Raw genomic sequence first — 144,179 nt, 5'->3', positions numbered from 1 at the left:
ACATCTTTCTTTCTATGAACAAACATAACCACTTAGTGCTACAACGTCAAGCAAAAAGTACATGAAATAACTCAAGCATTTCCTTCACTGACAATAGCTGAGATTCCTGCTTGAGTACTTTACATAGAAGGATGTGTCCTCTGTGTCCCCTACACCACCTCCCCCTTGCCCCCCCCCCCCCCCCCCCGCCCCCCGCCTCCCCAAAGGAGTAATCAGGTACTTCAAAATCCATGCAAATCAGCAGTAGCAAGACAGCTGGCAAACAGCAAATTGTTGGAGTTTCCTTGCATGAGGCAACCTAAATCTACTTAGTTTGCAGAGCTGAGCAGTAGATAGTCCTCTAATGTCTTCAGTTCATCCTCAAAGCACAAACAAGATTTCAGCTGATTTGTAAACATGAATGCAGAAGACCCAGCTGTGGGAGGAAATGACTAATAAGGAATGCATGACAACTTGACTTACTGTTGACTTCTCAAGTGACCAGTTCAAATAGCCAGAGGATGTGTTAACTAAACCAACAACCAGATTTCAGTGGGTGGAGGTTATGACAACATTTGTCTTTCCAATCCCATGCCTGCTGACACAGACACAGGGCAGATTTCTGCTGTTTCTGAAGACTCTCTGACACATGGAGCAGCTTCGAAGTTTGCATAGTTCATTTCATTTTTGGTTTGTAAGAAGATACAGAGTAAGAGCAAGGGAGAGAAAGTGACCTAAACAAGTAAATAGTGAATAGTTCTAAAACCATGCTGGTTTTACCTATTTCATTTTGTGTTAGAATAAGTTTTGCAGTTTGGCACTCACCTAGCATGTTAGAAAGATAAGGCTTTATTTGTACTAAGTCATTAAGTCAAGATATTCCAGACAAGTTGATGCAAAACATCAAAACGGAAGTATTATGATCCTCCTTTGAGCTTTCCAACAAGACCAGCTCTTTCTTATTGAAGTACTGTAAAGGGACCTAATTTGTAGGCCCAGAGAGGATTCTGGCTCTAAGAGACTTGTGCTGTTCTCTAACAAGATTATGCTGGTTATAGATTTATTTTTTTACAGCAAGAGACACAGGAATCACTTTAGAGGCTCCTACTTTAGTCACTTCTCTCTTGTTTTAGAAGACTAATAAAACAAAAAAAGGCCTGTCATCATGACATGTCAGTGTGCTACTGATACATAGCCACTGTTTCAGCCCCTTGCAAAGAAATGACCTTTGCACCCTTTCACTGTAAAGGCAAACAAGGTACTTAGCCCTCAGTTTTGTGATGTCAGAATATTTCATGTGAATGAATTGTATCCTCAGAAAACTTTCATGAAATTTGGAGGTATTGCTTCATATTTTTTGTGAAAATGCAGACAGAGTGTTGTGGGATAATTGCTTTTGGCTATGTAGAAAGTCGAAATTAGAAACTGTGTTCAAGTCACCCAAGTGCCAGAATGCAAGGGAATCATCCTTCCTATTGTGTTATTCTTTGTCAGTTTTGTCATTTACATACATTATGCGCAGATTGTATGTGATCATGAAATTAAGGACAAGTGCTTTTAAATTCCTTCTGAAACATGTTAATTTCTTTCTGTCTTCAATCACGAAACTTTGAAACCTAGAATTTCCCCTTTAAAATTATAAGGAATTTGCTTTTAGCTAGGACATAGATCTCCATTTTCCTGCTTATTCTGGTTATATCTTTTCCTTTAAAAAAAGCATTTGGAATACAGAACATTTATATGGATGCCTGGAATTCTAGCAGGTCCCTGACTCTGATGATTCATTTCAATATGGCACCTTGAGCTGTGTTAACAAGAGTTCGGGTCACTTCAGAGAAGCAAAAATACAGCTGCTATTCCACTTGGATTTCTGTTTCATCACCCCAAACAAAATTCATGCAGCAATCAGATACAGACACTCAAAATTGTAATTCTGCCTCACCAAAATATATGATTGTCTTGAAAATCATAAAATGTAATAAAATGCTTTCTGGGATTATATGTCTTCTGCTGCTTGAGGCTTTTGACTTTAGGTGTTTACAAATTTTCTGTGAAGGTACAAATGTGAAAATAAACCTGAATCTTAAAGAAAAATCAAGGTTTTCACCTATTCATTTTACTCCCCTACCTGGCTCCATGCCTGAGGAAGTGACAGCTAATACTGCAAAACCAACAATAAACTTGTGAATTGAACATAATCTGACAATTTCATAGTAAAAGCTTAATTTTTATTGCAACTTTGAAGCTGTATTTGCAATGTAAATAAAAACTACACAGAACAGGTAGTGATGATCAAACCCTTGTTTGTTCTTTATTCCATAGTTATAATAATATGGACTAAAAAGTTCCAGTGAATTTAATGCCAAGGTATTGGTACTTTTAAACATGAATATTATCTTAGTGTTTTCCAGCACAAATCAACACAGCAGCATTTGCTGTTTCTGTTATCTATGGATGAAAGTTACAGGTTTTTCTTTTGGTAGTTTTCATATAAACATACACATTGCTCATAAAATTTGGATGTCTTTTCCCTAAAAACTGTTTGTGTATCAGAGCTGCCCTGTCTGCAAAGTTCATTGCTGTTAGTTGGTTGATGAGTTAATGACAGTCCATATTTTTTAGAAATCTAGAATGTGTACACTTAAATTTAATCCCTCCCTTTTTAATGCTTTTTCTCTTTAGTGTCATATCTTGCTTTTGAACTAAAGTAGATGGACAAACCCTGGAAATGTGTTCAACAATTATTTCTTTTTGCTACCTCATTGTGTAGTTTAAAATTAACATTTTTTAAAAGCTTTTACATATAAAGTTATGTGTGTTTCTCTTGTTACATGCCCAGCAGTGGATACCCAGGCTGGAGTGTTTTTAACTGTCTCAGCAAAATGGACCTTTCCATACAAACTTGAATATAGCACAGTTTCCTTCACAAAATGTCAAAAATTGACACAGTTATAGTTCATAATCAGTTGAGTGGTTTTCTGCTATTGGAAGTTCAGGTAATGGATGTATACCTGATCTGTTCTGGAGCAGTCCAAAGGGAATCAGCTTCATCTTCCACTGTCTTTACGCACAGCCACAGGGAGAAAATTGTAAGTAGTACTCCAAGGTGGCTATTAATTGCCTCACTTCCGAAGGGGAAAAAGACAAAGGCTTGGGCATGTCCCATAAATTGTCACTGTCACCCTTCCTTTCATCTTTTCTTTCTGTTATGTTGGCTTTTCTTAAGTGGATTAATACTGGTTCCTACTTGGGCCTCACAGGAAAACTCCCTTTTCAACTTCCCAGCTAAGTAAGAAAACTATCAGTCAATAGAGAGAACACAGGAAAGAAGTAATTAAAGCTAGAATGTGACATCTTACATAAGTTACATGAGGCATGAATCTCTTAGACAGTATAAGGAGAGGTTTGCAAACAGAGCAAAGCATCTAACTATAGGACTCTGCTATATTTATTAAGAATCCACATGGTTTTATTAATGACTGCAATTGTGCTTAGGAGAATAGAAATGGCTTTAATTGAGGGAATATAACACTGAGATAAAACAGGCTCTTTTGCATATACAGTGCCTTTTACAAGTATTTAGAGTAGACTTTGACCAGTGTAAATCAGTGAAATTCTGACTTAGAGATATGCTGATTTATCCTAGTTGAGGACTATGGTCGTTAAAATATAAATCCCATAATTTTTTTCTGAACCGTTACATTTTTAGTGTCTAATAAGTGAGCTACAAGTGGCATATCAATGGCTTTTGAGACGGATGTGTACGTTATATAACAGAGAGACATCACATATATACATATATGTACATACTCTCTGAGAGTAAGTTGTTACAAGCATGATTATAGCACTGGGCTGGGTGTGAGTCAGGACATCACAGAGTATTGGCCACACTTATGACAGAATGACACCAAATCTAGAATACTGCAGGTAGTTATTGCAGGACTCTCTTGACAGAGAACAAAAGCACTATGTTCACGTGCATTACATCTTACCTGTTATGAAGTGTATTTACTTCTGTGAATCTCATGTTAGAATACGTAGAGGGATGTATTTAGTGTTAAAAGCACCTGGGATACCATAGTGATTAACAGAGAATTAATACCTAAAATAACAAAAGGGCTTGTGCGTTCTGAAATCTTTGTGTCTTCTGATTTAAGTTAGAACCAAACTGGAAAATATTAAAATCAGATGTGCTAATAGATCACAAGAAAAGAAGTTATTTTTGTCTGTCTGTCCAGAATCAAAGACATGCAAAACCTTTGGAGAATGCCTGTCTTCATGTGATTTTTAGAATGAGACCTAAGAAGGAAATGAATTTTAGAAATATACAACAATAAAAAACAGATTATCAAGCCTGTCATCCAAGCCTCTTAAGGTTTGAAAAAGTTCATATTTTAGGTGGCAGTTTGGATTTACTGCTGCTTTATCTGATCTGAGTTGCTCTTTCCAGAGGATTGACTGCATCTTTATATATATATATATATTTATACTTTTTTTGTTTCTGTAATATTTTGCAGAACTATGCAACAAGAATTGGAAAAGACAAAGTTTTTAGATGTGTAAACAGGGAAAAAAAATACCCTCTGTTTGGTTTTTTGGATGGAAGTCCAAAGTCACATATCATCCATAGCAATGACTTTGTATACTTTTCTTTCTATTTTATCTCTGCTGTCTATTTTTCATATTTGATGACTTCTGCTTTAGTTTGCCTTATGGTTATCAAATAAAGGTGAACAGTCATCATCAATTCGTATCTAATCCTGATGGAGTGCATATGCCCAACTTTACACATAAGATATGAGAAAGTCTGTAAAAGTCAGTAAGTATTTTCTAATTGTGGAATCAGGCATAGTAAAAAATGACTGTAGAATTGATCTGGTTTTGGCAGAGGTATGGAGAAAAGGTGGAGTTCAAAGGACATTCGACCCTTCTGGATTTCCAAAGCCAGCTGCTGTACACGGCAAGTTAAACATATCTCTATTTTTCAGTAGCAGAACTTCCTTTGCTTCATAAACAGTTGAAAAAAAATGTTTTTTAAGAGAAAAAAAAAGGTATTTTCTTCTCAGATGATGAGTACAACAATAAGTGCTGTAATTCTTGAGCTTGATATATTAAGTTCTTTCAAATATATTTTTTCCAGTCACTGGTGAACTTAGACTATTTTGCAGACTGGCATGACAGCCAAATGTCTGTGATGCCACTTTATGATTGCCAGGTCATGATATCTCTCCCCTCCATCCTCTGTCATTTAGTGGAATGTTTTCAGGCACTAAGACTGTTCCCAACCAGTATGATGTGTCCCCTGTCTATACTAGCAAACTGTCTTAACTCTAAAAACAGGAAGGTGATGTGCAACATACCTTTGGGGAGTGGTCTGTGTGCTTCTCTAGATGTCAGATTATGTTTGCCTGGGCTAGTGTAGTTGATGACCTGTAAAAGCTCCAGGATGAAGATCCTGATTGTCATATTATAAGAAATTCCTTTGTGCCAGTTCTCTTTTGTGCAGGTAATGTATCCATAATAGACCAAAACTGTGGTGTGATCTAAAAACCATCACAAAACTCACTGGCTTCTAATTTAAATACAAGACATCTTTCTTTGACCTTGGCTGTTATGGCAGTGATCAAGATGTATATGCATGTGCAAAATAGGATAACTCACAAATAATTCCAAACCCAAACAGTCCACTGTGTCTGCAGGTCAGCTAGGAGAAGACAGGAGAACAGACCTGAGACCATCAATCATATTTTTTAATGCGTGGCTAAAAGATGCTCACATACAGCACTGATAGGTTTGAGTAGACCATCTTCTGGTGTTTATCAGGTGTATTATACCTTAGGTTATGCTTGTTTTCTACTTGTGAGATATGCAGTGTAGGTTTTCAGCAACAATTATTACTTTAAGACCATGGCAGTAAGACAGCTCATTTAAAATTGAATGATTTGCTTCAGGAATATTGTGTATTATCATACTAGCACAAGCAGTCTTGAATCATAATTTATGACATATTTTGGAACTTGTGTAGTTCTGCACTGTGACTCTGAAATCACACTTTTTCTTTTTATAAAACTCCAAACAGTATGAAGCAGATGGCTCATGCACAGTCTTACATCGGTCTCTGTAGCTTCAGCTTCTTGATCACATGCCAAAATAAAAAAAAGTTTTCCAAATCAACCTGCAAAGTGATTACAGTTGTATGGATCCACTGTTCAACATACAAAGCTTTGGCAAATGAAAGGAAGAGCTACACTTATATTGTTTGTGTCTTAGAGCAGTTGAAATGGTAAGCACTGGAAACTTAGGCACTTTAGAAAGTGTATAATAAACTTATTGCTAAAAATATGGAAGGGATTTTAGTTAAAATAAAAAGAATTCTGGGCTTATAAGGTGTGAGGGACATCCCAGGAATAGCAACAGCAGACACTTACTCCTAGTTCTTCTACCTGTTTATTTTCCATTTGAATTTTCTTTGCTCTGTGTCTTTTTATAGTTGTTTTCTTGTTCTGCCTTTTTTCTGTGAGTAATTTTTAATTCACTTTTATAGCAGGATTGTCTCCCTCTCCCATTGTCCTAGAAAGAAAACAAACATGATAACCACAATATTTGAGTGGGTTCACAATTAAATAGAGTCCTTACATCCTTTTGCAAAAAACAGAGTACTGGACTTGCTGATCTTGGTTACGCTGTCTGTAACATCAAGACTTGATGGTGAGTACTGGACTCTGACTGTCTGCAGACACAATAATGGTTACCAACTTAATTTGTTTGCATCTTAACCTTTTCCATTCTCATCCAGGCTCCATTATTTTGGCATTTAAATCTCCCACAAGTTCTTTTTTTCCCATTCTCAGTCTGTGTTTTTCTCCTTCTACAGTGGGAGGTAGGATGTAGAGTAATAGAAGTACTTAATAAGAGATTAAAGCTAATGGTGTTTTCTGTGCAAGAAAAAGACACATGGAAATAATGGGCTCATCCTTTCATACATTATTAAGCTAGTAGTTTCTTATCAGCTAAAACCTTAAATATTGTGTGTTGTATCTTAGGAAACTGAAATTAATTTCTTGCTTTAATATTAAATTTCTGTGCAAGTAGAAGACCCATTAAAGACACTTCATGATGTGTAGCTTTTAATTTAGCCAAACCTGAGTGATTAAATTATTGCACATGGTGTAAGACCAGCAGTGAGTCATCTAGCAATTTAACTTAGGCAAAAATCTGCCTCGTCATTCCAAGATTCCAAGAACTTTGCTTCAACAGTTTCAGTCTCGGGTAGACATTTTGCAGACCATCTGCTGTGTAGTTTTGGTGGACGTGCATTATACCATTCTGAAAGGTTTTTTTTCTTGCAATTTAGTATATAACCTCTTCCCCCCCTCTAGTTATATTTGCAGTAAAGGAAATAATTATTATCAATATGGGATTTTAATCAGATTGTTTTCAGGGACCTGTATGGAGTGTCTGTTGTACTCTAGCTGGAAAGTATAAGTTTGTACAATATGTTATTTTACTGTTTAACAATGATACAGGCAATTGAATTTGCAAAAGCAATTTTAAGAGACAAGGGAAAAGATCAAGATGGAAATAAGTAATAGATTTTAATGTAATGGGTTATAGTCCATATCTATATACATTCTGTTAAACATGTTTTCACAGTCTCCTGTATTTTGAAAAATAAAGTTGTACTGATTTTATACTTTTATTCAAAAGAATATGCTTCAGTTTTTAATTATCCTGTATAGAGTACCTTGGGAGTGTTGTAAATTTCCATAGGACTCCGTGGAAGTTGTGTTAAGAACCAGAGAGCTCAGTATGAAATGGAATTCTATTTAACATCATTCAGTTGGTTCTGTGGTATGGTGGGTTAGCATTAGGTAATGGATCAAATTATTTCTGCTCACGCAAGCCTGAGAATACACCATAAGAAAAGACTGAGTAGCTGTGATTAGATTTACCTAGAAGAGAAGGCAGAAATACATGATTATGTTCTTTAAAAATGTGAAAGGTTATTAAAAGTAAGGAAATAAACTCTGTTCTTAAGCTGATATATTTGTGCATATCAGGATGGGAAATTTAAGGTGAACAGGAAAAATAAATCCTGCAGTTTCTAAAATTAGCTAAATCCTAAAGCAGATTTTTTTTTGAATAATTCTGGGCTCTCCATTACTGAATGCTTTAAAAATAAGGTCCAAAGGACATCATTCAGGAATGATAAAGGGAAGAACTGATTCTGATTTAGGCAGGGACATAGACTAGATGTCCCCAACAGAGTTTTTGGACTGTACCTGTAGGTTTCTACAAGGGTGACAATTTTGCCTTAAGGTGTGTATCTCAAATTATAAATACTATATGTAAATACATTTGCATGTACAGATATGAACACTGTTCATGCCTTTCCATTCTCTGAATATTTTTTTTCTTGAAGCGACTCAGTTTCGGGAAATAAATTCGGATGTTCTGTGGTGTATGTGAAAAACTGATTTTGGGTTGCATTGCTTTTTGCTTGAGCAGTGTTCACAGAATGATGTCTGCCTTTTAGTATTTAGCCATTTTTTTAAGACAACAAGCAGATTTTTTAGTTCTAATAGATCAGAATAAAATGGAAGTATGATAGTGCTTTGTTTAAAATATTAAATAAAGAGCTATTAATTCTACAAGTAAGAGCCTTTTCTATTCCTATACTTCTTTGCTTATATTTTCAGACAACTTTAAATAATTTCTTTACAAATTTAATGTTGCACTGCTTGTTTAATGCACAAAAATCAACTACGTTGTGTGCATTTCTTTTTCCATTCTTGTGTGGACTGGCCAAATCCTGCAGAAGTGTGAATCATCCAATATACACTGAACTGAGTGGTACACTTTTTAGTTTTTATGGACTCAGGAATGGACATAAATATATGGATTCCAATCTCCTTTCATCTGTGTTTCTTGTGGGTCAGCTGTCACTTCTACACGGAGGTGTTATGAAGACCATACTCAGGTAAGTAGAAGGAAAAAGGATATTCCATTTTTAAAGCAAAGAATAGCCTGTTTATGAGTTGTCTTTTGGTGCATGCATTAGTGGTAAACAATAGCTATGATCTGGCATAGTCTTGATCCACAACAGTTCAGCAATGTTCTCGTCAACTGATAATACTGCAGCTTCACCGCAGTGAGGTATTTGGCTCACCTGGCTGTGAGGTATTTGCATCTGACAGCATAGCTTCTGCTTTGCAAGCAACTCCATAAGGCAAAGTGGGTGAGGAAGTAAGAAGTCCTAATTTAATTTGGATGCAGTAGGGACTAAAAGTAAAATCAAAAGGGAGGAAATGGTGGTCTTTGCATGCAAGTAAAAAAAGTTGAAAAATAAGAATAAGAGTTGGATGTAATTAAATTGCCTGAAATAAAGTGGCAGTAAGGGAGAAGAAGGATAAGTATAGAAGTGAGAAATACATACAGAGATATTTTATAGGGATGATTATTATCAATCAGTACTGCTTGATTTCTGACAGAAAGAGAACCTTTAAATAAGAATGGCTTAAATCAGTGAAAAAAAATTGGAAAGGATAAGAAAAGAAGAAAAATATGAAGACAAACAAAAAAATTGAATGTTCCATTCTGAAAGCCCTGAAGAAAACTGCCTTAAAACATCACAGGAGTATAAAAGAAAATTGCCCCAAAATCAAAGACTCTTTTCCATTCAGATCACAGGAGTTCCATATGCTAATTCATTTGCCCTTTTGCACACTCAAACAAACTGAAGCTCTAGATGTGGATGCAACAATGCAAAGAATACAACAGCTTTAAAACCTGAGTTATTTCCCACTCAGTAATAAGACATTTGATATGTTTCAGGGAATTATAATGTGGTTGTAAAAATGTTTTCCCAGTCTGACACTTAGGTATTCAGTCCAGCAGCACATTTGTTTTCATAATATTTGAGAAACCCGTTTGGTTCTTTTTCAAATTACAGTAGTGCAAATGAAAAAACACAAATAAAACTGAAACAAAAAGAAGGAAGTTACTGCTTTCAGATGTTCTTCCACACTTCTCTAACTCAAACAGTGCATTGTTGTTTGAAATGTAATTTTGCAAGCCCTCCCAATCTACCCTGTAGTCATTGCGAACTGGTACTTTTGGCTACTCAGGAAATAAACATTTTAAAATAACTAAATGCATCATTTTGGAAAAACTGTTCCTGCACATGTTTAGACACAACACACTCAACCAAAAATGCCAGACAGTTTTAAAACTGGAACATGTGGAAGCTGCACTGAGACATATAATAATAAACCACAACAAGGGTGCACATTAGCAGATTGCTGGTATAATTCTTGGATGTGATGTGAGTCTGGAGACCAAAGACTGAGAGATTTCAATATCTTCAGAAATGGGTTAACAGCACACTGCTGTACATCTTGACATGGTTAATTGGTCTTAAAACCAACTTGCTGCTAACGTATTTCATTGACCTCTTTAGTGCTTCATATACTGTATCTTTTCATTATGAACAATAAAGACCAGTAGAAGAATAAGAGAAAAAATAGCTGTGATTTTCAATATATTCTCTCATTTTTAAGTTTTTCTTCTCAGCCTTCTTGGTTTATTCCATTTCTTTTTGATGAATTCTTTTTGCCCCATGAAGCTGGCCTGTTCTCTCAGTAGTAATTTAGGATTCAACAGCTATTATCAAAAAAAATCAACAACTAATATGGAGTATTGAAGAGATCTGCTTCAGCTTTTGCTTGTGTAAATTTAACTGTCTATTAATGCTCACTCTTATTATGGGCTCAATGTTATATTTCAGTGTAATTTCCACAAGAGAGAGATTTAAAACTGCCTTACACTTAAGGCTCTGAAAACGCTTCAGGTAGATTTAACTTGCTGAAAATGTGCAGTCTATTCAAATGCTGTGTGCCTCTTCATGGGCAGAACAGAACTCCTCTTGGCTCTCCAGTTCTTCAGACTGTATGTGAGAAGCAGTAGGAGCAAGATTTTATTTTTCAGAATATATATATGCTTAGAATTGACTTTAACAGGTGCATCCAAAGTGTAGACTTATCAGAGGTATTTTGTAATCTCCCTTAATCATTCTGTTTATGCTCTGTTAAAGAACTGTAAATTTTGTGAAGTTGTGTATATTTCTGCAAAATGCTTCACACAAAAAATGGAGAGTGGTGAAATTATGCATCACTTGATTTTAATGGTTTTTTTGTTAATGGCTATAGAAGTGACCTGTGTCCAAAGAATGCCCATCAATATATGTGGAAGTACACATTCCATTTTGTCGGAAGACTAAGGGTGAGATTTTTCTCACCTATTCTCTTAGTCTGAGTGACTCTGATGGTCAATGGGAGGAGGCTGTCACCTCTGGAGAGAGACTCACTCATACCATCCTAAAATGTAACTTTGTACACTGAATAAAGAGGGGTTCCAGTTGTCATTTAGATGGCTAAAGATAAATCAGATAAACCTATATCTATAAACATATTTATATCATCTAAACTGGCAAGTTTAAAAAAGTACTTCAGGGAAAAGTTTCCTATCTAACACAATTTTTATTTAATTAAAATGTAGGAAACCCAAAGATATCATCTTTGAAAATGAAGTGGAAACTGCAAATGTATCTGTTTAATGAGATAGAAACACGTTAAAGGATCAAAATAAAGTTTAACTACTTACATCTTTGCGGTTTGACAGACTGTCCACTGTAATTAAAGTAAGATAAAACCACAGCATTCCAATATTATTCCTACAAAGGAGGACACCATTCTTCCAGATGCTGTAAGCAAATGCTAGACTGGCTAATATCAGTTTATATGGTAAGGATCAATATTTGCATCCTGTTTTTCCAGTAGTGTGAAATTACATTAACCGGTTATATTGCAATGGTTCTCCTAAATGGCTGAAGAAAAGTATGTCTGTGTTCTCAAATTGTAACTCATTTTTAGCAGAGTATAAACAAAATAAAGAATCCATTTTAATGTGCCATAATCTACTAAACTAATACCTGGAAAACAAGGATTCACCTTTTTTTTTTTTTTTTTTCCTTTTAATATGAAGGAGAATGAGAATGTAAGATGGTGAGTTTTCCTTGAGCCATATACTTCTGTTAGTGCAGGTACATACCAGGAGGTTCCTAGCAGGCTGATATAGGGCAGTACTACTTTATTTTCCTCTGAGTTTTTAGTGCAAGTTTGTCTCAAAGAACTTTCCATTACTTTTTTTTTGGATGAAGAATCTAAATCTTTTAAAAGTTGTTTGGTTTATGTAACCTTAAATCTATGCTGTCTTTATTTTCTCTGAATTGCATTTTGACCTTTGAAAGCACCGTCTAGTGTGCAAAGACGACAGCCGTTTTTCTTTGAGTGAGTCTAGAAGACAAAACACATACCAGTTTCTCACAGGGTGATGTCTTTTTTGTTAAGCTCATTTTGCAGCTTTCATTGTGCAGGAGAGCTTAACACAGATGCAGATTCTGCCTTGGAGTTAACCCAGACACAGTGATCCTGAGCAGGTATAAATCACCATAGATGCCACTAAAGCGAGTGGAACAGTATCTCATGTCAGAGAAGGGTCTGGTCAAAGGTTTCTCTGTTATTTCTTTTAGAACTGAAACCAAATGTAAATTTACTAAAAAACATCCAAACACAAAACAAATCCCAACACTTTTTATTCTGCTAGTCAAGATGGATTCAGCAGTAGGCGTAACAGAAGTGTAGACCTATGAACATGGCCTTGTGTCATGCACACTGCACATCTCCAGATGGCAGGAGAAGATGTGCTTCTGTATTGCCAACAGCAGTTTGGGGCTATGTGCAGTCCTGGCAGTAATAAGAAAATTAAAAAGAGAATGGCAGGAATGGAAGTTTTTGCAATGAGACAAATGTCAGTACTTTTAAATCAAGCTGGCGGAATTAAATGTTGTCAATAAAGTCAAAATAAGAGGCTGGTAAGAAAAAAGTTGGCCTCTTCCTCCACGTGAGACTGAAAAGTTAACAGTACTGAGTCTAATAATAACTCCATAACACAGTTCTCCCAGAGTAGCAACAAAAATAGTTGTTTATTAAATGCAGTGGTTGAGCTGTAACGTTGTCTGTAGCACCCAGTGAAAGTAAAGGCACTGTTAAGATACATTCATACTATTGAAAGTATAGCATTATCAAGTTTTGTGGAATCCATGTGGGATTATCATATTACAGATTTACTTTTCTAGTACAATTCAATCGTAAAACTAAGAAAATTGTCACCCTACAGTCTACAAAAAAGTAAGTAAATTCCTCTAGGTGATTTTTTTAGGTGGCAAACATTTTTAATCAGTGAGAATAAGGTATTTTACAGCTATTTGTTTTTACCATTTTCACCTCTAGCTGAAGATTTCTGATCAAGTATTTTCCAGAGCTTCCTTTAGTATCTCCAGGGACCTTTGAATCAGACCCTGAACGAGTGTTTTTCAGACAGTGAGTGAGTACACTGTACACTGTCATGCTACAGTGTAGGTAGTAGTTAAAATTTTTAGAAGGTGTTTACTGTCCCAAATATTTTTCTTTATGTTCATATATAAAATTATTCTTGCACAAGCTACTAAAGCAGCAGATTACTGTCAGCTGGTAAGTTTTTGCTCTCATCGCATTAAGCTAGCTTCATTTCATGTTAGAACATTTTATCAGGATGTGAAATAAATGGGGCATGATTTCTGCATGCAAATTTGGTCAATATTAGCTAGGTGGAGATAAATCATTGGAATCTGAGTGCATTGCTAAGTTGAAAATAGGAAAGTTTGACCATCAGATCATTTGGTCATTTCTTTTTCTGAACAACTTTCAGCCCAGCATTTCCAGCAGTTCTATGTTAGGATATTGTCTCAATGGGCCAGAAACTTAAATGTCCTACTGTTGGTTTCTCTGTACCCTGCTTTCATTTTACAGGGTTCTTTCCATTATTGATCCCATTTCCAGATATAAGTATTGTGCAGTAGAGCAGAAAATACCTATGGTGTTTGAAACTTACAGATCAAGAATTAGGAATTAGATCTGTCTGGGGTTATTTCTCAGAGGTCTCAAATGAAACCACTTTCAACAAAATTATTAGCTGGAAATTATTTAAAAGTAAACAAAGAATGCAAACAAGAAAGAATAATTGTATTAGGAAAATTAGAATATCTTGAAATTACATTCTAATATGCAAAGCCTGTACCTCTGAAAAGTTGTTCCTGAAAGTAAATACAGTAAATAAGTGCCTTGTGCCTTTGTGTTTTTTGTGATACGTTGTAAGAATCCAGGGGTACCATAATTAAGTGCCACTTGCCAATATTTTCCAGCACTGTGTAAAGTTAACTGCACATATAAAACATATTGTGTCCTGCTGCTGACTTTTTATTGTCCTATGTCTGTATTAAATGCTGGACTGGTATGCTTAAGGATATAATTTTGTGCAGGAAACCACAATAAGGTCTGGGAATAATTGCAACACAAAAATCAAGATTAAAAGATAGAATCTTGCAAAAGTAATTTGACATTTTTGTCAAAAGTTTTTCTCTAAATACAATAATTCTAATGATCAGTTCATGTGTAAAGATAAATGTTAGCAAGAGTAACTGACATTTAATGTTGCCACACACCAGAACAGTTATATAAGGCTTGATAAAGCCATGATATTACCTTGTCATCTCATTCAACACTCAGCTTGAAAACAATTTTGTTATAATATTTTATAATCCTTCTAGCCACGAACAGTTTGGATTTAAAGAGTATGTGTTAGATGTGGAGTTTGGCTCAGTCTTCCACTGATGTTGGTAAAGCTGTTCTTGAGGACAATTGCCAGCCCTGGAGATCTATATAAGACATTGCTGAATATAGTCTGCCTTTCATTACAGTTAGTTCCAATGGAGATTTTCTTTCTGATGTATGAAGTTAGAAGAAAAAAATTGTTTTATTCAGGTGGCTTTCTCTTTGTTTTATTTCCTTGATACAAAGTGGAAGGTTACCTTATCCTCCCTGACCCTTGTCATTTTGCACAAAAATCCCTTTGAAATATTTTTCTTTTCTTCGAGAGGGAGAATTGATTTATGGTTCCAGTGTTTCACAGAGAATTCAAACCAAGTCCACGGCAACAGAACAAGCAACACTGTAATCCATACAGCATGTGCCATCTGTAGAGGATGTAATTGCAATAGTGTTATAACCTCTTCTCTGTGGGCCAAACATGTGGAACACTCTCTAGACGTTATGTTCGGCTGAAAACGTTTAATGTCGTGGTATTTTGAATTGGGACGAACATCCAGTAACAATGTACTGTTTCTAAGCATTGAACAACTGTATCAAACACAGCATTTGAAGAAGGGCTTGTAAAACACAAGAGCTTATAAACCTCATACAGACCTCCTTGGGGTCAGAATGGAGGACCTGAATTTTAGAGCTTTGGTATGAGATTCATGAATTATGCTTTAACTGTGTTTAGTTATGCTAATCTCATCTTGATCTGAGGACGTAATTCATACCAGTGGGTACAGCTGGACCAAAAAAATTAAAAATGAGCAGTTACTTTCTTTCTATAGTGGGCAAAGAGCTGAAAATGTCCATTAGTGCTTTTTGCTATTAAAATGCATTACTTAATGCATAAACTTAAGTCATAATTTTTAATAACACCTTAATTGCTATTTGTTGTCACAGAAGCTCCTGTCAAGATTATGGACATTTTGTGGAAAGAAGTGGCACATAATAAAAACAGTAGTTTTCCTGAAGAGATTAAAGTCTTAAGGCAGTTTGGTCTGCTTTTAGTCTTATGAGTTAGTATCTAGTCCAAGCTGGATACCTAGGCTTTTTTTGTAGCTAACAGGGAGACAGCTGACTTCTCAGGACACACGTTTCAGGATGAGAGAATTTTTGCACAGCTTAGTGCTAACCTGTATAGAGTTTATTCTTGGGAGCCCTGAAAACATCCCTGCCACTCATGATTCTGCCTGTGGCAGGAGGAAAAGGCTGCAATATAGGAAGAACAAGTTCAAAGGAAAGACTTAAACTTCTTAGACGGGGCTGTGCCCAAGTGTGCAGTTTCAAGAGAAATCTTCACAATTCAGCATTTGATGCTATAAGAAATATCTTTTTTTTTAAAATTTTTTTTGATGTGCAGGAAAATAAAACAGAACAGACCTGAACATAGTTTTTCTACTTGTTTGGCAGATGATCGAGCCTGTAGTTTAGTCTAAGTAGTAAGTTAATCACCAAATGGGCCATAGGTGGGTCAAGGGCATTGTAGAATTTTTATACTAGCCAGGGGCAGCTAACTACTATGAAGCACCAGAAGCAAAAATTTACAACTAGTTGTTACTCTTTTAATATAACTAGTTAAATTAAAAGTATTTAGTTATTTCCTTACTACTTCCAACTGTGATGTGATGAACATAGAGAAGGGGTTTGTCCCACAAGTGTGGACAAATCCCTGAAAAGGTCATGCCTACCAAAGCTCAGAAAACATTTTTCTGAGGGATAGATAAGAAAAACAACTCTGTCAGTCCCTGTGTTGTGGAAGACTGCAGCCATATTTTTTTTTTGATTTGGTTTTGTTGATGTAAGATCAGTTGCCCAAATCCTCAGCTCCCACCAGGATGTCACACAGAAGAAAAATATTCTTAAGAGGGAGCTTGAAACTGAGATGGTGGGTCACAATGAGAGTTACAACATATACAGTGTAAGGTATCTTGACCAAAAAGAGAGTAACTGCCTAAGGCATTTAAGCAGCAACCAAATGATGGTTGTCACATTACAGATTTTGATGCAGGCACCTGTCACGTGCCACAGATGTACTTTTGAACCTTTATTTTAGGCATTTTTATTTCTATCTGGCTTTGCGTGGCTTGTCAATGTCATATATAGCCACTCTGGTAGCTGAGATTTGAGGTCAGAATTCCAGTCCAGTGCCTTACCCACAAGATTATCTTTATGCTTAGACACTAGAGACATCTTTTGAGAAGTTTGGTCTGTGGTTCAGATTGCAAACAGATTTCCTGTCTTCTACAGTAAACATTTCAAAGAGGGATAGCTTTTGGTTTGAGGTGACATGAGGATCTAGCACTCAACAGTTGCCCTTCAAAAGTGGAGCGTAATGCTGTAATAATACATTTAATATGGGTCTTCTCCTGTTCTCCCCAGCTTAGGCTGGAAAGAGAATTTCATTCTGTCAAAGCCAAATAAAATATAAGTTTTATATTTAATCTGCCTTCCTTATTTGAGGTTCCTTAACACTTCAGTGCTCATAGGACTCTAAGAACATGCTGAAAACCAGTTGAAAAACATGCTTGTCTGAGGCCCTAAATTCACCATTAAATAATTGCAAAACTAACTAGTCATTTTTCAGTTAAAGACACACATTTAAATTGTATCAGGGCACCAGCCTTGGCATCTTAGTTTCAACATCAAATAGGTTTCAGTAAGGCACTGTTTATATTCAGCAACCTGCTCTTAGCATGCACCATAATATCAAAGCCTCTGTAGATGTCTAGTCTCAAAGATAAGTTAATCTTCATACTGCTCTTTTATCACCCAAACACAGTCTGATGTGTTTTAAAGATCTGTCTCACTTCCAATCCCTCCTGACCCTGTATATCATGAGTATTTTAACCTTTTATTTTTCTGGAACAGTGGCATAAAAAACATCCCAGACTGTGTGTAGGGGAAATGTTAGCAGATATATTTACAATGTTTTCTAAAACATGTCTTGCAAAATTGGAGTCTGCCTTCTATAAATTTTACAAAAGTTAAAGAGCTTGCAGTTGATGACTTGGTGCTTTTATCCATTATCTGAATCTCCCAAGTATCTTTTGAGAATAAAAAAGAATATTCTATCACTAAACAACAGAAAATGAAGAAAAAAAATTGTCAGAAATAATATTTCTTTTGTTTGTTTCCATGAATAATGTGAACGGATAATGATGCTCAGACTCTGTGTATGGTGGAGTGACACTTCAGGGTCTGAATTTAAAGAAAAGAAACCCAAGTAATACATGACTTTACCTACTAACTACATAGTGACCCATCCTGGAGAATGGGTAAGCAATGAAGTTTCTTGGTATTTGACCTTGCAAGTAGAGTTCAAAACCTGAATGAATGGTATGAGTTGTCTAAAAATTAAGTGGAAGAATTTGGGGTGTACTGGGATTCTTGAAGTCCTGCATATCAGTATGGTGGATCCCAAACTGACTCAAGGAAGAGTCGTCCTAGATCCCTTGGTCTCCTGGCCATACAGACATCTCCTCTGCTTTCAATGTGTGTGAGTGTAGGGTTCATAGTATAGAACCAGTCCCTTAAAGATAATGTGTTTGGCTCAAGGCTTTATATCTCAAAAGTCATTTACTTTGCATCTACTTTTTCATTTAAAACACACCTAGAGAAGAAAATAACCCCACCAGTCACTTTTTGCATAATAATCTGAAGGCATTTACCATCCTTTGTTTCCTGAGAAAGTGATATAACCATCAGTTTAGAAGGTGTGCAGGATGTGGCCATTTTCCTACTTCTCACCATGAGGACTGTTACTATAGAGACAAGGGACCAGATTAGTGTGGCTAGAGAGGAAGAGAGGGAGGGGAAACGTGTATCCATTTCAAGGATGAGGATGTATTCAGGAACAGAAAGAGTCCTAGGTTCTGCTCCTTGGTTCCAGGACATTCTTCACAATAAAAAGCAGCTTGATGTAGTCACAGTAGTCACTATAAATTGGCTCCAGTTGCACATATCATCACAAGGAGAGTGACAGAATGAAATTCAAACTTCTTGCCAAACTTCAAATCGCTTCTTCAAAGCATAGTGATGCTAGAGTTGCTCAGAGTAAGCTGCTGTAATGTCTTTTGAAGACAGGATGTTTTTAATGAAGAATGTTGTTTGAACAATGTTCTTTTTCACTTCTGACATTTGGCTTCTTATTTACTAAGTCTAATGAAAGGTAATTTGCATTTTGATTTAAAAAAATTAGCAGAAAAAGATGTTTTCAAACAAAACTTTTGGGTGGTATGTAATGATGAAAACTCTGTATTTGCATTCTCTGTTGAGCTCAAGATAAATGTGACATTAATTTTCTATAAAAAGTTTCCAGAATCATAGAACAATTTAGGTTGGAAAAGAACTTTAAGATTATTGAGTCCAACCATAAATGTAACACTCCCAAGTCCACCACTAGACTATATCCCTAAGTGCCCTATCTACACATCTTTTAAATATCTCCAGGGATGGTGAATCAACCACTTCCTTGGGCAGCCTGTTCCAATGCTTGACAACATTTTCAGTAAAGAAATTTTCCTAATATCCAACCTAAACTTCCCCTGGTGCAACTTGAGGCCATTTCCTCTTGTCCCATCGCTTGTTACTTGGGAGAAGAGACTGACACCCATCTCCATTACAACCTCCTTTCAGGTAGTTGTAGATTGTTATATGGTCTCCCCTCAGCCTCCTTTTCTGCAGGCTAAATAACCCCAGTTCCCTCAGCCACTTCTCATAAGGCTTGTCCTTTAGATTCTTCACCAGCTTTGCTGCTCTTTGGATGCAGTCCAGCACCTCAACGTCTTTCTTGTACTGAGGGACACAAAACCTAACACAGTATTCGACATGCAGCCTCACCAGTGCTGAGTACAAGGGGATGATCACTTCTCTAGTGCTACTGGCCACACTATTTCTGCTATAAGCCAGGGTGCTGTTGACCTTGGCCACCTGTGCACACTGCCAGCTGATATTCAGCCAGATGTCGACCAATAACCCCCAGGCCCTTTTCCACCAGGAACCTTTCCAGCGACTCTTCCCCAAGCCTGTAGCACTGCATGGGGTTGTTGTGACCCAAATGCAGGACCCAACACTGAGCCTTGTTGAATCTCATGCAGTTGGCTTTGGCTCATTGATCCAGCCTATCCAGATGCCTCTGTGGAGCCTTCCTACCCTCAAGCAGATCAACATTCCCACCCAACTTGGTGTCATCTGCAAACTTACCAAGGGTGCACTTGATCCCCTCATCTAGATCATTGATAAAGGTATTAAACAGAACTGGCCTCAATACTGAGCCCTGGGAACACCACCTGTGACTGGTTACCAACTGCATTTAACTCCATGGGCCCAGCCACCCAGGCAGTTTTTTATCCAGACAAAACACACCTGTCCAAGCTGCGAGCAGCCAGTTTCTTCATGGTGTCAAAGGCTTTACTAAAGTCTAGGTAAACAAATTCCACAGTCTTTCCCTCATCCACTGAGTGGGTCATCTTGTCATAGAAAGAAATGAGGTTAGTCAAGCAGAACCTGCCTTTCATAAACCTATGCTGACTGGGCCTGATCATCTGGTTTTCCTGTACATGACGTGTGAAAGGAGAACCATGCAAGGGAAATTTGATACAACTATACTGGGAAGTAGGACTAGTAGCTACAACAAAAGTACAGTAAGAGTGGAGAAGAACAACATGGATACTGTAAAGGGAAATCTGTGCCTTTATGAAAAACCTATGGATAATGTGATTTAATTGATTCACAGTATCTGTGTTGTATGATGTACGTGTGTTTCCAAAAAGAACGTCTGACCATGTACAATTATTTCTTTGCTCTTGTGTTATTTTATTTCATCTTGAAATTTCTGTTTCTTTCATGAGATCAGTATGGAATTATTGCTGGAGTTTTGAGTCCTGTAATTTGTGTTTTCTTATTAAACATAAGAATAATCATGGGCAAGCTCACGAGCTGTATAGGGTACATTTCATGGATGTACAACATCCTGATCACTCCTGTCCTAAGGCAGAGAAGCAGAAACCTAAGAGGCTTTCTAGTGCTGACCTCAATTAATTAGCTGCTCATAACCATGACAGATGTTCCTGTTTTTTCTGTATTATATAATATTGGTGGTAATGTTCAGAAAATGGGCTGTTGCAACAGACAGGATAACTACTTATTTCCAGATATTTAGAACGTGATATCTGGGATGTGTAGGATTGTTTTAGATTATTACAGATGCAGTTAGCTGTCTGTTAGACAGTCAGGCTTGGTGAGTGTTAAAGTAAATGTTATACATGTTACATCTTAGAGTAAAGTAACTAAACTGAACACGTTCTTATATGAGTTTTATATGAAAACCCAGCCAATTTAGCTTGATTCTTACTTTCTGGATCTCAAGCAGCAAACCTGTTAACTAAATTGTTAGAGCAGGAGTAGACAGGAGGTAGATTGGAGTCTGTGGGGAGTAAGATTGGAGGGCAGAGAGGGGAGATTCTTAGTTTAAATGAATTTTGGCTCTGGATGGGATTTAGCAGAGTCTGGTTAATATTTGTCTGCACCGGTTGGATGATTTCCATGCAGTCCTCTGTTCCATGATCAAGCAAGCTAGGGACATATGGTCTCTGTGAAACTAACATAAAGTGAGGCCACAGATGGTTGAAAACCATCTTACATATTGTTCATTGACTACATGGACAGGAAATTGGCAAGGACTGGCTTGGCAAATGCAGGAAACAAGTTGGGGACACAGATGCAAGCGAATGTTCATTTATAAAAGAGGCGAATGTCATTAGAGAAAGTTATTAAAAACATGTCTCTCGTTAGATTTAGGATGTGTTTATTTCATGCTAACAGGTATTGCTGAGCACTTTTTGGGGAGGGGACACTTTTCTGGAAGACATGGAAATTGGAGATAACTTGTCAGAAATAATACAGATGATAAGCAGTTTAGAAAACATGACCTCCAAAAGAAGTGTGAAAGAATTTCATTTGTTTAGTCTGGAAAAGAGAAGAATGAAGAAGGGATACGATAACAGGCTTCAAATGCACAAAAGGTTATTGTAAAGAAGATGGTGATCAAGTGTCTTCATCCCTGCAAAAGATAGAACATGAATTAGTTAGATTATTTGTAACAAGGACAATTTATCTTAGATATTAAGAAAAACTTTCATACCAAAAGGCCAGTTCAACACCCAAGCAGGCTACCTGAAGAATCAGAACTTCCATAAATAGATATGTTGAAACTGTTGGATGAACTTCTGTCAGGGATGGTCTAGGTAATGGATTACACCTTAAACAAAAGGTCTGGAATAGAAAAATTATCCATTTTATATCTCCAGCTCACCGATAAAAGTAATAAGTACTAGGCAAATAGAAAATTAACTGTAAATTTTCAGAGAGATTCAGTAATTCATTGTTTGGTTGTTTTACTGGATAAACTTCCAAATTTCATGTGTGACATTATTAATGATTCATAAGCAACAAAACCAGCATAGATTATCTTATTTGTTATGTTCTACAACAAGCCATTGTCTTAATGGTTAGATGAATAATTTTCAGCCCATTTGCAGATTCAATGGAAATGGAGATGTGAACTCAGCAAATTAGGTATATTGATGATAGGTTTGTTTTTCATAAACCTTTGGATTCTTTGGGAACTATCTGCACGGAGTACATTCAAAATGATTAAATTAAATCAAATCAGATTCCTTATACATAGCATACAAAATTTTAATTATCATCAGAAAGGCATGTGGGATAGCTCAGGGTTATATACGCCAGCTAGCACTATATAATTCCTGGTACACGGTTTGTGAACCAGAGAATGAAAGCATAGTAATAGCTAGTAGGCCAAAGGAAATTTGGACCTTATGAAGTAAATTAGATTTTCGTTAATACAATAACAAGTTTGATAGATAGAAGTATCTGTGTAGATATACTACATTTTGTAAATTTTCTATTTAGCATCATATCATATTGCAGTTACAAATGTCAACTTTATGAAATAGCAGTAAAACATATGTTAAATGATATACCAATTGGCAAAAAGTAGCAATCAGTCAGAGAAAAACAGAAGAATAGAGGGTTTAGACAGGAGTTCCACAAGTGTGCATATGAGGCCTGATGTTATTCAGGATTTTAACCAATGACCTGGACATAAACATAAACTTCTTACATACCTGTACTAAAATCTAAGTTAATAGAAAAGCATTCCATGGCAAAAGGTGAACTAGTCTCATCCTGAGACTTGTAAGTAGAGGTGATAAAACTAGAAAGTTTTGGTTTGCTTCTGCGTGGTAGGATACTATAGACACTATAGATGCTGACACACAAAAACCAGTCAAACATTATCAGAAGTGGAGCAGCAATGTGCCTTATGCTGACCAACTGAAAGAATTCTGTCCAGAAATATTGGGAGTGATTTGATTCTAGTCCTTCACAGAGAGTAAAACACTGGCTATCACTGCCTTTTAGCTCCAGTGGAAAAAGGTAGAATTGAAACTAAGACTCGCATTAAAGCCAGACAAACCCAAACTTTAAATAAAGTATGTAACTGGGACAAAATTGGGCTCTCTCTCTCTTCAGATACTCCTGTCAAGATTCTTATTTTCAAAAGAATACGCTTTAGTCAAACGCAAATTAGACTGTACTCAGTTGCACACTGTACTCAGTTGCACACTGATTGAGCTAACTGTAGCTAAGATAGAGAAATTTATGAATATGAAGTGATATTCTCTTCTGACTTGATGCTTTTTTTGGTACATGAGAGAAAGATGACAAAGACAATTGTCTTGTTTGCAAGAGCAATTACCGAAAAATGATATGTGTATAAAACTGTTGGTCAAATAGTTACTTATGAACAAAGGCACAACAGTCATGGGAGTATGGAAGCAGTGGTTCATTAAACAGTGCAGTGAATGATTAGATCATTTCTTGTACTGTTGGAATTCTCTTGGTCACTGCTGACAGATAATTGCACCAAATGATGTCCACCAGCCCACTGTGCAGCTCCCTGCATTTTCTGCTTCAGTCTTTTTCCTCTTGTGTTTTGACTTTAATTTTTTTCTGGTCTTTTCTCTCCTCTTGCTTATACTGGTCTTTGTAAGAAGCAATCTTTAGAGCAGAGTGGAGTCCTTACCTGAACATGTCATATAAAATACTGACTACATCAGCTTTATTTGTCCTTTTTCCACCATGTAAACTATTTCCATTCTTGTTTTACATTGCCGTTCTTCCAAAGAGTGAAGTCTGTGGCAACTGAGAACAGCTGCCAAACTGTTCTTCTTCTGAACTTCTTCCTTAATGGATTTTCTAAAGCATGTTCAGTGATAGAGATCTGGTTTACCATGCATGCTAAACTGCCGCAATGTTCCTTGTAGTAGTGCATGGGTTGGTACGGGCTTCATAACACTTGCCTGGGTAAACACAGACTGTTGCACAGTCCCACAGTCAATGCTGTGAGTCCATACAGTACCAGCTATATGCCTTTGCAGGGAAGAATAAGAGCAAGAGTGTGTCTTATTCAGGTCTACCTAGGTGGCAAGAAATTTGTTGTGGATTTCATGCTCAATGAAAGAAGACAGGAAACAGCACAAGACTTCTACGTATTGCAATAGTATTGCCAGCTGTCCTCTGTTTAATTAGGGTCATCCTTGTTTACATGGTGCTTGCTTTAAATGTGATCTGGCTGAAGTTAAGATAATTCTCCACATTCACATAAAACACAATAATGTTACCAGTAAAATGTTTACAACACAGACAATCTGAAAGGGACTGAAATAAAATAAAATCACATTTAATTTAATAATTAGAACCAAATAGCAACTTGCTTCTAGGACTGGATTTGAAGAAAATTCTAACATCATCCTAAGGCTCAGGAACTGCCCAAAACTTAAATGGAACCTTTTCTGTGAGGTTTTGCAAAGCAAATGTAACTAATTCTTCCCAATGCTCTTTATCTCCACTGTTGTGTTTCCTGGTCTAGCCAGGATTCTTCCCCTACTTTTGTGATGATGCCTGGTCCTTGCCCAGCAGTTTCTTACAGTGATCCCCTGTGCATAAAACTCTATTTATCACCTTGCTGCACTTAGGGCATACCTTTTAAGTAAAGATTGAGGCTCTAATTTTGCTCTACAGTGCTGATACGATCCTTTTTATTCTCAGGTAATATAGCTGTGAGCTAATCATTTGTTTAAAGAAGAAGTAACTAGAGGTAAAACATTTTCAACAGAAGTTTCATGTGTGGCTTTAGATCTATCCACTCTCTCTTCCTGCTGGTCTTGGTCAACACAGGTGATCCTGCCACTGCTGAACAACACTGAGCATTTATGTTGGTCATTACAGTGCATTGGCAAGGTTCATGTTGTGCTCCTCTGAAATACATGTAGTATTTTCTTCCAAAGCACAACTGTATTTGCATGATTACTATGTTTTTCTCAGTCACTTTGTTTCCTAAAATAATGAAGTCCTGTTTAGAGACTATACTTCAAACAGGTAAATACCAATTTACTTCTAATTCCTTCCTGAACCTATTAAGTGAGAAAGATGTTCTTTGTTCTGAGAAGACCATCATGATCACATACTTTAGGGATTATGTCCGATTGCTGTTTGGTTTGGATGCCAGTCCTGAGTCTCCTCATTACAAGTATTAAGGACACAGCTGCTAAAATCATTCTTCTATAAGGGCTTGACACCCTTTCATTGTCTTTCTCTCTCTGACCACACTTAAAAAAGAGTGCTCCATTCAGACTTTCCATGATGTGTCTTAGACAGGTTACTAGTCTCATGATACTAGCTGTGATTGTTGCCTCTGCCTTCGGTATGTCTGCAGGGGTTTTGTTCATGTTCCTTCTTTTATACTGAGGAAAAATAAATCCTCTAAATAAAAATCCATATAGTTTTTACTTTATTTTTCTCATAAATCACTCTTTGAATTCCACTCTTCAGTAAGGACAATAACCCCATCCTCCCTGATACAGATTAGAGGTATGTGTACTGATACTTTAATGATAACACTCTATTTATTGTTGGCCGTCATGTTTCATCATATCAGACAAGAGAGTTCCAATCATACTGGAGCAGTAATGTTTCCTCTCTTACCTTTTATTGTTTGTCACTTAAAACAATGGAGTTTTGATGAGAGAAGTAGCTGTGGCTAACAATTGTACTTTTGCTATGAATAGTAAACTGATAGCAGCTAAATATACAGAGAAATTAGAACATCTGCCTTGGTGACTTTGAGGTACAAGGCTTTGTCATATGGATTTGTAAAAGCTGTGAACTTTAGAGATGGGCATTATCTTTAAAGGATGCTGATTAAGCTAACTTTCTACCTAAGTTATAGAAGCAACTGTAGGGGATAACACTGGTGCTCCTATGGAGTGAAAAAAATCAAACCATAATGAATTTGTCAGGAAACTATCAGTGGCATAAGTCTGTGTGCATGTGTGTGGTATTTATGACTACTGGGTATAAATATTGTTACACTGTTATATACATTAACATAGAATTAATTTAAGAAAAGGGAGTTTAGGATGTGTAGCATACTATATATTTTATGATAGATCCATATCTTGTTGGTGCTACAATTAACTAGAAGAGTAATTTTACTCTCTTCTTCCTGTATTTTAGTTATGTTGAGTTCTTGCCATGCTTGCAGAATCTAAGCAGTAACAGAATAGTCATGAACATTGTATTCTTTCCCGCTTCTCTAGAACAGTCCTTCTTTTCAGGGCTTATATAAAATGGCGATACAGTGTGAGAAGAAGAAAATGTGAGTTGCTGAGCTTTCTTCAGTATAAATAGATGAAGTATAATATAATGTAGGGTCAGTCTGTCATTTGATCAACTACCACACTTTAAAAATTAACAAAAGAACATAAACATAGAACAAGTACTGCAAATTATCAGATCATCAGATCAAAAACTTGCATTAAACAGAACAAATTGATTTACTGATTAATTTATAATGCTCTTAGTGATAGCTGAAATAAGTAAAGGTTCTTGGACAGTATCTATAAATCAACCAACACTAGGACACATCACATTTTGAGGAAGAGTAGGTTTATTCACTGCAGCATTATTCTTTCAAGAATCACTGAAAAATATAGCAATTATCTATGAAAATTATCTGTTGCTTTTTGTGCAAGTTGCTAAATGTCAAAAAGAGCTGGATACCGACCTTTGCATATTGTAACTGACCAGGTCAGTCTTGTTTCCTGCAATAAGTGTACAATGGAAGCTTGAGTCAGACCCAGATTGCATCTCTCTGTATTGCAGAGAAAAGGGACCAAATACCATCTTGCTGACATTTCCTGGAAGAGTTTATGCTCTGCTGAAAAAGCTTACACTTGGGCTGCTTTTAGTCACTCTGATTTCTTTTAGTTAGATTTTAGCTACTTATGTTTCTTTGCTGTTCAGCACTGCAACACACTTGGGTAAGGTAATCGGGGTGGGGGAAGGGGAGGAACTGCATGGTTCTGGGTAATTTTTTATAGGACCTCTACATGTTACTGGCTTGAGTTTGAGCCTGTTGGTAATAATTAAAAGTTATGACTGCAGCTGACTGCCTAGTGTTTTATATAGCTTCAGCTGATGATTGATAGAATAACGTAAAATATTGCTATAAGGGACCTTGGAAGAGAGCTAGTCCATCCTCCTGTCTGTGGCAGAATCCACAAAGTAAACCATTCCTGATAGCTCTTACATGCTTAAAACTCAGAAGGTAAGTTGCACAAATATCCCAATCAATTTACTTCAGAGCTCTTAGTGTTCAGCAGATTTTTCCAAGTATTTAAACTTGAATTTACCTTACTTCAGTTTGATAATTTTGTTCTTAAACTATTTGTGGTGAAAATAGGGATATTTTATTTATCAACATAACAGAATAGCCCAACTGGACATGTATTAAGAACCAACACAACCAGTTTTGACTGGTCTCAAGATATTTGAAGAACTAGTCTAATCTAATGGCTCTGGAAATAAAACAGTTTCCTCAGTAGTAACAGTTCTACCTCAAAGTCAGATGAGGCTAGACGTAGGGGACAATATGGAAATGTTGTCATATGATGGTCACAAGTATTGCAGCTTTTGAGAAGAGCTCAGTCTCTAGGATTATCAATACAGGATTATTCTGCAGAATTTGTTACTAGATACCTCTTTCACTGCAGTTTGACTTTGTAATATAATATAAATATTTTGGGCAGAAATGTTTAAGTATTTCTTATGTAGTGTCATAGTATCTTGATCTTCTTGGACACAGATATCACATGTAGAGTAGAAGATAAGGGTCTGGCTTTCTGGGATATGTTGTATGTACCGTGTCTATGTTTCACAAATGACTTAGGTGCATGTGGTCAGTCTGAGTGGACCTGGGCATGCCCAGCTACTGCAATACTGCTTATGTGTTAATCTGCATAAGAGCAGCGGCTAGGTCAGTATTTTTTGGAAGTTTAGAAGCTAAAATGGAGTTACTGACATGCCAAATAAAGTATGAGAACAACTGTAGTGTGCCAGACTAAAAACTATCCTCTAAAATGTTGTGCCTCCAACAGTGAGCATAAAAGTGTGGCAAGAGGGATAAGCGGAAGAATGGAGCAATTTTCTCTTAAGTACACTTCCAAAGTCCAGCACCAAGAATCTCAAGTACTTCCTGGGCCAAAACCTGGTGTCTTGTCTTAATAGTCCTCAGTGGACAAGCTGAGACATCTGTCCAAAGATCACTGAAGTCCTTTACGGCAAAATAAATGACAAGTTTGAGGAAAATGCAATATATGTTTCACCCCAAGCAGAACACCAGTCACACAAGTGCTGAGGACTAGTCTGCTCTTCCATCCAGTCCTGTGTGTCACAGGCAGTTTTCAACAATGATTGTGCTTGTAAGATGCCACCTGTCAGTTTTCATTTGATTTTTTTCACAAGTGAATTTTCAACCTTAGTACTTAGTATACATAGGGCATGGTGTTAGAAACCTCATGCTGTGTGGCATTTATGTGCAATGAAGAAAAACTGTATTTGGTCAGGACTCAGACAAGAATTCCAGGGAAAATGTTACAAGAATGAAAGGGAAAAAACGCGATTGTCTCAGGTGACTTAAACTTGGTCATTGTCACTTTCTGACTGTGAATAGAATTTGCTTCACGTTTGACATCCGTACACGTAATCAGAGTCAACTTTGCTGTGAGTTTAATGTGGAGAATGGTTAAGACACTAGAGCAATCAGGGGAGCAAAGGGTCTATCATTGCTTCTGGATAACTGACTTCCTCAAACTGGAGGCCTAGGCATTCATTTACAATTCAGTGGTGGCTTTCAGTATGAATATAGGTTGAACCTTGCTGCAGAATTTTGTATTGAAGTACTTTAACTGTCCTGACACTGTACTTTGCCACTGAATCTCCCAATTACCATAGAAATGTAATAACATGGCTATCAACAAGACTTTTCTCTCACACTATATCATTCACCTCAGAGCATTTAAGAAACAATCAGTTAAATAAATGAACGAATTAAATCTTATCAGTCTCTGTCAGGCAAAGGATACAATACTCATTTAGTAGGATAAGCAGAGCCATATCTCTTCTTCTAAAGCTGGAATCTTTTAGCTTAATCTATATTTAAGTGGGCATAAACTCTTTGTGATATCAGTAGCACTCAGTAAGTCAAACTGGCTGACCGACCATAAGGAAGAGAGGAAGAGAAAGAGGGTGACCCTCTTTTTACAAGATTGCCAATATCTTTATTCCATTTCATCACTGAAATAAGATCCAGTCATAGACCAGCATAGGTCATGTATTGACTACCAATTAAGAAAAGCAGTGAAGACTGTAAATAACAATAATAATATCATATCCTTTCTTTCTGTTTCTCTTCCCTTGAGTGAACCGAGGAGAAAAATACATTTTCATTTGCAACGTATCTTGTGCATAGTGGTTGTTATAATAACCAAGCTATCCTTACAGCGCATATTTAACTTTTGAACCTAAGTTGCATGTTTACTAGTAAGTATGTGGGTAGTTTCAGGAGACCTAAGGGTTATCAAAACACTACAGTATCACTGAATTTCTGTGTCATCCTCTACATGGAACCAGAAATCAGAGTCTTACGTCTGTAGCATTAATGACAGTGTGCTGCAGACGTCAGTCATGCAGGTTCCCTCAGTGAATCATTTATGAATCTTGTTGTTTGGGGGCATAACCACATATATAAAAGAAGGAAAAAATTGCAGGAAATTACAATAACTTGACAAGAAATATACTGCACATAGCAGTATAAGAGTAAACTGAAAATTATATTTTTCAAGAAGATTAAGTGAAGAATGTGGTTTTTGAGCTCACATTTTTAGTGCAAGTTTTAAAATTTAGAATAACACACACGAATATTTATGTTGTGATTTTTATTTACATCCAATACCCTCATTTTTTATTGTAATTTGTTAGAAATACTACCTGAAAAGTCCCAGCCTATTGATCCTAACATATAGAGTTTTGAGTTTTTTTCCCAAGATTCTGCTGTTCCTGAACTAGTCTTTCTACAATTGAGTATAAATAAAATAGTTTTTTCAAGTAGTTAATTGTATTTAAATCCTACTGATATGTATACTAGAAGACCAAGCTCAAAACATTTTGATTGTCCTGAATGAATTATTTCAGTTTGGAATAATGTTAAATTGTATGTACAGGGTCATGATAAGGCAGTTCCTTTTCTGACTGTTGTCTCAACTTGTTAAAAAAAAAAAAAAAAAAAAGAAATAAAAGAGAAAGTGAAAGTGCTTATACAGTTTTGTGATGTACATTTTGGAAACAGGGAGCTGAGATTTCAAGAGTGATCTCATGCAAGAAAGTATACAAATTAGCTGGGCATCATGAAATTACTGGTGCAGAGTGATTCATTTTTCATCCTGCTCAGACATATCTCACTGAATAAGGCAAGTTACTGCATGTACAACATTGAATGTAATCTGTTTTTTCAGTTATTTATAGCTAGGAAAAAGGTGCAGGTTCAGGTGTAGACCAATGTTTGGCCTTTTCCCAGACTTTTGTGAAGACTATTAACAAATGAAAAGGTTAAAAGTTCATTAAGCCATTAGTAAAACAGTTTCATAATCAAAAAAACATATAACATAATTTAAACCAAGCCACAGAATAGTTTGAATGGTGAAATAGTACATCTGGAGCTTGAATGAATAGCTGCACCAAAGGTATGCACAGTCTACATCTCAGCAGTAATAAAGAACCTCTAATATCTTGATTTTTCATTTACTACATTATCACAAGATAAATATAGAGTGTGAGCTTTCAAGTAAATATAGACTCTGTTTTTTCCACTGTGGTACATTATCTATATGCTATCAGTGCCCTAAATGTTTTGCACAGAACTATCCAGTGGAGTATTTTGTGGGGGTTTTTTTTAGATATTGTGGTTTGGACATGGACAATGGTGTTATAGAACATGTATTTCTGATGTCACCACCACCATATATATCCATTTATTCAATTGCATGAGTTAGTATTTTGCATTAATGAAATAGTATACGATGGCATTGCTAAAGATCCTGGTGAGGAGTTTCAGGATTACAAATTCTCCTCATTTATACTTCAGTAACTTAAGAGATCAGTGCTCTCATATCAGTTACTTGAGGCTTAGTCATGGTTCCTTTATTTTGCCTTTCACATGAACATATTTTCTTTACATTGTTGACATGGGGAAAGGCTATACTACATTTTTTTTTCCGGGATTAGTGAGTGAAAAGACATCAGTCAGGAATCTGAGATTCACCAAGCTTCATTAGAAAATCCCAAAACTTATTCCAAGAAAGTACCCATATAGTTAAGTATGAGGTTCAAATTTCTGAGCAGGTATGCATAACTATAAATCACAGTCTGATAGGCCCAAAGCCAATTAGTTTCTCATATTCTATTTCTTGCTTGTAATGTGATGGGAAACAACATTTTTTGCATGTGTCTGTTACTTTCAGTTGCACTGAAATTGTTTCAGTTGATCTTTTTCTGAAAGATACTGTCAGTAATCACGCATTGACTAGCTGCAGCAGAAAATGTGTTTGTGTTATATATTGTACTTTCTCCAATTTAATAGGAACTTAGGAAGGTGAATTCTGCCCCACAATCTAACTTAATAGAGTAAATAATGTTTCTTGATACTTCAAAAGAAGGGCTGCCTTCATGCATTAGTTTCAAGATCACTCCTTGAAGCAGTTACAACTGATTGTGTGAATAGACATTAGCAGAGGCGTGAGTTACGAAGTTGTGCTCATACACCGGTATTCTCGTATTACTAAATAGCTTACTAACCTTTAGTAAACTTTATAACCTGAAATGTCTTGCATGAAGTCTTATATAAGATGTAATGATTTTTCCATATCTAAAGTTTACTTTAAAAATGTGAGTACATTTCTTCTTCCTAAACCTGTTAATTCTTTCATCAAATGTGCTTGCTTTAAATTCATTGTTTTTTCCACTGTATAAACTAGGTGGATTTGAATACTTGCAGGAAGAATCTAAAGCATTTGGTTGCTATTAGTGTGCAGATTGCTGACTCACACATACCAAAAATTAAAAAAACTCACAAATGTTCAAGTGATTTTTGTTTTGTTTTGGGGCTATACAGCACCAAACCACATCCTGTAGTACAACAGATCTTCCTTATTTTTATTGTGCAATATAATTTCAGGTTAATAAAACAAACACGGACGATACTGTTATTGTCTTATCCCCAAATTTTATTATTTTTATTTAAATATAACATACTATACATTGTTGCTCAGTAATTTTTTTCCCCTTTTTTAAATCCCCTCCTCTGTTTCCCTTTTGCTCAGGAGTCTGTGTGCTGAGGATGACAGAAAACAGAGCTTATGGTTGAGTACCTGTGATACTCTAGATAGAGTTTCTGCAGTTTGCTCCCACTACAGTGGGTATTACAGTATACCAAACACACAGGAATCATTGATTCCTTCAAGGTTTATTTTGGTTAATATTCTGAAACCACTATTCATGTCACAAGTGGCTCCTGACTCACTTTGGAAAAGTGATATTTCCCGATTTTGGCCTCTGAGCAGCATGGTGTTTTGAGTACTATGATAATATTTATGCATAATCTCTCCTCTGACCAAGTCATACAGGTAATTCTGTTAAAAGAGTATTTCATTTGTACGCTAAAGTAGTCATTCAATACTGTATTCTTCCAGGCTCACATTGAATGTTCACTGCAGGTCCATTATGTTGTGTCAGTTTTAATTATCGATTACAAATTTAAATAACAGAAACTTGCTTTTATCATTGTAGTTAAGATTTGCTGTGACCTGCAATTACATTTAAAATCTGAAATTCATATTTCCCTTTCTGGAAAAATTTTATTTGTGAAGAAGAAAGCTGGAGATAAAGTTCCATGAAATACAATATCAGCTTTCAACTAAAATGTTGTCTCTCAATGAACTGTTTTAAAACAGTTGACTTCATTTAAGGACAGGAAATATAATCTGACCATTTTGTATTTTATGGGAAAGCTATTATTTTTTGCTTTTTTAAAAAACAGCTAATATTTAAATAACAGATTAAGATTGAAGTGCTGGTTAAACATTGACTTAAATAAGTTATAGAAGATTCCAACACCACCAGCCTTTATAGAGGTTAAACATTCTCAGAAAGACATATTATGCAAGGCTCTCCTTTGTACCAAAATACAGTTTCCAAACAATAAAAATAAAACCAACTTTTTCACAACAAGAAATGTTGAAGATAAAACTGCAGCATCAATATAATCTCATAGTTATCACTTAAAGTATTTAGAACAAAATAATATTATACTACTTTTGTTTCTTACTAAAGACACTGCAAAGGCTTACTTATTTAGTGGAATACAATGTGAAGACAGTGGTACAAATTGTTTGATGTACTGTTTTCTATTTATCTGCTCTAACAAAATGAATCTCAATATGGTTACATTGGTGAGCTATCCAGAGCTCGCTAAAATTACAGAATAAAGCAAAACATAAAACAAACCTTATGTACCTTTAATTGAACAGACTTCATATTATGCTTAACTTTATTATACTGCAGTTGCTGAAGTTAAGCCATGGGACTAGTAACACTTCATAAAAGTGTGCTGGATATTATGTATTTTGAGCCTTCAGTTACTATGATGAATACGAAAGGCATGCTAAAGCTGGATACCAGCACGGCTTTTTTGGTTGGTTCTCATATATAATATACATGTGAGTAATAATCTCTGATAAATGCATGAGCATGATTTTGGATCTCCTGTCCCTCAGTCCTTACCTAGGTATCACTCTCACTACATGCCCGTAATTCTATAAGCTGGTAACAAAGACAAATGTGCTGAATGGGCATATTAATTGAATAAGGAGTGCAGGACTGTGTTGCCTTCTTACTTACCTTTCAGAGGTCAAATTTTACACTTGGGAATTATACACTGTTTAATTTTAACATTTGCAATCTCAGTGACTTTAATAGGGCTGTCCACATCTAGCTTCCAGCCCTATGCTTGCTGCAGAATATTGCACCGATTGCAATGCATTAGATCTCAGTTCCAAATTGAAATCAAAGTCAGATGAATATACACACAGATGCATTGACACCCAAGTACAGATGTAGCCTCTTCTCTGAATTTTAAAATAGCAGAAAGACCCCTTGAACAAAGTATTTCTTGAAGTTTGTTCTTGAGTACTGATAAGTAAAAAAATTTCTCCAACATTAAGACACCCAATACCATAAATCCAAGCACTGCTTGTTTGGTCTTTTGCTTAAGTGCAAGACAGTTTAGGAAAAAAATGGATTATACACATTAAATTCTGCCTTTAAAGCCTTGTCTAATACCTATTCTCAGAATACTTCTGAGGTTTTGACATTTTAACCTATCAACCTCTCTGTGAAGTACTGAGAAAAAGGGAAAATAACAAAGAAGCAAATGAGGAAAACATTTCAAATCAAAAAGATATTTAACATCCTATTAAATAAATAACTTAGAGAGAAACAAAAAGAAATGAATTTAGAACATACAAGCAAACCATACTATTCGTTTTGTTAGAACAGTTTTACACTACTTTGCTTATATTCCTTAATTCTATCCATTCTTCCACAAGGCTTCTCCAGAAATATCATTATTTGTGCATATGACCCAAGTGCTTCCAGTAAATGCTTGCGTGTCTAACTGTTCATTGGATCACTAGGCTTGAATGAGCAATTAAGTTCTTTGATATGAGTTAGTATTCCATAAATAACTTTCCCCATGAAGATCATTCAACAGCTTGTCTCATGTCCCTTATGTTCTGTTGCAGAGATAAAAAAAAATTGTTCACACTGGCAATAACTTCCATCCCATTTGATCCAGCTTGTATCTTGATTATAAGATATGACACCAAACTAAATAAAAGTATTTCATGTGCCAGCAAGAAGTACAAAACCTTCAAAGGCTTCCCCTGCTCTCTTTTCAAACAAGCAGATGTCTGCATTATTCTTTGCAGTTACTCTTCAAGAAGATTACCAAATATTCTTGACATAAGAGCCTTTGGTTCAACTGCATCAATAAAATAGTTCCTTCATCTATGACATTACTACCATTGGAAGAAAGTGAGCTGAAGTGTTTTTCCTTCTTGTTTTCTGTCCTCTCTTTGTGGCTCCCCTTCCATTCAGGGCCACAAACATTTGCCTTCCATTGTGCTTCCAATTTAAGGATGCATATGTATTATATCCATTTTCTTCTATTCTTTCCTTCAGTTTGCAATCACTGTTAAACTCCTTCTGTTAAAAGAAGAAAACAAATACATAAATTCAGAATAAACATCATTCAGAGTTGCAACGTACTGAAGGTAAATAGTTTCTAAAAATGTTTTGGAAGATTTCAGTGTTGTATATGTGACATCGTTTTAGGATTCTACAGTGTATTTAAAGTTTCTCTCTGTCCATAGCATTTAAAGCAACATCAGTTAGAATGCAAAAAGTGAAATCAACCAAAGACAATCAATTATTCAGTGCATAATTATAGCAGTGAAATGATATAATTCACTCACAGATGAAATTAAACTTCTTTGTGTTGGATTATGGTAACAATATTAAGTCACATTCTCAGTCATAAACTCAAAGTATGAGATAGCAATCTTGGAATTATTCATCATATTTCAGTTCTAACAAATATAACCCTTAAATATCTTGAATCAGATTACTGATACCATATGTTAAACAGATATATATGGCATAGGCTTATTTAAAGTAAGATCCTTTACACCACACTGACCATGAAAAAGGGCTTTTTTGGATGCGCAAGTAAGTCACTGTCATGCTGCTGTTACGATGGCCATGAGGCCTGTTTACTTTGCGGACCTGAATTGGGGCTTAGTCTAAAAAGGAATCATGTATGATCCTGTACCTTATTGACTAAATAAACTTGAAAGTAATTTTGTGTGTGGTACTAGGGATTAAGGTTCTCTGTTTTTAAAGGAGAACCAGTTGTCAGTTTGTTAGAAAGAATTAAAATACAAGCATGTGGGGGCATGTAGGGGGAGACTATTTTTTTCTGTAATGTTAAATGCACTTTTACACAGATCTTCTCTATAATGAAGCCAAGAATGCTTTGTTTTCACAAAAAAAGTAATTCCTACATAACCCCCAGTTTTGTCAAGTTACTTATATTCTGTTTGGAAGGCTTTTGAAAATGGGACATTTATAACACACTTAAATTACAACCAAAAATTAGCATTTTGTTGTTTCTGCATTTCAGAAAATGGTATTTCACAGCTCAGGCAGAAGCACGTCAGAATATCAGACTACGATGAACTAACTACATGTGGTATTTTCAACATGTCTACAAACAGGACGAGAACTAAGTCTGAATAATAAAATTATTTTCATGGTACAGATACAAATTGCAGGGATGTTTTATCTTTTATTATGATCAAAATCCTTAGATCCTCAGGTAATAAAGATACAGAAAGTATCCACGTTAATAAAAAAGGACATAAGAATATGAAAAAAAATACATTTTCCATTCCTATTAATTTAAATTAGAATTTTAAACTAGTTAATATTCAGTACTTTGATGCAGTAAGAAATTTTGGGTGTATAATTAATGTTTTACTTAGTTGCTGCTAAGATGGCAGACCACGTGCTTATGTTTTCCTAACAGAATTCCACATATTCAAATTCAATTTGGCTACCAAAATGCTCTTTGACTTTTGGGATTAGTAGTTGAAAAATGCCTGGCACAGAAGACACTATCAAGAGAAGACTACAAAATGACCCTTGGTATTGCCTGTATTCACAAAGCTACATATAGAACATCTAATATTTATTTACTGTAATACCCCCCCCCCCCCCCGGTGTCAAGGTATTAAGAAGGCAGGTGGCCATCAATCTCAGTTCTAAACCTAACTTCTATCTGCCAGCAATTTATTTTGTTAAAGAAACCAAATAGTGAATCTTATTTTTCTCCCTCATTCTAACCAAAGTCAGTCAAATGGAAAAATATTTGATAAACATAGAAACAATCTTACTTTACTTGTTTTCCCAGATGCAGAATTGTACTCAAATCCAAACTTCTACCTCTATTCTTAGATAATAAAGAGAGAACAGATGACATTGTGATGTGGTTAAGAAGTCTTATTGGCAGGGGTCTGAGTGTTAGCCCAGGACTGATTTGCTCACTTCAAACAAATTTCAGCATAACCCTGTACCAATGTCTATTGTGCACATGTTTAAGAGTGTTTTTAAAATTTTTATTGGTTCCGTTTTTCATATCCATCTGCAAGCTGCCACACTGTAGTAATATGAGTCTAACTGCAACTCTTGGGAGGATGGGAAAATAATAACAGAAGCATTCTTGAAATCTCTGAAGTATTATGGAACAGGTTTTGATAAGTCATTATGTTGTGATTTTATGATGTGAATATTGAGAAATTATCTCAGCTGGAATTAAAAAAAAGGCTTTCCACATTTGAATCCTCCTGTCACCACTATTTCTAGTACACTATCAATTACTGAATCTTATGGCAGCACTTTCCATCTACGGTACATGAAAACTGCTTTGACTTCTTTTGTGTGTATACAGGGTTGGTGCAGGACTGAGCAATGATCATCCTGTATTTCTGACCAGTGTAATTCTAGAAATTAAAATCCATATTTACAGCAGTTTCAGGAACATTTCTCTGTTCTGGTCTTTCCTTAATGTGATTCTCTGTCCAGAAGTTTAGAAAGTCAGAAGTAATCTTTTGAACCAGAAGTGACTAGCCACAGTGCAGATGAGGCAGGCAATTTATATGGTTTGTATGAACTAAACCCACCCTGTAGAAATGCCCCCTTAAAAAAAGAAGACCAAATGCCTTCAAGCTCCTTGAGTCTCAGTTGAGACTGACATTTGTTATTTTCAGCAGAGGTAGGAGGCTTAGCTACATTGCCCGAGCATAAACCCAGTCTGAGTACCTATCTGTGATCTGCTCTCTTTAAAACCTACAGATGTTCTCAGTACGGAGCAGTCTGAAGATTGGTTCATAACCTTTGCAGATGACTTAAATAAGTTCATATTTATGTGGGCTCAAACTCACTGGAACTGGCAAAAAGTTGCAAAATTACAAATCAAGCCAGATGTAATACCAGAATAATCTGGTGTTTGTGTAACCATGTGGATGTGTGAGGGTACACTTGAGTTTAGTAGTCAGATTTATAGATCATATCTCTTCCTGTAAAAATATTTGGATAGCTACAGGGTTTTGTTGGGTTAGTTGTTTTTTGTTTGGGTTTTTTGGTTGGTTGGTTTTTATTCCCCCCCACCCCCCCCAGGTATCAGTAACCTAAAACACAAATACAAATAGACCGTATATGGACAATTTTCAACCAATACCCAAATTCTGCTCAGTCAAAGCTTATTTATCCGCTGATATATATGTCTGCGTCTCTCTGTACTGCCCAGAAACTTGTGCATTAATTAATACAGTCTAAGTTAAAGATGGCTAGTCTAGAAATCTTCGAAGTTGTAGTTTGAGAATTTTGTGTGTCTGCTCCACTAGCTGAAGTTTCCAAGATTTCAGGTACACTTTATACCCCCCCTTCCAATTACTGTTAAATGCAACTCTACTGCAGAAAACCAGGGAAAAACAACCTTAAAGATTCCATTTCGTAGGACCCTCTCCATTGGCCACTACTTAATAAGAAACCTGACTGAAACAGTAAGCATGATAAATCCTAACAACTGCTCTGGTACAATATGAGCTTAACAAATGACAGGGAGCCTGTGGAGGGTGGGGCTGCTGCTTTGCCAGAGTATGAAATTTTGATGAACAGCACATTTCAGCTTTAGTTAGTAATAATACACAGAGAAATGCGGTTTTCAGTAGGTAAGAAAAGGAACTGTGCAGACTACTGCAATCCATTTGGAAGGTAAAAATACTTACAGAGCCGTAGACTTTTCCCTTCTTGTTCATGGCTAAATAATAGTTGCTCTTAATGGACTTAACTGCCACAACTCCAATTTCTACAGATGTTATCTCCAGTATGCCTAAAAAATAAAAATTGAGCTATTTAATCATGTCATTAGAAGAGTTTCTCACTATAGAAAAGTCAATAAACCTGAAAAATATTAAACTAATATTCAGAACAAACTGACCAACAAACTTCAGCAAAATTCTTCTCTAAACCATTGCAAGAATATACACAAACATTGTTTCAGTTAACATGTTTCCTTTGCTAATCCTGCATTTTAAACCCCATAAATACTGAAATAGCTTCATTCTTCTCAGCATGCATTTAACCAAAATTTATCAGAAGGGACATCTGAACCACAGCATTAAATTAAATCTATAGCATATGTCAATAGAATGATAGATTTACCCCAATCTTCAAAACCAGTGGTAAACTATTCTTTGTAGGACATACAGATAAACTAAATCTCTTGGCTGCACTGAGCTGATACATTCACTTTTTGGCAAGTGTGTTGACAGTTTGGGATATAGTAAGACTAACCCTAACGGCCACATTATCTTTGTCTTTCAGATATCAGAGACATTTTGCTCTGTTTGTAATAAATATGATTCTTTTTTCTTTAAAACAAACTCTTTCTGGGATACTGGATGGCTCAAGGGGCCAGTAATGGGAGACAGAGCTTTTCATGTCTATGTTTTCTGCCCAAGAGCATACTGATTTGGGAGCAGCAGAAATTATTACAACTTACGTAGTGAGGTTAGAGATCCCTTCTCAGCTATTCTAGTTACTACTAGAGTAACTGGATGGCTATGTTGTTTTGGCATTGAGTCTTAATACAGGATAAATATGGCTCCAACCAAATAACTTCTAAATGGTTTATCCAGGTAGTATGTCAGTCTCCAACATTTCTCCTGATAATACCAGGAGTAGTAGAAGTCAGAACAATAGCCCATCTAACTTAGTGGTCACTAAGGATCTACCAATGGGGAAATTACAGGAGGGGCAAAAGTGTTGAGAAATTGTGAAGAACATCCTACACCAAGACAACAAATAATGTGACGAATAGATCAGCTCAAAAAACATTGATGAGTTGCTACCTGCTTAAAAAAAAAGAATCTGCAATAATTTCCTTCTAAATATGTTCTATGTTTTTTGTCTGAGCGGGGTAGTACTGGAAAATTTATATGTTTTTTCATTTACTTAAGGATTCCTTGTGGTAACCACATCAGCTGAAGCCAACAGTGTAACTTGGTATTCAGTGCTTTTTCTGGAAATGCTGATTTTCTGTCCCTGAAACTGAATGCAGTCTTTTCAGACTGTCAAATCATGTGGACTTCAGTGTGCAGAGGAAGAAGTTCTTTCACTGTAAATTTTTTTGAAAACGGCTGCTTTATGTACAATCCAAAAGCCATTCTGTATGGCCTTTGAACCAGTCTGTGCAACTCAGGAGTGAAGGTGTTACTTGTCTGTTACTAGAAGTAGAAGCTTTGATGTTATCTGGGCAGTGGCTGTGAATCAAGCATGAAAAAGTAATAACTAATTTTTATTGGGAATTAAACTGATGACATAGTTGATGCATGTGAAGAAGAGAGAGAACATCAAACTAGGCAGTCTAACGTGAAAGACTTCCTTTTATCGTCAAGAAAGGAGAGGTGTCCTTTCCTGGATGCATTTTTAAATATATATAAAATTCTATACTTATATAAATTTTGATATGAACATCTATAAATTTCACTGCAACTACCAGAGGCTTTGTGTTTACTTAGCAAGAAGCATTAGGTTGGCCACAGCTACAAGGTCTATAGTCCTTGCATATGAGAAAGGCTGTGATAACTGCAAGATAAAAAACAGTAGGTCTAGGATCTAGTAAAGCTCTTCAGAAACTGGACCATATTAAACCAGAAGTAATATTAAAAAAAAAGTTTCTTGTCCAAATCTATAGAATGATGAAAGTGGAGGAATATTTTGTTTAAATATTGACATCAAAACACAAATATAAGTGTTGATAGCCACAAACGATCGTGTATTATCTTAAAAAAAACCACAATAAAGCCTTCTGCTCTAAGATTTTTATGGTAAGATTCTTAATGGAAGCATGAAAAATCAGCAGTGCTAAGGACAGAATTGCACATATAAGCTAAGAAAACTTCACCTATGCTGTGAAAGACCTGCATATCCACTGAGCTGTGTGAGAACAATTCTGCACTAATCCTCTCCCAGGCTTGAAAACCAGACTTGAACAGAATGAATGAACAGCTGCATATGGCACTGCAAGTCTGCTACCTGTGAGGGGGGTAAAAATAACAGTTCCCAAAATAAGCTCACTCCATCATCAGTAGTATCCACTCAGTAGCAGCAAAGGCCCTTCTGATGTCTGGAGTTGCCTAACTACTGCAAAGCAGAAAAGATATGGCCAGTTATTTAAATTAGAACTCTAAACACAACTTCCATTAGTTACTTAAACGTAATGCTAGCTTGAGAATTAGCACAAGGTGCCTACGGGGAAATAAGAGGAGCTATAATTTAGGGGAAGTGTGTAATCTAGAAAGACACAGAAAATACGAGGGAAGAGTCAGTTAAGGCCCACAACCTACTTTAAGACTAAATTGTCTACTGCTGCAAAGGAGCCATATATAATTTTCCATATGTAAAATGAAGAGAATTATACTCTCTGATCTCAAGAGAAGTTGCGAGGGCTCCTTAATTAGGTCTTGATAGTCAGGTCATATATATCAGTGTCATGCCATTGATACAAGCAGTGAGTCCATACCAGCCAAGGCCCATTATGCTTCTATTGCTCTTAAAATATTGCTCATTTTCACAGCAAAGCCAAAGTTGCTTTCTTGATTTTCTGCAAGAGCATTAATACAAAGCACTGATCTTTAATATTTCTCTCCCATGGCATATGTCCTAAATTATCTGTGCTCAAAATCAAACAGACTTAAGTGGAGTGCCTTGAGTTATGTGGATGACAAGCTATTAGAGGGTAAGAATGTGGTGTGACCACTGCTACAATGCCCACTTCTTTTTACAGGAGTGACATGTTTTTTTGTATTTTCCCTGCCAAAAACTGATGAGAAAAATTTAGTTAAATCTTTCTACAGAAATTAATTGCTGCAACCCAAACTGTGGCACCAATAAAACTAGGCTGGATCTATTCCTAACAACAGCAGGGGAAAAAAAAAAAATATACTGGCATAACATGTAACATTATTAATTTTTATTTTGAAATTGATTAAACTGAGTTATATTTTGTTATATTATCCTTATAATAATAACACCATATTAGACTATTTCAATTGACTATTACACTTGCAGCTGAAGGAGAACAGTGCTCAAATAAGAAAGTTGCACTGAATTATCCCATTTTAAGTGTCTTGTACTTGAATGATGGATATACATTGCTCTTCAATACAATACCTAAGTTAAAGCAACAGAAGTATTCATATAATTCAGGAAAATTTAGTAATTTTTTCTGGTAAATTTTGTTCACAATCTCACACTCCATTATATCCCCAGTGGAGCAGCTGAATATAGGTAGTAACATTTCTATTATATCCACAGTAACTGGCTTGATTATTCCTGGTTACGTTATTTGACTGGAGCCAAATGTAGATGATTCTTTGGAACTATTATTAGTTTGATCTCATCACTAATGATCCTGGATTTATTCTCACTGAGTGTGTTTTGAGTATTTGGAAGTTGAAAAAGATATAATTTTCAGGGACAATTTTGCATATTCTGACCTCTGCAGTATTTTGCAGAGAGAAGGAGAAATTTTAATGGCTGTTTCTCATTCAAATGAATTTATTACTCTTGATCTATTACTGCTTGGGTAACAGGGACATAATTTGGTACTTAGCTACCCTGTTACTCTCTGTACACCCCAGAGACTTCACTGGAGTTACATGCTAGTTACAAGCACAGAACTAGCTCTTGTCTAGATTGCAAATTATTCAATATTGTTTACAGATTTTCTCGAATGGAGATTCTCTCATGAGTTTGATAGAAATCTACTGAAAGCAATAGGAATCTTTTCATAGATGTCAGTGATGTAGACATGCATTTCAAAGGTCAGCATGACAGCACCAACTCACTTGACATGGATCTACAAGCAGAAGTCATAAGGACTTTGCAGAACTTTGAAGCAGACTGGATTTAAATCAAACACCTTTGATGCAAGGGTGAAAATATGTGTTTGATTATTCTTGAGTCATTATTAAATTCAGCAGGGATGTATAGACAAAAGAAATTGAGACACAGTATGAAGCTTAAAACTGTAGTTTCACCATCTATTGAAGATGAGTTCTTCAAGGGCACAAAAAATTTTGTATTTACTTCAGGGTTTATGTAGCAGAGTCACAGGCCATGACTGGACTTCTATACTACTGCAATAAAGGAATAATTTCCACGGGCTCTCAAGATTAACTCTGTAAAATTTCATATTCTGTAATTATGCAGGTTTGGAGGTAAGAGCCTATGTGTAGTCATTGACAATATGGTCGAAAGGATGCCAGACCACTGTGGGTACTCCACTGGCCAAGCTATTCTTGGCAGATGATTGTTCTCAGACACCTTCAAAAAATGAGATTCTATGACCTCCTGGGTAACCTATTCTACTAGCTACCTTAGAAAATTTTTTTAGCTTCCAACTTAAATGGCCTTGTAATTCAAGCCAACTAATTCTTGTTTAAACTGTAAACTAACATGAAAGAGATATTTTATCTTTGCAGAAACCTTTTACTTATTCAGGAATTATTATCACACCTACCTATGTATCTACCAACTTTTGCTCTCTAACCAAGACCAGTTTTTCAATGCTTTCCTTAAAGCTTTCAGGTTTTCTAGACCTTTGAACACTCCTGTTGCTTGTCCCCACAGCATGGCCATAGTATGTTTACTGAAATCTTGCCAGTGTTGATACAGGAAGGAACATTTCATATTTTCTGCAAAGGATATATGCATACTTGTACATTTATGCATACTTCCTTTTTTTTTTTTTTACAGTAATATGATAATACTAATACATGTTTGATCTGTAATCCACCACCCTCAGATACATGGAAGAAATGTAAGCAACCATTCCTCATTCTATATCTGCATATTTGGTTGTTCCTAATTAAATGTCATACTTCACACACGCCCCAGTTAATGTGCTCTTGTTTATTTTGTAATTTCTCTAATCTCTCAGTGTTGTTTTGAGTTCTTATTCAGTCCTCAAAAATACTTGCAACAATTCGAAGTCTGATACTGCCTGCAACTTTTATAACCATATTTTCAATTCCTTTGTTCAAGTTATTACTGAATTTTTGATTAGGAGATATCTTGAAGAGACTCTTGTTGAACTTGATGCATCTGTTTAGATGGCAGTGAGAAGCTGCTAATTCCTGAGTATGGCTTTCCACACTGTAAGACTTTCACTAACATTTTGCTTGCTGACCTTGGTTAAGAGAATATTGTTAGAGATATTAGTTTCAAAAATCTTTCCCAAATTTATCTATCTTCTGCTTCTCTCCTATACATTTTTATTTCATCACAGTTGAAACTTAGGTTGGTTTGGAATTCTCTTTGATTAATTCTTTGATCAACTCTTTTTGGTTAATAATTTCTTAGGTGCTTATAAACATATATTTAAAAATTACTTTTCCCATATTTTTTCTCAGGATATGCTGACTTGTCTCTAGGTCTTTGTTTTTTCCCTTTTTAAAGTCAGATATTTACTACTTCCTCAGTTATATGGGGAGTCATTTTTCTCCTCAAGTTTTCAGAATGAATCTCCAGCACTTGGCCAATCTACTCAGTAGAGTGACTAAATTTTATCAAGTAAAAACCAGATAAATCATGCAACTGGTTTTGACTTTGTTCTTCTTCTGTTCTAACCAATGTTAGCTTCTCTTTGGAGGTCCTGTTTCTCTTCTGTGAAGACTGAAACAAAAAGGCATTTCAATGTACTTCCTTGTATGTTTCTTGTATCTGATTTTCTACCATTGCTTTGGCTCAGGCATTTCCATGCCTTAAACTTTTTTCTCAAGAAAATTCTTAAAGTAATTAATTTCCATGAAATAATGTTACTTCTAGTTAGGCTTGATAATAAGCACTACAAAAAAAAATTAATATTCCTGGGGGGAAAATTCTTGTTACTGGTTACTCATGTCTGGTTCCATGCTTTCTAGGAACTTGGAAAGGAAAATAAAATAATTAAAAGAAAATAAAATGCTGTGGCCTTCATTATGGTTTTAAAACAGATAGCACACTATTATTTTACAGCCATAACTCTATAAACTTCAACAATTACAACTAATCCCCTTTGACCACATCCACTGTAAAAACATAGCTTTCAATACCCAAACCATTTCCAACTCATTATAATTAGAAACATTTCAAATATCAACTTGAGATGTGCCCTGTAGCTATGCATGTGCTCTCTTTACAGGTCCCAAAGGCTAGAAACATATTCCCAATAGAAACCAAATATATTTAACTTAAATAAATTGTATTTTTATAGTTTATAAAAGTGATCATTATATAAATGACAAGGCAACAGAAAGCTGACTGGCTGTCTTGTTCTAACAGAGGGGCTGTAAAAAATACAAGTGAAAAATTACACTTACATAATTCTGTATGCTAATGCCAAATGTCCTAGGTTTTTATAAAAATGTTGGTAATATGAGGCAAAAAAATTTACAAAATATCCTAGAACTTGAGTGAAATTATGTCAAACAATTTGTTAGGAAAGACAACTTGACAGAGCACCAGATGTATTACCAAAGCAGTACTTCAATGGATCCAGACATACCCTACAACAAGAACCATTTGACTCTGGGACCAAATTCAACTTCTATGCAGTGTAAGGCAGTGACCATTTTTCTGTGTCTGCGTCATTTGTGTAGTAAGTTCTTAAAATGCACTTTAAATGTCTGCAACCATAGTTGCAGTCCTCTTAATGTAGAGGAACAGGACCACCTTGTATCTTCCTTCTCCTCTCAGAGATTATTCCATATACGTGTCAATCCACAGGCAGTTCCTCCCTCCCTTGTCTTTTCTTCTGTCTGCAGAAATACGCAGATGAAGAGTGAGTTCAGCTGGATGGAATGTGATGATGACCGAGAGCTTCTGAAACTTCTGTTTCCCAAATGGTTACAAGAAGCTGCTGGGCCTGTGAAGGCAGCTGCTGCTCTTGGTGGGTAACTGGAGAGGATGGAACTTGGTAACAATCCTCTAAACTGACTTTTCTGAACTTTGCTTTGTGCACCCTCCAGGGAGCTTCTCTGAAGAGATACCTTTGACTGGCATTGGCTTAGGTCAAACAAAGTTGGTGATAAGGCATAACATCAAAGATTTGATAGTTCAAAAAGCTACTCTTAGCAAAGTGGTGGTTTGAAGAAATGAGAAGACTGGTTGGGTGTGGTCATGAAAGAGTGAAATGCTAAGGAATATGAGGCCACTGACTCTGATTCAACTGTTTCACCATTTACACCTGTGCAAAGCAAGTTGAAAACGTCCCCAAATGAGAAGTTACACTGTTATTCCTATCTTTTATTTGTTTTGCATAAGAATTATTGACAACAGAAAATAAAACAAATCTAGGAAACTGAAAATGGGCTAAGCAAGACATGCCTTTGGAAGCTTTTTCAATGAAGCAAAGTAGTTCCACTAAACTGTAATCTTAGAGTTTGCGGTTGTCTTTGAAAGGCAGCTTAAGATACAAATCTCACAACCCACAATGCCACAGTTATGGACAGAAATCTCAACTCATAACCAACCTGAACCATAACCTGAGCTTTGACTTAAAGCTAAAACTTTATTTGAAGTTTAAATCAGTTTGGTGGTTTTTATTATTATTTAATATTTTCTGACACCTTCACCCTTCCTGCTCTAAATCAGGAGTGGAAGTACAGAAAGGCCACAAAACAAGCTCTAAATGTATCATATTTAGATCAATTAAAACCAAATTGTGAATGTCCCATGAGCTTTCCAGTCAAAGTCCTACATCTGATGAATTTGGATAAGACTGAGAAATGTATCCAAACTTCTGGAAGGTTGTGAGGACAGGACCTCTGAGCCTTCCTGATTAGTACAATATCAACGTAAGATGTGAAATCTCCATAAAGACAATGTATAAGACTAATTATTAGAGCTCTTTCTCAAACCCACAAGGGGATTAAAGGAAACTAAACCACCTCTTTCCTTATCTACTGCTTTTATGGCTTTAATTTCAGAGCAGAGTAAGGACCTCTGTAGACCAAGTAAATGGAAGGGTGGCAGCAGTAGGGTACATAGGAAGAGAGAACCCTATTAGCAATGCAATAGTGAGAGCTATTGGCTAGCAAACGAGGAGTTTAAGTTTAGCTACAAGAATGGCAGGAATCAATTTAGCTAGTATACACCCTGACATGCAACTGAAACTATTAATTCAGGAGCACGGTTAGCCTACATTTTTCCCTTTTGTCAGTGAAGGGACATAACTCTGAAGAACAGTTCTAAACACCACCACTCCCTCTGTTAAATGTCTAAAGTTAGATGGGTTAAACTTAAGCAAAGGAAATGTAGGAAGTGACTTTGAGAACACATCTATGCTGTCAGTTGAGTTCAGATCTGCCCTTAAGGGCACCTTGTACATCACTTCCACCACTAACATGCAAGCATGTTATCAGATTTAGCCAAAGTGCTAAAACTATCTTGCAGGAGGGAAGATAAATATGTTTGCTTCCTTCACATGGATTTAATTTATGCTCTGGAGATGGGATGGCTGCAGGTAGAGCCAACTGTACCTAACTGTTAATCAGAGCTTGGATTTCTTGAGCTCCATGCTTTGGGCCAAGATGGGAAGACATATAGCCAGCTACCTGAATGTTGATGGAAAATATAAGGGTCTGAACAACTCAGTGTGCTTGACTCCAACACTGAAAGATTTGATAACTTATAGATTAGACACTGGCAGTGTCAGAAATCACTATCTATCTGATCTGTTTCTGGGATGGAGGAGTTATAACTGACCAAGGAATGGTAGCAATTCATATGCCAAGAGAAAAAAAAGGAAAACAAAACGCCCCCCTTGAGTATATATGGTTAGATGCAGGGTTGTAGTTATCTGATTTGTTAGATCTCTTGACAAACATGGCTTAAGGAGTTTCAGCCCTCCCTTCCCCCAGATACTTTTTCTTGTCTCTGTGCTGAAGTTCACCAACCCTTCAAATATAACTGTTTGTGGAGCAGTACTATAAACAATATCATATGAATGATCTGGCTTGGAAATAACTCTCAATAGGAAACAAATCAACCTAAAACCCCAAGGACTAAACAATCCAAGTTTTTGCAGTCTTTCCTGGTAGTACATGTTTTCTAGACCTCCTATTGCTCTCTTTCTGGTCTCTTTCCAACTGGCTGATTTTTTTTAAGTGAGGTGCCCAAGACTGGACTGATGTTCTAAGGCCTGATGGGTACTGAATTGAGCAGAAAGATTACTTCATGTGTTTATAAGGAAACTTGGATCCCAATCCAAATCCTAATCGAAATTTGGCAGTCCATATATGTTTCCATTTAGCAGACAGGAGAAGGCACTCAAGATTTCTGCCAAATCTTAAATTTCTAGGTCTCCACAGAAATACACAGGAGAATGGAAAGGTTATAAGAAACTAGTACAACTCAGTAACTTTTCTCAGGGGTGTGTGGAGCTGCCTATTTCAACCTTGGTGAAATCCCAAGTTATCTTTTACATTTATGATCATTGTGTTCATATCCTGCATTTTACCATTTGTATAAGTTTCAATGTGAATAACTGCAAATTGGAAGAAACTGGATGGAGTTAAGGCTGTTCCATTAATTGCCCATCCTAACACACAAGGAAGGGATAATACATAGGCCGTGACACTGAAGAAGAAGAAGAAACAGTCAAAATGCACGGTGACTGCTGGGAGAAGTAGCTGTCCATCACCTGCAATCTCATGAAAGGCAGGTCTTCACTGCTTAGTCAGAGGCTTCTAGCAGATGCAGTTCATATATTTACAAATGGCCCACAAATTATAATTAAATGGAGCCAATCACTACTTAGGGACTGACAGGTATAAGCAGATGGAAGAGAGTCTGGGTGCTAAAGTGGTCAGAGTATGTACAAAGAGATGAAAAAGGGTATCCGTATGAGATGTTGTATGTAAGTTGTGAGACTTATGAAAGTCAGTGTGCTGCAGATGGCCTCTGCTTCTTGTCTGTCAACAATCTTTATCCAAATGACAGGTTTGTTGCCTCCTACTGAGACTATCTGACACACACTGTAGCTGTTCTAGCCAAGGCTGCTCAGCTGCACATCAAAATGAGACAACAGTTTCTTTCAACACTTATATTTAATTTGGGGTCTCATTTGTTCTTATGATGGATTTCAATTTGACTCCCCACCGTGCAAGACAACAGGACTGGAAAAATATGGTCTCTCATTTGTTAGTCTCAAATACTTATCTTTCTGCGGAAGGTAGGAGACAGAAGGGAACTCACTGCAGAACTGTAGCATAAAACTTGGCAATGTGCATTGCATTGCCTGTGGCAGGTAGGATCCTCTCCTAAATCTGTATGGGCATAATAACCTAGTAATGGAGTAAAACAGGAAAACCAGAAAGTTCCGCAGGGTTCTCTTTAAGAGACCTTGACAAGGTATATTTCCTAGCAGTAACCTGCTACTGCTATGCTTCTCTGAAAAAAAAGGGATGTTTTAGTGTTTTCTCTGCAATTCAGAAGGTTGCCAAACACACTACTCCACCACATCAATTAGTTGTTGCTTCTAATGGTTTATGTCTGTCTTTGCCTCACACAGGAAAAAGGAATCCATGGTATTTTAAAATATGGGATTCTCATGTTTATAATGCAAGACTACCCCTGGACAGCTATAATGATCCCTCTTTTTCACATAATTATCTTTGGTGGCAGTTACTCATCAGCACTTTCAGCAGTTTTCTTCTACAATGCCACAAATCTTTCTAATATTGCTTGGTCACAATAATTACTTTTTTAAAGGAAACTTTATAATGCTGTGGGAACAGAATAAACATCTGAGAAGTATAGATTAACGCAGCTGTATGTTATAAAATTTTTAACTGTGGTTTGTTCCTCGTAGCTTTTCTTTCTCCACAAATTCTTTTCTTAACTGACCTGGATGTAATCAAACAAAAGGCAGGTGTCTGACCCTAACACTCATATTTGTGTAGTTTGGGTCAATATTGTACATGATTTAAGATGACCAGTCATCAATTGTGAGTAGCTCATAACCTCATGGGTACTTTGAAAACAAACTACTATCTAAGTTTTTTCAGACAAGATATTTATTGAAAGACACAATTGTTACAACACTTGTTATTGGACAATCTTGGAGTAAATAAACAGAAATTCATTGCAAGTTGTTACTATATAAGAAGATGCTAAGGCCCACAGTTTAGCAGCTGAAAAGAACTCAGTAGCCTCTGATCACCAGTTCATTGCTTTGTTCATTCAATTTTTGTTTTCTCTGACATAAATACCACTGTGTACTTAATTCATCCTAAATTACAACCAATCAAAAAGACACCATTCAATAACTGCACTATTCTGGTTACAATGCTATGTAATCAGCTTCTCATTTTTTAATGCCAGATTTGTACCTTGTCTTACATATTCTATACACTTCTTTCATCATCAAAGGTATGCTGAAACACTAAAGCAAGTAACAAGGTCGGTACTCTTGCATGCAGATGTAAACTATTGCCCACTATAGTGCAAGCACCTGATATATGTCTTTCACAGTGTTTTCATCTTTAATACTTGACTGACTCCTAACCTGGCTGGACCTGGTATCTTCAGTCTTCTAATACAAACATTTTTTTTAAAACTTTGATGAGCAGTGATAAGTGCTGTCTTCTTAAACATTCATTCAACACCTCATCAAAAAGCAGGATGACAAAATCGTCAGTCTTGCACAGAAACTTAAAAGGCTGATCTGCAGAGCACAATCGTTTCACACCCTTCTGCTTTCATTATCCTCCAGTCTCCTTCTATAGTGTTTCCCACCTTCCCTGCTGAGATCCTCAGATAGCAGCTAACAAGAATGTTTTGCATGCAGGATTATGTGATCTAATTGCATGTGCTTGCACCTCAGGTCTTGTCCTTTTATACAAACTCTGAGTCCCTAGACTGGGTTGCTGAAATCTTTTCAATTTTCCCTTTCCTTGAGCTATGTAAATCTTTTCCACAAATACTCACAAAACTATGCTGGGGACAGTTAATGAACAACACGATTCAGCAGGTTTGATATATTCTTCCTAGCTTTTCTACTCAACCTTCTGTATTTAAATTGGAGTTTCTGCTTACTGGAGTCTAACAGCACAAAATCCCTCTCAACCAACCAACACCAATCAACCATGCAACTGACAGTGACTGTGATTTCTGTTGTGATCCCAGCAGAAACCTTGTTAGGGGATGTGTAGAGGGCAGTCAAACAACCTCCCATCTTCTCTATGTACTTTTATATCAGGCTCAGAGATACCTTTGCTTACACTGCTGTCTAACATTGCAAAAAGCACCTGGTCCCTAGGCTATTTGGTGAAAATGGACTGACAATCATATTCACACCTCTAGGGTGGTCTGGTGCATCTCTGACAGTGCTTGGTTCAATTTTCCTCAGACTATTACCTCTAGAGATTTTAACCATAGCCCTCAGGCATGTCTGTGGTTTTTCTGTTCTGAGTGTCTGACATATTGTGAAGACTCTGTGGCAGCCCACCAGCTCACTGTCTGTATAGTCTGATGCCAAGGTCATGTAGACATCCTCTTGCAGGGCCTGGCATGAAAGTATATAAAACCAAAGGAGACAAGCCTGGCTTGGTCTTGTGCATATTCCCTCTTAGGAGTGGTCCCTGCAGTGAACTATCCTGAGAACTTTGTGGAGATTCATCCCAGGAGAAAATAGTTCATGACAAAAAAAGCTAAGTGGGAACTAACGTGTATTGCAAAAGGTCAGGAGTGCTTGATTCAAAAGCCACCTGAGGAGCTAAGTTATTTGACAGTGTAGACCTACCCTTAGACAGCTATGGAGATGAGCAGATGAAGAATAGAGCTACCATGTTTCTGTCTGGGATTTTGCATGTGGAGACAGACACCTCTGAGCAATGTCAGTGTGTGCTGCTTGTACAGCCTGGGCACAGAAAATGAATTTAAAACTATGTACAATTTCTTACTGCTTGTGCATGAACAGACTCCACAATTGTATTCCAGTAAGCATGAAGTTTTCTATACAGATGTTGTGTAGCTGATGTATAGATAACAAATAAGTAATGGGTTAAAAATTGGGAACAAAAGTAATCAGTTCTTTCAGGGAAGTAATCAGCAAAGTCCTGGTGTTGTCTGTGCTCGACATATTCATTAATGATCCACAGTTACGCGATGGCAAACCCTGCTGATTACACTAAATTATTCGGCGTAGTAAATCTGAAGGAACTGGGAGTAACTGCAGAAGAATCTCAGGATCCAAGCTGACAAGGCAATAAAATACCAGTTAAAATTCAATGTAGGTGAATGCTGCAAGAAGTGGTGCACACAGGGAAAGTAATATTAGGCTTATAAACACAAAATGTGTTACAGAATGGCTTATGACCCAGCTATCACTTCTTAGTCTTATAATAGATAGCACAACAAAAATTAGAAAAGTACAGGACAGGAGTAAGGAATGTTTAGGAAATGGAAAATATAGCAACAAAGTTCAAATCCATCTGTGCTTCAATTTGAACATGCATGTTACCTGAGTCTCTCATCTCATAAAAGATGGAGCAGAACTGGAAAAGCTACAGGAAAGGGCAACATGCATGATCAGAAATATGCATTAACTGTTGTTTCAGGAGTAACTAAAACCTAGGGCTTTGCGGGGTGGAACAGAAGTTGCTTGAAGAGGGGGAAGTCTATAAAATTGTAGACAACTTTGAGAAAGTGAAGGAGCAACTATGCTGAAATTATTGGCCAGATGTTTAAAACAAAAGAAGGTATTTTTTCACACTTAAACTGAAAAGCAAACAGAAAAATTAATTCAAAAAATATACTCCTGGGACAAGTAAATAGATACCATCATTAGTTTCTGAATTCCATACTGATGGACAACAGGAAAGTATAAAAGGTAGTTACCACTATATGCTTGTTCTTCTCTGCAGGCTGCTGCTACTGCTACTGTCAGGGACAGGAAACAGACTGACCTTTAGTCTGAAGCAGTGGAGTTTGCCTTTAATTCTTACATATACATCCCCTTATATAGACAAATGGAAGAAAGCAGAGAAACAGCTAACAAAGATTTGAAAAGAGCAAATTCTGTTAAGTCTAATTTCCTTTTATGATAACATAAGAGGTCATATCATGAAAAGAGCTGTGTAGTTAGGCTTTTGGCACTACCACATTACATTATCTTAAATACACTAGTATCATATAAAACCGTATCTTAAGTAGGATGAAAAACAGGCTAGAAACCCATATTAGAAAATCACTCTCAGTGATTCACTGACAATATGGAATGAAGTATTGAGGAAATGAAAATACAGGATGAAGAAGAATGAGATACCCATTTTGCAGAAAAGTGTCTGGGTGGTTTGTGGCTTACAATTTGAGCTTGAGTGAACAGCATGAAAAGCAAACACCTTCCTAACATGTCTAAACATGAAAATAGTGTGAGAAACACAAAAGAAAATCTTTCCACATCATCCAGCACTTAGAAAGCTTCATTTGGGCTCCATGCTCATTTCAAGATACGTCTATGGAGAGCAACCTGCATGGCCATGGGTCTAGAAAATATGATTTGCAATAGAAAACTAAGTAATTCATCCTGTTTATCTTAAGCAGAGGAGAACGGGGAAGAGAAAGCATGTCAGTAACTTTCAAATACTTAAAAAATATCTGGAAATAGGAAGACAATATGCCATGCAGGAAGAAACAGAAATAATGGGCTCAACAGCACAGAAGAGTAAGAGGGGATATTAAGACTAATAAGATTTTAATAAGTGTGGTAAAAACTCTCTGTATTAATTAAAGATGCTCTGGAGTGTGTGCAGTCTTTAAGAGCAGGTGATAAAAGCATCCAACAGAGTTGATGATAGCTATCATCCAAATGTACACTGTGGGACAAGGGGATGCACCACATGATCTCTTGAGATTTCTTCCAAACATATACAGCTGTGTTTTCACACACAAGTCAATCAAATGTTTCTGAAAATGTTAGACTTACTATGCTATGGAGTAGCATTCTGTACAGTATTTGTGTAGGAAGTCAAACACTTCCAGAAATGTACAGACTTACAGCATGCATGGTATGTCCTGAAATATTCAGGATTTTTGGTTACACAGAAACTGGTCAGAACTACTGTACGATATTTCTGATCAAGGCATTCAAATTCCAGAATAAATGCAAAGAATCATTAAAATGACCTCTTCTGCTGTGTCAGTTCAGATATATGGTAGCTCTAGGCAGCACTAGGAGCGTGATTATTCAGATTTTGCTCACAATAACTTCAAGACCATAAAGTGTTTCACAGTGCATCACCTTTACAGATTATGTATAGACTTTGTAGATCTTGCCTCTAAATTGTGAGCTTTACATCCTTCATCTTCATGTTCTTCATTTGCAGGTTTTTGTTTATTGATCCTAACTGATATCTGATCAAATGCAACACTAACCATAATTCCTTTTTGTTTTATCAGAAACCATTCAAATACTGTAGTTCGTGGTGTTTAGAAATGAGACATCTACATATTTCTGTAATGAAAAGCATAATTATGACAACAGTACTAGACCTGTTATACTGAAATTTGAAGGGACATCTACTAAAAAAAATAAGGAGCTTGCATACTGGTACATCCTACAGAATTTGGGATTCAGTATCTGAAAGCTGGATTCCCAAATGTAGTTCCTACAAGGGTTACAAATTTTTGGGACCCTTTTCCCAAATCAGGCTCATAGACAGCAAGTATTTTACAAAGCAAAGCATGAAGATAACAGAACTACTTCTGAAAATGTGATTCTTAATGTTCATGTTCCTCTGCCCACTTCTAGTGAATTATTTTCTTTCTATTCATAATTTTCCTGGTGCCTCTTTTTCCTCTCAAGCCCACATTGTAATCTCCTCCTCTCTCCCTGTGGTAGACACGAACAAAAGAACTTGATAGAAAAAGAGTAAGCTGAAACATACGACTAAGAATCACAGTGGCTTCCTTTAAACTGTCAGTCTATTTATTTACTTTATTTTGCTGTTTTGAAATCTGTGTGTGCCAAGACCACGCTCTGGGAGCTCCTTGCTGTGTATAAACTAACACAGTAATCAACAGTTACAAGACACTGCTAAATCTATTGTCATACATCTGTACAATCATAATTCACTTCCATGCAACTACAAAGCAATTGGACTGCCTGATCCCACTCAGTCCTGCCAGTTGCATTGTCAGCTGCCTATGGAAAAATGAAAACCCTCAGAGAAAGCAGAAGCTAATAAACCAGTCTCTGGTAGGAAAGATGGAAGAAATTTTTGTATCAGGAGAGAAATTATATTGCAAAGATTTCCTTTGTTATGACAATAGAGTAACATCAATATATTACTGACACTATTTGCAGGTGATTTTTAATTTCCATGTCCCATATGTTTCATGTACATACTGAGCAACAGCTAGTTTCTGTAAAATCTTTAATAAGACAGAGATGATGAAATCCCAGTTGGCAAATTACCTTCTCAGTTCTCTAGTATCAAAGTGAAACAGTTCTGGTGCAAGGAGTTTTTAGTACGTTGACTGAAGGATCTCAAAGCTGTCAGTGCCACTGCTGCAAATGTCACCTGACAAGACCCAATGCCCACTGACCCCAGCATTCTCTTCTGATTGATCTTAACTCTTCGAATATCAATCTCTGATTTCCAGTGTGCTGTGGGACACATAAAAGGGAGATCTGTGGCCACATTCCCAAATAGAGGCAGACTACCCAGTCAGGAAGACCGGAAGTTTCCAAAGGCTGACCTAAGTTTATGTCAGATCTATCCTTCCTCCTTAAACTCCATTTCAACAGATGTCAGATGTATCGATAAGTGACTAGTCTGGCATAGTTCTCAACTGTTTCATCATTATTTGCTCAAAAATATCTTAAGTCTAGTGCTCAGAAATAGAAAGATCTTAATGAGCAGTATGCTCTAATTTATGAAGCTTTATCTGTTCTTCTTAGTTAATGTCTAACAGGTAAAGTCAGTGACCAGTACTATCCCAAAATATACTGTAATCATCAGCTGATACTTCAGCAGTTCCTTATTTCTATGCTCCTTCTGACAAAATATACATAGCTCTGAAAATTAACAAAAAACGTTCTTGCAGATCTGTGGCCTGTGATTGATTAAATCTACCATTTTTCATATCATAGAACTAATAATTTATTACTTCTCTGATTGCTTGCCTATTATCTCATAAGAGCTATATCTTTGGTTACATGAAAACTCCAAGCTATTAATTAACAAACCTGAATAAAATTTCCAGCAGATGTAAAAGTTATTAGAAGACAACTAGCATGAATACTTAAATGTTATTTCTTCCAGAAACCTGGCTTACCTCTTAGTAACAAGTGGGTTAAAGCAAATCACTGATGGATTTATTATAGGACCACTCTATAATGTCTTCCCAGTCTGTCCTCATAAAATATTTTTTATCATGTTCATTAAAAACAGGCTATTACCTGTTTACTGTTAACAGACATGCCACTTCCCCTTTATGTACATATTAGTATACATATTACAATACCTGGAAAGAGTGTGACCCTCATTCCAGGATCGTTAGGAATCAGAGCCAGGAAGATCAGTTTGAGAAGCCAGTAAACATCACTGATTCAGGTGACTCTTAGCTTTGCAGTAGTGACCTAGCAGAATAACAGCAAAGCTTGAAATAGGACTCCATTATCTGAGTTCTGTTTTGGTGTTTTATCCAGTGAGGCTACAATATTTAATAAGAACAAACTTTCTTAATTATCTTAAATGATTTGAATATCCATCTCTGATTCCCAGTTTAACAATACCAGTGTTGTGGGACATAGAAAAGATTTCCAGATACCTTTTAAATTCAGACAATTATTTAGGTTGGAAAAGGCCTTTGAAAGTTGTCTGGTCCAACCCCCAGGGGCCAAATTAAAAGTTTTGTTAAGTTGTTCTATTTCTTCTTTTTGGTATCTGTGTTATCTCTGATGTGGCTGTGCTGGAAAAGAGTCAAGTGACTTCCATGACTGAAGATCCTTAGAATCCATGTCTATCAATGATCTCTTCCAAAACTGGATCTGCCATATACAAACTGAAACCTCACTCGAAGTCACCATGGTAGAACTAGCATCTAATTCAGAATCTGGTCCTGATTCCACTGTAAATGAATTAGAAGCATTAAGCTCAGAGAAGATCACTGACATTTGTCAAGAAAGTGGCTAATGGGGCATAGTAAAACATATGCAAGAAGACAGTGACAGCTGATTCCGATTTCTCTTCCAACATGTGGATTATGTTACATCCATCCAAGAGCTAAGCTTTCATCTCAAACAGTTGTGAAGGTGAAGGCTTCTGGGGGTCTCATTCTCTAATTATGCCTGACTTAGAATTCACTTAACTTAGACTAACACAGATAGGAAGTCAAGTTCTGTTAGCTGTTCCACCTTTCACCTTACCACACATCTGGGAAATATTCAGATCAAGATCATAACCTTGCATTTTGGCATTAGCTACCTAAAAAAACATTAAGATATCACCAACAATTTGCCTTTGACTGGGAAAATTAGAAGCATATTTGAGATGTAAACACTGTTGTGGCACTAATATTGCTGGTACTGATTAAAGGCTGCTACTTTAACTATAATGGAATAAACCAAAACTGACAGTCTTAGTCCATGCCCATTTTCAGTTTAAACAAGATAAGGAAATCCCAGTGGTATATCATATTCTGAATGAGGGGGAAAGCTGGGAGTATTTAGAGATGAGTATTTTCAATGAAGTCTACAAATGGAAAGCAGTATGTGTAAAGTACTGTAACAAATTTGTGGTTACAAAGCCGAAGTAGGGACAGGACCCAGCTCTTTCTGCTGTAACAGGCTTCTCTATCACTTCAACTTAGGAAGAACTGTCTTTAATTGTAAACAGGCTAGACCTATGCATATCCTAGAGCTGATGTAGTAGAGGGCAGCATTCATTAGTCAATTATTTCATATTAATTAGCAAATTTGATTATCATCATCATAATTATTGTTTTACTTCAAGAAAAAATATCAGACATCAGAAGCTGCTAATATAGGAGTTAGAGGGGAAGAGCAGCTGGGGCTACCCAGATGTGGGAATGGAGAGGTCCAAACTCCCTTTCCCCTACTGTTTCCAACTCAAACTTCAGAACTCAGGTCTAAAGTTGGGCCTATATGAGGAAGGATTTGCTGTTACAATCATACTGGCAAACCTTGCTCACTTCTAGGTTTATTTCTGTGTTGAGGTTTCTGATCATTTTTCAAAAACACCACAATGACTGCTTAAGGTAAAATACTCAGAGAATCAGCAGAGATCAAATTGTAGAAGCTGAAGCCAAGAAAATTCATTAAGAATGAAAGCACTCTAATGAAAAATTTTGATCAGGCTTTGGTACCCGCCATCAAAGAAAAAATGAAGATTCTCTATCTATTGATGTGTCTAAACCAAGACTAATGCCTGTCTTGGATATATGATATAGTGACGAGGAGAAGGCTGAGGTCCTTAATGTCTTATTTTCCTCAGTCTTTAATAACAAGACTAGTTGTACTGAGGGAATCCAGCCTCCTCAGCCAGAGGACAGAGACTGGGAGAACGACCCCCCCCCCCATTCCAGGAGGAGACAGTGACCTACTGCATCACATAGACGTACACAAGTCTATGGGACCGGGTGGGATACACCCGAGGGTGCTGAAGGAGCTGGCTGGGGTGCTCGCCAAGCCGCTTTCCATCATTTACCAGCAGTCCTGGCTGACCGGGGAGGTCCCGAAAGATTGGAAACTGGCCAGTGTGACGCCCATATATAAGAAGGGTCGGAAGGATGATCTGGGAAATTACAGGCCTGTCAGCTTGACTTCAGTGCCCGGGAAGCTGATGGAGCAGCTCATCCTGAGTACCATCATACAACACATGTGGGACAACCAGATGATCAGGCCCAGTCAGCACGGGGTTATGAAAGGCCGGTCCTGCTTGACAAACCTGATCTCCTTCTATGACAGGGCGACCTGCTTATTGGATGAGGGAAAGGCTGTGGATGTTGTTTACCTTGACTTCAGTAAGGCCTTTGACAGTGTTTCCCACAGCATTCTCCTGGCAAAACTGGCTGCTCGCAGTTGGATGGGCACACGCTTTGCTGGGTAAAAAACTGTCTGGATGGCCGGGCCCAAAGAGTTGTGGTGAACGGAGTTAAATCCAGTTGGCGGCCAGTCACGAGTGGTGTCCCCCAGGGCTTGGTTTTGGGGTCACTCCTGTTTAACATCTTTATTGATGATCTAGACGAGGGGATCGAGTGCACCCTCAGTAAGTTTGCAGATGACACCAAGTTGGGTGGGAGTGTTGATCTGCTCGAGGGTAGGGAGGCTCTGCAGAGAGACCTGGACAGGCTGGAGCGATGGGCTAAGGCCAGCTGGAGGAGTTTCAATAAGGCCAAATGCTGGGTGCTGCACTTGGGCCACAACAACCCCCAGCAGCGCTACAGGCTTGGGGAGGAGTGACTGGAGAGCTGCCAGTCAGAGAGGGACCTGGGGGTGTTGATTGACAGCCGGCTGAACATGAGCCAGCAGTGTGCCCAGGTGGCCAGGAAGGCCAATGGCATCCTGGCTTGCATCAGAAATAGCGTGGCCAGCAGGGACAGGAAAGTGATCTTACCCCTGTACTCGGCACTGGTGAGGTCGCACCTCGATTCCTGTGTTCAGTTTTGGGCCCCTCACTACAAAAAGGACATTGAATTACTCGAGCGTGTCCAGAGAAGGGCAACGAAGCTGGTGAAGGGTCTAGAGCACATGTCGTACGAGGAGCGGCTGAGGGAACTGGGGTTGTTTAGTCTGGAGAAGAGGAGGCTGAGGGGAGACCTCATCGCCCTCTACAACTACCTGAAAGGAGGTTGCAGAGAGCTGGGGGTGAGCCTCTTTAACCAAGTAATGAGTGATAAGACAAGAGGTAATGGCCTCAAGTTGTGCCAGGGAAGGCTTAGACTGGATATTAGGAAGTATTTCTTTCCAGAACGTGTTGTTAGGTGTTGGAATGGGCTGCCCAGGGAGGTGGTGGAGTCCCCATCCCTGGAGGTGTTTAAGAGGTGGGTTGACACAGTGCTGAGGGATATGGTGTACTTGGGATCTGTCAGTGCTAAGTTAATGGTTGGACTAGACGATCTTCAAGGGTCTTTCCAACCTAGATGATTCTGTGATTCTGTGATTCTATGATTAGCCAAATATTAGTTATGTTCAAGTGGAAGTTACTATTCTATTTGCAGTGTTAACTGCAGGAAATGCAGTAGGCTGTGATGTATAAGCAGTCAGAGGAGATGTTCTTGATCTTTCTACACAATTAAGAACACTTAGGAATTGCTGTATATTAGAAATTTATTATCTATTTTTTTTTTTTCTTTTTCTTCAAAGTTGTATTTTTAGGTTAGACTTGTAAACAATGAGATTTCCCTTCAGAAACAAGTGTTTCCTACTGTATCAGTTCTTCACATCAATAAGCAGCAAAATAGTAATTCTGTCAAATCATGAAGCTGTGTATGCTGCTAAAGACGGTGAAATGAGACACAGCACACATTAACAAAAGCATGTCTCGCATGTTTAGTTTCTTAAGGCTTTGATGTGTTTCTAACGTCAGTAGAGCCTTTTCCTCATCTTCCCCATTGCAGTGCAAGTTCAAAGAAAACATATCATAAAAAAGCTGAATTGTAACAAAAGCTTCCAAAAAGCTTTGAATTGTCACATAGAATTTTAGCATTTATAAGACAATATACAATATCTGAGCTAAGATCACTAAACATTTTTGTTAGTTGGTGACCATTTATCTATTACAGGAGAAATAAATGAGTGTGGTGGAAACAAATAGAGATGTCTGGGGACATAAAGAATATGCAAGCTGTATAATGGCTATAGCATTTATTGTGAAAAATTCAGTTCTATAAAACTAATGTAACAAACAAGTTTAGCGAGAAGAAAGCAGAAAAACCCTAAGCATGCAAAAATTTGGTTCAAGATAAAAATAATTATTTTACCTACATACCTCAATATCATTGCTCCTCACAAAAGCAGTGCACAGAGCTCATGTATGAAGGAACTACTAAACATAGGTAACACTCTAGGAAAGGTAGAAATTGAAGCCACTGTCACAAAAAGAAGTGGACGGGGATAAAGAAAATATAATTTGAAAAATCCAAGAGGCAAGGCATTTTCACAGTCTCCTTCCACAAGCATATATACTTTAAAGTTGATTAAGTTAATAACATTGGATTTATCTAGTCAGTATATGCTTTAATTTTAACATCAAAATTTAATAAGTTCGCTCCTTTGAGATAAATAGAAAGTGTGCCTAATTCTGCCATCTTTACTCCTTAAGATTCTTCTCCATTCTCCCTCTGACGCTTTGCCTGAAACCACGGGATAAATCAGTACTGTAAACAAAGCAGCACATCTACAATTACTCCTAGGCACGCAAGGCTGACATAGTGAATACTGACTTACACTTAAACTAAAGTAACTTTGGCATTCATTTCCTTCAAACAACCATTGGTTTCAAATATAGTTTTTTGAACATCTGTGACTATAAAATTCTAAGTAATGCATATGTATGATGTGCAGGAAAAACATGTATTATCACATGTGTAGATGCTGAAGGTAGGAGTTTGCCTGCTAGAGAGAAATGAAAATACCAGTGTAAACTGAAAACAGCTCTTCTGCAATCCTTGGAATTCATTAGTGTTTGTGACTAAAGAAACTTGGGTAATGTCACTTATCAGAACAATTAAAATTACAGAGGTTTTGCAATGGTTGAGGCAGTACAGAGACTTTTTAAAAAACCCATCATTTTTCTGCTTAAGATACCTCAGCATCTGGGAGCAGCCCTGCCTGTGTGACAAACTCCCAAGCAGGCTGGGAGCCTGCACTGATTTATTTAAATTGTTTGATTTAAATGTAACATCTGATAAAAATTAATATGTTTAGTGCCATCACATTTTTCAGAGGAACTGTCTCCTGTTTTGTACTTGTACTGTGTTTACCATAATGGGATTAACACCATGGACTTCCAGGTGCTCAGCACGCAATGTGTTAGCTTTGCAGACTGATCCAGCCCAGTGGCTTGATTGCTGCTGGTACTCCGGCTAGCTGGTTTAAAGCTAGTTTGAACAACTTTGTAATACCATAGTGAAAAAATCCTTTGTCTCTCCTCCAGAATAAACCTCACCCTTTCTGTTTGACATTGATTCTCTGTGCTCAGCCATTCTCCTGCATTAGATGATATCTTTTTGTGGGCCATTGGTCATTGACCAGTGATGTTTCCATTTTTGTTCCTATCTTATGAAGTCTTCAGACAGTATTTATAAACTGACATCTGGTTGCAAAGGCTAAATTTTACATGCCCCTTTACTTAAAAGACACCAGAAAAACAAGTGACAAGTTCAGCAGCAAAACTGAACTGATAAAGGTCATATCTTTATCTATGCACCTGCAAGTATCTATATTCATCTTGTTCACAACATTAAATTGCATGTAGGAAGCTTTTTTCCACATGTATATTTTTGCATTTGTACCAAACATATATATCATTTTATATACATGTACCTCACCATGTCTCTGATGTAAGAATATAGATCCAACCATATGAATGTTAACTACTGAAACTTCTTATATGTATTGAGCATTTGACATATAATTTAGAAATGTACTCCTAAACTCTGAAGTACATCTACCTGGATGGGAAATCCCTCGTATATTTCCCATCAGAGGCCAAATTGCTGCATAGAAGGATTCTACACACAGGCAAAATGATAGTGACCTCTTGTAAATACTTCATGTAACCCAAGGGCACAGGGTGAATTTGCTTCTCTTAAAATTTGATATATTTCAGGACAGGCATGAGACACTATTCATCTTCCCTTCTCATATTTCTACCCACAAGACAGATGTCAATGTTGTCTAATGGATAGATCTCGTCTAAGCTATTTTCCATCTGGAGGCTGGCAAAACAAAAGAAATAACAGCTAGAACCAGAGAATGATACCTTTCGGAAAGTATTCTAAGCTTTTCACTAATTGTGGGTATCTTTTTAGCTCACCTGTGTTTAGCCAGCTTTTAGTAAACATCTGTGAAAAACACGATTTGTTTTTGGGGACATCAGATAACATGTATGTTTACATCAATATGTCCCTAAAGATAATGACATCTAATAATAATAATTCAGTTGATGAACATTAAGCTCATTAATGCAGGTGTTTGCATCTCTCTCCATACCACAGAAATTGTCGGCCAGATATCCCAATGCACGACTTTTAAGCATATCATAAGTAAGAAGAAACTTCATCAAATGACATCAAAGAGAATAAATAATGAAAACTGAAATTGACAGACTATATTGCAGTGTGCACTTCAGCCCAGGGCTGAGGTGTATTTACACAACATGCTCACAGACTAACCACAAATACATCACAAATGCATCATGAAAAAATTTGTCTGTACAGGGACACTTCATTAATAAAGAAGAGATTGCAAAGAAACATTTGGCTGGCTTTGCTGAAAAGGAATTGTGAAATGTAATTATGAAGTGCAGTGTCTGAAAATGGATGCACAAAATGGCTGGAGTTTCTGGTTTTTCTTCCTGTGAGCCATGAGCAGGGCTGGCAAATACAGTGGTGACAGCAGTTTTAGTAGAGATGTGTCAGCTGTAGTTAAATCTCAAGTTTGCTCTCTGACTTTTCCACATAAAATACTCTCACTTTAAAGTCTGGAAGTCTTGCCAACACTGGAAACAATCTACTGCTTGAAAAAAGGCTCAGGTCCCTGAAAACATCATGAATAATTAAAATCAATTTACTGAATATTGCAGAATTAGTAGATATTATAGTACACAAGAACATTTACAGTTCATCATACAACTTCCAAGGCAAAATTATTTTGCATTGTTTATTGCTGTAATATTTTATTTGTGCTGGTAGAGTGGGGAAGTAAGATAAATGCATAGCGACATTTAGGATTGGCCTACATCTAAACAGTCCATTCTTGTGCTAAATGTGCTTTCACTAAAATCAACGTTGAATTTCTTTCAACCCTACATCCCCCTATCACTTTATAATATTACGCCTCCTCAGCATGTACTGATTGAGCATTTGGCTCTTAGAAATATAAACAGATATTACTTTGATTGTAGTGGGGTGTACAAAAGTCTGAATAAAATATTGGGTTTTGTATTAGTTTTGGTTGGCACAGAGTTAAATTTCTTCATAATACCTTGCATGGTCCCGTGTTTTGGATATGTGGTGAAAATACCGTTGATAACACAGGATGTTTTAGTTACAGCTGAGCAGCGCTTACAAAAAAGTCAAGGCCTTTGCTGCTGCTCACAGTGCCCTGCCAGCGAGCACGCTGCGGGGGTACAAGAAGTTGGAAAGGGACACAGCTGGGACAGCTGACCCCAACTGACCAAAGGGACCTTCCATACTATATGGTGTCATGCTCAGCAATAAAACTCTGTTAGGCCAGAGCATCAGTTGGTTGGTGGTGAGCAACTGCTTTTTTAGGGTTTTTTTAATCACTTGTTTTTCTTGGTTTTGTTTCTTTTCCTTTTTATTGTTTCCTTTTTTTTTTAAAAAAATTATTAAACAGTCTTTACCTCAATCTACAAGTCTTGTCACTTTTGCTCTTCTGATTCTCTCCACCATCCCACTGGGTGGGGGAGTGAGCAAGAGGATGTGTGGATCTTAGCTGCCTATCAGGGTTAAACCATGACAGCTTTCACGGAAGTTGCTTAACTAATAATTACAGGCAATGCTACAGCACTCCCCATTATTAAACTGTCCACCATGTCTCTCTTTTATATAATTGCAAAAACTCAAATCTGTAGTGTTAGATTTGTTCTAATTAAAAAACAATCAGTATTAACATGATATTTACTTCTAACATTATATTTACTTATCTGGATTATTTTTCATTTAATAAATATTATTTAATGAAAAAGTTCAGCTGTATGACAACATATTAAGACTGACACTGAAATCATCATAGTAAATGAAGTAGTACACTTGCTAATGAAGTTAGGTCTCAAACACTTGAGTAGTAAAGGACATTGATGAAACATTTTGAATCAGTTTTAGCAAAGAAAATAATTTCTTCATTATGATTTATTCAACTTATTCATGTCAGTAAGTCATCCATTCAAAGTTAAGAAGTGATTGGTATTTTGAAAGTTAGTGAAATTCATAACGAGAAAGAAATCAATGATTAAAAATAAGGTGTCTGAAGTAGAGTTCTACTACTATTAAACACCAAGGAAGCAGTAACCAGAAACAGCCAGTTTAGTACACTAACTGCATACGCTTCTTTTGCTTAATAAATTAGTTCATACTAAATGCAAATCATGTTTTGACAAATTACTCTTTGTGTTTCCAACATAGTAATTTAATGTAATTTAACTAACAAAACAATGTTAAATTATTGGTTTTTAATTTTTTGTTACATGTTAATTTCTTTCCAAATGTGGCTTGACAAAAGCCATATGTTAATTATTATCTTATAAATAGCTAACTTATCATCCACCATTTTCTAGCAAAACCAAAAAGAAAAAATTACAAATCTGAATAACTGTTCATTAAGCCATATAACTATGCATATACAAATCTGCAAATACTTTGTGGTTAGCAAAGAGGAGTGTTAAACTGTACCAAGCAGTGAGAACCAACAAAAGTACTAAACCCAACAAAATGACTAAACTCACCAAATGCAAAATGATTATTTTTAAATTAAATGTTCCTGTGGGATGCTTTAAATCATGGTAGTAAGTGGGGTAGCAAAGCTGAGTTAAGTTACTTGTTATGTGAAGCAACCACATCATATAGTCATTTCATAAACTGATAAACCTTAATTCTCGCTCAGGTTTTTGTTGAAAGTGCATTTCAAAAATCTCCTGTATTGTACAGTTAAAAAATATAAATTCCAGCAAAATTTTTAAAGGGTCATTTTTTACCAATTTACTTCTGTGTATCATTAGGTTTTTTTAGTGTAAGCAGACAACTTGTCTCTTTCTGTATCTGTAGGGTTACTGCTTTTTATCTTCTTACTTAGATATATTAACACAGAAGTATTGCATCCTTTTTCAGCCTTTCTTTTGCTTCATTAAACAAGTTTTTTTTTTTTTCAGACTCCCTGGCAAGACTGTGCCTCTCCATTCCAGAGCTATCCACATCTTCATGTCTGCCTCATCTCCCATTTCCATTTTTTTCTTGACTAGAATCATGCATTTTATTTCAGATGAGCTCTTAACAGTGCCACAATGGAACCACAATTACTCTGCCTCTACAGGAACTCTCTAATGCGGAACACCAGAGGCTTGTGTTTATATTTTTCATGGCTACATCACATTAGAAATTATTCACTCTGTGGTGAAGCTGTATGCTGAAATCCCACTTTCAGATTAATCAATAGTTGCCTATATTATACATTCTTGTTACTAGCCCATAATGGTATACTTTGCTCTTTAAACTACCAAATTTCCTCTCATCCTTCACTCATCAATCTCATCAAATAATTCCTATATACTACTACTGCTTTATATTTTCAAGATTTCTTGGTGTCATTCCACCACATTTAATTTGCTCTGTTGTCCAAGTTACTACTGAAAACACTGGAAATGTACTAACTCTCCTTAAGTCCAGACAGATAGTTGAGATCTCATTTATTTCCTTGCCCGAAAAAAACAAAGATCAATGAAAGATATCAGATTTCCCTGATATCATGCCCTTTTGAAAAATCCATGTTAAAGTTTATCCCATTTTCTATTTATTTCCATGCATTTAAAGTGAATGTTGAAGAGAATAAGTATATCCTAAGATTTTTAGATTATCTGATTTTTAGTTGTGTGGATGAGTCAAAAAGGAAAATTTGAATTGATTGAAGAGAAGAATCTAAGAGCAGTCAGAATTGCTAAGAGCAGTCTTCCTTCTCCTCAATCAGCAGTAGATCCCAACACAGCTGAAATTTTTGCCTGACAATAGCCAGTGGCAAAGCATCCTATTTCTTTTTTTGATGCCACTCAATAAAGAATATGTAATGGACAGGTGTGGCCAGCTACCACAGGACAGAAGTCTCAAGATACCTCTTTTTTGCTAAAACCTGCCTTTAAGACCCTATGTTCATTTAAAAACAGCTCACCAAGTGGTGTTTTTCTGAAAAAATGCTCACATACTCTTGTGGATAAAAAAGTTTGTCCTACACAACCAGGAGGACACTTAAGAATCACAGTCTGCCCTTGTTTGTCAATAGACGGAAGTAAAATTACAACCATGCTGTCTTCATAAAATGGAAAGGGTGAATGCACATGCAAGTAGGGGATGAATATACTATCAGAAAAAGACAGACTGATTCCTCTTATCTTATAAAGATGCTTAAGCTTAACTTAATATACACAAGACTTTGCAGACAGGAGTGAATTACACCAGATCTTTGTCCATAACCATATCTCTGCATGGTTCTGCACAAACCATCTAAAACATGTGCCTTGCTTCTTTACAATGACAAAAAGCGTTTTCCTAACATGGCAAGTTTGGGCTGTGTATGTATGTGCATGCATAAAAAGTGGTTTCTGTTTAGCTGCAATGGTGCTTTGAGATCTCATGCAGGATCTACTGCCCTATTTTGCAGAGTTCTGTATTGATGTTCATTCTTGAAATGATCATGGTCCCTAAAAAAATATTGACAAGATGCAACAAATAGCATAAGTGACCACAACTTAACAATTGTGACAGTGTGGCAAGGTCAATTAGCAACAGTTTTCTGTGTGTGTTGTGATATATGAATTGGAAGCAGAGACTGGAAAGCATGGTATAATGGTTTTTACAGACTTTTTAAGAGTGAGAGAAAGGTGAGAATGAACAGACAAGAAATAGCAATGACATTTGCAAAAGCTGGAGTAAATGGTCAATAAAGACTAACATGGCTAGCAGAAGCCAAAGCTTTCTGAAGGTAATACAGGATTTATACAGACAGACTTTGTTCAGTCAGTCATAGCTTTGTACTATTACCATTTCTTTGTGCAGACAAAAATACTCCAACGATGAATTCTGGGCATAATAATGCTTGTGTGAGAAAAATTAGTTGGAAATTGTTCGAGGGAAGATTGTTGGGAGATGAAAGAGAGTGATCACAGTGAGATCATCTCCAGATGTGAGAGACCTGAATCTTTGAGGACAGCCATGTGTCCAGTAGGGCCCTTTGAGACAAAACTGTGTTCAGAATAAGATTCAGTCAAGGATGAGTTCAAAGTCATGTTGAAATTGCTATCCAGGATCATTTTTCAGGAGGATGCATTCTTGTCTCTAAGGCAAAGCAAGAAATTTGATATTTTGTCATCCATCCCAGGCATACAATAATTTTTATGGATCATTAAAGCTTGGAAACATAGTATGAGAATCTTCTGGGGTACTCAGAGAAACAGGGATATAACAATACCTGGGGTTTTCAACCATTTTATCTAAGCTAAAACACATTTTAATTCTTAGCTCTACTTAAAACAAATATTCTGCCAAAACAACCATGTTAGAAGTTGATTTATCTGGAACTGCATTTGAACCTGATTTAAAAACTCCCATTTAAAAGTTAAGGTAAGGAGTAGCTCTTGAAGAGGCTTAAAAATAAAACAAAAGTCAACTGTATGTTTGAAAGATTTTCCTTTTCACCTCACCTGCTTTTTAACACCACATTTTAACAATGTAGGGACAAATCTCTCTCATATATAATGATGTACATAGGAGAACTGAAATTCTTGTGTTGAAACTAATTGTTATCCTCCAGTTATGAACCAGAAGTGCAGGGCAGTATGTTTGAGTAATCTAAGGAAAGAAGATAACTTTAATTTGACATTCTTTATGGACCAGATTTAAACTTCACTGGAGTCAGTGGAAACGCTTCCATGAACTTCATTCTGGACCCTTTAATGGCACATACCTCAGTGAAGTCCATCTCCTCACAACTCAAACTCTCAATCAGAATAAATATTACTTTCTCATACTATGAAAATATATACACGACACTGAAGATGTCTGTAAAATAAAACATACCAAAATTATGAATTAATCTATGTTGATGATCAGATATGTCTGTGCCAGATACAGTCAACAGTTGTTTTTTATCAATCTACAATGAAGGACATATTTTTATTCAAAAAACAATAATTATAATCACTCTATCAAGAACACTCAGCAAACATAAGCAAGGAGGCATTTCCTATTTGATCTCTTTAAGGCAAATATTTAAATACCAAAAACAAAATAGCAAAAATACTATTAAGCCTTTCCACTCACAAAGACAAGCAAAAACTTGTGTGAGTAAAATAAAAGGATTAAACCCTCATCTACTTGATATCAAAGCTGGTCCCCTGGAATCAATAGAGATTCCTATTTTATACCTCAGTGAGGTCTTACACCATTTATTAATTTTATTTGGGTAGTATAAAAAACCTTTTAATTAGTTTAGTTTTAATTAGGTATGAGGTTGTTTGGACTTTGTGAGTGGGATAATATGTAAAGGCACTGGTGGTATATAACAGCTTACTAAAGTTTTTTGGGGTTTTTTTTTTTGATTTTCAAATGGGGATGGCCCAGAGCTTTTGTTATCTGCTGAACATTGTTAATAGTCCACAAAGAACTAATGACCAGAAAATGTTTTTCTTCTTTATTTCTACCTGTGACACCAAAATAAGAGGCTACTTAAAAAATACTTTGCATTTTTATCAGCAATGTCAACAGAGATAAATAAGCCTGGAGCTAAGGCACCCAAAAATGTGTCTCAAATTGTCAGTTTGCACACTGCTATGCTATTGCAATAACTGTATAAAATAAAATGCCATTGTAAAACAAAAAAAGTGAAGGTTTTCCTTGCTGCTAATGAAGTAGTCTCTACTAAGATCTGCTATGGACCAAGACCAACCTTGGGAATGCCTCTGTCAGTGACTTCTATCTAGGGCAGTATTTTTTCAATAGATTATTTTGTATGAGATAAAAATTGCATGACACACTTAACACTGTAAGACTGTAAAAGGAAGTTCAAGGGTTGCTTTAGAAGTGCCATTCTTCTTCAGAAATCAGTGGTTTACACTTTATGGAAATGTAAACTGGCCCTACTCCCAGTGAAGTCAATGGCAAATCTACTGCTGGTTTGAAGGAGAACAACATAAGGTCCTGCAATTCCAGCTGCTACTTTCCTACTGTGGTGTAATACAACGAACAGATGCATAAAATCCACTGAGGACATGCTACTTACTTCGTCTGTGTCAGAAAACTAACTTTTGCCAACTTAGGAAAGAAAATGAAAGCAGTATATTTTGTTACTCTGTATCTATCACTGACAAGAGATTGCACCACAATGTCATAGGAAGATAACTTTGATTTACATTATAAAGAAAATATTTGCCTTGGATTTAAGCAAGAGTCCTTTAGTGCCTTCCACCAAAGAAACAAGAGGGTAAATCAGAACTCTGAAAATTGCTTGAAGTACAAAAAAAAGGTTCACTTTTAAGGTTTATTCTGAGGAGTTTTCCTTATAAAGAAGGGACACTAACATGCATTAACTGCTGAACTTTCTGTTTCCCTTGTAGTCAAAGTTGCAGTTTCTAATATACTGCCACTATATTTTTCAAACAATGGAGAGGCAAGGGCCTTTCTAGTGCCTTTCAGTGATCAGTTCCCTTGGTTCAGTCTAATTCTCTGAGTTTGCACCAAGAACCAGTCTCTTTTTATCCCTTTCACCCAACTGGACAAATGTGCCTGGGGCACAGCTTACTCCAGAGCATATTGCAGTTGTTCTACTCTATCTTCTCTTACACTAAGCTTATAACTAGAGAAGGAAACCTTTTGTTGTTCCTAAACCAGGGGCAAATGCCTCATTTTGCAAGGTTAAGGTCCTACAGTTATTACAACAAATCCTGAAATCCCCAGTGTGATAACAGTTCCTGACATGTTGTCTTCCTGCTCCTCTTTTCCTTGCTGCTTCCAAAGACACAAGTGAAAATCTTCACTTGTGCTGAGACTGTGCTTTCCTAAGTGCTCGTACAGAACCTCACAAAGCAGCCCTTGTGGTCCCAGAATCCAAATTCTTCCTACAAAGAAAATTCCTTCCAAAGCACCAAAGCACTAGAAACAATGAAAGAATGGCCTGACAACTCTTTTGAAAGTGTACTTTCAAAAATCAGTATTTTTATGAGAAGACTAAATCAGCCTAATGTTACTAGAGAGGAGAACATACCTTACGTCTTCAGCTTGCAAACAACATACACAATTTAGGGACAATCTTTCCATTGCAGCAGCAGAAAATCAAATCCTTTTACTAGCTGTTTTATTAGGAAAAAGGAAGTTGCATTCACTAGGTGCTTACTTACATATACACTTACACCTAGTTTTAATTCACAACTTCTGTTTTCTAGTGGTTGGAAATACAGAGATAACTTACTGACATGAGCCAAAATGTAAAAAATTATGAACTGACTGATTTGCTTTGGTGTACTTCATTAGTTGGTTCTATTTACTTTCTTATTTTGCTTGAAGAGTATCCTCTAGACACAGCTGAGTGGCAAGATCTTAATGGCAGTGTTTAGTACTTCCATACAGAGCTTAGACTCAAACAATCTCTCCTCCTGTTTTGTTTGTACTTTTATTATGCTAGGCAGTAGCACTTAGGAAATAACAAAACATGGTGAGATGATGATGATCATGTAATTTTAAGCAGTTAGAAGAATACTTCAAAAGCGATCTTAGAATTAAAAACAAAAATTCAGACTTGAGCCAGATGATATACATTGGCATGCCATTGTGAGGTTTCTGAATGGACACCCACATCTGTAGCTTACATTTTATATGAGATTATCATATAATATTGTTAAAAACTACTCTGAAAAACAATTTTGGCCTGTTGGTATGAAACCTCCAATGAGGTCCATGAACAAAGAAGAGCTCTTAACACAGTGATGCTTACAGGCTACTTAGGCACCATGAGTATGATGGGAGTGGAATAGTGGTACTCTATGCACCTTACAAGAGAAGGAGAGGTGGTTGCCTGCTGATTCCAGACACAATGTTTGCCTTTGGACCAGGCTGTAATGGAAGCCTCTTGCACCTTACATCTCAAGTGAGGACAGGATATATGAACCATGTCTTATTCTTTCCCTTTTCTCCCACAGTAACAATATTTCCTCAAAGTAGGAGAATAAGCAATATTTGCCAGAAAGGTATCTTCTAACTGAGCTAAGATCTGTATCTACTGGACTGGAACCGAAAGACTTCTCTGCCACTTCAAGCATATTAATAACAAAACACAGGTACACATCTCAAATTCCTGGATTCAGCTCACAAGTTAACAGAGAAAGATATGTGACACTCAGTGTAGTTTTGGCCAATCTTTATATAATGGAAGACATTTTTAAAATGGTATTTATCAATTTCAGGGTCACCCTGTTGCTCTCATACTTTTGTGCCATGAATTTCTGAGGACTGCTGACTTCAGAGCTGACAAAGATGCCAAAAGTTGATTGCTGTCTGCCCCCTGCTATGTACACAGAGCACTGCAGTGCTCTCATCTACAGGAGTCAGCCAGAGGACTCTGCTTTTGTTGATTCTTTGCTTTCTGCATGGCTGAGGTTTTCAACCCTCAGAGAGTCACCAATTTGCCTCCAGGCCGGAGTTTGTAATGAAAGCCTTAGTGCCAGGATTTTGTACATTCTATTCTGCCTCTAGTCAGGATGAGGAAACTTTCAGAATAATTATCCAATTTTAAAGACAAAAGTAACAAATGGGTATCCAAGGAGCTGTAAGGTTCAATATAGGCTGTTTCCTCATACAGTCAATATTGGTCTACAAACACCAGGCCTAAGTTTAGCAGTGATTAAGATTGAAAACTCTGCAGAGCAGAAGAGAAATAAATCTGTACTGAGGAAAACTGCTGTGGTAGGAAAGCTGCCCTCTACACATTACCACCCACAAAGCCATATGGGGATTCCATGGATAAATATGTGACTGCTAGCAAGAGCTGGGTGGGAAACCATCTCTCTAGCCCAGGAAACATTTCAAGATTTCTAAAGTGTTCCCATTCTGCACCAAGGAGGCTGACCAAGCCACTGTTACCACTGGAATCAGATGTTACAGAACAAAACAGGTAGTGGCAAGGTAGCTTTCATAATCTACAGAGTTGTAGAAAAAAAAAAAACCTGATATCAGACTTTCTCACCACTAGAGTCTGAGAGCAAAATAGGAATTTCCTAGAATAGGAAACATGTAATCGAAGTCCCGGTAGCCTGGTAAAAATAATGTACAGTAGAATGGACAAAGCCCAGAAGGGCTACAGCACACTTCCCCTTTCTCTTTACAAAGGTAAATTCTTTATTGTGATAGCATCTGGCCATTGCATAGTTTAAAACTGGGGTGAGTAAATCCTGAATATCATAGGGCAGATCCAGAGCACCATAATCAAGCTGGTGGTCTGTGCCCTGCTGCCTTCTTTCTTGATGGCCCTGTGAGAGGAGCCATGACAAATGTGACTGCTCCTGTTATATGCTCTTGATCAAATCATAAATGCAATTCCACTACCAGGTCAAAGGATGGTGATCTGAAGTCCTTCAGTGCCTCTCTACTTTTCACTGACTCTAACCAAAAGTCTTCATCATGGATTGACAACTACATTAGCAGACTGTCTATGAAGTATTTGATAGCACATCCTACAAATGTCCTTGATAGACAAATTCCATTTTATATGATTTATAAACAATTAAAATAGTTCTCTAACATGAAGACAACATTCAGACTGACATGAGAAATAAAAATTTTCTATAAGAGCTTCACAAGGCTACTAGGTGTGAGAGGCAAATTCCCTTGACATCTGCCATAATCCTATGACTTTTTGTTGATACCAGATAGCCAAGGAGCAGTACAGGACATAAACGGAGAATGATTCAAACAGCAGTGATGATAACGTGAATTTTCTGCCTTTTAAACAGATAAAAGCCTGAAATTTGGAAGACCTCATAAAGAAAAATGATGGCTTCACTTACCACACTATTACTCCAGCTAGTATTCAAGACTATTTCGCATGCAGACATGTAAGCTGATTATGTTATCCTGCTACATCACATTCAAAGCACTACAGAACTTTTATTGCTTCATATGCTTCCAGAACATTGATTAGCTTATGCTGCTATAGCTTTGAAAATTTGAAGTAAAACTGCTAAATATTCTCTTCAACAGGTTGATTAGTATTACATTTAATTTCATAGCTTTGACACTTCAAATAATAAACATGTAATATTCAGGATTAAGAGGTTTTCTTGGCTGGTGAAGTGTGCTTGCTCTGTATTTCTTTGGCACACCTTGTACAGAAAAGAATACAATACTCTCTCCAAAGCTTCCTGATCATTAAAAAGGAAGAACAGACTGAAGAATGGTCTTCTCTAAGGATAAAAGACATCTTGGAATGCTGTGTTTGAAGGCAATGCTGCAACATCATCTCAACTAAATGTTCCTCCTGTGTATATAGGAAAGAAGCCATCAAAGCACACTGATGAACTTGAGCGTCTGATGTATACAATGCAAATATTTTAGTAGCAGTGAAACATTGTCCAGCTGTCTCTTCTAAGCTTTCAATTCAGTTTAGCAGGAAGCCAAATGGTCCTAGGCTGTTACATAAATTTGGTGACATCTGAAAGAAGTGGTGTGCTCAGTTGGACAGACAGGTTTTGCATGGGAATATGTTGTATTAGGAAAGTTATAAAGCAGCTGGAGATTCAATACAAAATCTGTGATGGATAAAATCCAGGGCTACTGGCTGTGCTACTGCCTGCCCTTAGTCACACCATCTCTACTCGACCAACACATGCAACATATTAACAATGCAATAATTAGTACACATTCCTGTCTGCTACTTAAAACTTCACTCCCAGATGCTGCTTTGGTCTGATCTCAATTTTATTACCTTTGATGATTCCCTGCACTTCATAATACCAGGCTCCATTGCTATTCATTAGACTCAACAGTGGTTAGGCAGACACTAGCTGAAGCCAGGTTTCTAACAAGAATACCCTTGCTTTCATTTCATGTGGCTAACTTCTGCAATATATGTTCATGCATGTATGTATCTAGGCAAAACAACTGCAGCCATAAGAACAAAAAACCAGGCAGCTAGATAACAAGCCAAATGATTAATTCATTAAGAAGAACCCAAACAAACAACAAAAAAGCTATTTTGCAGTAAATCACCTTGAGTAAGATAACATCTGTTGTTTAATCTATTATTTGTACATACACACCCCCCCACCCCCTACTCTTTTCAGTTCTTATGGTTTCTCCTCACCCATAACACTACAAGACATCTAATACTCTCCTACAGTTGGGCAGTCAGACCTGGTCATTTTATATACATATTTCTGCTAAGAAAATGCTCATGAGATGTATGTGAATGATGACATTTTTGTTTATAATTTTAAATAACGAGATCTCTTACCTTTTATCTTACTGTTCTAGGTCTTGTCTCACCTTTCTTATCAGCTCCTAAGTGTTTTGCTGCAATGTATGTGAGCAGAGTGAAATTCTTTAGCATATTTTTCTGGACAGCAGCTATAAATTCTTGAATGTGTAAAAAAGTATGCACATTTGGACACTGTAAGTGGATAGCCAAAGGCTTAACTTCCATCATCGAAGATTTTAAAGTTCTTTTAATTTAATATAAACATTAAGAGAAAGATTTCATACAAATACAAACTGTCAAGGTTTGGCTTTAATTGATACAAACAAAATAATACTTTAAAACATCTTTACCTGCCTTTTTGCTTATTGCTACAGCAAAATATGCTAAATAAAAGGGAAAAAAACCCCAATTACTTAGTTTGCAACAACTGGAAATATTCACAGTAAAGCCAGAAATTGTGAAGCTTAGCAGATGTTGACTTTAATGAACATTTTGGGATTGAGTTTTTGCAAGTGTTTATACAAATCATTCAAAAAAGAACAGGGCTGGTATTTTTGCCTATGTGGAAATCTTTCTAGAACTTGAATTTACTTTTAACATTTTTATTCAACAAAACCCAAACTAGAAAGCTAATGTTCAGAAGAAAGAGTAGTATACATCTAGACTGACAGCACAAGCCCTTTACAACTGCTGTTGATTTTAGACAGCTTTACTTCAAACTGGCTTAAATACCTTTTTTTTTTTTTCAAATTTTGACTTACTTTCTTTTTTCCTAGAAAAGCATTTAATTTCACCTTCAAACTTCGGAGCTATTCCTAGCTACAATTTCAATCTGTTTCTCTCTTTTTCTGCTACGTAATTTACAGGACTGTCATCTCTCATTGCACAATCAACATGAATTTATGAGTGGTGCATTGGTTTAACTACTGTTACCCATAATGAGCAATTTTTCAACATGGATATTTCAGATCATGTTCTGTTTCAAGATATGTCTTACAGTACTTTACTTACTGATGGGATGGAATAAACAAACAAAACCAACAAGATACTCAAATTCCTCAGACTGGACAATGACTAATTAAGTGTTAGCGTCCAGGAAGGGTGTCAAACCAAACAAGGGACGAATGGAGCTTGTTTGTCACACTCTTAATCAAAAAACTTCTTATTAGACGTATAAATGGTCATCTTGATAATAGAAAAATAAACAGCAAATATAATTCATAAAAGCTGGGGTGTGCAAATTTTGTTTAACTGAAAGTGCCTGGGCAACTTGCAAGGAAACCACAGCTGATCCTCCTCCATCCAAGTTATATTTAACCTCAAGAAAATTATCCAATGACTACAATAGTGTTTTGATATATAAAGAATGAGATCCTTTAATCCTTAAATGTACTCTAAATGTCTTTAAATGTACTCTAATTTACAAAAAATGGAAAAGGTCGCACTCATTTGAGAACCAAGATCTCATTTGATAGAAGATAATAATGTGTGCTTATTCCCATTGGCCAGCTTCTACCCCCAAATATTTAAGTGCCATTTTTTGACTTGCACTATGAGTTTAAAGACGTTTTCCCCAGTACATCACTCTAGCAACACCTCACCTGTCCAAAAGGGAAGTTGTCTACACAGACTCTTGCTTACAGGGAATAAAAACTCCACTTTACACTATTCTGTTTTAAAGGAAACTCTCTCCAAGCTATCTTAGAAAAGCCTACTATCACATAGTAGTTAATTGCTATTTACAGGCATTATTATATGAACAGCTTAGTCTGTTTCAATTAATATGAATTAGAATTCAACTCTCATTCCACTCTCTCCCCAAAACCAGTATTAAACATAAATACAATTTAACACTACTCTGCCAAAATTTAATAGTTTCATTAACTGGACTACCTAGCACTCTTATTACACAACATACTAAATTATATAAACATAATTTTTGGCATATGTGTATTTTAATTCAAAACCCTAGTTGGACAGCACAATGTAACATTTGGCAAATCACAATCTTATCTTGGCTTTTGTAGTAATTATGTCTAAACAAAAGTAGACATTTACTGGCAACAGCAAACAGCAGAACTTGTGTCTTTTCCTTTTTACAATTCACAGTATCATGCTGGCATTTGTTATACATTTCTAAGCACATTTTGACAGCTAAAAATGTCCCACATCATATCTCAATGTAATGGCTGTTTTATATTATATTTTTATATCTAATCCACTTAAAAAAATGATGATCCAATTATTTTTGGTATAAAAGAATTCCTTAGAAATTCTGGTAATTAAATCTAGCAACCTGGAGAATTCCTTGAGTGTCTTATGATTTTTTTTTTTGCTGTGATCTCATATAGGCAAATTCAAGACAGCTCCTATGCAAGCAGTGTCCAAGTTGCTTCAAGCATACAAGCCGTATCAAACAGATTTAAAAGATTATTGTGCTGCTGCTCTGAAGAAGCAGGAATGAGGTGAGACAGAAGTGAATTGCCACGCTTTGAGCTCACTGGCTGACCTTCCAACCCTTCCTCAACTTGTTCCTGCACACTCCAAAGCATAAAGCTTCTTCTCTTCAAAAATAAAGAAAATGGTGTTGGAATGTAAGAAAGCATCATAACAAGAGACAGAGGGAAGCAGGTACTTGCACTTTAATTTCTTTGTTTTGCATAACTGATAACTGATAACAGATAACTGATTTCACTGGAGTTTGGTTTGGAAAAAAAAAAATAAATCTTGAGACGTGATTGTCCTGAGGACTACTTTTGTTTGAAAACCTCATGCTTTCTGTTTTTAACCTAACACCTACAAGGATGCTATTAAAAGGAGAGCAATGATTTATCAGTATCCTTACACTGCACTCTTGGCAATACTTCAGTATAATGAGTTCTACTATTTTCCCAATGAAATTTAGCTTCTACATCAATATGGAATTTTTCACTGGACAACAGAGAAAAAGTAATTTTTAAACTAGCAAAATGTGATCACAGAACCTCAAAAGTTCTTGACAGGTACAATATACACAGGTGCTCTACCAAAATTACTTAAAGCTTTTTCTTAAAAAAAGAAATATCAGGTACGTTAAATAAAAAGAAAACTTTTAGAAAGGACTATTTAGGTGTTAAATTTTTGGAGGACAGGTAGAAATCTTTTTCCTTGTATATATGAAAAAAATCCACACACAGGATGTGCAGCTGACCAACAACTTATTTGAATTCGTATATGACTCATGCAAGATGTTCAACCATGTGTGAAGGCTTTGAAATGCAAGCAAGCAGTGCAGGGGCTGGGGAAGAGCAGCTCTCCTGCTTTGCTAATGATAGCTTCTCCTAGATTGTTTATGTAGTGTGCCGAGAGTGTCAACTGATGTGGATAGTACTGGAAACTTTCAGGCATAATTAACCTCTGTAGTCTCTTAATGCAGTTTCACCTATAATCCAGAGGTCCATATCAGAGAAGAGCAAAGAGTTTGTTCAGGTCCAACAGCAACATTTCACAGAGAAATCTCTGATTAAAGCCAGACGTACAGACAGTAAAAGAAAAGGAAAACAGAAAAAAAAGCTGTCACGCAATGCCCATTATCTCCATACATCAGCTGCAACAGCCCACACTTCTATATCTTGATGCATCAGGGGAACATAACAATAGCTTTGGCTGATATATCTACCTTAGAATGGCAGGAACAAGTGAAATTATACCTAAAGGTGTCAGGAAATACTATATTGAAAAGATCTGTCACAATATGAAAAAAAAAATTGTCAACACATTCTTGTCACCCCTCCTCAGCACAGAAGTGAGACACCTGTATGGATTGTATCAAATACAAATAAATACACAGCCACATAAGACACACTGTTTCCTAAAGTGCTTTTCTAAATACAAATGTGTGTTTAGCATACAAAAGATATAACGTCACAAAAAAAAAGTCCTGGTCGCTCAGCTTGTAATGTATCCAGAAAAAAACAGCAGTTGTCTTGCTACTGAAAAAAGTCAGGGGAAGCAATACTTTGCTTGGGGAGAAGAAAGAAAATGTATTTCCTCATGTTTACCATAAACCCACTGATAACACAGTGGAATGAAATCAAGGAAGTAAAGGTAGAGCTCTGCCTGTTCTCTTCTACATGTGGACAGAGAGATAATGACCTGCAGGCAGGTTTCTGCATGGAAAGCAACAGTTCAGTGCAGAGTGTTAAGCCATTATGGGTATGTGTCCTAACTCTCTAGTATTTCTAATTCAATAATTCAATAACTCTTAGGGATTGAAGCTCTACCTAATGACTAACTGGAACTATCTATTCCTTCAGTCATACAGATACCAGTGCCTTGAGCCTCAAGTATTAACTTAGACATTCTACAGATGGTCAAACTGCTTGCCAGGACCAAGAACTTGGACATAGGCCTGTGTGAAACACAACATAGTCATTCTCTGCGTTTAACATCATGTCAGTGAAGAGCCTGATTATTCTGACAAAGAATACTACAATTCTCTTCTGAGCATTTATTTGCCCACTCTCCAATTCTTTTCTTATTTTGAAATTAATGAACTGTATATGGAACTTTTATGACCAAACATTATTTCATTTGAAAATATCACTAAATTAGTTTCATTTTCCCATAGAAATAATGGGCTTCAACCAAATTTTCAATTCAACATTCTAAAAATGATAATAAAATTCTTTTTTTATGCTTTTAAAAGACAAGTGAAACATTTTGTCAAGCTTACTATAAAAAAAAAAATATTTCAATGTGGACATTTTTCATGATATATTTCTAACTAGTTCACACAAAATGTCATGCTTTATCTAAACTGACATTACTTTGAACTTTGATTTTGTAGAAGAGTCTGTTTCAGTATTTCATATTCACTCTAATTGGAAAATGCTTTAGCATTTCAAGATCTTTAAGAAAATGAGGAGAATAAGTTCCTTCCCTAAAACACCCATAAACCAGTATTCTTTCAAATTTCAAGAGAAGTCTTATATACAAATCAATGAGAGTAAAAAATTACATGATAAATTATTTCAATTCACCTTTGTCTATATCAGCTGTATTCGACCATCACTCTTAACAGAGTACTTCAACCTTTCCAACACTCTGCTCTGTCAAACACACTGTAAAACGGGGCCATTTCTAAAGTCCACATTTCTTTTCCTAACTGGACATAGAGCAGCCTTTGTCAATTGGGAGATGTGAGGTCTGTTTGGGGGGTTTGTTAGTTTTGGCAGTCTTGGAATTCTTCTTTTAAGTCTGGGACATGGTGCGCAGTTCTGGTTTAAGACCAGGCACCTAGAAGCAGTTCTAGAAAGGCAGGAGTATGAAAGCATTATCTTACAAGAAGAGGTCATGTCCACACAGAAACAACCAGAAGACCCACAAGAAATAATTCAAATTAAACTTCCCCAGAAAACCTACTAAACTTGGGTTTGGAAACCAAGACACCTACATTTTCAGGGTGCCACACAAATTAATATGCTCCACCAAGAAGCACAGTTTATTAGCCTATGTGGATGTAGCTACATTGCTTCACATCCAGAACAAGCAGGGAGATGGGGGAGCTATGTCTCAGCACACTGTTATCTGTTTAGCAATGAACTTGGCATATTAAGTTTAGCAGAGGAAAAACAAAGAGGAGAGAATATAACTGCCTCCTATGTGTATGTTACAGTGGTGAATTCTAAAGAAGAAAAGCTGTGAGGCAGTGAAGGCCACTACTGGGGCAAAAGAGTGGGAAGAGTAGTGCTGATTATGAAGGTATTTTGATTGAAAATAAGACTTATTTGTAGCCATTAGAGGTCTGAGATCGAGGAACAGCCGCCAGCTAAAGAGTATGGTGAGCAAACCTACCTGGTGTTAACTTGATGAACTTCTGAACAAATTTATATGACAAGCACTGGTGATAACAGGGGATATATCAGGGTTCCTAGGAGGTTTTCCTTGGTCTTGCATTCCTGTGACTTGACACATTTTTAGTTAATGGACACACACCAACCAAGTGTAACAAATGCCCATGGGGAGGCTGTGCATGCAATGCTGACTGCTTCCTGATCCTGGGGTGCAAGGCCTGTCAGACCACTAAGAAGTGATCCACCAGAAGTTGATGTTAAAAGAAGAAGACAGAGAAAGATGAGTAGAGATTTGTTTTGGTACCAGACATCCACTAGTTACATATTACATGGCTTTGCAGAACTTCCCTGTTCTAGACAAAGAGCCACAAACCACTCCCCACCTACCTACAGCTCTCAAACTGCCACAGACAAGATGTTTGTAGGTGGGAGAGGCCATCTGGAAGTGCCCATTTTGTGGATGAGAGAGCATTTGGGAAGTGTAGTAAAGATGCCATTGATACCATGCATAGACTGCTGTTCCACAGAAACTGTCTACTGAAGCTATCCAGTAGGAATGGTTACCTTTGAAACACAGAGTTTCTAGGGTAGTTGCAGGGCACAAAAGATGAGAAGCTTATTGTGTGAATTCAGAGTGCTCCTGCCTCCCCACTGCAGCTTGCATCACAAAAAATTCTTTTTAAAATTTGCTCTTCCTCTTTATCCCACGACTATTTCCTTCGGCTATTTCAGCCGTCTATAAAGCTGACATCTGCAACTTCTTGCAGGATTGGCACAACCCATAAAATCAACTGGTATTTTCTCCTGGACTAGATCCTAAGGTGGTATTATTACTTTTATAACAAGCTGAAATGATACTCCTGATAAAAATTGAAATCACAGTGTGAATAAATTGGCTACTTTACCCTGCCAGTATCAGAGAAATACAAGGAATGCATAACTGAGATCCTGGACTGCTACACTTAGGTACAGGGTCAAAACTCCATTTTCTCTGTTCAAAGTCTAAATGATTTTGGTGATTTTGTATCAAATGTCACTCCTTTTAACACACCCTTTACTTTTTTTTTCTTCTAAAACATTCTGCATCCCTGTTATGAATCATGACTAAAGGAAAAAAATAAATCTGTACCAGCCAGTCTTTATGTTATTTCCCCAGATGGAGTTTAGCTGCTCTCCAAACACTCCAGTGTACACTTGCTTTAGATAATATCAGCCAGGACGGCTGAAATCTTTTATGTAAGCCAGTAAAACTAAGATGTGTGATTTTGCATGGGGGAAATTACGGAATGCTAACATGAGCTGGTGAGATTTAGTAACTTTCAGCAGAGGAGTTAGAACAAGTTGCTGGAGGGCTTCTCCTCTACTCACTCATCTCTGGTAGCGATTCCCTGTTTGCAATAGTTTCCATTTTTGCAATGTTAGACCTGTTTCTCCTGCCTTTCTGTAGGCAATTTTCTTTTGTTCCTGGGTGAATGCCTCTGCTTCAGTAAAATCTCTCCCAAATACTAGTTCATCCAAAAAGCTTAGCAATATGAGAAGGAAGCAATTAAAATTATGAATTTAGAATCCATATGCAAACTCTGCTGGTTCTCAGACCGGGCACTTCCAAAAGGACAGACTCTCTCTCCAACTGGTATCTGCAGTGAATACATTAATAACACTTAAACCATTTATCTTTCATGATAAAACAAACTCAGTTCCCAAACTCTTCCAAAGGATAGCTTATGGGTTACCAGCAGCTCCTAGCTTTGCTCATTAAGAACAACTCATTTTCAAACATTGCCAATTATCTCATCTCCACTAGCTGATGAACATTTTTACCAAGAGAAGGCACTTTCCAACACCTCTGTCTTTAGACAGAATTGCCTTTTGTCTCTTTTCAATCACTTCTGTAGACTTTTCTTCTACTTTCTGTATCTTTAACTAGTTTAAAGTTGTCGTTTAAGCTGTCATACATGTATATCTGTTGGAGACATACTCTGCTATACAAAATAAACAGTATTACACCTTACCCTTCAATTCCCATTTCTATTAAGAACACGAATATCACCCTTTGTATTGTGAACACAAAATAAGGAACAAAGTGGAATCATCAGTCCAGGGATTGATGGTGGAATAATCTTCAATAAAAATAAAAGAGAGAAAATCCTGGTCTTTAAACCCTCTGCCTCAGTCCCTGTCTCTGAAGATGGGGAAAAATAACACAGGATTTGATTACCTGTCTGTAGAAGTGAAAAAGTCTAACACCAAATAGCAGTCCTAAGATTAGCATGGTATTTGTAGGTTTCCTCTAACACATGAGAATTTAAGCTACTTCTTACTTTCGTTTTTGCTGCGACTCAACAAAATTTCTGTCACTACTTATCAAAAGTAAACATGGAGTTACTGTTCTGAGTATATATGTATCACTACAGTAAAAGTCTGTTGGCCTAACACAGGACTCTGTAATGCTGTCTTTTTCTGAAGAGCTCTTATCCAGTTGAAAAGTTCACCTTACCATATCAGTTATTTTTGTTTAGAAATATTTTAACTTTTTGTTCCTAATGGAAGCCAATCAGAAAAATGAGGGCAAGAGGTTAAACATACATCTGGTCTCCCTATTTAACGCAGGGGTTTATCTTTTGCATGCTGCTTCTGATAATTTAGCAGGGAGAGCACAAAGGAAAAGAAAAGCTTCCCTGCCCTAACACGTGTATATTTTTCTGTTATGAAAATGGCAGCATTAATTTCTCATTTGACATATGAAATAGCTCTGCCATACAAACCTGTATTTTTCAGCTTTGTGCTTAATTGCTGGAGCCAAGAAAGGGAGGCGAAGAAATAAGACAGATCTTGCTTGGGCTTATACTGTTTAAAAAGTAGGCTATGGCAAGCATGGCTCTCATTATATTTAAGTGAATTAGTCTGTTTCCTTTAAAAAAGGAGTGGGGGGGGGGGGGAGGGGAAAGGGGAGATTAACAAGCCACCAAGGGCCTGCTGTAAGATTTTGACACTTTTAGTGGCTTGTGACATATGACTTGTGAGTATCAGCTCTCCTTCAAAATCAGAAAACAAATCTACCATTTGGATAAGGAATGCACAAAAAAAAAAAAAAAGAGCAGCAAAAACTCTGCTACAAGGTCATGTTAGCTAGGATTCATTAGCAAGGTATTTATTGGAACAGAGAATGAGATAAATTCTTCAACTGACTAAACTCTGAAATTATTATTAGATATCTAGAAGTCTCTAACATTTGTCACCCTTTGCTAGGTAAAGCATATGTTATGGTCCTCCTGAAGGCAATAATCTAATGTGTCCAAATACTTTAATAATGACACAGATTTCTACTTATTCTCAAGATGTTTCACATCATGAGAGCTTTCACATCATAAACTTGATAGAGCAAGCTCTCAGAGGTGCTCACAGCAATAGCTGCACAAGGATTACACCTGAAAACCTAAGTGTGCTGTTCAGTTAGGGCCCTTACATATTCTTTGGAAACTTCATCTTATATGGTACGTTAGTTGCATCATCATGCAATCTACTCTTGCAATACCAGTATGTCTGCGAGTGGCTAACAGGAGTTTTGCACGTAGAACTTCTATAGCTTGACACACAAAACACACCTATAAATGAAAAGCTTATATATATATATTTATGACTGGCTACTGTGAAAAGCAGAAAGATTCTGAAACTACCACGAAAAAATACTTAGCTGAAAAAACAACAATATGAATATTAGAAAATGCCAGACTGAAGTTAACTCAAACACCAAAATTATGTTCGTGTCCCCACTATGAACTTAATGCGAAGTGTCTGGTAACCTCAGCTATAACTTCCTGTATTAAGCACAAACTAGTTAGACGTTTTTACATACTGGTTTTCCTGCTCATCATTACAGATATTTCTTGAGTCTGCATTGGTGTGTGAGCACAGAGACTCATACTCCTCACATCTGTGGCTCCCTTTTTAAAGATTTTAAACTGACTGTGATTAAGTTTTGGAGATCCCAGGATAAGAGAGCTGACTAACACTCTCCATCCACACAGTGGCAATTTTTTGGTAACATTGAATTTAATAGTTCAGAGAGCACTAAAGATCTTCCTGAATATAAGCACTGTGGTTTGCTTTTTTAAAAATTTCATTTTGGACACAGGAGTTACTTAAATCAGCCTGTACTGAAAAGCTACATCAATCTTTGTTATGCCCTGAGTACAGCTGAAAACAAAAAAGTTACATCTTGCTGACCTTTATGGTCTACTCTGTACATTTATAAAATCAGCAAAAGCAAAGAGGGAAGAGTTCCACAGAAAAATTATTATAGGTATTTTACAATAGCGTTTGTCTCCAAATCCTCATCTTTGCAAAATGTTTCCTGTTTCATAAGCAGAATCAGCTGCAAGCAGAGTCCACAAATGCATGTGTGGCAGAACTGAAGGAATAAAGCAAGCATGGTGAATTTTGAGCAAATCTGGATAATGCTTTGAGGAATTATTTGGTGTGTGGTCTGAGGCAAGAAGCCACAGAGAGGCGGAAGTTAATCTTATGTACTCCCCAGCTGCAGATATGTCTTTCTGAGAGCAGGCTGCAGCAGGAGACACAGAAGAAATGACCAAGAGACCAGATTAATACCACATGAGCCAAGTGTCAGCCTCATTATATGTGTTTTCACTAAAGTTGAAAAGACTTTAACTTGGATGGCTGTCATTTCAAAGAGAAGTTGTGACATGTAAAAGTAACTGTAATAAATTAAACTGAAAGAATATTGTCTGTGACACTAAAGGGGAAGTATCAATAATAAAAAAATGGTAGGAAAAGAAATAAAAGCTAAACAAATAATTCCAGTAGTTTAACTCCAGGGAAATTCAGGGAAATCAAGGAAGTCCCAAAAATGTGTAATAGGGCCAAATGCAATAAATATTAGATGGAGATCATGCTCAAATTTCTTTAACTAATAGGCCTGACATTAAAAAGAAGAGAGTGAAATTACAATTATATTTTAATTGTTTAATCATGGAAATTATACAAATCCTTGATCTGAAACATCCTAATGTTCATACCTTTGAAGCAAAATAAATTTTGATATCGCTCATGACTATAACTTTCATACAGCACAATCAGATCTAGAGCTCAGCTTGACAGAAGGACAGATCCAATTTGCGCCTACACCCACGCTGTTTGGTTAGGAGCTATTTTGCCATTAACTTTTGTATTATGCTATGTAATGAATTTGTTGAGTAATCTTGACAGAGTGCTTGCAAGAGAGACTATAGAATATTTTTTTTCTGGGTGATGTTAAGTTTTTTCTAGTCAACAGACAAACAACTAAGTCTGCTAGAGTTAAGAAGTAGCCTACTCTTTCCTGTTCTATAAGAGGAAAAAACTGTCTTTGCTATTCCTTATATCCAAATCTCTCTGTAAAAAGAGAACTATTACCCTCTGGGTGGCCTTTTTTCCCCCTGGCACTCATTATAGTGTTACTGGTGTGTTTCACAAATAATTTGTTTTCATAACACCCTTGCTTATGTAGGAAGTATTACTATCTTCATTTTATAAGCAGCAAAGATCCAAAGAGACGTTAGACTCAAATACATTTATAAATTTTGGGGTACAATGGATAACAAACATGTATAGGACCTGATATTTCATAATACCTAACACTTTACGGCACTCCCTATACTCAGAGTTTCTTTCCCACAGACTATCCTTGTGCCAAATTGTTCAGTCTTCTTCCCTCTCCCTTAAGTAGATTCCTCCTCTGTGTTGCTTAACCATCAGCAGAAGGAGCACAAGGAACTCAGAAAAGTGCCCCAGCTCCCTTTATGGCCAGGGTATCTTCACAGCACATGGCGAAGGGCATGAGCCTTTGGTTTCCCACAATCCTACATCATTATTCCAGTTTCCATCTTGATTTAAAAAAAAAAAAAAAAAAAAAATCCATCGTGGTCTTTAAGAATCTTTCTAAAGTTCAAAAAACCCCCACAAACCCTTTGAGAAAGAAAGCTGATGTTGGACCTTTTCTTTCCCCACCAACTTAGTTGCAACCTTGATGGAGTAGTTGCTCTGTGAGGTATACCATCCAGTTGAAATGCATTTCCTGATCCAAAGCCCTATAACAAGGTATTTTACACACTGCATTTACTAATAGTAACCTTTTTATGCCTTTCATACAATGATCCTAAAACATTTTTATCCATGTCTGTGGTTCCAGTCTTGTAGCTCCTTAACACACAATTACCAGTAGCTCTGAAGGAATCAGCAGTCACAGTTCTTGGCTGTTTTATGCCATATGAGAAAAGGAAGTACCAAGGAATAACGAAGTAATATATAGCTGTTACATAGTCTAAATGCCATGGGATGTACAGACTGGGTTCCAACTAGGAACCACATTATTCAGGCACGTGAATCTGTGAGAGAAATGGTCCATTTCTCTACATAGTACTTCAAGCAGAGATTTTTGTTAGTATTATTCCCCTCCTCCTGTCCTGCAGTATCTCCCACCATATGTTGGCAATAGGAAACATCATCACTGCCAGGATGAATTGCCAGTCTGCATGATCTCAGCATCTCCCTCCATTTTCCTTGGCTTAGGACTAGGGCTGCCCACAAAGCAAAACCCAAGGGAAGCAGCAAAACTGCTTGAATTGAATCCACTTCTTGGCCTCAGAAACAGCATGATTTTCACCTCTTGGTGCTAACCTTTATAAATTGTGTTTTAACTGCTTAAGTGGTTTAAACTGTGCATTGCCCTAAGAAATGAGTCATTGCTTGTGTGTGCTTATGGGTGTTTGGAAGCAGAGGATATGCTGGTCTGTGAATAAAAGCTAATAGACATGACAGTAAATGTTCATAATAATTGGTGTACTTGCACAACATGTGCCTTCCCCAGCATCTTCACCTATAAGAAGCTGAAACATTTCCTTCCACTTCCTACATGCCACTCACTTTCCAAGCTATTTCTGTCAGAACCAGATGAAGTGATACTTTAAGATCTGGCAATGGTTTGGATGTCCAGCTGTACCTCAGAACACATGGTGAAACTCGGCTCGTACTAACTCTCTGCTCCACTTTACACAGAGTGGTGTCTTAGCCCAGCCCTTTGGCCAAAATACCTGCTGCTGACCCAGCTACCCAGTAAGGGTAGCACCAAACCCACATATCTATCTTTTACAGGAGGAGGTCATCTTTCTAGCATCTGAAGAGCCAGGTGAGCAACCAGGCCTAGATCTTGAAGCAGACTAACAAAATGTGCCCATAGCTTGGCTCATGCTGCTTCTTTCCATGTTAGCTTTGCAGTTACAGATCCTCAGCACACAATTTCTGTATTACAGTTATTAGCACCAGTGTTTTGACAAAGGAAAGGTGTCCTGTCATCCAAACTTGGGCCACGTGCACTGTCAAGCTTCCCCCAAGACAGGGGAGAAGGGCACAGTGAAGTCAGCTAACGTTACAGTTCAGGGGAAGGTTTTCATTAGCCTCCTTGCCTCCAAGGGACAGGTGCCACAGGTACTAAGATCTTTCATGTTGGTGAGAGAGGTACTTCCAGATCTACATGGTTTACACCTTTAATGTTTACCTCCAGAAAAACCATAGGGAAAAAAATAAGTATCTGGGAAATACACAGAGAACAAACTGTATTCTGTTGAAGTCAAAAAGGCTGTTTCAGTGAACATCAGGAGCTTTAGCATCTCCTAAAACATCATAAAAATGTACAAAAAGAAGGCACTAAAACTGCAGTCTTGTAAAATCCACTTCATATTAAATACAGTCATCCTGTATCTTATCCTACAGCATATATTTTCTTGCTCACTGAAGCACAGTTACTGAATATATGAACTTGTAACTATGTAAATACTTCAAATCTTAAAGATAAGCTTACAAGATATGACATACTTCATAACACTAAACACACCAGTCACAAAAATACCCCATTCCACCCCCAAAGATTAATACACCTAGAAGTTTAAGATATCTTGATGTCCTTCAGGTATATGATTCTCATAACAAATATAGTGGATAGTACTAGCATAGTGAAATTGAAGAAGAACCAACCAAACAAAACCTTAACTTTTTTTCTTAACAGGTTTGCTTGTGTCTTCTTTAAAATAGCTTATTACTTCCAAAGGCAAGTTTGCCCACCTTTCTGCTTGTGAGTAGTCTACGCTGACTTTGACATTAGGAATGAAGCAGGTTATTAATCCTCTTGAAGAGGATAATGTGAAGAAAAGAATCCCAGAGCACCTACCAAATAGTATCTAGTATCTACAGAATAGAGTCAGAGAAGACACAATGACATTTGAGTGTGAAGAGTTATATCCCAATTACACACTTTTAGACAAATTCAACAGGCACCTTAATGACTTCATAGGATAAGACTGTGCAAAACTGATGATGCAGTAAGATGAGACAGGACAATTCAACATCACTGACAGTTCACAGCTGCCCAGATGGGTAAGCCATGCTTTCCCTCTCCCCACTTCTCTCTCACTCATGACACATGCTGCTCCTATTTCTTTTTGTCATCTTTTCTAGTGTTGCTCTGGCACTCGTCACACTTCCCATCCCCTTCCTCTAATGTGGGCACAATATCATTGATTTATACCTAGCCTTCACTTAGCATGATGCCTTAATTGCAATTAAACAACATCCCAGATGTTTCGGTGTTCCCTCCCCAACTCTCTCACACACTGACTACAGCTACACACATGTGCATCAGGAACCTGGAAGAAAACTTATATTTCCTTTATTTCTATGTAATGTTTGAAGCTCTAATATCAGTGGCAGAAGAAGGAAGAGCAACAAGACTTCTCAGGCCTCCCATTTTTCACTTCGGCTCCCCACGTAGGAGAAGAGTCAGGAACTGTAAAAAACAAATAAGTTTATTGTTTTCCACATATGTTTTCCACCATGAAAGGTGTAGGCATCGTATTGCTTTACTAAATCAAGGTTTATGAAATATCTGATCTTTGTTTTTATATAATATTTATGAGCATTCATGTTTCTAGTATCTGCAGCCTTTTCTTCTCTTGCACAACACCAGAAATTATGGAAGGAGAGAGGGAGGAGTGAAACTTTTTGGTGTTGTTTCAACATTTCCTTTTTCTTGAAAGTCAGCTTCAATGCGTGTGAAAATTTCTCTTTAACTGTAGAAGTTATACACTACTGACAGATTATTTAGAGGTAAATGTGAAAAGGGACAGGCTAATAATTCTTTAGGCTAACTATAAAATAGGGGAATGCTTCACAGCTGACACCGTGAGTATATCAACCCAGTAATTGGATGCACGTGTTAGTAGCAGTAAAAAGGCACTGTCCAGTTGTCCACCTTACATGGGAATCTACTTTGAGTGTATTCTTTGATTTACTGTTGCAATTAGAACTGAATGTTCAAAGAAAGAACTCAAGTGACCTAATTTAAAAGCAAAGAGTGCCTTTAAAGCCATTATTTAGCATGTGACCTGGCTCACTTGTAACTATTTCTTTCCCTTCCAATTTCCATTTGTTGCACTGTACTCATGAAGTGTATAATCAGTTTTAATAATCCACTCAGCTAATTAATTCAGTTTTAATATCCATTCAGTGATTAAAGATTAAGCCACTTCCTCCTCACTCCTACCCTTGAAGATTTTAATTTTTTTCATAAACACAGAGTGCTTTCCCAGGCTGACTTTTCAAAATTTCATGTAACAGGGCTTCCTGTCTCCTTCTTACTATGTTGCAACTAACAGAGATGTTTTACAGAAAATTGGCACTAGAAATAGAAGCAATTAATACAGCTACCAAAGGCTTTTTCTAGTTAACAGAACTCATGGTTGCAAGGCCACTGACTACTTTTCTGTGTTCAAAGCAATGAAAGGCTGCAAGATACTAAAATAGTACATCAAAATAGGTTGTCAAAGCAAAAGAATAAGAATTTGTTTGATAAGGGCATACAGTTAGAGTAGCTGTACTAGTATACCTACCAACCAAGAAACATACATGTGCTAACAATAACCATTTAGTCCTCCATTTCTGATCTGATAATTTGGTCATAGCCCAAAGCAAGCCAAGGTTACTTCTCCATGGAGTCTCATCAAGCTGATGTTGGTTATTAATGCTGCTAAACATTCAGACTATTTGTGCTGTTCAAAGTGGCAAAGAGGTCATTAGATGATAAACCCTAGAATATTAGGATAAGGTAGTTCAGTGCCTTATGGCAACTGGAAGCAGTGGTAGCAAGCGTTCAAAATGTGCAAACTGAAATTTCAACTCAGTGCTGTTTTGGGGAAGAAGGGAGTGTAAGAGCTTGGTTCAGAAAGCTCTTCAGAAAGCTGAGAAAACAAACAAACAAAAACAAGCTATGGAGGGAGCAGTATAACAGATCCCAAGCTGACCAAATAATTTCTCCGCTTTGCTGACACTTTTTCTATGATCCCAAATATTAAGCTTAGGAATAGAAATACAGTATTCTTTACAAAGATTTTTTTTCTATTTAGAACCTTCCTTGTGCAATTATATTACTTACTCAGAGAAAAAAGTTGGGAATCCACCATGACAGGTGATATTGCCCTATGTTCATACAGGTACCTGCTATTTTTAACCTAAGACACAGGGGTTAACAAGATTTGCTCACAGAAGGGTTTTTCCTTTTCCAGAATGAAAGTCTCTGTGGAATAAATGAAAACTCCCCTATTGCAGGATCTGATCTGACTCCCATTTGAAGTGAAAAGGCCCCTATTCATACACACAGCTCAAAGACATCTGAAAGTCATCTTAAAATGCTTTATTTCAAAACAGAGGATCTTATCCTATGAGTGAATGCATCCAAGATGTTTCAGAAGTGTAAGCACATTCTATAGTGCTCACTCAGCTAACGCCATCTTCAAGGGAAGCTTTGACCGAGCCACTACCTGAGAACCCTCCCATTAAAACCAAAGCACGGCATCTATAAGCCTGCATGTTCCTTGGTTTCTTTATTCTGAGGTTTTAAGCGGAGCAAACTTCCAATTTCTCTATTTTTTTCTTTTTTTTTTTTTTTTTTTTGCAAGTGGCTATAAGTTAGATTTATGAAGACAAAAAGACTTCTTACAACTGTATATTTTGAACAGATTTATGACAGGGCTATCAGCATGGAGGGTCCACAAGGCAGGAATGCAGTAAGAGTAACAGGAGACTGTCATGTAGCCATTAAATAGTACAATTCTTTCCACATTCATAAATCCTAAGTGCCTAAGGTTGTATACTGCTGGTTATATTATGTAACAGAAAGAAGGGAAAAAAAAAAAAAAAAGGACTTGAAGTGAGAAATCATCTCCATAAGAACTCATACATTTCATAATAAAGAACCTAAGTTTCAAATTACATTACTAAACCAGTATTATTTCCTATTTAAAGTATTCTGATTGCTAAAAAAATAAACCAGATCTCTATGGAGAGTAAAACAACAAAACACATATGCCTACTGATCAGTATTTGGAAAAACAGAGAAAAGTTCTCACATTAATTTACAAACATCAGCTCATTAGGAGTTGATAACCCCAAACAGCTAGCTTAAAAAATGCCCGGTAGCAAAAGAATGTATTTTACCATGTATTTTAATCCGGTTTGAGCTTTACAGCTGAGGTTAAGGTACCTGTCAAGCTTTATGATTTTACTGCACTTGAGTTATAATCAAAAAAATGAGTTTAATCAAAACACATTTAATGCTATTTTTATGTATATAACCCAATATATAGCACAAATCTGTATTTATGTGTCATGTATATATGCACACACTTAAAACGCTCAGTAGTAATGTTCAGCATTTCTAGTAATTAGAGTGGTTGTTTACAATCCTTTGGGCTACAGAATGAGGCTCAAATGTTTCTTGCTATTAGTCGCTGTGTTGCTAATCTGATCCCACACTACGTAGCGCAAAACCAAAAAATATCAGGGACTTCAGCAGATCCTAAAGCTATGTATAAAAGATAATTGCATACCCAGGGGAAAAGCCTGGAATAGGTTAGCTCATGAGAAGTAGCTAATTATTTCATGCTAGCTTCTCCAGTAAACACTCTTAGTCTTCAATTGCAGTGCCTTCACACTGTTTGGATCAATCCACTCTGGATGCTCAGAAGGCCAATTAATAGACTCTCAGCTGGTGTAAACCCTTTTAGCTTTGCTTGAGCTAAATTAGCTCATACAGCTGAGGATCCAGCCCCTTCTAGTCCACCTACTTCGAGCAGAGGTGACACCAGACAGTGGCTGTGCCGCCATCTACCGTAGATTTTGCAAAGCACTGCTTGGTCTAAAGCCCGCAGGAATCGCTCCGGCAATTCTTCCCACTAGTATCCAGGCTCAATGACACAGCCTCCACTCCCTAAACACGTACTTAAATAATGGCCTGATCCTGTAATCCTTGCTCAGGCAGAACTCTCTCCACAGACTGCAGGTTAGCTGCTGCGAATTAGGCATTGCATATTGTTATCATTCTTCAGCTACTAAGATCCCTCCTGTAAATTTGAAGTCTGTGTGCTTCATAGCAATATTAACAGTTGCCTTAAAAGTCAACTGAAAATAGTATAACACTCAAAAATACGTGCAGGTGTTCCTGAACCAGCTTATCATATATCATGTAGCCTGATGCATGTCATGCATTAAACCCAATGAGTTTCACTACCTTCAAGAAAGCTTTCCGGGTGCAGATAAGGTCAGAATCTGCACACATGCAGCTCTCTCCCAATTTTAATATACGGCTTAAGCTTCTCTTGGTCATCTCAGATCAAGTTATAGTGAAAGCTTTTGTAATTGCTCCTTGGAGGCTTTTTGGTTTTGTTTTTCCCCCAACAAGTACTTAAGTCACCAGAAAGCAGTACATCTCTCCGTATTAGTGCGTGCAAATGGCTCTACCAAGAACAGGGGCAAGGGACTTTACAGCTGTGGTGCTGTGGGATGAGCTAGTAGTTGCATTTCGAGGACAAGCTTCCAGATATAAAGAACAATAAATCAAAACCTGAAAAGTGTCCTACTTCTATCTAGTGACAGACACCCTCCAGCTATGCCAAATGCTGCATGTGCTCCCAGCCTCCTGACAGACCAGTGAGAACCCACCTCTGTTCCCACGACCCTATAGGTAGCGAAAGGCTGATGGAATAGTTTCAGGCATTCAAGTTGGAAAATATCTGCCAGAGTATTTAGCACAATCTACACAATATTTATAGAGAAAAATCTATGAATGCTGCTTGAGCCATTTAAAGGCTGGAGACTAAATTCTGTTTTCTGAATGTTTATTCTGACTTTCTCCAACCGCTCTTACTTGACAGTGCTTAGTTGGCTGCCAGCCATGAAAGCTGTTGTCTAATTACACAACATACCATGATCTTATAGCCCTATAGATAATGCTTTACTGCAGCAAAAATGGATTTCAAACATTAGCATATGAGAAAAAGAAAATTAGTCCTCAAATTAGGATATTTCAAAGTCTTTGTATTTGTTTAGCAAAGCACGGCTTTAAAAGAGGAACTTGTATTAGAGATTAAATAGCCTTTAATGTTAAACAGGCTACAATTTAGTGGGCTAGCTGGCTAATCCTTTTTGCAGAAATCTATTCACATGTAATTACATATTTTAGACTATCTTAAAGTTATACTTGCATGGAATCAGACCAGCTGGGGATTATGGTAGTATTATGATGGCACAGCCACACGTGAAGTTATGAAAAGCACAGATTTTGTGAATCACTTGCAACATTTTCTTACACAGACACTCTTGAAATAAAGGCACAGTAAATATATTCTTAAATGGTCTCAGACTATGTACTTTTACAGAAAAAACAATTTCACCCTTCAAATTTTAATGACTATCAAAGAAGAACATACAACTGTTTGACTTATCTTCTGCTAACAAGATCCTAATTCTTTTGCATTTAAAGGTGTACACTAGTTCTGACTTTGTGATGTAAGCGCAGTTAGCAAGTTGCAAGTTTTAAGATGATGGGAGTCTTCACTGCACGTGAACTTGAGGGACAGGAGACAGCTATGTATAATAAAGGCATTGTTTTGCTTTTATGGGAAACAATTACATTCTTTCAGTAGATACTCTGCAGGTGTGACAATAACCACGACATCACCAAGAATGCCAATCCTCTTTCTGATGCACTGACTGGAAAACTAGGAAAAAAAGAACCATACCCTATAGTTGCATATCATACAGTTGCATGGGGTTCCATGTAGACTGAAAGCGTAGAAAGGTGTCTATGTGCATTTCAGTGTATTCTACCTTTTGGCAAGATCTCACAGAAGTTCATGCATGTGTGCAACTTTACTCACTGAACAGTTGTGCTGGCTAAGTGGGATGGCTCAGATGAGTAGTTACTTCTCCTAGTACACTGTTGTCAGATTGGGCCCCTTTGCAGCCTTTTCGGCAGCAATATTCTACACAGAATGGCTTTTTCTCAGAGAAGCACACAAAGCTTTCAGAATCTCATTTTAGGGGAATGATGCTGTCCTCCTTCACAAACAAAAGTAAATCTAAGAAATACAGTGCCAGGGCTTCATTCCATATAGATTCAAAGTGAAGCCTTCATCATAGCTCCTTTTTTCAAGAAATTGGCTTTCTATGAGATATATAAAGGGAGGTGGTAAGATTAAGCTGCTTTGACATCTAAAGCTTTTACAAACATTAAGTGCATGATAAAGTATGAAGTTGCAAGGTGGAGCAAGCGAAGTAGTGACATATGATATAGCAGTCCTCTCCTCCCTGTTTATAAGCCTGTATTATGAGTATTTAATAGAAATACAGCTGAATGAACAGTAATGTCTATCATACAGCATGGCAACCTGCTGAAGTACTCCATACTTTATACATCAGCTAAGAAGAGATCTACTTAAGTCACTTTAAGTTGTTTTAATTTAACAGAAGATTTATCACCAGGTTTATCTGGATTTATGTGAAACAACCCAAGAACCAAAACGTGGTTTTCCACCAGTGAAGCAAGTCAGCGAGTTTCCTCCAACACAACAGAGCTTACTTTCTCAGCATGCTACTGTAGTAAGACGCAGTCACTTAAGAGTTACAAAGCAATATACTGTGATTTACTACAGTTACTTCAATTTGAGATTGCACAGGCAGGAAAATCGAATAAAGGTTACATTTCTAGCACTGACAGCCAAAAATACATTACCAGAAGCATGCTATTACTAAAAGCCTAATTTGTACTACAGAAAAGCTCGAAACTTCAGCCATGGAAACAGCCATATGACTTTTGCTTTGAAATAATTTCTTAAAGAAAAAAAAAAAAATGACAATGAAACGCGTGTGAGGTCTGTGCGAACCCAGCCCCAGATGTTTACAATGGAGCGAGTAGCGGTATAGCGGCGCTGCAGCCCGGGAGCGGCGCGGCGCGCCAGGGACGCGGCAGGCACCAGCACCGCCGCACCGCGGGTGGCTGCGCGGCCGCGCACCGGCACCCCCACGGCGGAGAGCAAACACAGGCAAAATCCCAGCCCGAAGGAGAAAGCCCCTGTCCCGGGCTCGGGGAGGAGGGAGCGCGGAGCAGATGGCTCTTGTGCAGCTCGGGGGAAAGAGTGTGTGTGTGTGTGTGCGTGGGGGAAATCGATGCATTGTTTCAATACAGCGTTCTCGTCAAGGCGCTTTAATGACAAGGGATAATGATTTTCAGATTCGGGAGACAATGCCCCCCCCCCCCCCCCCTCCGCGCCACATCCTTACAAATCTTTCTAATTTGCTTTTCTGCCAGGCAAAGAAACAAACTGTGCTCGGCGAAGCCATTTGCACACAAATGTAAGCGGAGATATTCTCAGCTACGGGCCGGCGGGGAGCGACGGCCCGGAGGAGCCCACCCCACCTCTGCCCCGCGCCCCCTTCCCCTTCCCTCCCCAGCCCGCGGGCCCGGGGCTGCAGCTCCCGCCGCGGCCGGGGCGCTGGGGCGGGCGCGGCGGCCGCTGCCTGGCAGCGCGGCGGCGGAGCGGTACTTACTGAAGGGGCAGTTCTCCTTCTTGGTGCCGCTGACCTTGCCGTTCTTCTCGATCTTGAGAAAGTACTTGTTGTAAGAGTAGAGCTTCCTCTTGCGCACGTCTCCTTGGAGGTGATTGTAGCTCCGCACGTGTCTCCCCGCACTGGAAGGAGAGGAGAAGGACGAGGGGAAGGAGGAGGATGATGAAGAAGAAGAGTTGGTGGCCTCCGGGGACAGCATGTCCTGGCCGAGGTCATGGCAGGTGACAGGCACAGAAGACACCAAGAAGAGCAGCAGCAAGCAGCAACAAGGCAGGTGGGAAAAGGCTGAGGCACCATTTGTCAGTATCCATTTGCACATTGTACTGAAACTCTGGGCGCTGGAAAATGTCTTATCAAATGAAACATACTGGAAGGGTAAAACCTGGTAAAAGGCAAGTGGAGAGCCGGTGGTTGCTGCTTCTGGTTAGATCCCTCTGAGCTCTGATCTGGCCTGAAGTAAGTGCACCAACATCCATAACTCAGGGGACAAATCGCCTCAGAAGTTGCTGCCTTTTAATCCTTCGAGTCCTCCCTCAGAAAAAAGAGCTGTTGGTTTTTTTGGGGGGGTTGCTGTGGTTAATCCTCTTTCCTTTTGCTTTTCCCCACCCCACCCCCCCACATACACACACACTCCCCAACCTGCTTTGAGACTTCCCAGTAGTTATTTTGTTCTCTTCCTCACTCCTTTCTTCACCATCTTAGATGCAGAAAGGTCTGAAAAATAGATGACAGCAAAGTGAACAACAACAACAAAAATAACTAACCAGCGGAAAGGGGTGCTGGAAGGGATTTTTCACACATACCCCTTTACATATACACACGCATTCACACTTTGTGGCTTTGCACCTTCTTCTGATCCCCACCCCCTTGCCTTTTTGCAAATCCCAAGCCAGTTGCACAACTCGTCCTTTCTCACTGACAACCCCAGAGGAGGCAGTTTCTTTGTTTTGCTTTGAATTCTCCAGAACAGTATTAAAAAAAAAAAAAAAATCCACAGAGAGAGAGAGAAAGGAGAGAGAGAGGAGGGGGGGGAAATCCCAACTTGTCGTCCCCGTCCCCCCTCCCTTCCCTTCCTTTCCCTCCCCCTTTGGTTGTAAACAGGTTGGAAGTTGTAGCCTAAATGTCAGCGATTACAAGTCAGAGGTGGGATGTGCCTCTGGTGGTCAACCCTTATTTGCAGGGGGTCAAGCAGCGGTGGGACATCTGAAACCCTTTTGCAGTTGGAGCGAGCGGTGCCTGCTGCGGAGGGAGCCCCGGGAGCTGCCCTCGCTTCCTCCCGGGCTGCAGCGGCGGCGGCAGCAGCCGCCGCCTTCGGCTCGCTGCTAATTGCTCCTAAAGCGTTCTTCTCCTCAGAGCGCCGGCCACCAGCACGGCTTGGAGACTCATGCTTTACTAATTTCCCTGTCTTCCAGGCTGAACCAATCGCCTCTAGGGAGGCTTCCCTTCCCCTTCTTCCCTCCCCAACTTGTTTTCTAGCAGAGGACTTTATTTTATTTTTTTGGCAGTGAAGTGCTTGAGAAAGCCACCTGGAGCTTGTTGCCTGCTAGATCTCCCCCTCCCCCCCCGCTGGAGGAGGGGTTGGGTGGAGAGGTTGGAAAGAAGTGTATACTACAGGCAGACCTTGGAAAAGCAGATTATATGCTGGTCAGAGGGAGTGAAAAGGGGAAGGAGACATAATTAGCTCCTTTTCCTTCTTCTTTGCCAGCTTCCATGGAGGTCCTTCTCCCTCCTTTAATGAATCAGTGATTTCTCGCTTCCGTTGCTGAAATAAAAAGTTCACACTTTAGCCTGCTCTTCCTTTTAAGCTTCTCAAGATTTATTGTGTCTCTTTCCCCACCCTCACCCTTCTTGTCTCAAAAGAAATCAGGGCCCTAAATGACCATTTTCTAATTGCTAACATGAGTCATTTACTGAATCACGCGTCTGACTTCAAAGCAAAAGGGGCTTTATTGGGATTGCAAAGGTTTCCCCATAAAATCTGTCTGAATGTTTTGCTGTCTTTTTTTTTTTTTTTTTTTTTAAAACTAATGCAGTTTCCTTTGCCAGAAAAGAACAAATTCTCCATTTTCAAGGCTACTTTAAAGTGACTGTTCAAGTTATTATTTTCCTGGAGGGGTATATGTTGTTGGTTTTTCCTTTGATGCCACCTCCCTGAATGGATTTCTCATTTCACATACTGAATGTTATGACAGATTCATACTTCTAGCCCGTCACTGAACTGTCAACTTTCCCAGTGAATAACAGGCATCTTCCATATGATGTATTATCTTTTAACACCAGAATAAGGGATCAGGGACTGATAGGATATGGACATCATGCAAGACATTAAATTTTGGTTCAGTATTTAGTATTATAAAACAACTGTTTTATAATGCAAGATGGGACACTTGCTAAGAGAATGGAATAGCAGAGAAGTGAAGCAGTGCAGAAACGTGAGTAGCTCACTAGGTAAACCCAGAACTTTTTGAAATAGAAGCAGTTTAATAATGCAGATCAGTGGAATGCAATGGAAAACTGACTATGAAATTGCATTTGTCATGTGGAGTAAATCTTAATTTAAACAATGAAAATGCAGAAAAGAACAAATAGTTCTAAAATTAGACTGATTCATTAGATTAGGATGTTAAATATATTGTTAACTTCACAACAGAAATTAGAAATTATTTTCTCCAATTATGGCGTTCATTCTGGAGGGAGTTGGCTCCTAAATTTATGTGTTCAGCTTCTGGGGGTGACATTTAAACAGCCTTAAAAATGAAACCATTTAATGTTAGAATCAATATGTTTTATGATGTTGTTTATGGTACTTCAGAGTATTTATTCTGCATGGATTTGCACTGAGTGCAAAGCATTTCAGAAAATTTTCTGTGAATCTGATTTAGGCTTTCATTTTTTGGCAACTAATAAAGAAATAGAAATAAAACAACTAGGAAAAGCAAAAGCCTACTTTTCAGTGAATGCCTGAGCTTACATGTAGTTCTACAAAGCTGATGTCAATGTTTGCTTGCTGTCTAGGTCATGAAGGGTACAACATGTTATTTCTAAAATTGAAGTTCTTTGATTCCAGGAGCTTAAATCATAAATAATTATTATAATGTCTTAAAATTATACATTTGAAGAAACCTTTCATTTTTTTATCTTTTACCTGTCAAATGCTGGAAAATACAGTGAACCAGCATTTCAGGTGGCAGGAGAAAATAGTAGTTTGGGTGTCAAACAGATGTATTTAACCCCTACTCATTAAAAAAATAGGTACTTTCTTGAATTTACTCAAGAGTTCTGCTTGCTTAGATCCATTTCTAGCTTGTGATTGGCTGAATGTTGGTCGTAAGATCTTGTGTTTAAGAACAAAACCCACATATCCGGAATTTCATATTAAATTTTCTTCTGGCAGGTGCAATATTCAGTGCAGTATTTAAAACTACTACAACGCATAGAGTCCTTTTCTATCCTGTGTGATGACAGGGAGGGCATTTACAAAACAGAGTCCAAATGAAAAGCTGACATAGCTTTTTAGATTATATCTCATTCTTTTTTCTACTTTCTGTATAGCCTTTCTTTTATAGCACAGTTGAATCCCTAAATACCCCACTACTTTGTATTGTCAGGTCACCTCTTAGGTTAGCCTGAGAAAGCCTGAGAAAAGTTCCACAGGAAAGATGCACTATTTAACGGAATTCAATCTGTCCCAATAGATTTGAATCACTAACATAAATGTATGAATGTAGATTATATCTCTGTAATGAGGCCTGAATCATTCTCAGTTACTTCAAAGGACTGAAATTCAACCTTCCTTTTTAGCAGCAACAATCAGACCTTAATGGGTTCCTTTATTAATTGTTCCATTGCTAAGCTTGAAAAGCATCTACCTTCAGTACAGGTCCTAGACTAGAAATGGTACCTACTGCTTCTAAAGTAGTGTTTCTGTTTTGCTTTTTATTGCTCCAAGATTCTGTGAAAATTTTCCTGTGCTGCAGTTTTATACGTGTTGAATTACATTGACCCATCCAGAATGAAATAAAGAAAACCCTTTCTAAGAAATGTGCAGAAAGTAGAATACATATTTTAAGAATTCTCTTTTCAGGCTGTTTTCTTTCTAAAGAGTGTTCAGGGAAATGAGTTTCACAGTTGAATTTTAAGGAAAAATAGTCTAAACAAAAATTTTTTTTGGATACTTGTAGCAATAGCTTATGTCACTTTTTTGTTTTGTGATCAGTAAAGAGGTATATTTGGTGTTTGGTTTTGCTTGTGGGTCTTTTTTTCCTTGTTAAGTAGATAACTTGAATCAGAGAAGGAATATTTTAAGGTAGTTGGAATAGATTTTGCCTCGTATGATTTCCCCTAGCCAAGGCATTATCTTTTTTGGTGTTGTAAATAAGTTCTGTCTATGCCTTTGAGTGTTAATATGATCAACTCACTCACAGATGTCACCAGCCCCTCAGTCTGGATGGCTAGATAGCAATCATGAACATTTGCTACTTACAGTAGAGACGCACATGCATCTTCTGGTCATGGGACCCAATTCTGATCTTATTCAAGGTGCTGGGAAATTTGCCAGTGATTTCATTGAGAGAGATCTGGGCCAGGAATGTCACTGCCAGAAAGGCAGCTTTGCCAGAAATGAGGCAATGAATGCCAAATGCCAATGATGGCTCAGATGCCTCCGTCTATAAGTCAGTTCTGAACTGCAGAACTTGGTAGTGTTGTAAAACACTAATCTTGGTTATAAAGAAAAGGCAGTGGCTCATAGTGTCACAATCACCAGCCAGCAATGAGACAAACTGATTTGAGATGCAGTGCTACTTGCTGAAATCTTTACATTGTGGAGTTCGTGCCCACCAACAACAGGGAAGGCCATTGCATTTTATCTGAATAATATGTCTTACAGCTTGAGAAAAAAATCCTCATTACAGTCGTTTTCTTCTGAGAAATCTGCAAAATCACTATCATTGTATTTACCTCTATTTTTCACCGTTTCATGTAAATCCATGTAATTTAAAAAGTGTCAGAATATTAATATTATTCTAATTTTATGTATAGAATGAGCCCTTGAGTTGTCAAAGATCAAGACTGAAGGCAGTGTAACTCATCTGTGTGTATGAAGTTGGAATAAGATATAAAATCAAAACACTGTTTTAGCTGCCTGTAGTGGGATTTGGTAGTGTGTGGAGTATACTGCTTGGCTCATCTGTGCACAGTCCTTTCCAACTAAGTATCCAAAACTGGAGAAGAACTCGAGCAGACTTTAGCAGAGGTTAATAAAATGCTTGTTTCAGCATTTCTTTTTTATTTCAGAACCACTTGCGTTTCTAGGTCAGACATAACAACAGAGACGTACAAAATGAGTCTGAGATAACCAAAATGTAGTTCAGCCAGAGCTGGTTCCACCCAGTCTACGGAGTCACTAGTGAGAATGGCCAAGTGTCCTGCACAGGTTGAGGCTAGTCCTCAGGAGTAAAACGGTACTCACTCTGTGAGGTCTCGTGAAAAAATGAAGAGTTTGCTGGCCCACTGGTGATAAGTAATGATTAGCTGGAATATACCATGTTTCGTGTCTTTTTTAAGAAACAGAATCAAAATATGGCAACTCTTAGGACTGCGCAAGTCACCTTCTTGTGAACAGACATATAAATTGTGGGACAAGGCAGGATTTGCCCCATTACTTACATTAGTAGTATGTATTTCTCTCATGGATGTATTAGCAAAATTGTCTGAATGTTGTGCTTCAAGCATACAATTAAGAAAATTGTTTATCTTCTTAAAATGTTAATTATGGCTATTAGAATATAGTTATGCTGTGTCTGACCAAGAAATTACAAAGAGATGTATGAAAATATCTGTATGAATTTTGTTTGATAAATATAGCTATTAAAAAAAGAAGAAATAAGTTTAAAAAATGCATTCTATGGAAGTCAACTAGAGGAGACTACAGACCCCCAGACACTGAGCTGCAGTGCCATAAATAGCTATGTGCATGTGTTGGACACTGACCATGTTTAGTAATGGTCTGCCGACAGCCAGTTTTGCATACTCTGCGGCACACACATAATTAAAAAGGCAACATTTTCAAGGAGTTACTTTACTTTTAGAGGATTCGTTTTTCCTTCTCATTTCATGCAGAACTACCATGGATGCAGGCCACTTAAATACTCCTATAGATATAAGTGACTGAGAACAAAACTGTCAGACACTTCCAGGAAGAGGCAAATGTCAGTCATTCCTTTGCTGATTCTCTCTTTCCCGCCCCCCCCCCCCCCCCCCTCAATCTCATCTAAGCCTACACTTTCCATGGGGAAACCTACCAGGACTCTGAGGAAATACTCTGTGCTTTCTGATACACTCTCCCTCCACGTAAACCAATACACTTGTGAGTTTTCTTTGTAATGAATAATACTGACAGTAATTAATTACTTCCCCCCCCCCCCCCCGCCCCGTGGTTATTCTGTTTATACATTTTCTTCTGAAGATACAGTATAAACGTTTTCACTAATCATTCCCAGGATCCAAACCTTCAGCTGAAACAAGGTGTTGGCTTATTTGTGACATTTGAAGCTCCCGTTCCCTGGAGGAAACTTTCCAGAAATGGAGATAATTTGGTACTTAAATGTCATCTTTGTATCTTTGAATTATATCTATTAATTTACTGAAAAAGGTAAATGTGGGATGTAACTGAGACAAAACCAAAAAAGTTACACAAGCTTTTTTATGAATGGGAGTGTGTACCCTGAGAGGTGCGAATGATCAGGTACTCTCCTGGATCCATCCAAAATCCCTTTTAGAAAAGCAGCAAAGCCAAACCAAAACTCCACAGCTCTGCTAGGCTTTATCCTTCTTGAGTGCTACTGGAAGGGAGCGAAGAAGTCACTTCTAGGCATCGCTTGTGGAGCTATTTGAAACAGAGCTGACAGCTAGGAACATCAGCCCAACAGCTGAACACGCTTGCCTCACCACAGGCAACCAGGGTTGCCAGCTGGGCTCCCTCTGAGCTAGTTAATAGCTCACACATTGTGGGGGAGCTCACACATTGCCTCTTCTTTGTCAGTTAATTTGTAGCAGTCACTGGAATTACTTCTGTGAGTAAGCACCTCTCAGTGTGAGGAAGGGTGATGGAAGCGAGTCCTTTGCTAGCTGAGAAGTGTGGGGCAGAGCTGGGAAGCAAGGGACAGCTCCCTATGCCTCCCACTGAGCGGGTAGTGCTGGAGCTGCTGCGAGTCAGGCTGGGCACCTGACAGCCTTCCTCAGTATGGCATCATCTGGGAGATGTATCACAGTATCTCTTATAGAGTATATTCCACCTGTGTTTCCACAGAAGTGTTGTGCAGGGTTGGACACCACCTTTCCTAAGACCATGCCTTTTCATGTATGTGTGACAAACATATCTCATTGAAGATACTGTGAAGACAAAATACAAATGTGCAGTCAGCTCAAATATACGGGATTTTTTCCTAAGCACTTCATAGCTTAGGGCATAACAGTACACTTAATATTATTAGTAAGAACACCATGACTCAGATATAATTGCCCAGCTAGATACACCCTTATTATTTAGTCCTGGATTTCAGAAGGAACAGTCAGGCTCTACTGCTGTTCTAGGCTCTGTATCAAAGAATGGGTCCCTCAAAGTCAGCTTATTGCTGAGTTGTGATCTTTTTAAAGATGATTTTCTTCTGTTATAGGGTACTCCCCAGCTTCTGATTATGGTTTTGGAAATGCAGCTTAATTAGTTCTATATTTATTAGCAGATTGTTTGGTTTTTTATTAAGATCAAAACACAAAGACAAAGAATAACAATATGGTATCTTCTTTCTAGCATTATTTAAACTGTTTACAGCATGTTAAAGATTTAAGCAACTCTCTGAAGAGCAGTCATCCATTCTGTGAGGCTTAAAGAGATTATTTTTCTTTACAGCATATGGATAACAACTGGCCACACAGATCCAAATTATTGCAGATTTTAACCACGTTGCCTGTTATTGATGATAATGGTTAGCTCCTAACTGCCAGATTCAGTAAACCTGACATCAATTTCATGTATCCTACATGTAGTTAAAAGCAAGGAACTTTAAAAATGACACACATTGGTTTTTGTATGCCAATAATTGATAAAATAACCTTCCTTGGATATTTCTAAATACTGAAAATCTGCTGCAGGTTTTTTCAGTGCAGCTTAGGGGTATGTACCCCTTAAACCAAGCTGGAATTTGCCAAACCAAGAGACATTACTGATCATAACAAGCAGTAGAAGCCTGTGTATATGGTATAAGCTCATCCTGAGTGTTTTTCAAAAATGTAAAAGAGCTTCTTGCACCCAAAGAATGGAGGGAGGAAGCCAAAGAAGGAGGGACACCTCCATTTCTTTCTCTCTACTCTGCTTGTGATGCTGCCTTGCCTCTGGTATTCCTTCCAGCCCTGAATCACCAAGTTATGCTAGTCACGTGATTACTGAGAAGAGAATATAATCTTGGAGCCCGTTTTGTGTATCTGAATGATAGAAATATAAACAACAGAGAGCAAGTTACTTAGTTGTGGCAAATGTTGACTGTTGTCTGTAGAAAAGCACTACTTAATACAAAATGTTGTCTAAGCAACAAGGAGAGCATATGGAAGCGCTGAATAGAAAGACCAACCTTCAATAGCTACAGATGATGCAGGAGTAAAAATAATTTCTTAATTTCTGAGACATTCAGCTCTAGCACTTTTAATGTCTTCTGAACTTCTGTGAGTCTGTTGTACAAACAATTCAAGAAAACAGTGGTGACCCTTGCTTCAGCCTGTCCCAGGTCAGCTTCACTTGTTGGTGCTTGTGTCAGGCATACACCAAAAGGCAGAAATGAACAATTTCCATTAATTAACAATTCTATTCTTTAGTTAGTTAGTTAGTAAATTGTCAGGTAAATGCTCCTTACCAAAAAACTCTAGGCATGAGAGACAGCTAGTTAGATTAATGGTTACTGAATGGCAACTAGTCATAAAAAATTTAAAAAACATTTACAAATAATGTATTAACTTAGACCGTACAATTTAATTACCAAACAGTCTTTCTGGTCCTGGTTCCTTGTGGACATGCATTCAAATTTGTCAACGAATCACATCATCAGATAAGCCACCACAAATCAGCTCTCTGAGGAGAGGGGTATGAGGGAGAGAAAGCTCTTTTTTCTCTACAGTTTGCAGTAAAAGGTGCTTCTCCAGACGTCTAAGACTGGGAGCTTATGCACATTTCCAGTGGACAAGTTGGTCCCTGGTGACCTTTGGAAGAAATATCCTTCCATTCTTTTGTAATTGCTTAGTATCCTCAAATGGGAGCTAGGGAGAAGCCATACATCCTCCAAAATGGAAACTTGTCCTTGAAGATCTGTTCAGAAATGCACAATATTTTGGACCCTGAAAACAGCCTAGCCTATTCCCGACATGGAGCATCTGCAGAGAAGTGAAAGCTGGGATGTCATCTCCCCAGTTTTTTGATTGATGGCTGACACACGTAGATCTCCTTTCTGAACACTGAATAGAATTGGGAGTAGGGAGCAGCCTGGCACCAAGAATGACTATGTCCAGCCTGGATTTCTGACGAAAGCAAATCAATAAACATCAGCTTATGTGTAAGAAGTATTGTCCTCTACAACAGGAGCAAATGTGCAAGTCATATCTATGAAGACATAATTACTGAGATTTATGTCAGGGAAATAAACACAAGTCAACTCACCAAATCATGACATAGAAAACACTATCCATAAATAAGGCCCTCTAATCTACTGGTAATCTTCAAGCAAAACTGTGCTTGGTTGTACAGAACTTTGAGCCCTTTGCCAGCCATCTAGACAATTTCTTATGCCTGTGCTTAAGCACCTACGTATTCCAAAGAGTTTCAATATGACAGCACATATGTTCAAAGCTATATGTGTGTTTAAGTACTCTTAGGGCAAGTTATTCAGCTTTCCCTACTCAGACTTTCAGTTGGCTTATAAAAAGTTCCTCAGGTGTGGAATTCTTCTTGAGGAAATCTGGGTATCAGGGGTGAAATTATCAAGATTTTTAAGGGATTAAAAACTACCCAAAATGTAAGAATAAAAAATTATGTTTGCATAGCCCTTTTTCAAGTCTGAAAGATACTAACGTTTTCATAACTGGAAAGAATGGTACCAAAGTAGCTGTTATGTGTTCCCTCAGGAGAAGGTCATTATGTTGGACACAATGTTCAGTGCTTTTGATGAGCATGACAAGGAACCAGTAGGTTGTATGATTTTTTGCATGGGAAGTTTCAAAAGTTAGTTAGAAAGAAATTTGTTGGTTTGTTCTAGGTGGCCCTGATCTGATGTAGGGATCAGTTTAGATGAATGCTGGATTGTTTTCCTATAGTTTTTGTGATGTTGAAGAAAACAAATAGATCTTGATTAAAAGCTTAACAAGATGATTTCATTACTAAATAACATCTGCAAAACTACAGCATAAGCAAGAACAGAGCAAGCTCTCTCATCCTTTCACAATAATTTATTTTCCATTTCTTTTTATGAGGATCTTCTCTCTCTAAAACTTTTAATTCTGCAAAACTTGGAGAATAAACAGGACTCAAATTTCAGTTGATTCTGGGCAGCTGACTTCAACAGATCCTATGTGGTTTTCCTGCACTGACCAAACTGCAGAAAATACATCAGGGCGTGGCAATTCTAGAAATTCCCTGGAAATTCCCATTGTAGACTAAGGAAGACAGACATTAATGCTTATTCAGTATATGCTGATTTTTTTCATTCTTCCTGTTTTTTTCAGTGTAGTATACTTGTGTCATGTGTGCATATCCACTAGGAATTTGATTTAGCAGTTTGTTTTACATAGTGCATGGAATACCTGTCAGACAGTATGACTGTTAGATCACAACTGAGTGAAAAAAATCAATAGTATAGCAGGAAAAGTTTTCTACTTTTATTGATAATCCTTGGGGTTTTTTTTAGCTATGCTATGTATTCATATAGAGGGTTTACTGTCTGGTAAAAAAAAAAAAAAAAGAAAAAAGAAAGGAATGCTAACAATCCATTAAATTCTGGGATACAAATTTCCCCTAGATTAAAAATGACATTTGCTTTAAGTACTGTGGGTTTTTTCCGTAATAATTGCTGGGTGATTTTGATTTAGAAAGACAAGTGAACAACATTTAAAGTCTTCAAGACTCACTATTGCATTACTGTAACATATGAATAACTTTGCTTGTTAAGTGAACATTTGTAACCAATTAGTCTGAAGAATGCATCCTTACAGCTGAGAAAAAGAGGACCTCTTCAGCTACCCTTGTTCTGCTTTCTTGAACATTGGCCTGCTATGGCAGCAGTAAGTAGGAGCTATGTATGCATGTGCTTGGTGCACCAAGGTATTTAGCTGGGGATGGTGGTAGCAGAGAACAGGTAGACTAAGTTCCTTTTACTCCTCTGGCACCAAGTTAGAGGAAGGAATCTTTTGCTGGTGATATCAACCTTCATGGAAAGGGGGAAAAATGTCATGAAAGGCTATCTGACTCAGAAGGCCTTCTTCTGTCAAGATGTTGTTTATTTGTCAGTCTTACTCAAGGCTATGTTAACAATCAAGGTCCTGTCAATGGTTCTAGACCAATTCTCCAGCCTGTTTACTTGTAGAGCTCCTGCCAGTTTTAAGTTGTGTTAAAAATTTAAACATGTTGTGTCAAAAATTTAACTGTTTAAATGCTCCATTAGTTTGAAGTAGTCTTGTCTTTGTCTTTTGACCCAGATTTTGCAGTATTTTCTGGACAGACAAAAGATGTGAAAAATGAGGAACTATACCAAGAATCATATCCTCAGATGGTTGGCATTTAAACAAATAATTCAATAATAAAAACTCATGAAGTTGTAATTTATACTGCCACAAATCCTGACCTCTTCAGAAATGTATGTGCATACACATACCCTCACTCCCCACCCCTTCCACTGACAGTTTTTCACAGCATTCTTGACAATAGCTGCAATAAATATGACAGTGGGTTAAGGTACTAAGGACCTGAACTAGACATGGGAAGTGTTTGACTCATGTCAGATTGTTACTGATTATGCTTTTACGTGACTGTCAGAATGTCATTTCTTACTGGTAAGTGCAAGGTATCTAAAACATTCTTTCTACATATTTTTATGAGAAAATGTATGATTTACAGAGTTGGAATCTGAACTGGAAAATTTGTAAGACTTGCCAAAAATTGCTGAGTGTCTGGGACATCATCATGTCTACAAGTGTGCTCCTGTCTCTGTGCAATGTAACTACCATGAGAATCTGTTCATAATAAAGGATTTTGGCACTGTGATATTCATCACCACAGTCCCTAAGTATCAGATGCTTGGCTCCTCTAGAAGAAGCTACAGCCTGTTACATCTAGACTGTTGTCTGTATACCTGTGAAAAAACGTTCTGACCTGGTTAACATTCTGTTGGAGACCTAGGTGCTGTTTCCATACTAGAGGAAGATGACTTCTTCTCCTTTGGATTTATAGACAATTCAGGTAAATCTTTGTTCAAATGAAGTAAGAAACAGTACTTTGAAACAGATGAGAGCACAAGTGATGATCACTTTTCAACCACAGGTTCTTATTCATGTGATGGGACTTTTTGGTTCAAATCCCTCTGCCTGAAGAGGATTAGGTCTACATTTCCAGTCCAACAAAGTGCTTGAGCCATGGTAGGTGAAATAATCTCCGTTCTTCTTCTTACTCAATTCTAATGTTGTTTTTCCACTTTGCATGCACTTGTGTCCAGAAAAACACCAAGTGTGGCCTAGGGTTAAAGCTTTCCTCTTAAAATAAAGATCCAGGTTCCAGTCATTGCATGGTATGTTTATGAATTTTATGTCTGCCTAACGCAAAATAAATAAGCAGCAGTTCAAGAAGGCACTGAAATTCAAGTCTCTCTTCTCATGATTGTTAACACCCACTGGACTGAATCCCTCATGGAAATAAGCAGATTTAATTTCAGGTTTCCAGCAGAACTTGTGCTTACACCATGATATAAAGTATGCACTAGTGTGCAGAGCTGCTTGGTCCTATCCAGTTTTAGGTGCTTAGGGGCTTTTTTACACACTAGATCCATAGGTACCAATGTACCTTTGTTGAAGTCTGAGCCCCCTATAAACTTTAAAAAATCTTTAAGCAAAGGTTTTCAAGACTTCAATTGATTAGATGCATAAGTCTGCCGTAAATCCCATTTTGGATACTGCAAATAGCCCTGCGTTAACATTATTTCCCCAAGGGTAGTGCTGTGAGGTAAACTATGTCCCACATGCCGAAACTATATTTTGCCTTCAAAAAGGATAAGATCGCAGTAAAGTATGAAAACAATACCATTTAACCAGAAGAGCATTACCAAGAGATCTCAAAATGCTTTTTGGAGGAAATCCACAGTACATACTATGAAACTGAGGTACAAGATATGGACGTGACTTGCTGAAGGTAACCCAGAAGGCCAGTAGCAAAGGTCAGAGGCAAATCTCCAGAACCCAAGTCTGCTACTCTATGCAGCAAATTAGTTCTTCCCGTATAGTGTCCACTTACTTTGTATTGTAAAATAGCTGACAAAATAAGACTTTGCTCATCTGCTTATTTGTTCATTTGCTATTTTGCTCATCTGATGTAGTTTAAAATTCTAATAAACCATTGAATTTGCTTCTCTATTTCTCAATTATATCTTGTCTTTCTTTTTAAATTGCTACCAGCTTTGTAGTTCTGTAGCTTTGTACATGGTAGCCTTTCTTTAAAATATGGAATAAAATGTACATCCGTTATTGCTGAAGATTCTATTTTTTTCATAAGCAGCACCAGGAATAACTGTTATGGCAATCAGATCCATCCTGGATTCTAATGTATGCTACAGGAAGCTCCTCTTTCCCATATCTGTCTTCCACACAATTCCTGTGGCTAGTACAATAACTTGTGGTTAAAAGTAACGTTCCAGAAGCCTCCAACAGCGGATTCTAGTCAACACCATGAGGAAGAATGAGCTCCAAGTATGACATTCACTTGCTTATGGACTAGAAATTCATGAATCTGTACAATAGCCTTATCCCCCCAAAATAAAAATTGAAACAATGAAAACGTGCTTCACTTCTATATAGAAGTGAAGCAACAGGTGTCTAAGTTCAGGACATTTATTTTTGAATGAAATGTTGAAATGTCTATATTTTATTTTCTGCTCTGACTGTATTTTTGAGTTCTTAAACTTTTCCATCAGTTAAAAAGAACAAAAACTCAGCTTAATTTGTGTTCATAACCAACAGATGCATTCACAAACAGATTTTCTCTCTCTTTCCTGTTTGTGGTGTGGCAAATTAGCTTTTAGCTCTGCTGAAAGACAAATGAGTTTTATGATTCTTATAGAATGCTGTAGTTTTTCTTCACTGAAGCTAAAGATAAGAGAACCGATGCTGTTGCAATTTTTGTCTTAGAGTATAAAAGCTGTGGAAAATATTAATGTCATATAAAAAGGGTTGACATTTCTACATCACTGGTCTTTGTGTTAGTCAGAAAGGAATGGAAGAAGAAGACATTGCAGTGAATCAGATCTTACAGTGACAAATTTTTCATATGCCATTTCCTTTAGAAAAACATACTTGCTTCATTTTCGTGGGGAACAAAAAAAAAAAAAGAAGGAAAAGAAATGGACATCTAGGCTTATGGGTTGTTCTTGGAGTTTGAGATATTAGACTTCGTTTTTATTTTCTTTCCATGAAAACCTTAGAGCTGAAATTTCTAAATAGTGAAGACAAGACCAAACAGCCAGTTTGTCTTTATTTAAAGTTTCTTGTTGATGTGAGATTAAATGTCAGCAAACTTTAGAAATAAACAGAATATTTCATGAAAAAAGGCACCCTGTATTAATTCTTCTCTAATGCTTTAGCTGCCATATCCCAACCTGTCTGAGCTAGGTGCTGCTGTCATAACCTTAATGATTTAAGTTCACTCACTGAAAGAAAACCTACTCACACAAACAAGGCTGTTTACAATTCCTGAGCCAAAGGTCTGTCACATCAGCTGGAAGAAGGTCTCTGTTCATATCAGTGTTTTCTGGATCAGGCTAAGTTTGTTAATTTGAGGTTGTGTACAAGTCTTTGCAAGAGTAGCAACCAGATTGCAGTATCCCAGCCTGTTGATAGTCACTGCAGTAACGTAACTCTGTTAGCGAGTTTTGACATCTTTCTGTGCCACTCTCAAGATTTCAGTTTCCACTGTATGGCTGGCCTGCCATCCTGTTAGCCAAGGTCCCCTGTAGCTGCAAGAACAGTAGCCACAGAGAAGGCATTGACAGGGAATCTGAAAGATTTGGAAAGGAATTTGTTTGTGAAGAATGGCTATTTTTACCCTCCTTCTCTCTTGTGGGTAGTTGATGACAGATCAACTACCAAGTACTTTAGTAGAGGGGAAGAATCCCTTTCTTGCATGAAGATTGTCCAAGACATTACAGTATGCTAAAAGTTGCATATCCGTATAATGAATGGCAGGTCTTGTCCCACAGAGGGGCCTGTATTTCCTCAGTGGATGACACAATCGTCCTTTAAGTACTATATTCCACCTCTATTAAAAAAACCCAACAAAACTTAAGCTATTACAGTTGGATTTATCCTTGAACCCATATAATGACCAAAGGGTCTACTGTGCACATCTTCAATGCAGGACTGTTTTAAAGAAACCTGAGATCACTGTAATAGGCAGTGCTTTTAGGACTGCACCTATAAATCTTTGGTGAGATTCAAGCTACCAGAGGTTTGGAACACCATAGCATATTTCATTTCTCTCACTATTGGTTCTGTGCTTACAGACTGAGAAACATTTTTTTGCTTCTTTGAAATACTTCTCAACTTTCTTTGCCGTGCTGGCACAACTTGGGTCAGAAGAGCCATGCAAGCTTGACTCTTTCATTCTGGGAAAGTTGCAGAGGTAATTGTGCAACTTTGGCTATGACATTGGTGTTGCCCAAAAGAGTCTCTTAAAGTACCTGTTGTAACTGATGGTTATATGTTTTCTTTAATACATCTTTATAGGTAACAAGCAGAACTGTTCTAGCCTCTGAAGCCTGTTACTGGTTTAAAATATTTTAAAACAATCTCCTTACTAAGTTTATAGCAATATACCTTAAGTCACAAAGTATTCAGTAAAAGCAGATTCATCTAGAAAGGATTGGCTGTATCATTTTTAAGAATACACTGCTGCTGCTCACTGTTCAGGCACAGATATCCTTTCAAGTTTCTCTTCCTTTAAAGTCCAACTTTAACATGTAGGGGCAATTTGCCTTGTTGTAGCCCAAGTGGGATTTCCTACTTAAAGAGACTGTTTTTTTCTTTTCAAACAAATAACTAGACAATACCAACACAAAAGCCAGCTGAAAAGCATCACATGCATGGAGCTTACTGAGTCACTATAAGTCTTTTTTGATCTTTCAGCATGGACCTCTGAACCCAACAAAATAAACAACCCAGATTATGTCCTAATTACTCCTAGTGAGCAGAGCTGCAACACCTGGGTGTGTGGTTTCCCTTTACAAATTAAAAGGTCAAGCTAGCCCCTCCTTCCTTTAGGAAAACATCCTGTGCCTATCCCTCAGTGGCTTTAGGTGGCTAATCAGTTTTGTGCCAGTGGGTTAGTTGTGGGTGGGTGGGTGTCTACTTTGACTGTATCTATCTCCGCCTGTATTTTATTCTCTGCTGCTGGTTTCCTTTGGAAATGTTCTTACTATTTAAACACTAAAGGAATAATGCTTAACAAATGGCAGCAGTCTCATATCAAGCCCTGAGCTCTGAAGGGACGAGTCTTCTGAATAAGCTGATGTGATCTGCATAAACAGCTATACTAGTGTACTCAAGGTATGTTGCCTCCCTAGGTCTATAAGCAGAGACTAACACAGTGGGAATGAATTTGCAGTTACAATACCTTGCTGTAACAGAAATAAAATAAGAACTGAAAAAAAGATTTCTTAATTAGAAGGCAGCAAAAAGGTAAGGTACTAATTTGCCTTTAAGCAGAAATTTTAAAAGAGTATGAAAAGAAAACATTCTCTGGGTTACCAACTCATAGTATTTCCTCTCTAGGAAGCTTGAAATAAGCAACTGAGGGCAAAAGGGAGCTCTGTAAAACATCTGCCATGTCTCCATTCCCACATTTCCTTTAGACTCTCTTTCAAAGTGCATGTTGTTTCTTTCTATTGGTAGGTCTAAGGTTAGGGTGATTGTACTGGAAATCACAGGGCATGCTGCCACCATTTGTATATTTTTTTTTGCAAAGCGAAAAACATTTTATCACACTATAGTGTTGACAGTTTGGTTTTCCACTTCTCTAGGTAAAACCTGCTGGTCTTTTTGAAAGTACTGCAGATATGTTATATTTTAAAAACTATTCTTACAGAGTAGCGTTTCTCTCTAGGAAAAGAAGTGTTTTGGAAAAACAGGCCAAGTCCTGACACGGAAAATGAAAATATCATGGTTATGTATTTAGTGTTTGTATCTAACTCAGCTGAATACTGTGCCTTAGCTGAAGCTCACAAAACCTTATGTAATACCAGTTGTATAAGTAGATAATAATAAAGTGTGGCTTTTGACTGATAAAAGGCACTTGTTCCCTGAAAGAAAATTGCCTAAATATACATCTAGATATAGCACTTTTCTACTGGGGCTGCTAACAGAGTAATGATTTTGAGGTAGTTACAGGTGACTTTACAGTGGCTGCCAAACAGTTACATTGATGTAACTTAGTTTATTTTTAACATGTAAGACAGATGAAGAATGTTATATTAAACCATCCCTTGATTGGTTTGTTTTGTACATGCTTCTGTGGAAACAAAGCTTGTTGATGGTGTGTCACAGACTGGACACATTGGTTATCTGAGCTGGGTAACTCAACATGTAGACTCGGTGGGGTTAGTTTTGCTCCAGAGGTATTTGTTTAAATGTTTGCACTCTATTTTTGTTTCTATCCCAAGAAAACTGGGGTGCGGGAAGAATATTGCTTCATGAACAACATAATCTTGGGGTATTGCAGGCTGTACCTTACACTTACAGTTCTAGACCAATGAAACTTTTCTCAGGGACCATCCACACAAAAATGTACAGGAACAGGGGAAAGCAGTTAGCAGACGAAATTTGTTTGAAAGGCACCAAGGCATTAATAATTTTTCAGAATGTAATGGTTCTTCAGGGGCTTTCAACTGAAAAATTAATAATCTAATTATCATGCCTGTGATATAATTAGTTCCCCTGGTTTATGCAATATAGAAATTCTTAGTTATGGGGAAAAGGTGTGTTCCTACATCTGTATCTATACACTGTTGTGCCAAGGGGCTGCTGTGGCTGAGCTTGTAATAATATCTCACTTCTCTTTCTCTGAGCTCCTTATGCTACAGTGTCTTCCCATCCTTGTTTGCACTCAAGTTCTTTCTAAAGGCTTGCTCCTAACAATGACGATAATTAATGACTATGTTTCAAGGCTTCCCAGTACATCCTGTCATTTCAGAGCCTGTCTTCTATACTGTAGGCTCTGAGAGGCAGTATTTGTTTTCATGTTTTGTCTTACGCAATGCCAAGCAGTTCATTCTGTTCAACAAACAATAAAAGTGGGTGAAATTTCACTCAGTTATACTTTTGCAAATCTTAAGCCTTTTAACTCCATATAGAGAGGAGCAAATGAATATATTTCATATGCATTGTTACATGCCAATATATACCTGTGCAAAACAGAAGTCTATTAGATTTCAGAATGGGTAATTCATTTATTAAGCCATGCAAAACAGATGTTTCTCTGTACTGGCATGAGCAAATATTTCGTTTGGTCATCTAAAGCATTCTATGTATTTTATATTGCTTAAGGAATAAAACATCTTGCAGTTCCTTCTTCCCATTTTTATCACAGCTTTATGCTAACCATGTATTATAACCCAACATTGCATGAGTAACTGCAGCCCTCTTCTTCTTGGTCTCAGTTCACCTCTTTGAAAGGCTAAAGAGTTTTGTCTGACACTTTTATTGTCCAGATGGTTTGTGATGTGTACAGATTTTATATTTGGTAATACATTGATTATCAAAACATGTCCTGTTGCTCACTTGAGGGTTACGACTTGATGCATAGATCTATTACAAAGATTGATAGTCTTAATAAAGGCTAACCTACCAATTCTGTAAGTACACAGAGATTTTGTTGTTGGGATTTTTTATAAAGATGCTAGATGGCACTGCTAGTCCAGGCTTTTTTTTGAACAGCTGGGTTTCATAAAGTTAATTCTGAAAGTTACAAAAAGGACATGTAAGGTATTACTTAAGCTTAACACCTAACGCATTCTGAGAAATATATACCATGATGCATATAATGTTTCCACTGTACTAGCATTCAGGTTTAGGTCTATAAACTCTAGTTAACTGCAGTCAAAATTGTTGCACAAATATCCTTGTGGTTGCATTTTGTCCTCTGTGTTTCTTCTTCACACACCCCCTCATTTCATAGTTGTTGAGTTATGATAGCATGGAACTTGTTATTTATTTTAATTTTTTATTCAAAATATTTGTCATGGTACTTTAAATGCCTTTTTCAATTTAAGAATTAGAGATCCAACAATGGAAAAAATATACTCTTTTTTTTTTTTAAATGGAATAGTTTATTTCATAAATGTTATGCCACCCGTGTTGAAAGTCATAAAATAATTATTTTGCAGTTCTGCAGAATATTTAAGTATCTCTGTAACCATAGTGCTCTCTGTTTTCTTCATTCACCTTAACTTCTATTTAGTCTATGGTTTACCTTTCTTTTATAGAAGTCAGGGATTCGATGTCATTGTCTGCCAACAAGTGAGGGTTTCATTTTAGAAAAATACATTTTACACCTAAAAAATTAGGGGAGAGAACAAAAAAAGCAATCTTTGCAGTAAAAGACTCTAACAGCATGCAAAGTTGTTCCTGCTGCATAAAGATTTGTTACTTGAAAAAGTTTATACAATGTTATTGACTATTCATTCTCTGTTTAGTTAGTATCAAATTCCCTTCTTTTGTTTATTGTGCAGTAAGCTTACAAAGAAACTGCAAATTCTCAGCCTTTTGGGCAGACAGTTGGATACCGTGTCTAAGCGTTCGGAGCAACCAAATGGAACCTGTACCGTTCTGACCACTGGCTGGGTCACTGGCTGGGGCTTAAAGACTCACCTGAGTAACTCGAGAAATCCCTTCAATCTCCCCTTTTGATTTGCCTTTCACAGGCCAGTACTTTTTATTTCTTCTCATCTGTCTGCTATCATGTTAACAAGCAAAGGAGAATCTCGGCAGTTCATTGACAGCATAATAAAATGGGATTTAGATTTCAGTATTTGAAGAATGGCTTGCTTTTAGGGTTTTAAGCTTTCGTCTCATAGTTGTATTGCCCCAGTGATCAAAAAAGCCCCAAACCCCACAGTGTTTGTCATTGGCCCTATGAATTGTTCACCTAAGCTGTCCAGTCATAACTGGCAGAACATACAGTGTGTAACAAACTTTATGCAAAATTTTGCATATTTCTCTGTAATACTGTAAAGTAAACAATGAATATTCCGTGGGGTTTTTCTCAGGTAATTATTTCCATCTAAATAAAACTGAAGATGCAAAGTCTAATTCAACACAGTTGAATAGAGAATGGCCCAAATTCATTCCAGACGTGAATTAAGTGAACTGATGAGGTGAATTTGACCTTGTGTATCTGCATAGGAAAACTCATACTTCCTCTTAGAAACCTAATGCAAATGTAACCTAAGATTATTGTTTTGAAAATCTGTACTAGATGATGCTCTCAGGTGAATATTGTGCTAAATACTTCATGACTGTTGAGAGATGTTGCTTGACAATGTTGTGTTTAGTTCCTAGAAGATTATTTATTGTTGATGGAACAGCTACAGAGCAATGAAGTACTAAAACATTTGCACGTTTATATAATCTAAAATACCGCAAAACTTTTTATTATTATAAGGCTGCTTTATTGCTTTCAAATTATGCAAATTTGTAGATATTTAAATTAATTCTAATATATTTTATCTGAGCAATAGAGTAATGAGAGTGGTATCAATCTGAATGCCAAACATTGTGGCATCTATGGAAAAACTCCATCTATATATAAAACTGCAGGTTTTACTTAAAACTGCAGTTTACCAAGTATGCTGGCAAAAAATACAGTGATATCCACTAGGATAAACAGTTATGTGTATTAGTTTGTCAGCTGTTCCTAATTCTACATAATTTAGATGCTGTGAATTGGAGAGGTGTACATTATTTATCAATAATGTATGTGTGGATTAGTTTCATGTGAGAGAAAGCTGAGTAAATGAAACCGCTCTAATGTGCTCTATCTATTATTAATCAGTGCAACAGAATAACTCTTAAAATATCCTGGTATGAAATAGACATCAGTAAGAATTTGAAAGACTTGTGACTTTTGAAAGACTTCTGTACTAAGATTTTGAGATCTTTGGTCAATTCTTTGTGAATGTATGTCTAAAAATATTCTAATGTAGAATTTAATGTGATTTTTTTTTAAATAGAAATATTTATTCATTTTGCCTATTCTAATTTTAATCCATGTCAGCAAAGGAGAATTTCAAATTAGGGCCTCCATTCTTCAGAAACTTCCATGGCATATTAAGGCACTTGCTGAGAATTTCATTGGCTTCCCATATAGATACAGGGTCTAGACAGGAAACTTTCAGTGCAGGGTCAGGACTGAAATTAGCAGAGGCTGAGCATTTCTTAAGGAAGCTGCATTCTTCCTATCAAGTTGGCACCTGGAAAATAACCCAGAATTAATATGAATTCCATACAGAGAAAAATCTCAAGATGGAATCCAAACCAGCTGATTAGAGTCACCCAAGCTAGTCTGGGTGAAATGTGGTGAACAAAGGTGGGGTTTGTTCTGCTCTTAGAAGTTTTATATATTTTATTCAGGATTTCAGAGAGAGATCTCAATTTGGGAACCTCATGGAGTGCTAGGTGGGTGGGTGGGACACTCAAGCATGGCCATCTCATGAGACATGAGAATGTGGGCTTGCACTGAGAGGTAGGTTTCCTGCAGAAGAGAAGGGACACATTTGCTTGCTTCTCGAGTCTGTTCAGGAGACTGGGGTTTTGCACACCATGCTGCAAAAAAGCTTTGCGCCTTCTTGCTGTCGTCTTCCACCTCAATAAATTTTTATTTTTTTGTTTGTTTGTTTAGGGGAACAACTTCATCAAGAGAATCTGAAACCATCAATTCCTCATCTGACATGGTCATCAGACTAGCCAATACCTGGAGGGTTTTGGCACATCTGGATACATGAATACAAATGTCCTCAGTGAGAAAATCATTCTTTCATAATCTACATGTGTGCTCTGATCTCTTGGTGTAAAAATGAAGGTAGTTCTTCCAGATGTCTTCTAAATGAAAAGAATTGCTACTGCATTTTATGCAGATCCTGCTTCAGCTGGTGTTCAGTAGATGTGCTCAGAGAATGAGTGCTTGATAAGAGAAATAGGAAGAGTGACCCCAAGTGCAGAGCTCTCCTTACCTACCTCTAAGAATCAATGTCTGAGGTACTTGTCCTGTTGACAGTAGAGTGGGTGGAATCTATACCATATTTCTTCTGAGCAAATCTTGGGAAGAAGGTGAGTTATGTCTCCATTAACTACAGTGACTTGATCTCCCTTGATCGTAGAAAGATTCTTGCTGGCAATGTCAGAATGGGGCACCTACATTGTAGATCCCTGCAGCTCGGTGGAAGGGTCTTGGTCCCAGAGCATTGGGTCTATATCTGGTAAGTTAAGTAGGGAGCAGTATAACACTTAAGAAAGAAGCTGTTTAGTCTGTGCCAAACTGGAAATAGATATTCACAATAATAGAGGCACTGCAATGTTTAGAGAGCTGTTGAAGAAGGATTTTCAGGGCTATTTTGGAATTAAGTGCCTAAATTGCTCTTAAACTAGCATTAGGCACCTAAAGCCTATTTTTTAAAAACTTCAACCACTATAGAGCTATCCTATTTATTTCAAGGTTTAAGTCTAATGCTAAAGGCCTGATCTGTCTGCACTGGAGATGGACTTTTGCCATGACCTTCAACAGAAGCAAAATTGGCTTTCATTTGTGCACACACATAGTAAATCTGAGGTATCAACAAGCCCTTCCTGACACTACAGTACTTTTTAAAAAACTGTTTCATTTTTAACCAAGTTAATTAGTTTCCAAGTGAGTAGGATGCTTTTATACCCTCTTAATATTCTCTTTGCAGTGTGTTGGTTGCCTGGGGTTAAAGTGTTTTTGATTAACTATATGCGATAATGAAAACCATGAGAACAACCTTATGCAGAAGTTCTCTCTTTCTGATGTTACATATAAAACAGCGGAAGTCTTACAATATTTAACACACAGCTTTTTCTCTCCTCCTGCTCCTTTCCCAACATTCTCTAAGCCAGAGCTCAAGCTGATTATGGAAGTGTTAGAAATGCTTGTATACTAAGACTTTAGTGTTTTGTAAGGTGTGCCCAAGCAGAGAATTTGACTATTTTTTACTGGAAAAAAGGGACAGCACTGTCTGATAAGGACTCAAAGCAACTGTACTCAGAGCTGCTTTGGTTACTGCAATGACCTACAGTATGATCGTGCGTAACACTCAGCTGAGCACATGTACGCTTAGGCCTTGTTAATGAAGGAAGCGGGACACCCTGCTCCACTTGCACATTTGTTATTTTTTCAGCTAAACGTTGTTGACTGTTGGATCTTTCCTACGTCCTGAAGCCTATGAAATGGATTATAACTAGCCTTTAGGGACTAAATAAGACAGCCAGATGCCAGGGGTTGAGAAAACAGTACTGACTTTCTACTTTGGATTCTGTGTTATGGGCTTCATTTTTTGTGTTAAATCTCATTGCAAAAATACATTTGGATATGGATGATTCTCATGGATAAACATGCATAGCAGGGTGTAGCCCCTGGTAAAGATCTGAAAGGATCTGATTCTTCTCCCAGTGAAATGGACAGGAGTTTTGCAATTTCCTTTAATTACGGAAGGACTAAAATCCTTGAAAGAAGGATACAACCTTAATAGGCATATTTTGCTGTCTCACACAGATTTAAATTTGTATTAAATAGGTGAATTACAGTAGCATTCAAATTCACCTTTACAAATATTTTAAGGCTATTAAGTTTGTATCAGACTGAAAATCTCAGACTCTTTCTGCATGTCACTAGTAGGAGGAACTTTGTAGACTGTTCGGGTTGATGGCAATCTCCCCGTCTGCTCTGTAGCGAATTCTGAGCTCTTGACAGATATTATTCCAGTTTACTTTGGGGAGGCGGGGCAGGGGGAAAATGTGATGGCCAAAGTTCCTTACAATAACACAGAAAGGCTTTGAGAATTAGAGGTCTAAAAATAATTGTGGCTTTGATGTTGAAATGTATTATGTAGAGTATTAAGCTTGCTGGATATTGTTATATATTGTGTCAAGAGGATACAATGCAATGTGGTTTTGGACCCATGGGAATTTTACTGCAGACTATCACTGAAGCAGGGACTGGAGCCCATATACTAGTATTTGGCATATGCTACAGAAAAAGATTTGGGCATATGTTATATTTCCTTGTCATTTAATTTTTTCAGGAGCAGAGCTATGCCCAGAATGGAACAGAGGAATAAAGTACAATTGAGAATTCATTGATTCTGGTTTATGCTAACAAAATGACCTCCAAATTGAAGCCAGTTAAATTAAAACAAAACCTGCTGTAGATCATAGATATGAGCATTGCAGACTAAAACTGAATGTACTCTAGGCATAAACTGTTTTGAAGTGAAAATAATTCTACAGCAATTGAAACTGGTGTGCATAATCCTGCCAGGGCCATGTTATTAGGGCTTTGTAAAATGTTGCTGTATCAGGCTAAGAACTTCATATAGACTGACTTGTTATATTTGGGGGAATACTTTTGTTGGTATACATTTCTTAATTAATTTCACATCATTTGACAAATGGGCAAACATTTCAGTGCAGTGCTGTATGTAACCAACCTTTTTGTAGCAAAAATCAAGCAGGTATTAAATAAAGCTGAAACAGTGTTTGTCAACACCAAAAGAAGAACAGTGGGTATTACAATGATTAAATACAACTGGTGCCATCCTTTAAAAAAAAAAAAAGACATCTCCGTGTCTCATTAAAATCCTTCCTCTGAAACCACTTAGCTATCTGTTCCTTTACAAATGCTATACTACAAAGGTGTTAAATTGCAGGGATCAAATTAACTCTCCATACATTCAGATTAGTGTTTCTCTGAAGTAAACACTGCCTAAATGTTCAAAGTAAGAGAAGTGGCTTTGAAAAGGTGTTTGGGATAACTGTAATATTGGTTTTTGCTACAGCAGTATCCTGATGGCAAACAGACACATCACAGCATGTCACCTTTTGGCAGATAGCTGCTGGGCTGTAGTTTGCATCCCTACTGGCTCTGCTTGGGATTTCAGAATGTAAATCTGGGTAGAATTTGTCCGGTTGTGTCCAAAGAACATTGCTGTGAAAGTTAATGAGAAATTCAGCAATAATTTTTACCATTGGGATGAAAAGTAAGAGATCATGCCAAATATGACTCAAAGCCAATTCTCAATTCTCATTTAAATATTAGTAGCCTGATAGAGCTGAAAAATTTTATTCCTTTAAAAATCAAAAGTAGCACTTTGTTAGATGTGAGAAGTATGAGTCAGCTTTCTAATGGCTAACTGTAAACGGTACAAACCAATATTTTAAGAACATTTGTGACTAATTTAGTGTTACTTATTTGTTTAATTAGATGACCTTTAAATACAAGCCCAAATGATTTTATAAATATTTAGCTTTCCAATAAAGCTATATCCAGATATCAGTCTTTTGAAAGAAACAATCTGCAACATTTGAACTTTCTGCATGTTTAAATTCTTATTTATTCTTTTGCTTTCATTCTGAAAGCAATACTTTGTTTACCAGTATTAACAATGCAGCACCTAAATGAGATCTCAACTCTGTGGCATGATACAGGCATACAACTCAGATGCTTAAAGTCAAGGCCAAGCATGGATAGCAACTTTGAACTAGACAATTGCTAAAATTCCTTGTAGGTCATGCACATTTTGGAAATGTGAGTACTGTAGAAGGGAGACAAAAATCACACAGACATTATACTGATTTAAATGGTTACTTCTGAACTTAAGTTTTATGTAGTAAAATCTGTGTATTCCATGAAAGTTATTTTGAAGCTAGATAATTAATCATTTTTATAAGGACAGTAAAACAACTCATGACTAGAAATGTTCTAGTGATAATAGTTTTTCATCTGTCAATAACCAAAGAAACATTTTGCTGGGAGCTACTGGTCTAAAGCAGTAACAAATATGTCTTTCACTTTCTTATGACTTTGTTAATTTTATCTTTTGTGCCTTCTGTTGATATGCCCTTTAACTATATCAATGTCATCTGAATTTAAAAGATAAACTATTTACTGAAATATTTCTTACTGTTTCACCTGTTCAAGTTAGATATAATAAACCAAAATACTCCTTTACATGAGATGAAAGCTATATATTTCCTGACAATAATAAATACAGTTCAAAAGGGCTCTTGTGTTTTCTCTGATGTGATTTGTGTGTGACACCATCAAACTTTAGGATAAACATCTGTTGTCTGTGCGGATTTTCCTTGATGGTTTGATGTCAAGTGCACAGATCTTAATCGTTAATCCTGCTAATCTCTCCTCAGAGAAATATCACCAGTGATCAGTGGCTACCCACAAGCCATGATTTTCAGAATAGGGCCCTCTCTGTTTTCTGAATAGAAAATGTAAATTGTTTAGTCTGAATAGCTTGTGGCATGCAGTCACTTCATATATGACTCATATGTAAATGACACTTGACACTAAACAAACTGTTGCCCTTAATGTAATTGCTCACATTAGAAATGGAAGAAATTTTTGAAAAGACAAAGCTAAAAAAGCTGAAGAGGCACATTGCTTTTTCTTGTTCAGATTCTTTCATTATATTTTTCAGCTGTGATGCTGATACTATGTAAAAATACAAAGGCATTTCATTAAACATTGTGGTAATATCTGTGTCTGTTCATGAAAAACATATTTGTAGTGTAATACACAATGTAGACATGGAATCACTTTTATGAAGTATGTTCAGAGGTTAATGCATCCTCAGTTTTTTTGCTGTGGTTTGTATTTCCAGAATCTTGACTTTATGAAAGAAACCCCTGTGTCAGCCTCCTTATGCATATGTTTATCTTTTCCTGATTTTGCTATTTGTAAAAAGCTTCTGTTTCTCTGGTCTTAATGAGTGTATCTGTTAAAAAAGTTGGTGAAGCTGGAGTATCTTTACAGCAGTCTCTTCTAAGCTTTATATGCTCAGTGAAGGTTTACAAATTCTTACTAATGCAAAATTAGAGCACTAATTTCTCCTGTTTTTCCCTCACCCTGAGGACTTGAGTGGGGAGAGGGAATTTTATAAAGGAGATGAAAAGCTTTAGCATACTCACCCTGCAGGGCAGAGGATACGGAAGATCACAGCTGTGTCTACCTCTTGGGTCTGGATCTTATTAATGTCATCAAGCAGGGAATCCTCTGTAGCTGTAGGCTGGACTTTTTCTGCTGTTAATAGGCCTCAGAATGAACTGAAGTTCACCAAACTTTCTGCAACTAAGTAAACTCAGCATTATTCAAAAGTTTTCTCTAGAGCCTAAGACGACAACAAATAGGATAGTGTTAGTACAACAACTCCATAGAGCGGTTTGATGTCTGCAAATTGGCTGGAGTGCGAAAGTGTATCTCCTGGGGCTGCCCCTCCTCCCGGCCATAACCTGCCCCTCTAATAGGGAGGTGAAGTTGTGCAGGCTGCAGCGGTATGGAGGGGAGGCATGGCTCTGCTCCTGCACTGCTCACTAATTCTTCTGCTGTCTTAACCATAGCAAGCTCTACCTTTGCTACCTGGCCCTTTGAGATGGACAAATTGGAGACTAGGGAAGAGGAATTCAAAACGTCTTTCTGCAGGATAGATATACAAGAAAACAGCAAAACTAGAAATAGGGGGGGTGGGAAAAGGACAAAACAAAACTCACCCTGACCCCTGGATTTTGAACTATTTATTTGTTTCATCTGGCAGTTAATAAAGAGTGAGCTCCTTTCCATGAAATGTGTTCATGATAAATCTGATACCTTTCTACTGTAGTGTATTATACTATTTATAAAGACAGTCTAAACCTGGGAGTGAAGCTTCAACAGATATCCTATTATAATTATCTGAACGTGAAATGCTTGGGAAAATACAGCTTTAATGTCCTGAAAACTGGTTGTCTGTTATTAGAGGATTTTTTCAATACTGTGCAGTATTTAAGAACATCATTGTTAATTAGCCCAATCACATTGCTTGCCTAATGCCAAATGTTTTCAGAATGTCATCAAATTGCCAGTATGAATGGATGGCAAGAAATAAATGTAAAATAGGTTCTCTTTTATTAGAGGTTCCCAGCACTGCTATTTTTAAAAATCTTAGACTATAGTAAGAAGTTGAGCTAAATACCAGAGATTGGTAACCCCAAGGGTATTCTGGGGAGACATAGGAATTACAAGCGACTACAGATGGAAGTGTCATCTGAAAGTGCTACTACACTAAGCAACTGCAACACCAAGACGCAAAAGAAATTTTGGAAGATCATATGATAAGGAGGTGGTATTTTTTTTCCTGTCATTGCTGCTTTGCATTTTTTGGAAAGCAGATCTTCTTGCCTATATACACTCTGTTTATCTGTGAAATATGGAAGAGATCCAAGAGACACTTGGATGCCACAGTCTAGTTGTCACGACATGTCATAAGCATGGAAAAATATTGCCATGTACTTTCTTCTAGGTGAAACTGAGGCACACAGATTAAAACTGTCACAGGATGTTAATGGTACATTTGGTACTGCAGTCCAAGTTTCTGCCTTTTAGTTCCCTAAAGAAATAGGTGTCCTGTTTCAGTGAATTCTTGTTGATGGATCCTTGTGCAGCAGTGATGCCCACAAAGAAAGAGGAAGAAGGAAGGTGCGAAGTGTACACTGCAAAGAAAGAATCATCCATATATTCTTACAGCGATCATCAAATTAGGAAGTAGGGCAGCATGAGCCTGAATTACCTACAGCACAGGGCAAAGATTTTTAAATTTTGTCCCATTAAATAATTCTTCATGCTGATCTGGAGCCTTTCTTCTAAAGGATGTCACAGAGTTTTTACAAATGAATACTTTATTGAATGTTTTCAAACGTTTACTTAACTTTCATGGGACCCTACTTAGAAAGCAAAAACATCTTTAAAATATACATGAAGACCTATACCCTCTCTAACAGCAACAGTACATGAAGTTTGATGTATGAAGTAAACCAAAATAAGCTAGTTGAAATACCTGTCGGGCTAAGGTAGCTCATGCCCTGGATTTGCCAAAGAATGGGTTAACACCACATTTTCATCAAACAATACAGTGGTATTTAGTGATGAAGAGTTGCATTTTATTTGAAAAAGTCTGTTCACAGAATAGTGCCACCTAGCACCATATTAGAACATCAGTGTATGGCTGGAGGAAAGAATGTAACCTAACCTATCCACCAGCCCTATGTGCTGCAGAATCCTGAGTTGGAAGTCTTCCACCCAAGAGTTGGCTAGACTTAACTTTAACATCCTTATGAAATGTCAAAGTCAATCTAAAAAGGGGATAGTTTGTGAGTGTCTTTTAATTCCTCCCAGAAAAGCTTTTTATTTGAAGTCTGATTTAGCAAAAATATGATGAAGGGGAAAAAAAATTTTGGCCTTTAGTAGGGCAAAAGCTGCTTCAAGGTTTCAGTGGTGGGTTTTGGGGGATGAAGTATTTTGGTACAGACTTGGTTTTGAGACAGAATTTCTATGAGAAAATTAAACAGGGTTTGAATGTCTAAGTTCTGATTTGATATCCCTCAAATCAACCTCAGATACTTAATTTATGATGTTGTTGACTATTAAGTGCTCTTGGCCTATTCTGGATCATGAACTTGGAAGTCTTTTAGACACTTAAGTAAAAACTTTCTCCTGGAACTGAAAGCTGCTTTCCTAGGGGGGCTTACTGGAATTGGAAGTCAGTTTACTACAGTTTTCCAGACGTCCCATCTGTAAGAAAAAATGAGCTAGGAAAAAAAAAAAAAAAAGGTTGTAAAGTACATTTTTAAAAGAACTATGGCGCACATCTTTTTATTTTAAAAGTCTCATGCAGAAATACATTGCTTGTTTTCCATTATGTTTTTTGTATTTATTTCCTGATACCTGTTGGAGTGAAAAGGGCAAGAAAAAGTGTATCTGTCACCTACCAGAGGATAAGTCTAAAATGTTTATTCAGCAGCATTTTAGAAGTTCTAGTGAAGAATTTAATTCTGATGTCATTACAACCAGATGAATTAAGTTTATGTAGATATAACAACATTACATGCTGTTGGTTGAGTAGATTCTTTGAAAGATGTGTAAATTAATTGTAAGATCTGAACCTTTGTCTTCTAGAATATCTTGGAAAACACTGAATGGCATGTATTGCTAATTAAATTTTGAAATCCAAATCGGAAGCCTGAAGAGCAGTATGTCAAGATGGTCAAAACTGCATTAATGAATTTAGACTTTTAATTTCACTTGCTTTTGGGAAACTTCCTGATAAATCATCAGCTTCCCTTTGTGTTTTTCACATTGCTCCTTAACAGTCTATCTAGATGACCAAAGAGTTGCTTCTGCTCACTTCACATTGGTATTTCCTGCTTTGGGTTTACTTCAGTTGTTTATTTTATTTTGTAGATTTAGTCTGCAGGTTGGGGTAGTATGGGATCCACACAGCTGCAAAACAAACACTGCTGTAATATCTTATTTGGACAGATCAGAGGATCCTGGAAGGAAGAATTAAACTGGTGATAAAAACTGCTAAGAGTGGAGGAGAAGGTTGTGAGGAACAAATTATCTTTCACATTTTCTGTGTGAGAAGAGAACAAGTACTACTGCAGATTATTTCCTCAGCTATTCTGTGGCCCTGGGGTGTTAGCCTTGTGATTTCTTTCAGGGAAGTTTCTCTGGTGACAGTACAGTTTGGAGGAGTACAAATAAGATGAACAAAGAGCAGAACAAAAGTTGTTCTTATGAAATACCACCAAACACAGAAGGCTTGTGTCTTCTTCCTCTGTTGAATATTCAACTTGTTAGACACCAATCTATCCCCATATTAAAAATGAGGAAATTTTCCCCAGACACAATATTTTTGTGCCTTTTATTTCTCTTTCTATGGAAAGCTTTCTGCTTTTTCTTATTACCCTCAAGACAGAAACGTAAATAGGGAAAGCAGCAGTCAGGGGACGTTGGTGCTAAATTTACTCAACACCATCATAAAGCAGTGAGAAGGCACAGGTTTAGGTCAGAATTTTGAGCCCTTCTTGACTACATTCCTATTATCTAGTTGCTGAATCTCATGATCCAGGCAGCCTTTTTGCAGGCTATCTAGATTTGATTTTTGGTTGGTTTTGTTTGGCTGGTTGTTGTTGTGGTTTTTTTTTTTCAATTGTTACCTGTCTTGTGCTTATTTGTGCTAATTAAAGATGTTGCCACTGACTTGAAGGAGAATGTAAAGGCTTGGATTTATACTGTGAATGAGGCCCCTGGGGCATAGGGTGAATATAATTCTCAAGGAAGCTAATAAAATTTCCTTATTCTTACAATTCTGGAAGCCAAAGTCTAAATATGAAAATATGAATGGCTAACAAGAACATGTGTTATAAATGCTGGTCCCATTTATCACTGCCTTCTATAACCTTGCCTTCGGAAAGACCCTTGACATCTTTGAAGGTAAAACATTACACAGGCCAAGTGATAAGAGCCACACTAAGACAAATTCAACTTGTAGTTCTATTAGCATAAATACAAAGTTATAGAGTTGCATTTCAGTAGGCCCTGAGGAGGAACATTGCACATCCACTGAGACTTCTAAAATAATTCAAATTGCTGTTGTTCTTGAAACATAAAAGTGAATGATGAAAATGAGGAAACAAGTGCTGGCAAGAGGTTAGCAAGAGGCAGTGTGCAGCCATGTCCATGCAGCTATTCTGCTTTGCCTCCTTCGCTCATGACCTGCAACGCCCTGAACACTCTAGTCCTGGATCTTTGCGGAAAAGCGGTTACAAGCTGTGCCAAACTGTGTGATGCTTTTGTGCTCTGAATACATGTCCTCCAGGGGCTAGGAAGAAACCACCGCATTCATTTGCACTTGAGTAAAAACTACATTGTTTTTGCAGTCATTTGGCATCATGTTCAAAAAATATAAGGTCAAATTCAGCTCCAGTGTTGCAACTCGAATGATTTCAATGGCATTTTGCCCACCTACATCAGAGCTGGATTTGGCCCATCATCTGGATCTACTTAGTGAATACTGTGCTAAATGTTCAATGCCTTGCACAGGGTTTTAGTTATGTGCTTACCATTGAATTAAATGGGAATTGTATTCTTAGGATCTTATCCAAATTATGAGACCATAGGACTGTGAAGAGAACGTTATTCTTGTTAAAGTTTGTGCAGCACCAAGCACACTAGAACTTAAATTCCTTTTTAAAAGGAATACATTGTAAAATTTTGCCTAGATTTATTAGTTAATGGATATTTGCAAAGTTTTGTTGATCAAGGGAGCAACACAGTAAGTCAGAAGCCTTCAGAAATAGATTCATTACATGTCACCATGTGTCCAGCCGAACGTGATTAAGTGGTTTTGGTCATATTTGTTTTTCATAGAAAATCAAGTTTTCAAATACAGGATGTTTTGCAAAAGCATTTCATTTTCTAAGAAAAAATTCTTGACTTCCTGCGAATCTATTAGGACTTTGGAAACGCTTTCATTTCTGATGGTCATAATGTCTGCCTTTGACACAGAACACTCTTACTGGGTCTAGCTTATCTAAACCAAGTGGTTGACATATACTCCTCCAAGATATTTTTGAAAATGGTACACCAGTGGAGTCTTGGAACAAGAGTTTTATTTCCATTTCTAAGAATCTGATTTCTCTAAGCATAAAAGATTTTTAGAAGAGAAATTAGCAAAAATTTTAGTTTTAAGAAAAGAATCTAAATTTCTTATTGTCCTCCTACTCTTGGCTGATATTGTTTCAGATTTGATTAAACCAAATAAAAACAATGATGTGAAATTACCTAGTTAAGGCATTTAGCTTTAGATTTATCTAGTGGTTGCTTTCATGTAGTTGCAATTTTTCTGTCCTGTCTATTTCTAAATTAATCAACGGTGTCAATAAATCTTACCATTTGGGATACTGTTTCATGATGTTGTGTCCTTTTTGAAGCTCTAAGTATATGTGAAAAACTTGTACTGGCTCTTTTTTCACCCCTGCTGGCAGTTCAGTAGCTTACAGGGTGAGGAATAAAAGAAAACTTGGGGTGGGGGAGGAAGGATGTGGTGAACAAGTCAGGGGTGAATTCTGCAGCAATTACACATACAGAATACTGCTTAACCATGGCAAAATGATCCTTTAAGGTCAGTGAGACAACATATGGAGAGGGCCAATTCTACATGAGAAGGTTTCTCAAACCAAAGTAAATGCAGTAGAAATACAAGTGCATAAAACTAGCATTAGGTTGTGGCAGTGAATACACTGGCATTTGAAATTAGAATCTTTGCTCTGTAGAGGAGAGATGTACTCCTGAGGGACATATGGTTGAGAATACTGAGTCTGACTGAGAATCAGTTATTTAGAAACCAGACGAAGGATACTGGTTCATTGCAGCTTATGCTGCAAAGTTAATCACAGGAGACCAAGAACCGTAAAGCTACCGTGAGTCAGAAATCTACAGCGTGCCTTGGAAGAGAGAACCAAAAAACCAGAAATCTGCAATTCTAACCACAGTTCTCAACTATGCTATTATATTTCCCAAAATAACAGAAAGCTTGGGAGATTTGGTCTGGTGCATTACTATGACAAGCTTAAACCAGAGTGTGTTATTGACAGAAAGTCAGTCTGTAGGATTTTATGGTGTATCACCTAAAAATAAAAGAAACTAAATAATGAGCTGATTAGACATCACAGTAGACATTACAATAGTAATATTTAAAGTGACAGAAACTGGAGAACATGTGCTGACCCTGATCCCTAATGCACAGGTAGTTCAAGATAATTAATAACTTTCTGCTGTAGCAGACAATGTAAAACATTGGGAGTAGAATTTATAATATATTTTGTTTCTGGCTATAATTAAAGTGATGAAAACTCACTGTGGAACACCCTTTAGATTTGCTGATGAGCAGTAAGTGATCTAACCCAAGTTTTTGGGAATGGAAGAAGTTCTCAAGTACTTAGATTATTTCAACTGTTTATATGGAATAGAGGAGAGCTATTTGGTAGAAACTGGAAGGATCCTAAAGCTGTCCAAATGCATGTTGCAAATTTAGAGTTCACACCTTAACACACAGAAAGAGAAAGCAAGTTTAAAGTAACATCATCTGTGCTCCTGCACTTCCAATTACGAAACTGACCGTTAGAAAGGGCTAGGAAATTTCTTCAAGACTGGAGGGAATTCATTGGTTTGAAAGTACAGAAGACTTGTATACAATTTGGATGAGTGGGCAATACCATTGTAGTACCAACTAATTGAGTGACTTTTGACAGAGAACCAGCAAAAACGCATTTGAATTGGTGAAGAAAGGATTTTTATGAACTAGATTGTGTTTAAATTTCCAGATTGATCTTAGTCACTTGCAGCTTCTGTATGGGAAATAACTTTTATGCAATGCTGAAAGTTTCTGTGGGATTTGCACTTGAATAAATTGAGCTTGACTGGTGCAGAGTTTGGAGACTGCAAATTAAATGCTTAAATCTTGGTGAAGACTATAAATGCTAGAATATCAAAATAACATTTGTTGTCTTTGCTAGTGTTCTATTATCCATTACTTTCCCCAAGTTTATTTTTGCACTTTTGCTTTTCTGTGCCTTAACACAACATCACTGATAATTATCAGAGTGCTTTTTAGGTAGCTGTTGTTGTAGTGATATCTCTGCCTTCAGCACAGTATTACTGAATATAAGGCTGCAAGTAAAGACAGTAGAAGCCCAAAAGAAATTAGAAGAATGATGTACCCATCCAGGGAGCAGAAAATGCTTGGCTCTTGATTAGAAAAAGTAGTGGGGAAAAGGATTCCAAACTTAGTCCCTTTTGGAGAAAGCCTAGCCCAGTAATTATGAAACTAAACATTTTATTCTTGTTGATTCCAAAACTAAGAGCTCATTCTTTTGTTGAGGACCTGGTGCAGAGATTTAAGAAACATCCCAAAGGAATGAAGAGGGAATCTGGAACTATTCCAGCAAGTTTTATGCCTAACAGGAGATGGCTTGTGGAGGAGAAATTGCTCAGGACTTAAGAGATCTCATTGCAGCTGATAGATCTGGCTAAAAGTTGTTGATAATCTCAGTTAAAGAACAGGGAATGCTCTCTAGCAGAAATTTAGCAGAACACTAACAAAACCTAGTTAGGAGACATGCTATTTGGATTTCAGAAGTTTGGACAGAAATAAAACTTTCTGTAGATAATTTTCTTTAAATGAAAGGAAGCGTAGTAGAAAATGGGCTGTAGTCAGAAGTCTGGGTATCAAGATCTACCAGTTGTTACACTGCCATCTTCCATAGTGACTTTTTTCTGTTCAGATTGGGTAGAAGGAGATCAAATTCTGCTTGTGTTAGCAGGATGCTTACTTGTTATGTCCTAATGAATAATTTAATTGCAATAAGCAAGCACTACAGTATGAGGCTGTAGTAGTAGAGCAGTTAGAGGTTTCAGGTGTGATTATGTAGATGTGTTGATCATCAGGACTCAAAATGTTAGGAGATAACATCTAAGGTCATCATGTACTGCTAGAGCAGTATAACACTCCAGCTCTATCATCCATGATTTGCATTCAACAGCTGCATGAATTGAACACCTATACTATTTTGTGCACTGGGATAATGAAGGCCTTTCAGATATGTTCTTAATCTACAAAGCATGACTGGCTGTTTTATATTGCCCCAAAAAATGCATCTAAGAAGGACTGAAAGCACAATGAACAATACCAGTGATAATTAGAAGGGAGTATAAACCCACAGGAACTTTCCCACTAAGTAAATAATGGAATCATACATACACATTAGGGCCATAATAGAGTTGCATTTTCAGAAATCACTTTCAACTTCTGGGCAAAATTTCTTCCTGAATTTCTTAGATATTTAATTCATTATACAAATACCTGCACTTAAATAGCCTGTAATGACAAGTGTAGAATAAAAATTGCTTTGTAAATTTTGTGGAAATAAGATTACAGGTTTTCTAGGTCTCTTTCAGCAATTTACCCCCTTGACCAGCACACTATAGGACTGGCTTACAAGTTGTTTTGAACAAATAACCTGTTACATAGATCCCTAAATTGACCTTCTATTTTTCTTTTATCAGATGGCTTTTTAAAAATCTGATTGTTCCTGCTTTATGCAGGTTGTGTGTGTGAAATGGAAGTCTAACATCTCTTTCCCCTTCTTGCCATCTTTCTCCTGCAAATCTCTAAAGCCTCCTTATTGTGCATTCCCAGTCAGACTTAGCTGCCTTGCCATGCCTATTGTACCCTTAAGCCTGTATAGAGTATCTCAATTCCCTTCTCCAAGCAAGCTGCCTTGCCTTGGCCCTGCTCCTGTGTGCTGAGCCTGAAGAGCAGGTTCCAGAGCTGGTTGTATTCTTTCAGCAAAAGCGACAAATCGCACAGGCTGCCAAGAGGTAATCTCTGTAGCACAGAGCAGTGACATAGTAGGGATCAGCTGGAACTGCTTGTTTAGAAGTGCTTCAACTCAGGTAACCCATCACCACTGTTTCAGGAACTCTTCAAGTTCAGCTCAGCAAACCAGTTTGGAAACCTCTGCTCTGAAATCTTTGCTCATAGTAAGGTTTTAATAGTTACCAGCCCATGCAGAAGCATACCTTTCAGGTCTATCTAGAGTTAGAAGGTTAGATGGTTCAGTGTATGACAGGCATATTGAAAGCAAGAATGGCTCGTACTATCAACAGAATCATTCATATCAGTACGATATGTGCTTTCTTGAATAATTAATTAATTACTTAGTTTTATTAAGATAGTTCCAAAACCATTGTGGTGTGTAACTAATAGTACAAGCTTGCCAGTGATTATTTTAGGTAAAGGAGTAGTTAAAGCCTATATTCTAATAACTACTACAGTAATTGATTCATAACTAAAAATTTGGAGTGTACTGCTAATACTTATACTAACACCTAAGTTTTGTAGTCATAGGCACAATTCTTCTTTTCCTAACCATCTCTTCTACCTACTGGTACATGTTATAATGTAAGCACATAGTTATTTTCTTCTTTCCTGGCCTGAAATTGAATTAGCCTTTTTGCTTCCTATTGTGGCAGGAACATAGGGAAAATCCTGTTCCTTCCTGTAGAGAGTGATTTCAAAGCTAGATATATCACTTGACATTTCTTAAAACTGCTTTCTCTGTTCCAAAACAACTTAATTTACAGCTTTCTATATTTACAGTGTTTCATAAAAAGAAATTTTGTTTGGCTTTGTTGAATAAAAGCTGAACAGCTTGAAGTGAGGTATCTTCAAAGTAATAAGAATATTGTGCAAATACTTCGTAAAATCAAATAAAATAATTATAATCAAATCTTGCTCAACTCTGGATTCTAGAAGCTAAACTCGATCAGACTGTACAAATAAAATGCTGCAAAAGCTAGCATGGGTTTACTTGTGTTCTCTGTTCTCGGCCAAAACCTTAGAGATTTGGATTCCAGTTAGAATCATTCCAAGAGCTTTGTGAACGAATTTAATCAAGTCTGCTTTTGATGCTACTTTTTTTTTTTTTTTTTTCTTTCTTTTTTTTAAATAAACCTTTCAGCCTTGGAAAGGTTGAACTGTCTTGTGAGCATTCATGCCTATGATTGCTCAGCTTTGTGCTGCTACTTTATTTTAGCCAGACTTCCTTCAGTTAGTTATGTTTTTCATAATGCACTGCTGCTAATTGCTAAGAATCTCTTTCTCCTGAGAAAAATACAGGGTAAAGGGAAGACAAACATGCCTATTGAAAACTTACAGGCATCAGAATATTTTGGCATTGATATTTCTAATGCAAACTATATTGTCAGAAAAAGACTTACTTTTGATGCATATTTCTTTGGAAAAACTATGTATTTGCTACTTCTGTATTCCCTTTCTGTCATGGGTGTGTTATCTTTAAAGATCATATTTTTTCATCTTTGTTTTCTCATTGGACTATGATAGTTTTGTTGTGTGGAGGACACATGATACAGGGAGAAAAACTTTTTTCATATCAATGTTCTTTTTCTTTCTGTTTTTTCTCCTTAGGCCATCACGGTAGTTTCTCAGTGCACCTGAAGCTTCACCCAAAGAGAAGAGGGTATTCCATTTTTGTCAGCATCCGGGACTAGACTAAGGAATAAACCAGTCCCATATCACCTCTGCATTGCTACAGGTGCTCTTATTAAAGAGGGGCTTTCAAGCATGAATGTGCTAAGGGAAGTGGTCAGAGACCTGCAGCCAAGGAACAAGTGCTGTAAGGGTGGCCTTGTCCCTTCCATTAACACTTCAAAGTCTGTAGGACTGAGAGATGGACCCTGATTCATGAGGATAACCACTTTCACTCTACCCCATACCAGAGTGCCCCAGTGCTTCCTTCTCCCTGAAAAGCAGGTCAGATTATATGAGTGAATGAAGAGAGGACAGCACGTTATTTTGTTAAATCTTCTTCTAGTCTTTAGTATTCTGTAAAGCAGTTTTGACATGGAGAGTGTTATTTTGTTTTGGAGCCATTCTATATTTTTGGTATTTACAGGCACTTGTGTCTTGTATATTTAATATGATAAATTTTAATAAGAATTTAATTTCAGTAATTACTTTGACTATTTGATAAAGGATAAGGTAAAGAGGATAATTTAGTTTAAATTATCTTGCTAGTCTTAGAATTTACACTAATTTTTAATCTTACAAATTGTTCTTTGTGGCACCAGGTGGAAAAGCCATAGAGGATGTATTTAAAATTGCATGGTTTTTTCTGGTGTTATAGAGGAAGGGAAAACCTTCAAATGATACAATTTGAAAAAAATGTCCACAAGCTGCTACTACTTAGAATTCTGTATAATGTGAAACTCCCTTAAAGTTAAGGGAATGCAACACAAAATATCCTTTATTACTAAATTTGTTTTTCTTTAAATTCCATAGTTTAAGATCAAAGTTGGGGGTCAGATGTGAATCTCATGATGGCTTCCTTTCCAGTGGTCCACACTAGCCATGGTAGAGACCTCACATTTGTGAACACACTGGAGCCCTGATCCTCTTCTGGTGTAACAGTACCTGTAAACCAGGAAAGTGTTGTATCTTTCAGTCTTGACTTTGCATGTAGTAGAGTACAGAGCTGCAGAAAACTAGAAGTATTTTATGACAATGTGGTGACATTGTCTTTGGGACTGGTCTTTGCACAAAGTTCTCTGCTTTGGAGGTGCTGTATCTGCTGTGATGAAGCTGCCTTAGTTTCCTAATCCTACAATTCTGCTTGGGATGACTGATGGTCCTTTCCATTAAGTTTTCACCATTCTTGACCCCTGCTACTGCAAATCAGTCAGCTCAAAACGGAGGTAGATTAAGATAGGTTTCTAAATAATTGCTGTTGGAAGGATGGCTTTCATGTCTGTCCTAAGAAGAAAGAGCATGGAATATGCAGATAGGAGATGTTTCTCTTCTCTGTAAACCCTGCATAAATGAATTTACTCCTCTCTTGGTTTGTCAACTCCTGTGGGACTACTCATTTGAATTAGGAAAGTAGAGTTTTGCCCATATGAAATTTGAGTCTTAGTGATCTCCTTCTGATTCAAAATTAGCACAGTCTATCTGAGTGTATTTACAGTTCCAACTAATTCTTTGCAGGTTCTTTAAACTACATTATGTAATGTGTGTTTTTACTTTTATTGCTCTTCCTGAATCTCTAATGTTCCTGTTAATGCTGTTCTGAAAATAAAACAGCTATGTAACAAGACTATAATATTTTACATTTTTTGGATGATTTCAAATGTAAAAAGCATGTCAAGGTGAATTGCATAATGGAATGAGGAATGCAGACCTTCCTCTGTCCTCACGCGAAAATAGTAATCATGATGCCCAATCCAAAGCCAACAGAAGTGCCCTTGGAAAGGGAAGGGCAAGCCTCTCCACTGGCTGCAGATCCATTGTGTTCTATATTTGAACAGTTGGAAAGCTGATTGCTTCTATCAGCATCACTTTGCATGGCTTATTGAAATCTCAGGATCATCTATGTTATAAATTCACATGTGGGGATGTAAAGTTTCTTTTGATATGCCACTAAAGTAATTTCTGAGAAAACGAATACTGGTTTTGGAACAGTGTGCCCTAGAGAAAGAGATCTGGAATCCTTGGAGTGGCTTAGGGGGTTGGTTTGAGCTAGGACCCCAAGAAATGCATCAATAATGACATACAGTCAAACTCCAGGAAACAACTGAATTTTATGTAAGATTATTGTGAACTGCCAAAGTTAATCAGGGCAATGGCCATCCAGTCTTCTATATTTATCTTGTTATTTGCCATTTCTTCATAGAAGAGAAAACAAAATTGTATTTTTGTGCTTGGTTTTCAGGGGTCAGTGCTGAGGGTACCACAGAAAAAGAAAATGAAAAGGAACACAATAAGTGAACAACAACTTGCAGGCATACACACAAGCTTTCTCCATGGTCAGGAGGACTTATGATTTCCTAGTTAATTTTTTGGCCACTGCGGGAAGATAGAACATGTTTTGATATATGAAAAAATACATAACTTCTGTTAAAAGCATTGCAATAATCAGAGAACACAAAAATGTCTAACACTGTCTTTTTTTGTTGACACAATGATCATTAGATTATTTTACAGATTTTTTGAATACCTGTTGTTAATGATAAATCTGTCCGGGTATAACTAGGATAGACCTATTTCAACTTTATTCAAAATCTCCTGGAGAGTATTGTGTGTAGATTTGTCCCTTGGTCAGAGAGGATGAGCTGTTGTAGACCCTGACCACAAAATTTTGGCACTCTCCACATCCAGCTGCTGCAGTCTGTAGTTCAGGATCTCAAGGTCACCTCTTCGGGTTTTTTTTGTTTTTGTTTTTGTTTTTTTTTTTTCTTTGGTTTCGTTTGGGTTTTGTGGGTTTCTTTTTTTTTTGTTTGTTGTTGTTTTCTTCCTTACTTATTTTTATTTAGAGACTATAGCTGAACATAATAGAGAATTATTTAAATACTCTAGCTTAATTATGTGTAGAACTAAAACTATTATGTGACTGAGTCTTTCAAGTGCAAAGAAAATCTGCTTGTCACCAAAATGTGACTTCTTAGGTTCACTGGGTTGCTTCTCACAGTGTCAATCAAATCTGGAGTCCTCTGTAATCATTATACAGTGCCTCTGAGCTCAGTTTACTAGCTAGGTCCTACTGATTATTGAAGTCCTGGGAAGAGGATTCTCCATCCAAAGTAGAAGAACATGCATTCTTCTCTCAAAAATCATCTGTCTCTGCTAGGTCTTTTCAATGTCCTCTTCCACCCTCTTCCCTCACAATTTGGAGTGATAGACCCAAAGGAATGTCCATAGGAACCTAGAGCCTAGGAGTTAAATTCAAGGTCCCTTTGAATTCTATCTTATTTTCAGGCACAGCAGAAAAACTGATCCTTCTGTTTTTCCAAAATCTCTGTACCTGCTTACAGTTCATTCTTTGTTTCTTTAGGTTTTTTTCTTCCTGGACATTTTGTATTCTGTTTGTGTATGACAATGTGAAGGTAAGACAATAGCATACACTTGACTCTCTGGTTTAATTTTAATAATCCTAGCTGGGCCCAGTGACAATGAAGCTATGGACATGCAGAAACAGTTGAAGTAAAGACTGTCAAGGGAACGTGAGTACATGCATTGGTTAGCATATGCTGAAGTTTACACCATTATTTCTGCTGTCCGAATATATATAGAAGTTATATGCCAAAGTCTGTTAAAATTCTTGAATCTATTTCACTCTATCAGCATGAACATTTGCATAGCCCTTTTTATTGCTTACAACAAAAATATTAATTGACTTAAAGCCAATTAAAGTGTATAGCAGTTCCTTTTTTAATAAGCAAAAACATACTGTAACAACATAGTGGCTAGTTCTTGCCTTCCTGCTCCAGGTAAAAGACTTATTAACTTTAGCAGTGCTTTGTCTGAATAAAGGTTAAGCAAGGTTTGCTGAGAGCACTGTCAAGTAGATTATGTACAATTTTTGTTTATTCCTGCATAGCACAGTTTGAGTATAGCTTTCTCCTCCATGCCTTAAAAAAAAAATAAAAAGTTCTAAGAAGACATAAATCTCAGTCTCTGTCAAAAATAAATGACTATGATTAAGTAATTTCTCAGGAACATCCTGGACTGTAAATTTTTAGATTACATTAAAAGCTTCAAATATAAGTTAGTCTTTATATAGTGAAGGAGTCACTGTAGTGACACTACAGAGGGAGTTCCTCTTTATGCTCTGAATGCAGAGGTATGTGTATGGTTACACCTGCTCGAGAAGCCTGCACAAGAAGACAACAGACAAGTGAATAAATTTGAGATGCCTCATGCAATACATGCTTTTTGCTGTAAAACTAATGGAAATATGAGTCATTGCAATCTTAAAATATAATGCTAGACAAATGAGAACCAGACCACAAACAATGAAGCCAAGTACATCATTATAGGTTGGGTAATGTGAAAGACTTACACAAGCTATGGCTGAAACTCAGGGTTTAGCAAAAGACCATCACTCTTAGTTACATCAAGAACAATTAAAAGCTCATTAGTCTGCAAGTTGTCCATCAGGAACAAGAATCTCATTAATTTAAGTCATAAATATTTAAGGAGGCCGATTTTTAATTTTAATTTAACTATTTTCCTTTATCTTACCTTTTTTCCTATGTTAAGAATTGGTTTTCATTTATCCACTCTCTTCCCCAAAATTGGGAAATAATTGCACTTTGTCTTCACCTAGTCTCCATTTCCAGCAAGATTTTTCACCCCAGGATCTTTAATGAAATCCTCTGTCTCTCTGAAGACCTTTCTTGTTTTACTAACAATGCTCTCTCGTGAGCTTAGTGTTAGGTTCCTCCTTTTCTGATCCTTTGATTCCACATAACAGTAATCCAGATGATCCTAACAATCTCTTGAAAAAGAATGTGTTGTTGGTAGCTGTAAGGTCCATAGGACTTGTGATAACTTTTTTTCTACTCTTCATTTAAAAAAGGTAAAAACCACTTATCAACCAGCTCCTGTTAATGCTAGCTAACATCACCATTAGGTGCTTGCTGTCTGCACTGGATGAAGTCATTCACTAAGAAGCACCATTTATAGGATGCACGCCCACATGATGAAATAAACCACAGATTATCAAAGGCTTTAAGGGTGTTAGTAGACTTTGGATGAGACTGTGAAGAGAGGAGGCATCAAACTGAGAACAAAACTTAAGTCCTTCAAGACAATGTTGTAACATCTCCAGTGTGTTGTCACACAGCCACATTAAGAAACTCTCACTTCTTAAGTTGCCTCAAAGACCATGGAAATTCTCTGATGGCAGGAGGTAGCAGACACTAAGAACAAATGCATCAGGGATTTCTCTAATGCACATTTGAAGTGGTTGGCCATGTGATCTAAGTGTGTAGAGGCAGACTATCCCATAAGACATTCAAGTGTGGTAAACAATTTTGTGTGAGTCAGCTTAAGGGTTATAAAGATTTTCTAGAGATAATCCTAAAAATGTGAAAAGTCCACTGATTTATGAGCTTATGATGCTCCTAAGAACAACAACAACAAAAACTGGCAGAAGATGATTTACAGGGGTGTAAATACATTTGAAACAACTAGTGTCTAGCTAGCTGAAGAGAGGACTTTTTTAAAAATTTTTTTAAGAAGAGCCACACTAAATTAAGTCTGACAATTGTGTGGCAAAAACATTCCTTGGATTTCATAATCATAGAAGAACTCATCATCAGAGTTAATGTAGAGAGGAATTTGCTTGCTGCCATCATGGATACAGCAGAACAGAACAGTCTCTAACCAGCAGCTAGTTCAACTTTTTACAGCTCAAGCTTTCCAGTTCCCATTTTAAATACCTTAAGAAGCAACAACAAATCTAATCTCACTTCTAAATTGTCTTCCTAACAGAGTACCTCATAACAGGAACCACAACATTCAAGTGGGAGACAAGAGAGAAGGATTTGTTGGCATTTGCTGAAGAGATATTTGGTGGAAGTGACGTGTTTACACAGACTCAATGCACAGCTGTTTTTCTCTACTGCCCTTGACACCTGCTAAGTACTTGATTTCAGGTATGAGAAGAGAGTTCAAGACCTGGCTTATTCTTTGATGTAAAGCAGAAGCTCTTACCTAGCTCAGGGAGACTGAAGTCCAACTGGAAGGAAAAGCTGGAGGCTTAAAACCATTTTATTCTAATTGACAGACTAATGATGAGCTTAGAAACTAAAAGTGTATGATTGCCTCTAAGGTATTTGTGAAGCCATCTTAACGAGTGGTAGCAGTGCTTCTCCACATTAAATCATCAGATGGATGTTAATACTAACTTGGCTGAAGAATACTAGAATGAACAGAACAACTTGTGCTACTTGTAAGTAACTCTTGCTGAAGCATGTCTTGATAAGTCCTACTAGATTAAATAAACTGCTGAAAGCTATTGCTCCAGTGAATTTTGACAAACTAGGCATTTGCTCTGCTTCTGCAGCTGGTTCATAATAACATCTGGTACATTATGTTCTCACTGGGTTCCCACAGAGAGATTTGATACTATTGATTCATCTCACTGGGTTCCAGACATAACACAAACTGAAATATTAGAAAGTAGAAAATGAAACATATTCATTTTTTTAAGTTGAGGTAGCAAAGCATTTTATTGTCTACAATGAGTGTTCCTTGAACCACTTGAGGAGCCAGATGTTCTTTTAAATCTGACAAAAATAAGCTTTGAGTTCAAATTAAAATTCCAACAAGGATTTCATTATGTCAGTTTTGACTTCACTCATTTTTGAAAAATTATAGACCTATAAAATATTCTGTTTTAATTGCCAGTCACTGTTCCAGGGATGGATAACACTGAACTGTTTTTTCAGTTCATTTGTAAATGCAATACTGGAAACTAATAACTATGGGCACTTTGTTATCCAGTAGCATGAATTTGTCTGGATTTTCAATAGCCTGCATTTCTGATTCTTTCAAGTGTTCTTTGGCAGTGGTGTGCTGCAAAGAGCTAATGAGAATCAAAACACCGACCCAGATACCTCTGTATCCTTAATAGACACCAAAGGTTTCTGAATTAGATAAAGTGAAAAAGTGAGGCTTGGCTGTATTATCTTAGAGTTGACAATCATACATATCAAGATTTTTTCCCAGAGTTTTGGTTTGTTTTGGTTTTTTTTGTTTTTTTTTTTTTTTTTTTACTTTTTATATTGGCTTACGTTATACCGTGTTCTGATCATTGTGTGTGTGTGCTTTTGGCATACTATAGGCCTTCACAGTCCAATTCCTAGAAATGTCGATTAGTTCTAGACCAGGCATGGACACAGAATCCTGCTGTCAAATCAGCCAAAGCCCAGAGCCAGAATGCATGCCGGCCTTGTGTTTTTATGCTGCTTGCAGAAAGACAGAGTATTTGGCATAAAACCTATGGGTAACAAGTTAATAAAGCAATATTTTTGGAATGCACCTGAAATACTGGGTAATTTTGTAATGCAACCACACTTTGTGACTCACAGCTTCAGGATCTTTGATCTAGAACTAGGAGCTTTCAAACTGAATTTCATTGTATCATTCAACAGCAATCAAAACTGTGCCTTCAAATGCCCATTGCTGTGTAAAGATTATGTATTTGTAGATTTACAAGTGAATTTTGTAAGTACATCTCATCTAACCTAAAGAATTCACGGAGATTTCCAGTATTAATCTCAACTTTATAAGTACAACATGAAAATATAGTCACAACTACATAGGCAATGCCAAGTGACAGTGGAAAGCATTCAAGACTAGGTTTTTTAACACTTACCACCACTTATTGTTCAAAATATTTGCCACTCAACAAATTCCACTGTGTCCCCAAATGGGACCAAATTATCTCAAATAAAATTACCAAGATCTTTGTTTATATCCAAATCTAATTGAACGGATTCACAGATTTCCAACTTTAATCATAATAAATTTGCACCATCAATCTTCATCAGAGACTGATTTTTTGACTTAATTAGATCTTTTATTTATATTAGTTCTTATTCACAGTGTCTCTCATCATTACTGTTTAGTTTTGCACCTTCATCCTTACGTTTGTCTGTTCCTCTAAATCCTACACCTATGCTTTAGTTACAGTATCTGTTTGTTACTTCTGCTGTTGCTGGTTTCATATCCTGAACTAGCAGCTATTCATCCATTTTTCTCCCAGGTTCTTGTGTTCATACAATAAAGGTTTCAGTTTTGTTTTATGCCTTATGCC

General features: G+C 37.2%; 1 protein-coding gene and 1 long non-coding RNA gene across 2 annotated transcripts; both read right to left on the bottom strand.

Moving 5' to 3' along the window:
* Positions 1-32,429: 32,429 nt before the first annotated feature.
* Positions 32,430-98,104, bottom strand: FGF10 (fibroblast growth factor 10). Its single transcript, XM_074855438.1, has 3 exons — positions 97,578-98,104; positions 39,110-39,213; positions 32,430-35,468 (listed from the first exon to the last, which is right to left on the bottom strand). The coding sequence occupies exons 1-3, from the start codon at positions 97,912-97,914 to the stop codon at positions 35,271-35,273; spliced, it is 639 nt and encodes a 212-aa protein (XP_074711539.1). The 5' UTR covers positions 97,915-98,104; the 3' UTR covers positions 32,430-35,270.
* On the bottom strand, positions 98,101-98,844 carry LOC141937562 (uncharacterized). The gene is made up of 3 exons (XR_012627001.1): positions 98,730-98,844; positions 98,235-98,309; positions 98,101-98,141 (listed from the first exon to the last, which is right to left on the bottom strand). It is a non-coding gene; the product is annotated as an uncharacterized LOC141937562 (long non-coding RNA).
* Positions 98,845-144,179: the final 45,335 nt, after the last annotated feature.

Source organism: Strix uralensis, chromosome Z, assembly GCF_047716275.1.
Source record: "Strix uralensis isolate ZFMK-TIS-50842 chromosome Z, bStrUra1, whole genome shotgun sequence".
Lineage (NCBI taxonomy): Eukaryota > Metazoa > Chordata > Aves > Strigiformes > Strigidae > Strix > Strix uralensis.
This window is presented reverse-complemented; position numbering and strand designations above follow the sequence as displayed.

What these genes read in the sequence shown, in the direction of transcription:
- FGF10 (XM_074855438.1), bottom strand. Translation starts at nt 97,914, where the DNA reads ATGTGCAAATGGATACTGACAAATGGTGCCTCAGCCTTTTCCCACCTG. An exon ending in GAAGGAGAACTGCCCCTTCA is followed by an intron (nt 39,214 to 97,577) that starts GTAAGTACCGCT and finishes TTTATTTTTTAG; the next exon opens with GCATACTGGAGATAACATCT. An exon ending in AGGGAAAAGTCTACGGCTCT is followed by an intron (nt 35,469 to 39,109) that starts GTAAGTATTTTT and finishes TTCTTTTAACAG; the next exon opens with AAGGAGTTTAACAGTGATTG.